The sequence below is a fragment of the Oncorhynchus clarkii genome, chromosome 27 (assembly GCF_045791955.1).
Source record: "Oncorhynchus clarkii lewisi isolate Uvic-CL-2024 chromosome 27, UVic_Ocla_1.0, whole genome shotgun sequence".
Lineage (NCBI taxonomy): Eukaryota > Metazoa > Chordata > Actinopteri > Salmoniformes > Salmonidae > Oncorhynchus > Oncorhynchus clarkii.
The window spans coordinates 18,895,924-19,017,819 of NC_092173.1; the positions used below are offsets into that span (position 1 = coordinate 18,895,924).

The following is a 121,896-nucleotide window of genomic DNA, read 5'->3' on the forward strand; positions in this document are numbered from 1 at the left end:
TTTCCCGTCAGGACGTCCAGGATGCAGTTGCAGAGGGAGGTGTTTAGTCCCAGAGTCCTAAGTTTAGTGATGAGCTTCGTGGGCACTATGGTGTTGAATGCTGTAGTCAATGAACAGCATTCTCACATAGGTTTTCCTTTTGTCCAGGTGAGAAAGGGCAGTGTGGAGTGCGATTGAGATTGTGTCATCTGCGGATCAGTTGGGGCGGTATGCAAATTGGAGTGGGTCTAGGGTGTCCGGGAGGATGCTGTTGATGTGAGCCATGACCAGCCTTTCAAAGCACTTCATGGCTACCAACGTGAGTGCCACGGGGCAGTAGTAAGTTAGGCAGGTTGCCTTTGCTTCCTTGGGCACAGGGACTATGGTGGTCTGCTTGAAACATGTAGGTATTACAGACTCGGTCAGGGAGAGGTTGAAAATGTCAGTGAAGATACTTGACAGTTGGTCCGCGCATGCTTTGAGTACATGTCCTGGTAATCTGTCTGGCCCAGTGGCTTTGTGAATGTTGACCTGTTTAAATGTTTTGTTCATGTTGGCTACCGAGAGCGTTATCACACAGTCATCCAGAACAGCTGGTGCTCTCGTGCATGCTTCAGTGCTGCTTGCCTCGAAGTGAGCATAAAAGGCATATACCTCGTCTGGTAGGCTCGCGTCACAGCTCGGGTCTGGGTCATCGATGCGTCTGATGTCATCGATGCACTTATTGATGAAGCCGATGACTGTATTCCTCAATGCCATTGGTGAATCCCGGAATATATTCCAGTCTGTGCTAGCAAAACAGTCCTGTAGTGTAGCATCCACGTCATTTGACCACTTCCGTATTGAGCGAGTCACTGGTACTTCCTGCTTTAGTTTTTGCTTGTAAGCAGGAATCATGAGGATAGAATTATGTTCATATTTGCCAAATGGAGGGCAGGGGAGAGCTTTGTATGCATCTCTGTGTGTGAAGTAAAGGTGGTCTACGATTTTTTTTCCCTGTTTGCAATTTACCACAGGTGGACCCCTTTACTTTTTTCACATTTTGTTACGTTACAGCCTTATTCTAAAATGGATGACATTTTATATATTTTTTAACAATCTACACACAATTCCCCATATTGAAAAAGTGAAAACAGGTTTTTTGAAATGTACATGTAAAAAAAAAAAGAAATACCTTATTTACATGAGTATTCAGACCCTTTGCTATAAGACTCAAAATTGTGCTCAGGTGCATCCTGTGTCCATTGATCATCATTGAGATGTTTCTACAACTTGATTGGAGTCCACCTGTGGTAAATTCAATTGATTGGACATGATTTGGAAAGGCACACACCTGTCTATATAAGGTGCCACAGCTGACAGTGCATGTCAGAGCAAAAACCAAGCCATGAGGTCAAAGGAATTGTGGGTAGAGCGCCATGACACGATTGTGTTGAGGCACAGATCTGGGGAAGGGTAGAAAAAAAATTATGCCGCATTGAAGGTCCCCAAGAACACACTGGCCTCCTTCTTAAATGGAAGAAGTTTGGAAACACCAAGACCGGCCAAACTGAGCAATCGGGGAAGAAAGAGGTGACCAAGAACCCGATTGTCACTCTGACAGGGCTCTAGAGTTCCTCTGTGGAGATGAGAGAACCTTCTAGAAGGACAACCATCTCTGCAGCAATCCACCAATCAGGCATTTTTGGTAGAGTGGCCAGACAGAAGCCACTCCTCAGTAAAAGGCAACTGACAGTTCACTTGGAGTTTGCCATAAGGCACCTAAAGACTTACACCATGAGAAACAAGATTATCTGGTCTGATGAAACCAAGATTGAACTCTTTGGCCTGAAAGCCAAGGGTCACATCTGGAGGAAAACTGGCACCATCCCTACGGTGAAGCATGGTGGTGGCAGCATCATGCTGTGGGGATGTTTTTCAGAGGCAGAGGCTGGGAGCCTAGTCAGGAATGAGGGAAAGATGAACGGAGCAAAGTACAGAGAGGTCCTTGATGAAAACCTGCTCCAGAGCGCTCAGGACCTCAGACTGGGGGCGAAGGTTCACCTTCCAACAGGACAATGACCCTAAGAACACAGCCAAGACAACGCATGAGTGGCTTCGGGACAAGTCTCTGAATGTCCTTGAGTGGCCAAGCCAGAACCCAGACTTGAACCCGATCGAACATCTCTGGAGAGATCTGAAAATACCTGTGCAGCAACTCTCCCCATCCAAGCTGACAGAGCTTGAGAGGATCTGCAGAGAAGAATGGGAGAAACTCTCCAAATACAGGTGTGCCAAACCTGTAGCGTCATACCCAAGAAGAGTCGATGCTGTAATCACTGCAAAAGGTGCTTCAACAAAGTACTGAGTAAAGGGTCTGAATACTTTTTATTTGTAATAAATTAGCAAAAAATAAATTAAACTAGTTGTTGCTTTGTCATTTGGGGTATTGTGTGAAAATTCATAAGACAAAAAAAAGCTATTTAATCCATTTTAGAATAAAGCTGTAACGTAACAATATGTCCCGGGGTCCGAAAACTTTCTAAAGAGAATGTACATTATGATAAATAAATTCAAACTTGTATCTCATTATGGTAAATTGTGAAATAAGTATAGTCAGTAATAATTGTAATGGCTTAGCAGATAATAAGATGATCAGTATTTACCTGACTAAAAGAGAAGGAATATAATATCTATTGTTTACAGGAAACTCGTTCAACAATTTTAGATAGTTGTGAGGGAAAAAGGCCAGGTGGGCAAAATATACTTCTACCATGGGTAAAGAAACCCAAATGGGGTGATGATATTAATTAACAATCATTTTGATCTGAATGTGCAAATTGTCCAAACAGATCCGCAAGGTAGAGGGATTATTTTAAATACACTACATGACCAAAAGTATGTGGACACCTGCTTGTGATTTTGGGCAATTATGCTTGGCTCGCAGTCTGTGTTCCAATTCATCCCAAAGGTGTTCGATGGAGTTGAGGTCAGAGCTCTGTGCAGACCAGTCAAGTTATTCCACACCGATCTCAACAAACCATTTCTGTATGGACCTCACTTTGTGCATGACAATTCTAATGCTGAAACAGGAAAGGGCCTTCCCCAAACTGTTGCCACAAAGCTGGAAGCACAGAATCTTCTAGAATGTCATTGTATGCTGTAGCATTAGGATTTCCCTTCACTGGAACTAAGGGCCCTAGCCATGAAAAACAGCCCCAGACCATTATTCCTCCTCCACCAAAATGTACAATTAAAACAATGTATTGGGGCAAGGGGTTCTCCTTGCATCCGCCAAAGAAACGTGATTCATCACTCCAGAGAACGCGTTTCCACTGCTCCAGAGTCCAATGGCGGCATGCTTTACCCCACTCCAGCTGACGCTAGGCATTGCGCATGGTATTTTAGGCTTGTGTGTGGCTACTTGGCCATTGAAACCCATTTCATGAAGCTTCCTGTCACGCTGTATAAAGGATTGGAGACAGGCGCAGGAATACGTAATAGGGGGTTTTAATACTCCCCCCAAAAATACAACATGCCATGAAGAGCATGGGGATGAAGCACAAAACAAACATACAAAAACACAGAGATGTAACCAAAACAAAATAGCGAGGCAAAACCTCTAATAAATACACATGACGAGACCCACAATACACTACACGGGGCGAGACCCGTAATAACAAATGCACAACAATACACGGGACGAGACCCGTAATAAGGAGTACACAATACACACAGCACGAAAGCTGAAATAACAACGCACAGGTACGAACAGACGAACAGACATGGGAGCATTAACTGAGAAGACAATGGTGAACAGAGGGAACATGGATACAATTACTAATCAGGGGAAATGGAATCAGGTGTGCGTAATTAATCTGTTCAGTGACACCTATAGGCCGGTGACGTAGACCTCCAGAACTGGTGCACGAAAGAGCAGCAGTACTGGAGGAATCTGTGACACTACTGATGAACAGTTATTGTGCTGAGGTTGCTTCCAGAGGCAGTTTGGAACTCGGTAGTGAGTGTTGCAACCAAGGACAGACAATTTTTACCCGCTACGCACTTCAGCACTCGGTGGTCCCATTCTGTGAGCTTGTGTGGCCTACCACTTCGCGGCTGAGTCATTGTTGCCCCTAGACGTTTCCACTTCACTGTAACAGCACTTACAGATGACCGTTGAAGCATTGAAGGCCATTCTACTGCCAATGTTTGTCTATGGAGATTGAATGGCTGTGTGCTCGATTTTATACACCTGTCAGCGATGGGTGTGACTGAATTAGCCGAATTTGAGGCATTTATCCATACAGTCCAAATAATGATGATCCACGCTTCTTTGAATATATCTATAATAATGTATAAAACCTACAAGCAATACAAGATTCTATTATTAGGGTGCGAGATTATAATACGGTTTTAAATACCTCAATGAACCATAAAGGAAATCACTCTACAAACTAGCACCCTCATGCACATAAGGAAATCATGAATATCATGGATATATTGGAACTCGTGGACATATTGCGGCTTCAATATCCTGACATAGAGTGAGATGTACATGGCATAGGCTCAATCAAGCCTGTTGTCTTGAATACATTCTTATGTAATTCTCGCTGGCACTAAAAGTTTAAAAAAAGTGTTGATAAGGGATAGAATGCATTCGAACGATTAAATAATTGGCATATACATTACTCAAAGAATTTCCATGTGGATATTGGATATTTTATCAAAGCCTATTGGATGATAATTTGTTTTTAACTAAGACAGAATAATTTATAATGGACTTTTTCTGACATAACATAGGTACAGCAGATCCCCTTATTCTCTGGGACACTTTTAAATGTGGCCATGCAATTCAATACTAAAACCAAAACATGCACCCAGGGAGGGCCCCTGGACAGAGTTTGGGAAACCTTGCTTTAAAGGACCTTTTCTGCTGCCTTCAAATCTCTCCCAGTGCAATGCCTGTGCTACTGAGTTGCCAACAAATCGTGTGTTACCGGCTGTCGGCATGGCAGGTGGCACAGTGAACACCATACCCAAAATGCACCCACACACCCAACCATGATTAGAGGAAGTGTTAGAATATTTCCAGGCTAGAGCCTGCTTCAGCCAAACACCTGGAGAAAGAAAAATGAGTAGACATAGAACATACCAGCGTTCATTATTTTTATAAAGGGAGGATGTCATTTAGTGCTTATTTCCAAACATATTTTATGCAAACAGTCACATTTGTAGACACTAATAACTAACCACTAGACATAATAACTAACCACTAGACAATAATAACTAACCACTAGACAGAATGACTAAGCACTACACAGAATGACTAACCACTAGACAGAATAACTAACCACTAGACAGAATGACTAAGCACTACACAGAATGACTAACCACTAGACAGAATAACTAACCACTAGACAGAATGACTAAGCACTACACAGAATGACTAACCACTAGACAGAAAAACAAACTTCTATTCAGTGATTGCATTCAGTCCTTGCCAAATGACTAAAAGTGGGGATTTCTTAAATGCACCGTTCTGTCTTGAGTTACCCAAATCAGGAAGAACAACTAGGTTGGAGGACCATGAGGACGTGTCCATTGGAGCCTGACCGGTTTCAAGGCACACATGTTTATCATAGCCGGCTTGCTAATATGTGAACCTACTCTCTACGATTTCAGGTGAAAAAATCTCTCAACATGACCGTGACGTATAGCAGATGTGGCAAGGCCAGACATCAGTGAGCAAAGCTGTCCAAAAGAACAAGTAACATTTCAAATAAATCTGATGTAGGCCTACAGTAATAAAATGGATAAGAGAGATTGCACACAGTTGCCAACAACAGCATTTTTGATAATACACTTTCTATTGACGTGTTAAGCACCCAATCTTGTCCAGTCCAATCTTAACTCCAGAGGTTAAGCATTCAGAGAGCTTTGGTTCCCCCCAAATGATCACGAGAAGGTCAAACTGGCACAAATTAAACTCTTATCCAACTTGCAACATAGTCTGATAGACATTCTGTGCTTAGCAGTCATTGCCTTTTCACTAAAATAATAATGATTCTTACTTGTTCTGGTGACCTCTGACTGTTGGTTCAGCTGAAGTATTGTAGTGAAAGACTCTTGAGGGATGTTGTGCTATGATGAATGGTGAATGTGCTGTACATTTCAATTACAGAGAACGTCAACATGTTGACCATCCATTCCACACTAGTGATGGGAATTTAGCGCTTTGATGGGTACACAGTCTCACTTTGACCTGACCTCTCTTTAGACTAACACCATTTATCACAAGAGGGAAGAATAATCAGTTAACACTTGGTTTAACATATTTGAGAAACCATTTTAGGATACAATGAAATGTTCCGTTTGGTGATAGCCTAATAATTGTGAGTTTTTGATCCCTTAACGAAGTAAGAACATGTGTCGGAATGAGTCTAGTCTATGCACTATGCCAATACAAAATATCTCCTTTCAACATGGCCTCCTCATCACTGTACTGGTCCTTAGAACCTTACACAGAGCAGTATCACCAAAGCCTTTTTATTAGTTACTGTGAAGCTATTTGTGAACTAATAATTGATTTTCAAGACGTTTACAAGCAAGGATCAACTTTTAATGTTTGTTGATTAATTGTATAATTATTATTCTTAATCTAATATGATCAAGAAACTCACTGTCAGAGTGACCACTGCCTTTCATTGTTCAAGAGTCACAACAGGTGCATTTTCACAAAATCAACATGGTAGTAACAGAGAGGTGATCAGCAAAATGCAGACATGAAGTGCTACGGGGAGAGGGACTACATGCTGAGCTAATGTAACCTGAAGGAAGTTCTTTGCACTGAACATGCAAGTCTAAGGAATGGGTATAGGCAACCTAGACCATTGCCTGGGGAACAAAGCTGTGAATGAGTAGGCCATAAATCTACAGCATACCAGGGACTGACTATACACTGACTACTACAGCTCAACCAAGAAGGGGCACTAATGTGGATTGAGTGCATGGAACACATCTAGATACAAACTAATTAGAGAGAGAGTTCTCAAAATGTTCATGCCAAATGAATGCATGAAATCCAACTTAATTGGGATAAATGAGGTCACTGAATTATAACTGTAGCTTAGACGAAAACAAATGATGATTGTGATGAAAATACTTCCTCTAATGAAACATTTTCACCAAACACCGATCATGTTTAGGCGACAAAAAAAAGACAAACATAGGAATTTCAAACAGCGATATCTGCCAAACGACTATGTCATCGTGAACATGAAAATGATTCACAGCTGGGTAGCATAATTTCATAAACCCAGAGAACGAATCAACCTCCTATAAATTCAAGGTCATGTTGGCACATAGTACACACCATGATTACATCTGTGGTTTCAATGAATACTTCACATCCCGTTGGACAGATCAAAGCTGCATTGGCAGAAACGAATGCCCCAAGCAACAGTAAGAAAGCGAGCAACATTCAGCATTAGTGTTTGTGAGAAATTAATGCTGCATGCATGTTGACAAGCTGACCTGCTCAATTGTTCTAATGCTTGTATTTGACCCGATTCACCCGATTCAGCTGCCCTGCACGCTGGGTAGGTGAACTGTTGCCATTTTAAACCATTTCATGTGTCTGCAGGTACAAACTATGCCTTCACAGCGGGCCGGAGGGCAAAACAAGTGCACTATAGGCCTACCGCTGGCCAATCGGATGGCTCAGATTACCCTGTCTGCAGTAACGTATCAGGCATAAAAGAAAGCTACAGCAAAGTTGATACTATGAGATTTCAAAACGTTTAAAACCATGATTAGAGAGAGACTGTCAATGAATACAGCAAAGCGCTGCTGTTTATATGACTGAGTTAAAGTTCTTACTCAGCACTGTCAACGGTTTTGTATTCAACACTTTTATAACACATGAAATGTGAGACTCGCATCTCGCCATCAGCTGGAAGACTGACCTTTTTTGGTCAGTGTCAGTGGAGGAAAGGGATGTTGAGAGGGGGACCCTCATTCTCCTCTCTTCCCTCCGCTGAGACTGACCATCAGATGCAGGCACCATCATCCCAGTAAAATAAAAAGCAAATTATTTAAATGTATGCTCACTCAGCTGTGCCTCACAAGTAATACAACAACAGATCTATTACCGGTGAAATCATATAGCTTACCTAAAATGTTGAAATCAAATGTAAAACAACGGCCAGAACATTAATACTTTGGCAGGGCAATTCAAGCAAAGCCAATATGCGGTGATAATGTATTGGGCCTATAGTTTACTGCACAAACCTCATTGTTACAGTACTGTTTTAAATTGGTTTATGTTGCATAGGCTTACATTTTTTAAGTAATGTTAAAACAAAACCAAGCATTAGATCTTGGCTTGCATTTTGACTCAAAAAGTGATCTTGACTCAGAAAAGGTTGGTGACCACTGTTCTAGAGATTTCCCTGATAACCCTATCAACGTTTCCCTTTACTGTGGCAATTTTGATCGAATCAACACAATATTAGTCACTTTCAATGCAACATACTGAAACAACTATGCAAACTATGCAAACGATTTTGTTGTAGTAGGTATTCTATTGCATTGACACGCACAACTCAGCCTGTACCCTACACAGACCTGTGTGGCATAAACAATCAGTGATGCAGTAGGCCTATATGCAAATAGACCATTGCCGTATATGCACCTGTGCCATTTACTTTGAACTGGACTGTGTTTACAGCATGAGCAGTCGTGAGTAGATGCACTTGTTTTGAGATCCAAGCCAGAGCTGCATGTAGCCACTTGTGCACATTTTGTTCATATCCTCTGCTAGTTATTGGCCCAGTTATAGATCATTTGTAGTCCGCAATATGGAAATGATTGCTACTTTTTCTTCACTATTATTCTACAATGTAGAAAATAGTAAAAATAAAGAAAAACCCTGGAATGAGTAGGTGTGTCCAAACGTTTGACTGGTACTGTGGGTGTCAAAATTATTGACACCCCTAAAGATTCTTATAAATAAAGTAGTCAACAGTTTAGTATTTGGTCCCATATTCCTAGCACGCAATGCCCACATCAAGCTTGTAACTCTACAAACTTGTTGAATGCATTTGCAGTTCATTTTGGTTGTGTTTTAGATTATTTTGTGCCCAATAGAAATTAATGGTAAATAATGTATTGTCACTTTGGAGTCACTTTTATTATAAATAAGAATGGTAGCATCCATATTCATTTATACGTGTTTATAAACATAGTCTATTATTTTTTACGATAAAAGTTACTCCAAAATTATACAAAACATTATTTACTATTAATTTCTATTGGGCACAAAAAAAGTATGAAACACAACCAAAACGAACTGTAAATGTATCCAACAAGTTTGTAGAGTAGAATAAGAATAAGATTAGAATAAGGTAACAAGATGTGGAAAAAGTCAAGGGGTCTGAATACTTTCCGAATGCGCTGTATGCTGACAGGATTTAAGCCTATGGGTCACCAATTAAGTGGATAAGAACGTCGTCCTGAGATTCAACCTCTGTCCTCTTCATGAGTTATGACTAACTTTACTGGCTTCATCACTTGTAAGTTATTGAACCCTTGTCTGGTATTTAAACAAGCACTTAGAGATGCACCACTGTAGAACTCAGGTTGACCTGTTTCCCTGAAGACCGTTTTATGTGATATATGGGCAGGCACTTTGTGAGATATCATGTTACCTTCACTTGAGATTTTAGGCTCCTGTTTTGAAGTGTGGAAAGAATGCATTTGGTGGAAAAACTAACAAAGTGATGTTAAAATGTATTTGTAAGCCAGTGCTCCCAAACCATTTATTGAAGGTCCTTAGAAAGCATTAGACTGTTAAAAACCTGTGCAAAAAACCTAATTGAGGAATGGGATATTGTATTTTATTGCATACTTTTATTGCATACTTATTTTATTTATCATTGTTAACTACAGACTAAACAACAAAGTGTGTACTGTCCAACAGTACATCTGATTTATAGAATTGTTTATTCCATATATAGTGTGGGAAGAAATTAGATGTGCATCAGTGAAGGCCCAAGGCCACGCTAATCATAGTGTGCAGTGAAAATACGGCCCAATTATTTTTGTTTATTTTTCAGTTCCAGTTGGTTTAAATTGGAATGCTTTTCCAACAATCTTGAATGAGTTCCCACATATGCTGAGCACTTGTTGGCTGCTTTTGCTTCACTCTGCGGTCCAACTCATCAAAAACCATCTCAATTGGGTTGAGATCGGGTGATTGTGGAGGCTAGGTCATCTGAGGCAGCAATCCACTCTCCTTCTTGGTCAAATAGCCCTGACACAGGCCTCCCGGGTGGCGCAGTGGAGCTGTGCCACGAGAGACACTGGGTTCGCGCCCAGGCTCTGTCAGAACGGGCCGCGACCGGGAGGTCCGTGGGGCGACGCACAATTGGCCTAGCGTCGTCCGGGTTAGGGAGGGCTTGGCCGGTAGGGATATCCTTGTCTCATCGCGCACCAGTGACTCCTGTGGCGGGCCGGGCGCAGTGCGCGCTAACCAAGGTTGCCAGGTGCACAGTGTTTCCTCCGACACATTGGTGCGGCTGGCTTCCGGGTTGGATGCGCGCTGTGTTAAGAAGCAGTGCGGCTTGGTTGGGTTGTGTATCGGAGGATACATGACTTTCAACCTTCGTCTCTCCCGAGCCCGTACAGAAGTTGTAGCGATGAGACAAGATAGTAGCTACTAAAACAATTGGATACCACGAAATTGGGGAGAAAAAGGGGTAAAATTCAATAAATAAATAAATAAAATAGCCCTGACACAGCCTGGAGGTGTTTTGGATCATTGTCCTGTTGAAAAACAAATAATACTCCCACTAAGAGCAAACCAGATGGGATGGCATATTGCTGCAGTATGCTGTGGTAGCCATGCTGATTACGTGTGTCTTGAACTCTAAATAAATCACAGACAGACAGTAACTTTAATGAATTTATCCTCTGCAGCAAAGGTAACGCTGGGTCTTCCTTTCCTGTGACCTTCCTTATGAGAGCCAGTTTCATCACAGCACGTTATGTTTTTTGCGACTGCACTTGAAGAAACTTTCAAAGTTCTTAAAATGTTCTGGATTGACTGACCTTCATATCTAAGTAATGATGGACTGTCATTTCTCTTTGCTCATTTGAGCTATTCTTGCCATAATATGGACTTTGTCTTTTACCAAATAGGGCTATCTTCTGTATACCACACCTACCTTGTCACAACACAACTGATTGGCTCAAACACATTAAGAAGGAAAGAAATTCCACAAATTAACTTTTAACAAGGCACACCTGTTAATTGAAATGCATTCCAGGTGACAACATCATGAATCTGGTTGAGAGAATGCCAAGAGTATGCAAAGCTGCCATCAAGGCAAAGGGTTGTTACTATGAAAAATATCAAATATATATTTGTTTCACACGTTTTTGGTTACTACATGACTCTATATGTTTTATTTGATAGTTTTGATGTCTTAACTATTATTCTACAATGTAGAAAATAGCAAAAACAAAGAAAAACCCTGGAATGAGTAGGTGTGTCCAAACCTTTGACTGGTACTGTATACATTTTTTTATCAACCTAATTCAGGGCAGATTCCTGAAAATTGTTTGTAGATAGGATATTATTAAAACATTAATGTCATCATTTTTTAAGCTTTTTTCTCTTCTTAAATAAAAGCCAGGAAGAGATCCTGGCACAAATGCTGCCTAACTTTTGTAACTGTTTAATGCCTCAATCTATGTGGTTTATTAAGTGATTAAAAGCAGAAATCTCAGAATAATGACACTGTCATACCCAGATGAATCTCTGAAGTGGAATGCTCTCATCTTTTTTTAACTCAGATACCCTTACACAAAAAGCTGAGTATGTAGTCATCTGAGCCCTCAGCTAAAATATAAATTCTTCCTATTCCCACTCACAGTTCACAGATTCAAAGGGTAAGCTTTGTCCATGTCAACTGTTATTCAGGACAAAAAGGCTATTCAAATGAAAATAATTACATTTGTGGCTCAACCCATTGGCTTGTTTGATCCAAGCTTCTTTGTTTTCCAGATCAATTGCTGGTCCAGGAAACATGCACTGATAGAAATCTTGTTATTAACAAAATGGAATAACAATGTCTCCAACCACATAAGAGATTATTCTCCGCAGACATTGAGACATTCTGCCTTCACATAAGCAAAATAACATTTTCGCAAGATTTACTTAGATGTTTCCCTCATGGCTAAGGGAACTGGGATGGCCTGATTTGGTTCATATCCTACAACAACCAGTGACATCAGTGTCTGTCGTTTTGCTTAGAGAATGTTGGAGCTAGGGACATATATACAGTCATGGCTGAAACCAGACAAGGACAAATCACAAAGGAAGACAGGCTTGAATGGGGAGGAGGACGATTCACCAAAATAGAGACATGTTAATGTACCAACACATGACCTCGTACAAACCACATTAAGTATCGGTGTGGTATACATTCATGGGACATGCTTTTCTGGTGACAACACCGGCATCATGACAGCACATCCTGGGACACCCAAGTAGATCAGTGGACCAAGGTTCGACAATCTTGTGTCCACTGGCTTGATTCAATCAAGCAGGCTATACAGTGGCTTGCGAAAGTATTCACCCCCCTTGGCATTTTTCCCATTTTGTTGCCTTACAACCTGGAATTAAAATAGATTTTTGGGGGGTTTGTATCATTTGATTTACACAACATGCCTACCACTTTGAAGATGCAAAATATATTTTATTGTGAAAAAAACAAGAAATAAGACAACAACAAAAAGACTATTCACCCCCCCAAAGTCAATATTTGTAGAGCCACCTTTTGCAGCAATTACAGCTGCAAGTCTCTTGGGGTATGTCTCTATAAGCTTGGCTCATCTAGCCACTGGTATTTCTGCCCCTTCTTCAAAGCAAAACTGCTCCAGCTCCTTCAAGTTGGATGGGTTCCGCTGGTGTACAGCCATCTTTAAGTCATATCACAGATTCTCAATTGGATTGAGGTCTGGGCTTTGACTAGGCCATTCCAAGGCATTTAAATGTTTCCCCTTAAACCACTCGAGTTGCTTTAGCAGTATGCTTAGGGTCATTGTCCTGCTGGAAGGCGAACCTCCGTCCCAGTCTCAAATCTCTGGAAGACTGAAACAGGTTTCCTTCAAGAATTTCCCTGTATTTAGTGGCATCCATCGTTCCTTCAATTCTGACCAGTTTCCCAGTCCCTGCTGATGAAAAACATCCCCACAGCATGACGCTGCCACCACCATGCTTCACTGTGGTGGTCTCGGGGTGATTAGAGGTGTTGGGTTTGCGCCAGATATAGCATTTTTCTTAATGGCCAAAAAGCTATATTTTAGTCTCATCTGACCAGAGTACCTCATTCCATATGTTTGGGGAGTCTCCCACATGCCTTTTGGCAAACGGGTTTGCTTATTTTTTTCTTTAAGCAATGGCTGTTTTTCTGGGCACTCTTCCGTAAAGCCCAGCTCTGTGGAGTGTACAGCTTAAAGTGGTCCTATGGACAGATACACCAATCTCCGTTGTGGAGCTTTGCTGCTTCTTCAGGGTTATCTGTGGTCTCTGTGTTGCCTCTCAGATTAATGCCCTCCTTGCCTGGTCCGTGAGTTTTGATGAGTGGCCCTCTCTTGGCAGATTTGTTGTGGTGCTATATTCTTTCAATTTTTTAATAATGGATTTAACGGTACTCTGTGGGATCTTCAACGTTTCTGATACTTTTTTATAACCCAACCCTGATCTGTACTTCTCCACAACTTTGTCCCTGACCAGTTTGGAGAGCTCCTTGGTCTTCATAGTGCCGCTTGCTTGTTGGTGCCCCTTGCTTAGTGGGGCCTTTCAGAACAGGTGTATATATACTGAGATCATGTGACAGATCATGTGACACTTAGAGTGCACAAAGATGGACTTTATCAAACTAATTATGTGACTTCTGAAGGTGATTCGTTGCACCAGATCTTATTTCGGGGCTTCATAGCAAATGGGGTGAATACATATACACCCACCACTTTTCAGTTTTTATTATTTTAAACAAGTTTTTTTATTTTTTTCACTTCACCAATTTGGACAATTTTGATAAAGTCCATTACATGAAATCCAAATGAAAATCTATTTAAATTACAGGTTGTAATTAAAAAAAAATGGAAAAACGCAAAGGTGGGTGAATACTTTTGCAAGGCACTATATAACCTTATGTGCCAGAACATTATACCAACCTAACCTGATTCAATTGCTCTCGTCTGCAATTGAATAACCAAGCAACCCTCATAACCCTCATATTAAAACCCAATCAGTGACACGACATGCAGATGAGACAATGAGTTTGACCAATGTGTCACAGAGAAACAGTGAAAACTTCTCTGGAGAGGAAAACAGCCTTTTACACGCATCGTTGTAGCCTTTGCCTGGCAAAAATGACTGAAACAATTCCCTAGAATTCCAGAACAGATTTACGAGACTCGAGAGGGCATGTTAAGGGATACTTTACCCCGACAGAACATAGAAAATGAGGTCAAACAAGAGTTTAATCCACCCAAACGTCCACACTAAGTCGAACCTCAGAGTTCCAGACTGACCTTCAACTGAATGAAAAGTATCAAACCAGAACTTTTATTAAATGCAAAAACAGATCTAAAAAGAATGTGTACCGTATAAGCAATGCAGACCATCTAATGCACACCATTTATTGATCAATGTCAGTCACTGTTACCCTGGGAATGCCATCTGCTGATAATCAGAGTTTGTTAAAGGTGGGAGTAAGCACTCAATACAAAGAGTCCGTATCCAATCCACTACTGAGATGTGCATCAATGGGAAAATATCTCCCTTGAAATGACAGCAAAAAAGTGAGAGTAAGAGAAACTAAAGAAATAAACTATGTACCATTCATATGTCAAACCACAGCATGTTCCCTGTCAAACCCACCCAGTGGAACGAGGAAGACAAGAGCCAGTTTGGGCTACGCAACGTGTCTGCCATTTCATTGAATCAAAACACTGTAGCCGTAGCCACATTCTCATCAGCCAGGCAGCCTGTGATGCTTGGCTCTGAGAGAAAAGCACTCCGCTGCCGATCTGTTGGAGACCTGTCAGTATGCCACGAGACATGATCTATAGGAGAGATTGCTCCCAGGCAAAACAGACCCTGAGCAGGAGCTGGGTATGAGGCCCATTTTCATTCCTCCACATAATCTTATTTTGGCCTTGGGACATTGACCAGTTAATTCTTCATTCGCACATCTGACCTGTTGTCTTGAGCGTTATGGAAAATGGTTGGAGCGTTTCAGCAACTCAGACAGAGAGGGTAGATTTGGACGCCATGAAAATTCCTCAGCAGTTACAAAGAACTTTGAAATCTTTGTATGACTTGTGTCATACTGTCATTCTGCATTCTCTCAGAGGAGCGATAGATAATGTTTGTGAAAATAAATCACCATTCTTTAAACAAGTTTTATGTAAGCTTTTCACTGAGCCTCTTGGTACAACGGCAAACTATGCTGCCTTTGTTCAACGCTAGGCCCGGATTGATTTATAACTGGCATTATGGCAAATATACTTACTTTTAGGGAGTGATGATGAAGATGTAGCCTATTCATTACATTAATACATCACTACAGAGTGTTTCTAATAACCTGATCCTCCGCGACAAAATGTAATCTATGGTAATTACCAAGTTATTTATGCTCCTATGCTTCTGGAAGGCTTGCAAAGTTGGCATGATGTCATTAGCTATAGAGCCATCAGACATTCAGGGCAGAGCCCCACCTGTTTTTGAGCCCCACATTTTTTTCAAAACAAAAACCCCAAAATGTTTTGCATGTTATTTTGGCATTAATAGTGTCACATATCAGTTTGCAAAAAATAAAAAATAAATATATATATCGTTGAGTTAATAAAGCTGCATACAAACCAGGTTTCTTTTTTGTTTTCTTGAGCTTTCAGCTCCAAAATGTAGGTGTTTCAGCCTTGCGCAGTGCTTTCTGTGGTGGTGGGGCAAGCCAGCAGAAAATATGGAGCATTGCACCATGATTGGCTCAGTGTTCTGTCACTCATGGGGACACTATGTCACCGCCAAGTCAAATCAAATAAAATTGTATTAGTCACATGCGGCGAATACAACGGGTGTAGACCTTACAGTGAAATCCTTACTTATGAACCCCTAACCAACAATGCAGTTTAAAAAAATAAGAATAAGAAATAAAAGTGACAAGTAATTAAAGAGCGGCAGTAAAATAACAATAGTGAGACTATATACAGGGGGGTACCGGTACAGAGTCAATGTGCTGGGGCACCGGTTAGTTGAGGTAATATGTACATGTAGGTAGAGTTATTAAAGTGGCTATGCATAGATGATAACAACAGAGAGTAGCAGCGGTGTAAAAGAGGTGGGGGGGGGGGCAATGCAAATAGTCTGGGTAGCTACAGTGCCTTGCGAAAGTATTCGGCCCCCTTGAACTTTGCGACCTTTTGCCACATTTCAGGCTTCAAACATAAAGATATAAAACTGTATTCTTTTGTGAAGAATCAACAACAAGTGGGACACAATCATGAAGTGGAACGACATTTATTGGATATTTCAAACTTTTTTAACAAATCAAAAACTGAAAAATTGGGCGTGCAAAATTATTCAGCCCCTTTACTTTCAGTGCAGCAAACTCTCTCCAGAAGTTCAGTGAGGATCTCTGAATGATCCAATGTTGACCTAAATGACTAATGATGATAAATACAATCCACCTGTGTGTAATCAAGTCTCCGTATAAATGCACCTGCACTGTGATAGTCTCAGAGGTCCGTCAAAAGCGCAGAGAGCATCATGAAGAACAAGGAACACACCAGGCAGGTCCGAGATACTGTTGTGAAGAAGTTTAAAGCCGGATTTGGATACAAAAAGATTTCCCAAGCTTTAAACATCCCAAGGAGCACTGTGCAAGCGATAATATTGAAATGGAAGGAGTATCAGACCACTGCAAATCTACCAAGACCTGGCCGTCCCTCTAAACTTTCAGCTCATACAAGGAGAAGACTGATCAGAGATGCAGCCAAGAGGCCCATGATCACTCTGGATGAACTGCAGAGATCTACAGCTGAGGTGGGAGACTCTGTCCATAGGACAACAATCAGTCGTACATTGCACAAATCTGGCCTTTATGGAAGAGTGGCAAGAAGAAAGCCATTTCTTAAAGATATCCATAAAAAGTGTTGTTTAAAGTTTGCCACAAGCCACCTGGGAGACACACCAAACATGTGGAAGAAGGTGCTCTGGTCAGATGAAACCAAAATTGAACTTTTTGGCAACAATGCAAAAAGTTATGTTTGGCGTAAAAGCAACACAGCTCATCATCCTGAACACACCATCCCCACTGTCAAACATGGTGGTGGCAGCATCATGGTTTGGGCCTGCTTTTCTTCAGCAGGGACAGGGAAGATGGTTAAAATTGATGGGAAGATGGATGGATCCAAATACAGGACCATTCTGGAAGAAAACCTGATGGAGTATGCAAAAGACCTGAGACTGGGACGAAGATTTGTCTTCCAACAAGACAATGATCCAAAACATAAAGCAAAATTTACAATGGAATGGTTCAAAAATAAACATATCCAGGTGTTAGAATGGCCAAGTCAAAGTCCAGACCTGAATCCAATCGAGAATCTGTGGAAAGAACTGAAAACTGCTGTTCACAAATGCTCTCCATCCAACCTCACTGAGCTCGAGCTGTTTTGCAAGGAGGAATGGGAAAAAAATTCAGTCTCTCGATGTGCAAAACTGATAGAGACATACCCCAAGCGACTTACAGCTGTAACCGCAGCAAAAGGTGGCGCTACAAAGTATTAACTTAAGGGGGCTGAATAATTTTGCACGCCCAATTTTTCAGTTTTTGATTTGTTAAAAAAGTTTGAAATATCCAATAAATGTCGTTCCACTTCATGATTGTGTCCCACTTGTTGTTGATTCTTCACAAAAAAATACAGTTTTATATCTTTATGTTTGAAGCCTGAAATGTGGCAAAAGGTCGCAAAGTTCAAGGGGGCCGAATACTTTCGCAAGGCACTGTATTTGGCTAGATGTTCAGGAGTCTTATGGCTTGGGGGTAGAAGCTGTTTAGAAGCCTCTTGGACCTAGACTTGGTGCCCCGGTACCGCTTGCCGTGTGGTAGCAGAGAGAACAGTCTATGACTAGGGTGGCTGGAGTCGTTGGCAATTTTTAGGGCCTTCCTCTGACACCGCCTGGTATAGAGGTCCTGGAAGGCAGGAAGCTTGGCCCCAGTGATGTACTGGGCTGTTCACACTACCCTCTGTAGTGCCTTGCGGTCAGAGGCCGAGCAGTTGCAATACCAGGCAGTGATGCAACCAGATGCTCTTGAGGATCTGAGGACCCATGCCAAATCTTTTCAGTCTCCTGAGGGGGAATAGGTTTTGTCGTGCCCTCTTCATGACTGTCTTGGGGTGTGCTTGGACGATGTTAGTTTGCCTAAGGGTAGAGCTAGAAAATTCTAGCTCCTTGGGTGCTGCCATAGAGTTACAATAGAAGTGCCCATCCAAGAAGGCCATTGGCCACAGATAAAATTAGGTCAAATCATGTTATATGTACAGTAGCTTTGATTGGACTGATCATGTCAACATCATACTTTCATCATGAATCAAGTCGGCAATCTACTGGTAAATCATTTTTAATCCTTGTCAAATGAAGAGAAATAATGAAGAGAAATTATAGATCAAATGTATCGGTGCTCATCGGCCATTGGACATAAACATTACACAACAAGTTGGAAATCTCAAATTCAACAATGAGTGGTTTGGTAGGAATCAGTGACCGTGGCTAACTGCAAGAATTGCAAAGCAATCAATAGCCTGCCATTCAGTGGAGTGGATGTGTGGTCCCAAATTTGGGATTAAGGTACTTTTTCCCAAGTTGACTTCAGCGGGTTCAAGACAACTGGGAAATACATTTTGAACGGACATCCAACTCGGAGCTACGACCTGAAGATCAATGACGTCATCATGATTCGACTGTCATGCCCTGACCTTAGAGCATTTTATGTCTCTATATTCTGGTTTGGTCAGGGTGTGATTTGGGTGGGCATTTGGGTGGGCATGTTCTTTTCTGTATGTGTTTGTGTTTCTTTGTTTTGGCCGGGTATGGTTCTCAATCAGGGACAGCTGTCTATCGTTGTCTCTAATTGGGAACCATACTTAGGTAGCTTTTGCCCACATGGTTTTTGTGGGTAGTTATTTTCTGTTTAGTGTTTGCACCTTACAGGACTGTTTCGGTTTAATTTATTCTCTTGTTATTTTGTATTAGTGTTCAGTTCAATAAAAAAAACATGAACACTTACCACGCTGCGCTTTCATCTGACGACGAAAACCGTTACATCGACCTTGTTTTTTTCTGAGTTCCCAGTTGTTTTGAAAGCACCATAAATCCAGAGAATGTCAGACTTTGATGATAAAATTAGCCCACAAAGGACCGCCGCGCCACCTTCCTGTTTAATTGAGTACAGCACAACAAGGTCAGTCCAAAAATGTATTGTATGCTGCTGCATAAATTATTAATGCCAGGGAGAAATGTATACTGTAGATAAGAAAGTAATATGTATGTTGTGTAGTAAGATGTTAGTAGCCAATGTGTCTCACCCTAATCATTTGGTCTATTTATCCCTCTTAATTTTGCCTACTTCTCTGACTTGGTGGTGCACATGTAGCCTACAACTTGTTTCAGAGAAATGTAATTATTGAATATTGTAAGAGCTTTCATTGACTGCTTATATGCCCCCTTCATTTATCCTATGGTTCTGATTTGGTGTACAGAGAGAGCAAAGTAAGAACGGCCATGTTTTGAATTCTGTCACTGTACGTTTCTATTTTTTTTTTTTTGAATTTTACCCCTTTTTCTCCCCAATTTCGTAGTATCCAATTGTTGTAGTAGCTACTATCTTGTCTCATCGCTACAACTCCCGTACGGGCTCGGGAGAGACGAAGGTTGAAAGTCATGCGTCCTCCGATACACAACCAACCAAGCCGCTGCTTCTTTAACACAGCGCACATCCAACCCGGAAGCCAGCCGCACCAATGCGCCGGAGGAAACATCGTGCACCTGGCTACCTTGGCTAGCGTACACTGCGCCCAGCCCGCCACAGGAGTCGCTGGTGCGCGATGAGACAAGGACACCCCTACCGACCAAGCCCTCCCTAACCCGGGCGACGCTAGGCCAATTGTGCGTCGCCCCACGGACCGGTTACGACAGAGCCTGGGCGCGAACCCAGGACTCTGATGGCACAGCTGGCGCTGCGTACAGCGCCCTTAACCACTGCGCCACCCGGGAGGCCCACTGTACATTTCAAAAGTGCTAAACAAATAGTTATATTGACTACGTCCGTCCGAGCTCGCTCATTAGTGTCTTAATCGAAATTACGGATTGCCTCTTCTCAGCATTTCGTCCCCTTACGCCATAGTTTGTACATCTCAAATGTCATTAGAAACCACATTTGTTTGAGCAAGTCAGCCATGTTTTTTTAAAGGCAGTAAATGAGGCTAAATGAACTGTTTTTCGCTGACAGACAAGGCTCCGCTGATAGCCAGGTGTAGCAGTGGTAAGCTTTTGGGACTGCTGTTGGGACAGCTTTATGTAGGCCCTAACAGTTTGTGTTTATAGTGGAATTAATGTATTGTTTAGTGTAGTGTAGTGGCTTTTTTGGCATGCATCCCAAAAACATTGTTTTTTTCCCTCCAAAATTTACATGATAAAATCGCCACTGTATAGAGCTAAAAAGATGCAGACGGCACAATGCAACACAGGGTGATATATCCCAGATATACAGTACAGTATATCACAAAGACATATTTATGGATTCTTATTACTTTTTTTGATCGTGTAATAACATTAATAGGTCACAGGGCTATGTTCTGAGATTGATATGATCAAGCACTTGAATGTCTAGGCTAGTTCTCACAAAATCTGACAGGGTTTTGTGAACTATGGGCCAGTTACGCTGACAAAGACAAAGCCTACTCTTGGACTGGTTGATCCTGGACACGTTGCTACTTTGAAGTTTCAGAAAGGGTCCTATGATGGATGTGTATTACCATATAAACACCACAGGACTGACAAGTGAAAACATTGTTTATAGTAAAAAGTTTTGTTATAACTATGCAAATAATATATTTTATAATTTATGATTATTATCAAGTAGATCTGATATGTATTGTTAAACTACAGTGAGCAGGCCAGATCAGGCCACCAGAGATACTTTTTAACTCCTGCTGCCAGTTCCACAGCTTTCAATGAGCGAATAGATTTGCCATTAGGTACAGATGTCTGCTTCCAGAGCTCTTTGTTAAAACGAGTAATTAAAGCTAAAACATGAATTTCTGAAGGTTACTTACTGCCACCAGAGGAGGGAGAGAGAGGGGGAGGGATAGAGAGAGCGCTTCCCACCTCCAATCCCAACAGCTTGAGCAAATCCCCTTTGGAAAACTTGAGGGTTTTCTAAAATATTGAGACTTACACAAACACTCACAAAAAACAAACAGGCCATAAGAGTAGACTCCAACAGACTGCATGAGGTTAGGGCATTGTTCTGAAATTGCATTCAAAGAAATGTACAGAAAAGGCAAAGCAGCCTTTTTGGAACAACACTCAAAACTTGAGCTCTGATTTTGAAAAACTTTACTCTTGGGCCTTGAAAAGGCAGAGTGAAAGTGTTTCCTGGTGAAAGATTTCTGAAGAAAGGATGATGATGATGATGAGGAACCCCTCAGTAATTCCTGTGTGTGAGAAAGGCCAAAATGGCTGACACCCTGTCCCATCTGTTCTGTCAAACACCTCCAAGACATTTCCGTTACCTTCTCACCAGGGTGTCAAAACAAGATTCACCTCAGTACTGTACCAGACAGGAGACACCCCATTGGGCTGTTTGTCTTAAAGCGTCTGGATGGCTGCGGTCCAATGTCGACGCTCCTCATATATATCTCACTTGTGGTTTATTTCATAATCTTAGTGTAAGGGGTGGTTAATCGGTGGCAGGGAAGTCAGACGCAGGAGAGCAGAACTTGGTAATAGCCGGAGTAGTTTATTATCAACACCCACGGCATAAAAATAACAAGAATAATTCGGTACAAAAACCCGTCGCGCACCAAACAACACGTGCACAAGCACTTACAATAAACAATCCCACACAAAGACATGGGGGGAACAGAGGGTTAAATATACAACAAATGATTTAGGGAATTGAAACCAGGTGTGAGAAAAAACAAGACAAAACACATGGAAAATGAAAAGTGGATCGATGATGGCTAGAAGACCGGCGATGCAGAGCGCTGCCCGTACAAGGAGAGGACCTGACTTCGGCGGAAGTCGTGACACTTAGTTGGTTTTTCTTCCGCACACTTGTGCTGTGCATTCTGGAGTTGAAGAAATCTGAATTTGACTGTGTCTGTATGAGTATCTGATCTAAAAGGGGAAGACACTAAAGCATAATGTAATTCAAAGCAAATTCTCACTATCAATATGTTACTACATAACATCAACCAAATGTTATACTTTAAAACTTGTCCCATGAGATAAAGCATAGGAATTGTCTTAGGTATCTCACATGACTGGAATCAAACAGCTCAATGGTTATTTTTCTTAACAGGTACTCCCCTTGTTAGATCATTTTCGAGGTGACATTGGACATTGGACAAACGTGAAGTCCAGTCAGTAATGAGGCGTAGAATACTTATTTTCTGCACCGCACCCCAGCTGCAAGGCATCACCAGACGACCACAGGCTATTGAGCAATTACTTCTCAATAGATGATCCTCACCTGTAATTATGCTCTTCAAACTCCACAGTAGAAATGGTAGGTGAGAGGACTTTCATAAATAATAATCACACCCGTTTAAAGCAATTAAGAACTAAAAACCAGCAGACCAGGTAGCTAACCAAGAGACAGTTTAAAGCTAGTTAGGTTATAACTAACGGAAATGTATCAATAAATATTAACACATTTTCTTAGCCTTATAATCCATGTAGGAACTGTAAAATATAACTTTTTTTTAGATCTTGATGCCGATCTCAACCGGTTTCAATCATGTAATAAAACATTCAAAAGCACTGTGTGTGGCTATGTCAGCAGTTAGTCTCCCTATCTGATGAAGACAAAAAGACAGTCCTGAAATATTTTGTCCCCAGCACTCTCGCAACTCTGACAAACATTTTTTGGGGAGGCGATAACAGTCATCATGCGATCCATGGAACAAAGAAAACAGAAAGAAAGGATAGGGAAAATATAAAGACAGTCATGAGACATTGGACTTGGAGTTGTCCAATTTGCCCAAGATCCACCCAGGGCATCAATCAATCAATCAAATGTATTTAGAAAACACTTTTTACATCAGCTAATGTCAAAGTGTTTACAGAAACTCAGCCTAAAAGCCCAAACAGCAAGCAATGCAGATGTAGAAGCACGGTGGCTAGGAAAAACTCCCTAGAAAGTCCAGAACCTATGATGAAACCTAGAGAGGAACCAGGCTCTAAGGGGTGGCCAGTCCTCTTCTGCTGTGCTGGATGGAGATTATAACAGAACATGGCCAAGATGTTGAAATGTTCATAGATGACCAGCAGGGTCAGATAATAATAATCACAGTGGTTGTAGAGGGTGCAAATGTCATGGAGTAAATGCCAGTTGGCTTTTCATAGCCGATCATTCAGAGTTAGAGACAGCAGGTAGAGAGAGAGTCCAAAACAGGACAGGGACAAGGAAGCACATCCAGTGAACAGGTCGTGGTTCCATAGCCGCAAGCAGAACAGTTGATACTAGAGCAGCAGCATGACCAGGTGGATTGGGGACATGCCAGGTATTCCTGAGGCATGGTCCTAAGGCTCAGGTCCCCTGAAAAAAAAAATGAAAAAAAAGAGAGCGAGAGAGAGGAGAAATACTCCAGATATGACAGACTGACACTAGCCCCCGACACATAAACTATTGCAGCATAAATACTGGAGGCTGAGTCAGGAGGGGTCGGGAGACACTGTGGCCCCATCCGACGATACCTCCGGAAAGGGCCAAAAACAGGCAGGATATAACCCCACCCACTTTGCCAAGGCATAGCCACCACACCACTAGAGGGATATCTTCAACCACTACTACCCTGAGACAAGGCCGAGTATATCCCACAAAGATCTTCCCCACGGCACGAACACGAGGGCGCGCTAATCCGGACAGGAAGATCACGTCAGTGACTCAACCCACTCAAGGGGCGCACCCCTCCTAGGGACAGCATGAAAGAGCACTAGTAAGCCAGTGACCCATGTGTGGGGGGAACAAGAGACATCAGCAATGACCGTTTTTTTGCACCTCTTGATAGACAGCAGTCCAGACTTTCCTGTGCTCTTTTGGAGGAGTTATTGTATCAGCTGTTTTCACAGCTGTCGCTGTTTGGAGGCAAGATCTGGAGACATCCGTTGAACTCAGAAACTTAAAGATTGAAAACGAGATTTGAATATGACAAATTATATCATTCCATGTAAATCCTGGTGCAGTAAATATTTCTGATTTGAATTAATTCACTCCATTTATACCACGTCCCCTCAATAAATTGATGCCAAATCCATGTAAATCAGTTAAGAAAATAAACCAGGAAAGGCTATTCAGAGGAATGATAACATCTCTGCAAACATCTATAAAATCCAGACAACATCCCTCAGGGAGTATTCATTAGGCTTCATTACATTTTTGTATGAATTAATACTTGCAATGACTCACCCAATGCTACACTAATATATTTTTTCAACACTGGAAAGTTTTCTCCATAGCGGCCTCGCCCATAAGGTTACCTCTACTCCTTGCCTGCTTAGTCATTTCAACTACAAAACACGATCCCCACATGAGGGAAAGAATGATGCCTCTCTTCGGCTGCTATGTAAACAACAAGAGTGATGAAGAAAAAACACGTTCAGCAAAGGACAGATCCGGCTGGCCACCTAAAGTTTGGACATATAATATCAATAGGCTACTTAGATGAAATACACTCAGTGGTTGGTTTATTAGGTACACACAATCTAGTACCCCCTTTGCTTCCAGAACAGACACAATTCTTCGGGGAAGGGATTCTATAAGGCGTCGGAAATGTTCATTGCGCAATTGGTATTAAGGGACCTAACAAGGGCCAGGAAAAAATTCCCCACACCACCACCATCAAATCAAATCAAATCAAAATCAAAATCAGTGTTGTCCAGTGTTGGTGATCGTGTGCCTGATTCTTCTTGTTTTTAGCTGATAGGAGTGGGACACGATTGTCTGTTGCAATAGCCCACTCGTAACAAGGATTGACAAGTTGTGCATTCCGAGAGGTCGTACTGCACACCACTGTTGTACTGCGCAGTTATTTGTCTGTTGTTGGCCTGCCTGCTAGCTTGCACAATTCTTGACATTCTCCTTCGATCATTCTCATCAACGAGCCATTTTCACCCACTGGACTGACGCTGACTGGATGTTTTGTTTTTTGCACCATTCTTGGTAAACGCTAGACACTGTCATGATTGAAAAGCCCAGGAGAACAGATGTTTCAGAGATACTGGATCTGGCAGGCCTGGCCTGGCACCATACCACGCTGAATGTAACATAGGTCACTAATTTTTCATGAACGGGGTGATGTACCAAATAAACCGGCCAAAGAGTGTATGTTTGTGATCATATCCATTTTGGGCGCTTTAACAGTGTGCAGGCCTTCTTGTTCTTTACTGGTATTCTTCATTAGCCTAGCACCTATGTTTTTAAGGAAGTGCTTATGACCACAAACTTTTTATCTGTTAATATCACATTGCTTAGCTTTTAATTTCTAGAACAAACCATGTCATTCATGTGTGTGTGTGGCTGCAATACAAAGTATGGTTTTGTCTCTCCAGTTATTTGAATCTGTTAAATTAAACAGCATAAATGTGTTTAATCCTATTACTGTGATAGGGTACTTCATGAGAAAGTGTTTTATTCTGTGTCTGTGTGTTTATGTATTCCACAGAGACATAATTTGATAAGTTATTTAAAACTCTGGCAGGGGTCTGGCAAAGGGCCATCCGTTATATAATTTGAATCTTTGAAACAGTCCAAATACAGATGAATTATAATGAAACTTCCTGGTTGCTAAAATTCTAATAGATTGTGTGACAAAACAAGCAAGTGTACGGTAGAGAATAGGGCTCCCGAGTGGCGCAGAGGTCAAAGGCACACGCTGAGGAGCGTCTCCAGCCTTGAGTTTGATTCCGGGCTGTGCCACAGCCGGCTGTGACCGGGAGACCCATTGGGCGGCGCACAATTGGCCCAGCGTTGTCTGGGTTAGGGGAGGGTTTGGCCGGCTGCGATTTCCTTGTTTCAATGTGCTCTAGTGAGTCCTGTGGTGGGCCGGGTGCCTGCAAACTGACTTCGTTCGTCTGTTGGACGGTGTTTCCTCCGACACATTGGTGCTTCCAGGTTAAGCAAGCAGTGCGGCTTGGCAGGGTCGGGTTTCAGAGGACGCATGGTTCTCGACCATCGCCTCCTCTGAATCCATTGGGGAGTTGCAAAGATGAGACGAGATCGTAACAACCAACTGGATACCACAAAATTGGGGAGAAAAGGGGGGTAAAAAAAAATGGTATACTGTAGAGAATTATGTACCATCTAAACCGCTGGGAAATATATTTTCCATAATCAAAAATATTGTATTTTCATCTGTTTGAAGCTGGCGTAAGAAAATGAAAGTATAAGGCGCAACAACAAAACTTAAGAATGGGACACATAGAAATAGGACACATAGAACAGATCTACCGCTTCTTTGACTTGCTTTCAAAGAGAAAGAAATGTTAGTTATAGATCTTTCAATGTGAATTTGGTCAGGTCGCCTTACATGTTGCAGCTTTAAGATAAATTACAACTTGTTTACCACATTTGGCTGGTGCCTTGTTGTCTAGGTCTCACCCATCCTCACCCCTCTCGCCCTGGGTTGTGATGGGACAGCCAGCCCAGCCCATGCCCATGCTCCTCTCTTGGATGGTCTTTTTCCTTCCCAGTGTAATTACTTTTGAGAGTGTGGTTGGATTTATGGCTTTATTTATGGATTTCTGGCTTTCTGGGACATGAAAAAAATCCTTATTTTAGAATACTCTGGAGGTTGTATTGTCGCTCTAATATGAGATAGGTGTTAGTTAGCCACAGATAAGCTGATTCTGGAGATTCTACCTCACAAAGTGATCATTTGAGGCGGATTTGTGCCATAAAATATGGCAACCTCTAGATAGGGGTGCGACGGTAATGGTGAAAGTGCATAAAATGGCTGCCCCCATGTGCTTACCACAAATGCCTCGTTTGCTCAGTTCGACGTATTGTACATTGCTCTCCATTACTCTTTTATGTATCGGCATTAGCGCAGTATTCTTGATCCCAGTTCTAGCTCCAAGATGGCAACAATTTGAAAAAACAAAAAAGTAGGCTGTGCTGATTTACAGGCACATTAAATTATGTTTTGCATAGTAGTTTATGAACTGTGGGGTAGTGCTAAAAACAATGACGTAAAATCTTAATTCCTTAGCCATTGAATAACCGTGTAACTGGTGGTTATGAATGAAGACCATCATGAAAATAAAATAACAGTCAAAGCCATTCAAATACACCTACACACATTTTTGGAAAAACATATATTTTTTAATGTAGATAAACTTTACCTAATAGCTGGACTGATTACTTACTTATGATTAGAAGTAATTGTTTGGCCAAATCTGTTTATTAAACTGTACATCTCCTCTTTCCAACTGTCGTTTGATGCTAGAGCAGCTAATCCGCTAGATGCACATGGGTGTAGAAGGCAGCATTGCATTAGTGGAAACCAAGACTGTTCTCAGGGCATGCCTGGTTGTAGCTAAATTTGTTCAAGATGTGTCAGGGACAATTCTAGCATTTTAGCTAACCCTAACCTTAAACTACTTCTCCTAACCTGCCAGTTAAATTATCCTAACCTGGTGCTTAAGTTCACCTAACATGCTATGAAAAGTAACTTCTGCTAGTCAAAACCGGCAAACCTGCCCTGAAAATAGTCTTGGTTTCCACTAATGCGATACAGCGTGTACAGTTGAAGTGGGAAGTTTACATACACCTTAGCCAACTACATTTAAACTCAGTTCTTCACAATTCCTGACATTTAATCCTTGTAAAAAATCCCTTAGGTCAGTTAGGATCACCACTTTATTTTAAGAATGTGAAATGTCAGAATACTAATAGAGAGAATTATTTATTTAGTCTTTTATTTCTTTTTCACATTCCCAGCGGGTCAGAAGTTTATATACACTCAATTAGTATTTGGTAGCATTGCCTTTTAATTGTTTAACTCGGGTCAAACGTTTCCAGTAGCCTTCCACAAGCTTCCCACAATAAGTTGGGTGAATTTTGGCCCATTCCTCCTGACAGAGCTGGTGTAACTGAGTCAGGTTTGTAGGCCTCCTTGCTCACACACTCTTTTTCTGTTCTGCCCACAAATTTTCTATAGGATTGAGGTCAGGGCTTTGTGATGGCCACTTCAATACCTTGACTTTGTTGTCTTTAAGCCATTTTGCCACAACTTTGGAAGTATGCTTGTCCATTTGGAAGACTCATTTGCGACCAAACTTCAACTGATGTCTTGAGATGTTACTTCAATATATCCACATAATTTTTCTACCTCATGATGCCATCTATTTTGTGAAGTGCACTAGTCCCTCCTGCAGCAAAGCACCCCCACAACATGATGCTGCCACCCCCGTGCTTCACGGTTGGGATGGTGTTGTCATGACGTTGGCCTGGGGGTAGGTTTATGACAGTCATAAATGCCTCTTCCCCCCTTTTTCCTCTCCTTACCCTACTGATGTTACATTTGCAAAACCCTTGGATAACATAGAGATTCTGGGAACATCAGAAGGTGGGGGGAAATAAACTATATTCTGGTAATCTGACCAATTGAACATATGCTGTGGTACTTAATGAATATGATGTCAGTTTGGTTGTCATCTGAGACATTCTCATCAATGATAAGATGACAAACTCTACAGTGGAAAGTCTACACATCAGAGTTATCGGATTCACATGGAATTATTGTTCAATTTAAATGTTTGAAAATGAAATTATTTGTGATTGGATGAAATGTGATTTTAGCTTCTAAAATGTGAGATTTGGGTTTTCATAAGGTTAGGGCTATGCTCAATCAGTGGCCCGCCCCTGTGAAGGGACATGGGCTATATGTCACACCCTGACCATAGTTTACTTTGTATATTTCTATGTTTTGGTTGGTCAGGGTGTGATCTGAGTGGGCATTCTATGTTACATGTCTAGTTTGTCTAGTTCTATGTTCGGCCTGATATGGTTCTCAATCAGAGGCAGGTGTTCGTCATTGTCTCTGATTGGGAACCATATTTAGGTAGCCTGGGTTTCACTGTGTGTTTGTGGGTGATTGTTCCTGTCTTTGTGTAGTGTTCACCAGATAGGCTGTATTAGGTTTCACGTTCCGTTTGTTGTTTTCGTATTTATTAGTTATTTCATGTATCGTCATTCATTCATTAAAGAACATGAGTAACCACCACGCTGCATTTCGGTCCTCTCTTTCAACAAACGAAGAACGCCGTTACAGAATCACCCACCTCACTCGGACCGAGCAGCGTGTTAACAGGCAGCAGCGAAAGGAGGACGTTATGGACAGCAATGGCATGGAGTATACTACTTGGGAGGAGATCGACAGGTGGGCGGTCGACCCAGGGAGAGTGCCGGAGCCCGCCTGGGATTCAATGGAGCAGTGCGCGGAAGGTTATCAGAGAATGGAGTTGGCGAAGCAGGCACGGCGGCACGGAAGGAAGCCCGAGAGGCAGCCCCAAAAATTTATTGGGGGGGGCTAACAGGGAGTATGGCTACGCCAGGTAGGAAACCTGGGCAGACTCCCTGTGCTTACCGGGGGGCTAGAGAGACCGGACAGGCACCGTGTTATGCAGTGGTGCGCACGGTGTCTCCAGTGCGGGTGCATAGCCCGGTGCGGTATATTCCAGCTCCGCGTGTCGGCCGGGCTAGATTGAGCGTCGAGCCTAATGCCATGAAGCCGGCTCTACGCAGCTGGTCCCCAGTGCGTCTCCTTGGGCCGGCTTACATGGCACCAGCCTTGCGCTCGGTGTCTCCGGTTCGCCTGCATAGTCCAGTGCGGGCTATTCCACCTCGCCGCACTGGCAGGGCGACCGTGAGCATTCAACCAGGTAAGGTTGGGCAGGCTCGGTGCTCAAGAGCTCCAGTGCGCCTGCACGGTCCGGTTTTTCCAGTACCACCTCCACACCCCAGCCCTCCGGTAGCAGCTCCCCGCACCAGGCTTCCTGTGCGTGTCCTCGGCCCAGTACCACCAGTGCCAGCACCACGCATCAGGCCTACAGTGCGCCTCGCCTGTCCAGCGCTGCCAGAGCCTTCCTCCTCTTCAGCGCTGTCGGAGTCTCCCGCCTGTTTAGCGCTGTTAGAGCCTTCCTTCTCTACAGCGCTGCCGGAGTCTCCCGCCTGTTCAGAACTGCCAGTTTGCAAGGAGCTGCCAGTTTGCAAGGAGCTGCCAGTTTGCAAGGAGCTGCCAGTTTGCAAGGAGCTGCCAGTTTGCAAGGAGCTGCCAGTCTGCATAGAGCTGCCAGTCTGCATAGAGCTGCCAGTCTGCATAGAGCTGCCAGTCTGCAGGGAGCTGCCAGTCTGCAGGGAGTTGCCAGTCTGCAAGGAGCCACCAGAGCTGCCAGTCTGCAGGATGCCGCCAAAGCTGCCAGTTTGCAAGGAGCCGCCAGAGCTGCCAGTCTGCAAGGAGCCGCCAGAGCCGCCAGTCAGCATGGAGCAGCCAGAGCCGCCAGTCAGCATGGAGCAGCCAGGGCCGCCAGTCAGCATGGAGCAGCCAGGGCCGCCAGTCAGCATGGAGCAGCCAGGGCCGCCAGTCAGCATGGAGCAACCAGGGCCGCCAGTCAGCATGGAGCAGCCAGGGCTGCCAGTCAGCATGGAGCAACCAGGGCAGCCAATCAGCATGGAGCAGCCAGAGCTGCCAGTCAACCAGACTCTTCCAGATCTGCCAGTCGACCAGACTCTTCCAGATCTGCCAGTCGACCAGACTCTTCCAGATCTGCCAGTCGACCAGACTCTTCCAGATCTGCCAGTCGACCAGACTCTTCCAGATCCGCCAGTCGACCAGACTCTTCCAGATCCGCCAGTCGACCAGACTCTTCCAGATCCGCCAGTCGACCAGACTCTTCCAGATCCGCCAGTCGACCAGACTCTTCCAGATCCGCCAGTCGACCAGACTCTTCCAGATCCGCCAGTCGACCAGACTCTTCCAGATCCGCCAGTCGACCAGACTCTTCCAGATCCGCCAGTCGACCAGACTCTTCCAGATCCGCCAGTCGACCAGACTCTTCCAGATCCGCCAGTCGACCAGACTCTTCCAGATCCGCCAGTCTACCAGACTCTTCCAGATCCGCCAGTCAGCCAGGATCTTCCGGATCCGCCAGTCAGCCAGGATCTTCCGGATCCGCCAGTCAGCCAGGATCTTCCGGATCCGCCAGTCAGCCAGGATCTGCCGGATCCGCCAGTCAGCCAGAATCTGCCAGAACCGCCAGCCAGCCAGGATCTGCCGGATCCGCCAGCCAGCCAGGATCTGCCGGATCCAACTACCTGCCTGAGCTTCCTCTCAGTGCTGAGCTTCCTCTCAGTGCTGAGCTTCCTCTCAGTGCTGAGCTACCCATCAGTTCCGAGCTACCTCTGTCCCGAGCTGTCCTTCTGTCTCGAGCTGACCCTCTGTCCCGAGCTGTCATTAAGGAGGGTCACCGATCTAGGGACGCTAAGGAGGTGGACCAAGACTATTATGGAGTGGGGTCCACGTCCAGCGCCAGAGCCGCCACCGCGGACAGATGCCCACCCAGACCATCCCCTATAGGTTCAGGTTTTGCGGCCGGAGTCCGCACCTTGGGGGGGGGGGTACTGTCACACCCTGACCATAGTTTACTTTGTATATTTCTATGTTTTGGTTGGTCAGGGTGTGATCTGAGTGGGCATTCTATGTTACATGTCTAGTTTGTCTAGCTCTATGTTCGGCCTGATATGGTTCTCAATCAGAGGCAGGTGTTCGTCATTGTCTCTGATTGGGAACCATATTTAGGTAGCCTGGGTTTCACTGTGTGTTTGTGGGTGATTGTTCCTGTCTTTGTGTAGTGTTCACCAGATAGGCTGTATTAGGTTTCACGTTCCGTTTGTTGTTTTCGTATTTATTAGTTATTTCATGTATCGTCATTCATTCATTAAAGAACATGAGTAACCACCACGCTGCATTTCGGTCCTCTCTTTCAACAAACGAAGAACGCCGTTACACTATAAAACTTTTCAAACACGCCCTCCTCTCCCTTCCTATCTAAAGCCTTGATGACAATATAACCATCTGTTCCGAGGATGTGAGGACGACGGTCCGATGTCAGAATGGTTCAGATAATAACTATAGAACGAAGCCAAAATCAGCGTGAGCTTTGGTTACAAATGGTATGAACTTTGAACTCTTATTCACTACAGAAGTGATACCTCCTAGCCGTTGAGTTAGCAACAGCAGCTGCTAACTAGGGTTAGGAAGGAACAAAGAGAGTATCCCATCTACCACACAACGACGTTACTACAACGTATTCAATTTACCAGCAGAGACATTCTTCAAAGGACAAAGGACTCGGTTGGGCAACACGGCCTTCCATCTACCACCAACCTTCCGAAGCGTAGCTCAGAGTAAATATTTATTGCTTCGCCCTTTGTTCCTCAGTCTCCCGCTCTTTCACTCAAACCCAGCCCTTTTCTTTTGTGTAACCAGCTGTCATATCTGTTCCGCCCGCTAGGGACGTTTTCCTTTATGACGTAATTTGTAGTCAAGTTATGATTTAAATATGTGTATGTGTAATTATGTGTGATTAGTTAGGAAAAAAAATAATTAAACCCAATGTTGTATTGCTGATTCAACTTGTTAGCCAGGGTTCATGCAGATAACCAAGAAATTAAGATGACGATTAATATTGACTGCTATTGATGTAAAATATTACTAGGTCTTTAAGAGTTTATTCGGAAGATAACAGCTCTATAAATATTATTTTGTGGTGCCCGACTCTCTAGTTAATTACATTTACATGATTAGCTCAATCAGGTAATATTAATGACGGAGAAATTATTTTATAGAATAGCATGTCATATCACTTAATCCGGCATAGCCAAAGACACGACAGTGTTCTTCAGCTTGCAAGCCTCCCCTTTTTTCCTCCAAACATAACAATGGTAATTTTGGCCAAACAGTTCTATTTTAGTTTCATCAGACCAGAGGATATTTATCCAGTTGCAAACCGTGGTCTGGATTTTTTATGGCGGTTTCGGAGCAGTGGTTTCTTCCTTGCTGAGCGATCTTTTAGGTTATGTCGATATAGGACTCGTTTTACTGTGGATTTAGATACTTTTGTACCTGTTTCCTCCAGCATCTTCACAAGGTCCTTTGCTGTTGTTCTGGGACTGATTTGCACTTTTCACACCAAAGTACGTTCATCTCTAGGAGACAGAACGCGTCTCCTTCCTGAGCGGTATGACGACTGTGTGTTCCCATGGTGTTTATACTTGCGTACTATTGTTTGTACAGATGGTACCTTCAGGCGTTTGGAAATTGCTCCCAAGGATGAACCAGACTTGTGAAGGTCTACATTTTTTTTCTGAGGTCTTGGCTGATTTCTTGTGATTTTCCCATGATGTCATGCAAATAGGCACTGAGTTTGAAGGTAGGCCTTGAAATACATCCACAGGTACACCTCCAGTTGACTCAAATGATGTCAATTAGCCTATCAGAAGCTTCTAATGTCATGACATCATTTTCTGGAATTTTCCAAGCTGTTTAAAGGCACAGTCAACTTTTTCTACGTAAACTTCTGACCCACTGGAATTGTGATACAGTGAATTATAAGTGAAATAATCTGTCTGTAAACAATTGTTGGAAAAATTACTTGTGTCATGTACAAAGTAGATGTCCTAACCGACTTGACAAAACTATAGTTTGTTAACAAGAAATTTGTGGAGTGGTTGAAAAACAAGTGTTAATGGCTCCAACCTAAGTGTATGTAAACTTCCGACTTCAACTGTAGATCTCAGGCAAATGTTAGCCAAGCGGCCCAATCTTCTGCTTAGTCCAGACATTTCTAGATTTTGCCTCAGCTCTGGACAAAAATGTCGGCCTTTGATGCATTCACATGATTTAAATCTCGGGATTAAAAACAAATCCCTCTTAAGAGTCATGCTGAATTCCAGGAGTGGTAAGCATTCTTTCTTTTTTCTGTGTTTCTTCACATGATGAATTAATCTGGTTCATCCGTACATCCTTTTCCACCACCCATGCCATGCCCACTCCACTCTTCCCCCCTTCACTTGTCCATATCTACAACATTTGAAACAGGGCTCTTCAACCAATAACTCCAGAAAATGATGTAATGTAGTGTACTGAAGCAGCTGATACCAAACAAACAAAAATAAGACTTCACAGCAAAAATGCAGCATGTCTGACTGAATATACCTCAGTGTTAGGTTATCTGTGCATCTCCAGACAGAGGAAAGGAAACTCCACTGGAATGTGTATCTGCTGCCGGGGCTTTTCGCTCTGTTATAATCCAGTAATGCAGTGGAATGACCAGTTTTGGATTTAGTTTTGTGTGCTGCTGAATGCTGATGCCTAACCAATATACAAGTCTATGCAATTTTTGAAAGCAATTTTGAAGAAGGGAGGAAGTGGGTTGGATTTCAGCATCACTTTTATAAAGATCATCTTCCAAACCAGTATTATTGGCTATATTGCTGTCCTGGACACCGTCAGATGAATTTTCCATAATGTTCTGTCACAGTTTTTCAAATGCAGACTCGAATTGAAGCAAATGTAGACTCGAATTGGAGCTAAGGGCTGCTTTGAGAAATTAAAGTCCTTGTTAATTCTGTTTGCATTAAGACGAAGCAGCGTTTGGATGTTCAGAGAGCATCATGGCTTCCAGCGTTTCAGTTTAAGCACATAATCTTGAGCTGCTAACATTGGGATTCTCTATAGGGATAGGCCTACTGTACATACAGTATAGCAATAGGGTCTGGGAACATTTTAATTCACCTGCCTAGTCTAAATCTACTGTGGTGATATTTGAATGCAGTATTGCTACAAGACCCCATCAACAAGAGGAGATAGATTTAGGTCAACTTATTTCGCAACACATCCAAAAAGACGATGGCAGAAGTTTACAGAAACCAGCATGTTTTTATGTACTGTACTGATTATTGTAATTCATCACAGATGTTTTTATACATCATGAGATTGATATTAAAAAAAAAAATCCTAAAACAAAACAATGGCATAATGAGAAAATTGCTGCACAAATTAATTTTTGAACTAGCATGTAACATAAAACTAAAGGAGTAAACTACTTTAACTCACACATTTTGAAAAATAACACATGCCCTATAAATGCATCATGCATCATCATCAAACCATTTTGGCCAGTGTCTCAGCACTTTCCCCTTTGGATTTGTGCAGTGTACTGTCATTAATCCATTCTATACAAATCAACATTTGAAATCAATACATGCAACAAAGAGGAAATACTGTAACCTATCCAGGAAGTGAAGGCCAAGATCCCTGATCTTACTCACAAGACACTCCAAAAACCATCAAAGATTAGAATGACAGGAATTCTAGAATCCAGATCAAATCTCTCATACAGAAATAAAACCACAAGCAGACATGCTTCCAACAACCTATAAAGCTCTATTTTATGGGGAGGTAGAATACTCAAAAATTAAAATAAAAAAAAATGTATACTGAATGTTTACATGACCTTGACACCATCTCACTTTCCATGTTATGTAAACAGCCTTAACAGACAAACCATTGCTAATTTCCTCTTGGCATTGTAAAGTTGAATCACACAGAGTTTTCCATCATTTGTGGCATTCAGCCATGAGATTTGAAAACACAACCATCAGCTAAGATCTACTGTGAGTACCAAGGCTAGAGTGAACTTGAAAGCAACCACAAGGTGGGAGAAGCCAACTTGTGATCCAGTTTCCTAAAACAATTCACAGTCAGACTACAGGGTCTGTTTTGCATTTCTCCCACTGCGCCGTGCAAAACAATAGATATTTAAAAAGGTGATAATAGATCATTGCTATCCACCATAACGTGAATGGTAGAAGAAATATAAACTGGACTCATTTTTATCCAAATTAAATATTTGTTTATTTTTGTGTTATTTTTATTGCATTGAAAAGCATGTCACTGAATACTGAAAACATATTCCACTCGGAGAAAGAGGCAGACTAGGCCTAACTGTTCCCAGGCTTGCAGAGAGGCCTCCATGTTTTGGGAGGGCTATGTGGGCCCTCATTCCCAACTGTGAGCTGCCTTTGGCCCCTGTCAGGACCATGATTGAGGCCACTGGTGCTATGTGCCAAGAATTACAACCGCGAGAACGCCTGGACTCAAACGCCTCCCATTTCTTTTGTTAATTACACACACCAAGTGACCATACAAGGTTGAGACTCGTTCGAAAGAATCACAATATAGTTTTTTTTAATGTTCAGGAGTCAAAACTGTTCACTACACAGTTGAGGTAGCATTGATAAGAAGTTAATGCATGTTTCCCAAAAACTCAACTGGGACAAACATAGTATCCCCAGGCAGACAACTTCCCTCCCACATTAACAGTGTTCCAGCATACAAGTCTGGTAAAAGCTTTGGTTGGGTTAGGCGGAAATAGACGCGCAGGAAATACATCCAGAGCCTTATTCATTTGTGCCCTGGTATAAACATCCTCACCGGACACAAAATTGGTATATAGCTAAATGGAGCTCAGAAAGGATATTTTAAATGAGTGTATTTTGCATGTACCGTGACAGCTAACTTTAGCGTAACAAGCGTTCAACTGCTGTGGCTAGCTGTGGCTATAATTATCCTAGCCAGAAATACTTTAAGAAGCTAGATCATCTTGGGCCTAGTGTCTTGGGTCTAGCTATCTGCGTCCGCATTGTGTCCTCTCTGTCATGTTGCTCTCAATTTAAGCCCCGCCTACCCAAACTTGTGATTTGCAGGGAGAGTTGTCTGTGTACTGTCAGTGTGGTTATGCAGCATATATACAGTACCAGTCAATAGTTTGGACACACCTACTCATTCAAGGGTTTTTCTTTATTTTTACAATTTTCTACATTGTGGAATAATAGTGAAGACATCAAACTATGAAATAACACATACGGAATCATGTAAATAAAAAAGTGTTAAAGAAATTAAAATATATTTGAGATTCTTCAAAGTAGCCACCCTTTGCCTTGATGACAGCTTTGCACACGCTTGGCATTCTCTCAACCAGCTTCATGAGGTAGTCACCTGGAATGCATTTCAATTAACAGGTGTGCCTTGTTAAAAGTACATTTATTTCCGTCTTAATGCGTTTGAGCCAATCAGTTGTGTTGTGAAAAGGTAGGGGTGGTATACAGAATAAGGCCCTATTTGGTAAAAGACCAAGCCCATATTATGGCAAGAACAGCTCAAATAAGCAAAGAGAAACGACAGTCCAGCATTACTTTAATGGGATCTGTGTCCCTAAACCAGGACAGTTGTTGCTCAATATGCGATAATGTGACTAGAATGATGTTGTAAACATCAGCAAATTCCGGGACATAGGCATGTCCTATATGGGCAGAAAGCTTAAATTCTTGTTAATCTAACTTCAATGTCCAATTTACAGTAGCTATTACAGCAAGAAAATACCATGCTATTGTTTGAGGATAGTGCACAACAACAAAACACTTTTAGCACAGCAACTGGTTTGATACATTCACCTCTGAAGGTTAAGTAATGTACATACATTCAGTAATCTTGCTCTGATTTGTCATCCTGAGGGTCCCAGAGATAAAATATAGTGTAGTTTTGTTTGGAAAAAATATATATATATTCAAATATAGGAACTCGGTTCTACAGTTTGACCTCATTGCTGTCTTTGGCTCCACACCCACCCTGCCCGGCCATCTAGATGTGTGAAGGTTAGTGTCTTTTCTGTATGGAAGCTAATGATCCATCATGTATGACATTCCTGGGAGTGTGTAAACATGAAAATGTAGATATGGACCAATTCAGCATATTTGGGCAAACTCCTGGCAGACTTGATACAAAATATTGTGTAGTAATGTAATTCTTCTTTAGATCAGTATGAAACTTTGCACACCATCTTGTGGACAACATATAAATTATACCTTGAGTCCTATCTCAATGCATGGCACTTTTCTTGTATTTCAAAGATTACGAGAAAAACAAATGTTCAAAGCATGTTTTTTTATTTGTATAATCTTTTACCAGATCTAATGTGTTATATTCTCTTACATTAATTTCACATTTGCACAAACTTCAAAGTGTTTCCTTTCAAATGGTATGAAGAATATGCATATCCTTGCTTCAGGTCTTGAGCTACAGGCAGTTTGATTTGGGTATGTCATTTTAGGCAGAAATTGAAAAAACGGGTTTGATCATTAATTTAGACAAGGAGGTCAGTCAATAGGAAAAATTTCAAGAACTTTGAAAGTTTATTCAAGTGCAGTCACAAAAACAATCAAGTGCTATGATGAAACTGGCTCTCTTGAGGACCGCCACAGGAAAGGAAGACCCAGAGTTACCTCTGCTGCAGAGGATTGCAGCCCAAATAAATGCTTCACAGAGTTCAAGTAACAGACACATCTCAACATCAGCTGTTCAGAGGAGACTGCGTGAATCAGGCCTTGAGGGTCGAATTGCTGCAAATAAACCATTACTAAAGGACACCAATAAGAAGAAGAGACTTTCTTGAGCCAAGAAACTTGATCAATGGACATTAGACTGGTGGAAATCTGTCCTTTGGTCTGATGAGTCCAAATTTGAGATTTTTGGTTCCAACCGCCGTGTTTTTGTGAGACGCAGAGTAGGTGAACGGATGATCTCCGCATGTGCGGTTCCCACCATAAAGCATGGAGGAGGAGGTGTGATGGTGCTTTTCTGGTGACAGGATCTGTGATTTATTTTGAATTCAAGGCACACTTAACCAGCATGACTACCACAGCATTCTGTAGCTATACGACATCCCATCTGGTTTGCGCTTAGTGGGACTATCATTTGTTTTTCAACAAGACAATGACCCAACACACCTCCAGGCTGTGTAAGGGCTATTTGACCAAGAAGGAGAGTGATGGAGTGCTGCATCAGATGACCTGGTCTTCACAACCTCAACCCAATTGAGATGGTTTGGGATGAGTTGGACCGCAGAGTGAAGGAAAAGCCGCCAACAAGTGCTCAGCATATGTGGGAACTCCTTTAAGATGGTTGGAAAAGCATTCCAGGTAAAGCTGATTGAGAGAATGCCAAGAGTGTGCAAAGCTGTCATCAGGCAAAGGGTGGTTCTCTTTGATTTAGTTCATATTGCAACTCAGACAAATGACAGAATGGATGACATACTGACTGACTGAACTGAATGAAGGATGAATTAAATGATCAAATAAGTTTGAATGATGAGTTGCACACATCATGCATAATCTGCACTTTATTTGGCTAGTAAGCAAATAAGCCTACATTAGGGTATAATGACTATGGCTGCATGCATCCAGAAGGGGATCTTCTAAGGCTGAGGGGTGCTTTTCTGAATGAAGACGAATGCTGCTGTGGTGCTGCATGGAGATCACAAGCTCTTCAACTGGGCAGCAGTGTCGTGCTGGAGGGAATAGCCCATACGGAGACGACCTAAGACCACAGCTAGCAGAGTTATTGTAAAGTGTGGCAATAAACTTATGCCAGACTTAGACTACATTTAACCTCTCCCTTGTTCATTTCAAAGTCCATATGTTCATGACCCGATTCAAATAAATCATGTCAAATTATTTTAAATTCATATTAACCCCTCCTACAGAATATGCTTTGGCAAGATTTTGAGTGATTAAATAAACGTGAAATATTCTATACAAAAACATTTTGAGTAGGAAAGACTCCAGTGGTCATACATAATTTGTAGATTTACCAAACATATATTATTCTATGTACACCTAGCAAACTGAAACGTCCCTGTTGTAGGCATAATACAACTAGTGCTGTCTAGACAACAAATACATTACATTAGCTACCTAAATGTGAAGTAAATTCAATTCAGAAGTAATAGAGAATTGAGACTTATAACTTGAAAACGTGCAAGACAACTCTTTCCGGTTTCCCTGACTTCCGTTTGTTTTATACTGTTAGGCTTGTTCGTGTAGCACTCCTCACAGGCAGTGTGGTGTACAGATTATTTTGTTGGTGAGATGAAACTGCCAAAACTCTGAAAGGTATTATTGTACATCAGAATTGCAACACAAGGTTTGTTCAAGCCTAAAATGTTAGTCTGTAATCATAACATGGTTTTTGTATGCTCACAGATTAAATTTCACATTTATGTTTCACACATGGCTTTTCTTGCGATCCGAATGATACGTACCTTCAACCTTTTGGCAGCTATCTGGCTCCATAGCTTCATCTCTGGTTTTAGCCAGAGGTTGTTCTGGATCCAGTTTGCTTGCCTTGAGTTTGACATGTAGAGAACGTCATTCCCGTCAACTGATGTGAACTGTCTTGGAGGCACGGAAATTTAGAACAGGCATGTCATCAAAGATGTTAGATTGCATGAATAAAGTATTCAATTTATCCCCAATCATAGAAAAGAAGGTAGAAATATTCAGTCAAGCAAAAAAAAGAAGTGAAGTCTACAAAGAAGAGGAACACACACATGCTCCATTTCAAAAAACTAACAAAACTAGTACCGAGGACAAGTGGTCCTCCACTGTTCACACCATTAATTTGTTGGTGTTTTACTACCGCCTGGTGGCTACATTATAGATTCACAGACTTCACTTTGTTTTTGCATGGAGGACAGGGGTGTATTCATTATGGAAACCGTTTATCGTTTAATAGCCAAACAGAAGCAAACAGAGTAAAACGAGAGTTTCTTTTGAACAAATTCGGGTACGTCCCTCCCCGTTTGCTTCCGTTTAAGAAACGTTTTGCAACCGAATCGGCGTAATGAATACGCTCCAGTGTTATCAATGGAAAATGGCGACCCGAGTCCTTCAGAGATTTGGCAATGGCCTGAATCAGGCTAAAAACACGGCCCAGTCGACAGGACAGATCTTCGTTTTAAGCAGGTGTGACTATTATTACTTTGCACGTTTAAAGCGTTGGGGTTCTGACTTTTGTTTCATTGACGATTTTTGAGAATATAGGTTCCTACTGACTCGTCTATGCTGCAAGTGTGCAGGAGTGAACCTGAAAAAGTGACTGTTAGCAAGCTAGCATAAATAGCTAGCCAGTCAACTATTGGCATGTAGTCGATTTTATAAACTACAAATTAGTGCAACTTCTAATTTGAGCTATTCTAAAATGGTTAAACTGTTGAAGTTAATACACAGCATATCCAGTTACCAGTGTACTTGTCTGTCTAATAGGGAATTATTATTACACTTGCTCAAGGTCATTATTATAAAGCTAGGGCTACTGTTGTGGATAAACACTACATGACCAAAAGTTTGTGGACACGTGCTCGAACATCTCGTTCCATTAATATGAAGTTTGTCCCCCCTTTACTGCTATAACAGCCTCTACTCTTCTGGGAAGTTTTTTCACTAGATGTTGGAAAATTGCTGTGGGGACTTCCATTCAGCCACAAGAGCATTAGTGAGGTTGAGCACTAATGTTGGGCAAATAGTCCTGGCTCACAGTCGGTGTTCCAATTCATCCCAAAAGTGTTCGATGGAGTTGAGGTCAGGGCTCTGTGCAGGCCAGTCAAGTTCTTCCACACCGATCTCGACAAACCATTTCTGTATGAACCTCGCTTTGTGCACTGGGACATTGTCATGCTGAAACAGGAAAGAGCCTTCCCCAAATTGTTGCCACAAAGTTGGAAGCATAGAATTGTCTAGAATGTTGTTGTAAGCTGTAGCGTTAAGATTTGCCTAAAGCGGAACTAAGGGGCCTAACCCGAACCATGAAAAAAAAAAAAAAGCCCTCCACCAAACCTTACAGTTGGCACTATGCATTGGGGCAGGTAGCGTTCTCCTGGCATCCGCCAAACCCAGATTAGTCCGTCGGACTGCCAGCTGGTGAAGTGTGATTCATCACTCCAGAGAACACGTTTCCACTGCTCCAGAGTCCAATGGCGGCGAGCTTTACACGCTTTGCATTGAGCATTGTGATCTTAGGCTTGTGTGTGGCAGCTCGGCCATGGAAACCCATTTCATGAAGCTCCTGACGTACAGTTCTTGTGCTGACGTTGCTTCCAGAGTCAATTTAGAACTTGGTAGTGAGTGTTGCAACGAGGACAGACGATTTATACTCGCTTCAGCACTCAACTGTCCTGTTCTGAGCTTGTGTGGCCTAACACTTTGCGTTGTTGCTCCTAGATGTTTTCACTTCACAATAACAGCACTTACAGTTGACCGGGGCGGCTCTAGCAGGGAAGAAATTTGATGAACTGACTCTGATGGTGCCACGTTGAAAGTTACTGAGCTCTTCAGTAAGGCCATTCTACTGCTAATGTTTGTCTATGGAGATTGCATGGACGTGTGCTCAATTTTATACACCTGTTAGCAACGGGTGTGGCTGAAATACCCGAATCCACTCATTTGAAAGGGTGTCCACATTCTTTTGTATATGTAGTGTAGCTTACTGTATTTTACATGACATTAGTATGTTACTACATCAACATTTATTTACCTTATAACGTCAACATTAGCCAATGATATATCATTTGTATTTTAATACTGGTGCAGCAGGGGTGTTCTGTGGCTAGCTGTAACTGTCACTGCTTATTGTTTACTTCGTGAAACAGCCAGGTACATGCAAGAACTGGTACTGCATGTAGGAGACCAGTGTGCATTTTCTCAAACATTGTGTGAGCTTAGGCAACAACATCATGTGTTGTGTAACATGTGTTACTGTCATTATTCTGCATGGGCAGATCTGACTTCAGCTCACTACTCAGCAGTGAAATCCTTTGCTGCAGGAATAGATGAGTCACTAACTTCATAAGATGTCTCCGTTCACATATGTATTAACATTACCATCTGTATTTTTTTCTCCAGGGGCTTGTCGGCATCAAACCATAGGAATCGTGAAGATAGCTGGTTCAAGTCACTGTTTGTGCGTAAAGTTGATCCCAGAAAGGATGCCCACTCCCACTTGCTTACCAAGAATGAGGAAAGCAACCTCTACAAAATCCAGTGTAAGTTGTTCTTTACTGTAACTTGTTTACTTCAATTCCAAATGACTTTTTATAGTTTAGAATTGAGTGCAGTGTAATAACTATAGTGTAAGAAGTAAGTATAATGTAGAAATGAGTAATTACAATACTTGTTTCACTGTACTTACGGACCTTGACTGTAATGTAAAGTGTGACCAATTTAACCCCTTCCAACACAGAGGCCACTATGTCTAATAGAGCTTGTTCTGTTACAGTCCATAATGTGAAGCCAGAGTGCCTGGATGCCTACAACCAGCTTTGGTAAGTAGTATGGACCCTGTTCAGTCTAGTCCTTTATACCTAAAGCCCCTCAAATGGGGCGGCAGGGTAGCCTAGTGGTTAGAGTGTTGGACTAGTTCAAACCCCCGAGCTGACAAGGTACACATCTGTCATTCTGCCCCTGAACAGGCAGTTAACCCACTAGGCCGTCATTGAAAATAAGAATTTGTTCTTAACTGACTTGCCTAGTTAAATAAAGGTTAAAAAATAATAATAATAGTAGCCGTACTGAGGGTAGTACCGTCCCAAATTATTGTTTCATTTGGTTGTTGAGTATGTGTGATATAAAGTAAAAAGTAGTAGTGGTGATATTATGGCTGGTGTCACCAGTGGGTTGTGCATGTGAAAACATGTGTTTTTGGAACATTTCACGTGATCACATTAACTTCACATAAGATCATGTGAAATTCATGTGTTTTTTGCATAAGGGCAGAGTTTAGACAAAATGTTTTATTCCTGTGATGCAATTGATATACTGGCATGACAACGCTGTGTAGAATAATTTATCTATGCTCATACTTAAGATGACTCAGTCATAATACCTTTTACTTATCATAGAATCTGCACAACTGGTTTAGACACAACACACAGCCAAAATGCCTATTTTAAACATTTGGGATGGGGATTGTTATAGAACATTTATATTTAGCTTGGAAGTATATGTTGAAATCCTAAGAGAAATCTGACAAGAAAGCTGCAGTGGTGTCAGTGCTAACGTCAAATGATTGCATCCAGGCATCAACAATAACAGTTAATCTGTTATAGTTATAATAATGGTCATATTATATATCATACAAGTATTATTATTAGGGGAAGGCGAAAGGTGGCACCTAGTCAGTTTCAGAACTGAACACATTCAACCAAAATGTGTCTTCCGCATTTAACCCAACCCCTATGAATCAGATTCAAGGGCAGAACGGCAGGTTTTTCCAGCTTGACGGCTCAGGGATTTGAACAAGCAAGCTTTCGGTTACTGGCCAAACGCTCTTAACCGCTAGGCTCCCTAGTAGAATATGTTTGTTATTGCTTTCCCTTGACAGTGAGGAGACCCTGCCATCTATCCATAATGATAAGTACTATCCCTGTGAGCTGGTGGGTACCTGGAACACCTGGTATGGAGAGCAGGACCAGGCTGGTAAGAATGCTGGCAGCAGAGCACACACTAGTTGAAATGCACATTCACTTCGAATTGACACACCTGCAGGGATAGGAAAACTTAGTTTAGGAGATATGGGCTTCATTGAACCAGTTTTGCTAATTTTCCTCATGAGATGATGATTCAATTAAGTTGGTGTTACACCTACCTGGCAATAATAACAAAAGCCTGCAAACATTAGTGCTGAGCAATTAACCTAAATGTTGGTTATTTTTTGTTTTTTAAACAACTAATTGACCGACGTTGGTTCAATTATTAGAATTCCATTTCGTTAGGTTTTTAGAGACAATCAGATCCAGCCCAAACTGTGCAATGTAGTAGGGAGTTGTAGTTTCCAACAGGCCAATATTGTACATGGTTTAGTCCTTAAAATGTGGTAGTTAACTACAATGACCATAATCCATTGTGCATATACTTGGCTGGTCTCTGATTCTTTTACGCCTGCTACAGAAGAGAGAATGTGTGATCATGAGGGGATATAGAGAGCAGCTGTTGCTTCGCGAGGTATCGCCCTAAAAATACATGAACTACGTGATTAATAGTTGATATTCAGCAGTCATAAAAGTATGCCTTGTTTACTTTGAAGAACTACAAAATAGTGATTTTGGCAGACAGCATAGGCAGCAGCGCTATAGAGATGAGATGTTTACTTGGAATGAAATAAAGTCATCATATGTTATATACACAACAACTGAAATAATTTATTCAAGTAAAGTCATGTCAATAAATGTTTATTAAGGGATAAGCATTAATGGACAGTCACTACTACCATCATAGGAATTTTATGAATTGTTTATCCTGTGTTACAGCAATTAATCGAAAGCAAAATCGAAAACCGTGATTTGTGTTGCCTAACCCTAGCCTACCCATGTCATGTTCACACATGTTGCCAATAGTTCCCTGGCTGTTAGTTTTGCATTACTGAAATAATGCCCTTACACTTCAGAAGGATTATGGATATGTCTCTGAATATGCGTATTATTGCTTTGCAAATAATGGCTGGTGTGTGTGTTTTTCCAGTCCATATGTGGCGGTATAGAGGAGGTTACCCAGCTCTGACCGAGGTCATGAGCAAACTCAGGCAGAACAAGGTAACCAAAATGTTCCATGACTGTCATTTCCTCCCCGGCAGCATCTAGAAGCCTTCACTTTGAATATAGTAGTCTTGAATATAGCTTCATATGCTAGTATTGTCTGAGGTCGCCTTTCACATTAACTCATATACCTGGTGGCTAAGCTTCCTCCCGAAGATCTACTGGGTGTGCTGGCTTTTGCTCCAGCCCTACTATAACCCCTGGCTTTAAATCTACAGCTAATGAACCCTTCCCTAGATAGACAGTGAGGGATCAGATTTGCTTATTGATGTGAGGTTGACACAGGAGTTCATGAAGTACCGGGAGGAGAGAGGAAAGATGCTGTTGTCCCGTAGGAACCAACTGCTCCTGGAGTTCAGCTTCTGGAATGAGCCCATTCCCAGGAAGGGACCCAACATCTACGAGCTCAGGTCCTACCAGCTCCGAGTGAGTACTGAGTGACTGAACCTCATTAACCATAGCACTACTAGGGGTTTAGTTTAGGATGGTGCTACATTGCTGAATAAATATGAATCACTACCAGATGATACAAAGGGTGGGCAATTGTTGACATGGACATTGGAGAGTTTGTGTAGGTTCTATGGAAACATTATGCTAAAAAATGTAGGTCTATATTGCAATCTATGTGAAAGGGCCATTATGATTCATTTTTAATCTTGGAGGAAATTGTCACACATTTATATTCCTGTGAAATACAAAAACTTTTTTTCTCATGTTTTCTTTTTTCAGCCTGGCACCATGATTGAGTGGGGTAATTACTGGTAAGGCAACCTGATTACATTTGAATTTCTCATCTTTACTTACAGCATATAGATTATTTTTAGCTTGAAACTTCCTTCCCCATTTTCTCATTAGTAAGAGCTATTCCACTGAGAGACGCTATTTTGATACTCTGTTGTTAGATCCCAGAGTGCACAGGGAGATTCTACTGCTGTCCTTGCTATTTTCAGATTAAATTTAGTTGTTTACTTTCAACAGGAGCCTATGAGCCTGGATGATTCCATTCTCTCAGGTTTATGTTGAAAACATTTTTGTTCTTTTATGACAAATATTCAATATTTCAATATTAATTCATTGTTCTGAATTCTTCAAACTTGTCTGCCAAAATAAGTTTAATTTGTGATTTGTGCATACTCTCTCTGATTATTTGGTTCAGTAATTGATCAGAATTACTCATTCTAATTGGGGGGAAAAAGTCATGCCACATTGTTAAAGCAACATGAAATGCTGACAACGGGAATTAAGTCAGTATGATTTGGCTAATCAAAATAACTGTACATGATTGTAATTTATATGATTGTATATACGATGACTAATGGGACTGGTTCAGAGCCAATAATGACATTTCTCCAACCCCACACCGTACAATTAGCAGTCTCGATGCATGAGTACATCCAATCCAACTAATCCTGGCACTGTGCAGCTACTGTCTGTATAGCCAACCAGTTCTGCCAAACTGGAATGATAGTTTTAAAGCAAGTTCAATCAAACAGTATGAATAATAACATTTGTTGGTCAAATTATCATCAGTGGTTGAGACACCACATGGACAGTAGCCCATTATAATTGTATATGGCAGCTGTGCTTGACTCTTTGACAGGACATCATGACAAATAATATGTTCTTAATTGAATAATTGTATAAATACAATTTAAATGGATATAACAAATCATCTGCATGGGGTGGCCTTCAGCCAATGTGAAGAAGATGAAGCATTGGTTGTGGGAAAGTGTTGTGACTGTTTTGATTGGCCTGTTGTTTTCCCAAGGGCCAGAGCTATTGGCTACCGCCAGCACAACAGTGAGGCTGTGGGAGGGTTCTTCTCCCAAATCGGAAACCTCTACATGGTGCACCACCTCTGGGGTGAGGCCAGGCAGATGAGCTTTATCGCTCTTCTCTCCTTTCCTCCAGTCTCGTTCATTCACACACATCTAACATTCATGTAGCGTCTCATACTAGGTTTTTAGGCTATCTTATAGACAAGGCTGTTATTCTTTTTCTAAAAGAAGACTAACATTCATTTTATAATAGTGCTTCATTGTTGATTTCAGCTTACAAAGACCTTGAGGCCAGAGAAGCCACAAGGAATGCAGCTTGGCAACATGAGGGTTGGGATGAGGTTGTGTATTATACAGGTGAGCAAAATCAGTTGTTATGAAGTGTACTTTCACATAGCGTGCACATTTTTTAAAGATGAAATACTTTGAACTCTCCTCTGATCTTGTATCTCTGTTGCAGTTCCTCTCATTCAGCACATGGACTCTAGAATCATGATCCCAATGAAGGCTTCCCCACTGCAGTAACCTATGAGAGAACACAGAAGGCCGAACGCCAAGCCTCACCGGTTTTTAAATGTAACAAAAATTCAAAAATCTCACTGCCGTGGTCTCAACCTCTTCATTATTGTTGCCAACTAACTACCCTCCGATTTGATTTGACTTTTACTTGACCCATTTCTGACTTTGTACCAGCAAGCAATATTTGGTACTTTAAAAACATCACTGAGACACAGGTGGTTAAAGTATCATCGTATCCCATATTGAGTCTGTGGGCTAAAACACTCTTTCCATAATTGGAAGATCTGTAAGGCAATGGCACAAGAGCTCACAACTGCTTTTTTGTTTTTGGGAGACAAGATGGGAAAAATCAGAATATTGAAACCTCCTGATAGTGGTTGGGTGGAGAACTGATGTCCAACATACTGGGTCATATTAACACTGGTCACATTGCCACAGCTGATCTAGTCTATTTTTACAACCAAAGTGCTGTTTTGAAAGAGAGCTAGCCTAGCAGTGTGTTCTGTTTGCAGTGAATAAGAATTGAGCTTTGGGCAACTATGGCATGACTTGACAAAAAAATCACGATAGATGCACAATGTGTGATTTTGTGGTTATTTCGTTTATTTAATGTAAATATTGAATAAATATATAAATCATATTGTTAAATTGCCAAATCAAGCTTTTGGGTGAAATCTGATTTAAAAATGTTACTGACTCAAACAGAGCGCTAGAAAAACTGGTAAAATGGTATAAGTGAATTGTTACTGTATTTTGTCAGCGGAGAGAATATCTACTAAATAGTCAAATATTGAAACTTAATTGAAGTGAAGGCATTGAGCGTGAACATTATTTATTGGAATCATTTGTGTATTAGTATTGTACTGTTAGACATTTAGTGCACTGTTGGAGCTAGAAACACAAGCATTTTGCTGCACCTGCTTTAACATCTGCTGATCTCTGTACGTGACAAACTTTGATTTATTTGAGAACTGGTATGAATACAGAGCTAAAGCCATGCCTATTTTAACCCTAAATATCCTCTCAGAATTTTTAAAGGAAATGTATTGATTGCAGTTGTGGGCATTCTCTCCCCATTTCTTTCCCGTCATCTGCATTAAGCTTGTGTTTTTGATGTACTGGTATAGTGAACATGGCTTGTATTATCTGCATGTCCAGTTTTTCCAGACATGTTTTATCAGATTTAACATGTTTCCGGTTGGGCATAATGAATAGCCTATTCCATAAACATTTGATCTAATACTGTCATGGAACATTTGTGTGCCCAGGTACAACTACCAATGTACTGAAATGAAAATCTAATTGTGGAGTCATGCTGCTACTCATTGTGAATTTAAAGAGGTTTCAGTGTTGGTAGTAGCATGCCTCATCCTAGTTTTATTCCCTGATTTACAGGGTATTTATGGCAAAGGTGGCAAGAATGTCAGCACATAAATAAAGTTATTCAAAGAGAAACTGTGGTAATGCTGCTCTTTGTTGCCAGATTATGTGCTAACCAGTACAGTGTGTGAGAGTTACAGTGAGCTCCAAAAGTATTGGGACAGTGACACAGTTTGATTGTTTTGGCTCTGTAGTCCAGTGCTTTGGATTTGAAATGATATGGATATAAGATTAAAGTGCAGACTAATTTGAGGGTATTTTCATCCATATCGAGTGAAGCATATAGAAATTACAGCACTTTTTCTACAATGTCCCTCCCCATTATAGGGGACCAAAAGTATTTGGACAAATTCACTTAAGTGTATTAAAGTAGTCAAAAGTTTAGTATTTGGTCCCATATTCCTAGCACGCAATGATTGCATAAAGCGTGTGACTACAAACTCGTTTTGTAGAGTCACACATTTGCTGTTTGTTTTGGTTGTGTTACAGATTATTTTGTGCCCAATAGAATTGAATGGTAAATACTGTATTGTGTCATTTTGGAGTCACTTTTATTGTAAATAAGAATAGAATATGTGTCTAAACACTTCTACATTAGTGTGGATGTTAACATGAATACAGATAATCCTGATTTAATCATAAACAATTACATTTAGATGAATGTGTGCTTGATGCATGTCGCGTCAGAGCTTCTCAAAGTCAGGGGGCGTGGTCGACAGTGCCATCTCATCTCTGCAACCTGGATCGTTATTTAGTTTTAATGCAGAAGAGAGCACTGAATCCAGCTTTACACAGATATGAGCTGGCAAAAGGTAGCCTACCATGCGTTTTATGGTGTTTTCAAGACAACTGGGGAAAATACGAGGTCAAAGTTCCCGAATTCAAGTTAAGTTTTAATGTCACATGCACAAGTACAGTGAAATGCCTCTCTTGCAAACTCAAAGCCCAGCAATGCAATAATCAATAACAATTTATTACTAGAAAGAAAAAAAATACACTAAGTAAACATACTATGTACAGGAAATGTTTATGCAAAACTTTTTCAACATCCTGAGAGGGAAGAGGCACTGTCGCGCCTTCTTCACGACTGTGCGTGTGTGTTTGGACCATTTTAAGTCCTTAGTTATTTGGACACAGGAACTTGAAGCTGTCTACCTGCTCCACTGCTGGGTGTACTTGCCCTCCCCGTTTCCTGTAGTCCATGATCAGCTCCTTGGTCTTGCTGACGTTGAGGGAGAGGTTGTTGCCCCGGCACCACAATGTCCGGTCACTGACCTCCTTCCTGTAGGCTGACTCATCGTCACCGATGATCAGGCCTACCACCGTTGTGTCGACAGCGAACTTGATCATGGTGTTGCAGTTGTGCATGGCCACACAGTTGTGGGTGAACAGGGAGTACAGGAGGGGACTAAGCACACACCCCTGTGTTAAGGGTCAGCGTGGTGGAGGTGATGTTGCCTATCCTCACCACCTGGGGTCTGCCCTTCAGAAAGATCAGGATCCAGTTGCAGAGGGAGGTGTTCATACCAAGAGTCCTAAGCTTGGTGAAGAGCTTGGAGGGGATAATGGTGTTGAACACTGAGCTGTAGTCAATGAAAAGCATTCTCACATAGGTATTCCTCTTATCTAGGTGGGTGAGGGCAGTGTGGAGAGCAATTGAGATCCGAGTTATTTATGGATCTGTTGGGGCGGTATACAAATTGGAGTGGGTCTAGGGTGGCAAAGTTAATGTGTGCCATAACCAGCCTCTCAAAGCACTTCATGATTACAGAAGTGAGTGCTACAGGGTGGTAGTAATTGTGGCATTAGAGTTCTTAGGAACAGGGATGCTTGTGGTCATCTCAAAATGTGGGGATTACAGCAATCGTGCTGTTTTCTGTTATTTTCTTTTCATTACACAGAAAGTCAACCGAAAGTCTTTTATTTTTTACAACCATTGTGAGTGACAACAGTTCCTCTCTCAAAAATATTTTTAACACTCCCCCTCAACCACCAAACCGTGTGAAATAAAGCATTGTCATGCTCTGATCCCATGTCTCCACAGTTTTGCAAACAGGCGTGCGCGCATTGGACATGGTTTGATGTAGTTTACAATGGAAGTTACCTGCTGCAGTAAATCTCTGAGTTGTGCTCATCTCTCTTGCCGCCAGTTGCTCTCGGTATATCATACTATACATCCATTTGGCAGAGGGAGACACACAACTAGAGTGCAGAGGCCCACCGTCCGGTGATAGACTGAGCCCCAAATAGCCATATGGAATCTGTTTTTCGTCAATATAGCCACGCAGCAAACTGAACATTCCATATGCCATTTCATGCTTTGGAAAAATGAGACAGAACAATGTCCTCATGAATAGCATCCCCCGCCATGTATAGCGAACAAAAGTCAATGAATGGGCATCTTGGCCCTCACAGCTAATGTCAATTTGGAGAGCATAAGCTAGGGAGTTGAGTCATTCAGTCGGAGTTTCCTCTTGATTGCTAGCAATAGCATAAACTATTTGTTTAACAGTGTTATCTGACAAAGGTATTGATGTGAGTTTCTGTGCCTCTGACTCCCAACACATTGTTTTCACCATATCAATTGCGTCCGGTAATAAGTCTCTGCAATAGTTTGTGGTTTCATAGCATTGAGGGCCTAGTCATTCCCCGTGGGAATTCTCATGATCTAAGGGCGCTCACTGCTTGAATTTCATCTTTTAGATTTTAATTATTTTTATTTTTAAAGTTAACCACATTACAATGATTTTGAGATACAAAGACAATATAATATACATACTGTATATATATTTTTTCTCAGGGTTTTGGAAATTATCTTGCGACCCGATTTTAATATCAGGCGACCCCTAGTTTGCGAACCGTTGGGTTAGCATGTCTTGGGGGTATGATATTTGTGCCTCTAACTTTCTCACTCATCATTATTCACAATTTATTCAGGACTATCTGTAATCATGGTAGCATTCATATTAATGTACAAGTGTTTAGAAAACACTTAATGTGCTAGGAATATGGGACCAAATATTAAATTCTTGACAACTTTAATACACAAGTGAATTTGTCCCAATACTTTTGGTCCCCTAAAAATGGGGGGGACAATGTACAAAAAATGCTTTCATTTCTAAATGGTTAACTCGATATGGATGAAAATACCTTCAATTTAAAACGATCAGTCTGTACTTTAGTCATTGTATAATTTCAAATCCAAAGTGCAACAAAAACTGTGTCCCTGTCCCAATACTTTGAGCTCACTGTGTAGTTATGCCATTGTTTAGTGGATGATACTATCAGAGGCAGTTGTGCTGTTGACACAAAGAAAACAAACAAGTAAATGACCACACATACTCAGAACTGCATTTTACACTTTTACTATTATTAGTGTCAATTGCAAAACATTTACATCTATAAAGGCATTTAATGGCATATATTGTAAAATGCAGTAGTTTTATTATCCTTCCCACAAAAGTTTGACATAAGGACAAAACCACAAAAGTGCAGTTAAAAAAAACACAAATGCAGGGTTCGGTTCAATTCCAATTCAATTAATTGAATTCAGGAATTAAACGAACATACTGAAATGAAATCGAATGGACTCCAACCCTGCTCAAAACCCTCCACAAAAAGGATAACATTTAGTTAACTTTATTTTTTTTAGTATTATCTAGTATAAAAATCAACAAGGGTCAAACCCAAGAAGACACTATTGTAGTGTAAACATTTATTTAAAAAAATCTATTGACTGGAAATAAAAAAATATTGTGCACTAGATAAAACCATAAAAGGCACACCAGTAGGGGAAAATAAAACACAGATGTTAGCATTAGTAACAATTGTTGTAAGAGGGTTCAGGTTATGGTATTTCCTTGTTGTTAAATCTTCTCCAGTTCTTTTAGCAGCTCTCTAAAACTTGTGACGTACCACAAACTTCTCTCCTTTACTTGCTGCCTAACCACGTTTCCACCAAATCCAATGAATGCATTCTGAAAAACAAATCAATGTGGTGAGGATAATTGTTTAATTAATGGATCCGACCCATTTCCCCCCAATTTTCACCTAAAATGATATAACCAAATCTAACTGGCTGTAGCTCAGGACCTGAGGCAAGGATATGCATATTATTGATACCATTTGAAAGGAAACACTTCGAAGTTTGTGGAAATTAATGTAGGAGAATATAACACATTAGATCTGGTAAAAGATAACACATAGAAATAAAACACGCATTTTTCTTTTTACCATCATCTTTGAAAGGCTATAATGTATTATTTACATTTAGATTTTGGCCACTAGATGGCAGCAGTGTATGTGCAACGTTTTAGACTGATCCAATGAATCATTGCATTTCTGTTCAAAATGTTGTGTCAAGACTGCCCAAATGTGCCTAATTGGTTTATTAATACATTTAAGTTCATAATTGTGCACTTTCCTCAAACAATAGCATGGTATTCTTTCACTGTAATAGCTACTGTAATTTGGACCGTGTAGTTAGATTAACAAAGCTTTCTGCCCATATCAGATATGTCTATGTCCTGGGATTTTATTTGGTTACTTACAACCTCATGCGAATCACATTAGCCTATGTTTGCTCAACTGCCCCGCCAGGGGGGACCGCCCCCGTAGAGGTTAAAAGATTAAAAGACATCCAGTGTCCATTATTCCAGTGTTACTTTACATTATAGCTGCCTTTAACACCTGACAATCTAGTATTGGGATGTATTCATTAGTCGCAGACCGTAGCAAAACGTTTTGCAATGGGAACAAGTTTCTATTCGACAAATTCAGGTAAATTCCTCCCCGGTTCAATCCAGTTGCTTCTGTTTGGTTCCTAGTGAATACACCCCTGCAGCTGCGTCTTTAAAAAAGGTGCTTAAACCCCCTTAACTCCTCCAGAGGCACTGCACTGCTGTTGACTCTGTGTTCCACCTAAAATGTGTTGTGTGCGTGTTTCTGTGGTGTCTAGGGGTGTTGGGAACAGAGACAAAATACAAATTTCCTCCACAAAATGGACAATAAAGTATTCCATGACAGAAAACCGGAGATGACATAAATAACAGCTATAAATACTAGCTTGCCACCTGTCTTTTAATGTATTGACAAGACAACACTTACTGCAGGGGGACAGGCCTCCAGGTCTGTGGCTCCATCACCGATCATCACCACATTCTTGAAGCCGTGCTTCTCCTTGAGCATGCTGATCACCTTCCCCTTCCCATTACTCTCAGATGTGGGCTGGGTCTCGTCAAAGCCAGCAAACTCACCTAGGGGGAAAATTGAACAACAAATTAGTAAAGAATTCCTCCCTGTAGAGGCCAATCTACCGCTTGCTTGATTGAAACCAGCCCTCTGAAGTCCAGTTCGAGTTTTATTGTCACAAGTACAGTAAAATGCTTCACTTGCAAGCTCTACCCAACAGTGCAGTAATCAATATCAAAATAGTATAACTAATACAAATAAAAAATATATATAATAAAGCAAACGAGAATTAAGAAACAAGAGAGGAAGCTATATACAGTCAGTGCCAATATCAAATGTACAGGGATACCAGAGTAACAAGATGGCCACCCGTTTTTGCTTCCAGCCATCAAACCAAAATAACCAATAATATTAAAACATGAATGATCATACTGTCATCACCCACACTTCATCCCTTCCACAGTGTGAGAGGTGATTCTGATACTGCTCTGATCTTACCATTGAAGTAGAACTTGAGGCGGTTGGCATACACGTGATGGAGGGGAATGTTGAGTTGAGTGGAGACATGCTCCACGATACAGCGGAAACCGCCAGAGACCAGGAACACCTTCACATTGCGCTGGTGCAGAGTATCAACAAGCTCCCTGGACAATGTACAGAAATGTGTACATTTATTCTACAACATGCAGAAATTAGTACAGGTTTCATAAGCGATTGTGTAACTTGAGGTTAGACGCCGAGCTTGAAGAGACTACTAGTTCAACCCTTTTATGTGAGTATTATGATCAAATTACCATAGCCTCTGCTAATAATCAAATAGTGTTGAGTGGGAAAAAAAGACTGACAAATTGAAATCAACAACCACTTACTTAATACCTGCCGTCAACTGAGGAGGGTGGTCAGTTATCAGTTTGTTCACTTGTTCCCTCGAGCATCGGATGATGGACAGGCGCTCCGTCAGAGCAGTTTTAAAAGTCACTGACCCCCCCATGGCCTTGCGAGTCCTGAAATGAGAAAAACTCAATGTACTCAACAAATATGTTGCAAATTTAACATTTAGAAAGAAACGCGTAGAAAATTATGGCACGGGGAAATGTACAGGGGAATGTAGATGGGCCTAGATAAAGAAAGGAGAGAAGAAAGAAACATGCATTTCAGCGCACTTAAAATCATTACGAATTGCTACACAACATACATTTCTGTGACAGCATCTCCAACCCCGCAGAATTTGGCTAGCTCATCAATGCCTTCTTCTCTGATAACAGTGCTGTCCACGTCGAAGCACACAGCGTCTGCTCTCCGGAAGATTTCCTTTGTCTGTGATAAAGTTGTCATTATGCTGAAGCAAAAGCACCCAGGAGAGACAAAAACATAATTGATTGTTTAACTGACAGCGGTAATTTCTATTTGGACAGGACAAGTGCATTTGAAAGTGATGAGTGCATCAGAGGACAAGTAATTACATGTGTTAATAGTAGACAGGAAAGCACAAGACTGAACTTCACTTCAGAATTTTTCCCCTTAGTTATTAACACTATCAACGTTTCACTGTACTGTGGGAATTGTGATCGAATCAACACAATATAAGCCACTTTCAATGTAACATACCGAAACAAAACGAACTATGGAAGACTTAGTATGCAAAACTAACTATACAATAGATTTTGTTGCAGGCAGACACATCGGAGTAGAAGTCTATTGCAATGACAGGCACGACTCAGGCATGTACTCTACACAGACCGGTGTGCAGTAGACATGTATGCAAATAGACCATTGCCATATATGGATCTGTGAAATTCACTTCGAACTGGACAGTTTTTACAGGGGTCGTGAGTAGATGCGCTTGTTTTGAGATCAAGGCGAAAGCTACATGTAGCTACAGTTGAAGTCGGAAGTTTAGCCAAATACATTTACAAACTCACAATTCCTGACATTTAATCCTTGTAAAAATTCCCTGTCTTAGGTCAATTAGGATAACCAGTTTATTTTAGGAATGTGAAATGTCAGAATAATATTTATTTCAGCTTTTATTTATTTCATCACATTCCCAGTGGGTCTGAAGTTTATATACACTCAATTAGTATTTGGTATAGTCTTTCAATTGTTTAACTTCGGTCAAACGTTTCAGGTAGCCTTCCACAAGCTTTCCACAAGCTTCCCACAATAAGTTGGGTGAATTTTGGCCCATTCCTCCTGACAGAGCTGGTGTAACTGAGTCAGGTTTGTAAGGCCTCCATGCTTGCACACGCTTTTTCTGTTCTGCCCACAAATGTTCTATAGGATTAAGGTCAGGGCTTTGTGATGGCCACTCCAATACCTTGACTTTGTTGTTCTTAAGCCATTTTGCCACGACTTTGGAAACATGCTTGGAGTCCTTGTCCATTTGGAAGACCCATTTGCGACCAAGCTTTAACTTCCTGACTGGTGTCTTGAGAAGTTGCTTCAATATATCCACATAATTTCCCTGCCTCATGATGCCATCTATTTTGTGAAGTGCTTCACGGTTGGGATGGTGTTCTTCGGCTTGCAAGCCTCCCCCTTTTTCCTCCAAACATAACTATGGTCATTATGGCCAAACAGTTCCATTTTTGTTTCATCAGACCAGAGGACATTTCTCCAAAAAGTACGATCTTTGTCCTCATGTTCAGTTGAAAACTGTAGTCTGGCTTTTTTTATGGCGGCTTTGGAGCAGTGGCTTCTTCCTTGCTGAGCGGCCTTTCAGATTATGTCAATAGAAGACTCGTTTTACTGTGGATATAGATACGTCTGTACCGTTTCCTCCAGAATCTTCACAAGGTCCTTTGCTGTTGTTCTGAGATTGATTTGCACTTTTTGCACCAGAGTACGTTCATCTCTAGGAGACAGAATGCGTCTCCTTCCTGAGCAGTATGACGGTTGCGTGGTCCCATGGTGTTTATACTTGCGTACTATTGTTTGTACAGATGAACATGGTACCTTCGGGCGTTTGGAAATTGCTCCCAAGGATTAACCAGACTTGTAGAGGTCTACATTTTTTTCCTGAGGTCTTTTCTGAGACTGATTTATTTAGATTTTTCCATGATGTCAAGCAAAGAGGCACTGAGTGTGAAGGTAGGCCATAAAATACATCCACATCTCCAATTGACTCAAATGATGTCAATTAGCCTATCAGAAGCTTCTAAAGCCATGACATCAATTTCTGGAATTTTCCAAGCTGTTTAAAGGCACAGTCAACTTAGTGTATGTAAACTTCTGACCCACTGGAATTGTGATACAGTGAAATATAAGTGAAATAAAAAATGACTTGTGTCATGCTCAAAGTAGATGTCCTAACCGACTTGTCAAAACTATAGTTTGTTAACAAGAAATTTGTGGAGTGGTTGACAAACGGGTTTATTGACTCTAACCTAAGTATGTAATCTTCCGACTTCAACTGTATGTGTGCACATTTGTACATATCCTTTCCTAGTTAGTGAGTTTTTTGCCCAGTTATAATTTGTAGTCAGCAATGGAGGAGTGATTGCTTCCTACAAGTGCACAAAATGTGTGCGTTTCTAGACATCTTTGAAAAGCAAGTCAGGTGAAGAGCTATTTTTGTCTTAAAGGGGAAGGGTTGTATTTTGAGACGGGCTTGAATAAACTGGGTAGCATAATTTGTCTGATTCTCTGTAATAATGGTAAGGTAATAATGATACATTTTATTTTGCCTGAAGGACAAGTGGTTAAACAGGTTAATGTCAAGCCCTGCATGTTTTTTTTCTTCTCAAAACATGAAACCACACATTGGTTGCTACTGTAGGCTGAACGATAGAACAGCTATGTCCATGTTAAAATGTTATGGGATGCATTTTCTCCATTGATGATAGGCCACTCTGGTAGGCCTGCCTTATGATCAAATAGCCACAGTAGTCTAGTTGACTCAGTGTTCACAGTAAACGCGCAGCGGATGTTGCACAGAACTTTCACAACGTTCAAGTTTTGCGCTCAGCAGACCTGAAATCTACTAAGCGATTAATTTTTTTGGAGGGAACATTGGATAGGAGAAGGGTTAACTAACATGATATGTAGCTACAAATTTGCGAAAAAGTACTAGGTAGTTGAAATGTTGGGTTGCTAGACATTTACGTTATATGCCCACCCATTCTGACCAATCACCCTCCTTTTGTTTTTTTGTCTTATGTAACCATACCAAATGTAACATTCCATACTAATTTGAGTGTCCAGGATTTTAATTTACTATGTTACGTCTAGTCTGAAACCAGGCTGAAAATTTGGTCAAATGAGTTGAAAAGTAAGATAATGTGATTGGGGTGCTATTTGCATATTGCATCCTGATTGGCCATATGCTAATGAGGACCTGGGGAATGTAGGGGTTTACGAGGAATGCATCACTCTCTCTCATGTGGCTTGTAATGTGAAGTTAGCAATAAATGTGCCTTCATAAATATACACCGTTAGTAGTTATTTTACTCACGTACAGACAAGTTTGATGACACAACATGGTGTCAGAAGTGGACTAGAACGAGTGTATTTACTAACAGAGTTTAGCTTACAGTACCTGGTTGAAAAGTTTTGGGAAGAAAATCGAGGAGGCTATTAGGCATGGAAGACGTCGCAGGAGAAGCACAGTAGCCACCGGCAGTAGTGGGAAGAGGCCAGCCACCCATGCAAAGTGCAGCGGGAGGGTCACAGATACTCGCGCATACAGGCCCAAGCCTTACATTTAGCATATAACCGCCGGAGACGTTAGATTTTTCTAAACCTCAAGAATGGAGGTTCAAGCGCTTTCGTCAGGCGAGTAATCTTCACACATCTACCGAGAAAAACCAGGTAAACACTCTACTGTATGTACTGTACAGGCGACGAAGCAGATGACGTTTTGAGGGGTCTAAACCTAAACAACCTCGAGCAAAAACAGTATGGACAAATAAGAGATGGATTTCTTGCATTCTTTATTGTGCCCAGTGGATAGAGTTATGCAGAAAGGCAGCCAGTGGAAACAGAAATTCCAGCATGAGAAAGCTAGCCATGAAATGACAAAAAGCAGTCAATGTCAAAACTGTGTCAAAATCCTTGCCCATCCAAGAGCACAGTGTGCAGCTAATGAAGTAGTGAAGTAATGAAGCGTCACTCCTGTGGGAAAAAAGGACATTACCAACGTGTCATTAAGAGCCGTAAACAAGGTTCAAAAAAAAGGATGATAGCATTTTCCGAGGAACAATATAAGAGCAGGATGATTGACATTCAAGTGATGAACAGAAATGTGAAATTTAAAATAGACACTGTTGCCTCTGCTAGGACCAGGAAGAGTGCCGCTGGACGTGATCGGCATCGCAAGTGTGGTTCTATGAAAAGGAGAAAAGGAGACACTGGAGGACGTGTATGTCATCAGAGATCTACACACAGCTTTACTAGGCAGACCAGCGATCACAAAGCATGAGCTAGTAGCTCGACTCTGACAGCATTCATTTACAAACACTGAAAGAAAGCTATCCAAAGCTGTGCAGCGGTCTTGGCACAGTACAACAACCATATACCATCAAGTTGAAACCTGGCGCAGAGCCCTATTCACTGCATGACTGATTCCTCTGACATTGCTGCCAAAAGTCAAGAAAGAGCTAGTGTGCAAGCAAGGGTTCAAGGCTGCTACCAGAGTGGAGGAGCCCACGGACTGGTGATCCGGCATGGTGGTTGTCCCAAAGAAGAACTGGGACGTGTGGGTATGTGTCGATTTTACCAGTCTCAATGAGAAAAATACATACTTCCCACTGTCGAACAGACCCTTGGCTCATTAGCCGGGGCGAAGATCTTCAGCAAGCTCAACGCGGACATGAGCTTCTGGCAGATTCCGCTAGCCAAGGAGTCAGTTAAGCGAACAACCTTCATCACACCTGCCTTTTAGCATTGCAGAAGATGGAAAAAGCCGGCTTAACTTTGAACATGGACAAATTAAATTCAATCAGTTTTACATCATTTCTATCAGCACGTTAAATGTGCAACCAGAGGGAAAAAGACCACTTTAAATCCTCACACAGAGATGCATACAAAGCTCTCCCTTGCATTCCATTTGGCAATTCTGACCATAACTCTATCCTCCTGATTCCAGCTTACAAGCTAAATTTAAAGCTGGAAGCACCAGTGACTCGGTCTATAAAAAAAGTGGTCAGATGAAGCAGATGCTAAGCTACAGGACTGTTTTGCTAGCACAGACTGGAATATGTTCCGGGATTCTTCCGATGGCATTGAGGAGTACAAAACATCAGTCACCAGCTTTATCAATAAGGGCACCGAGGACGTCGTCCCCACAGTGACTGTTTGCACATACGCCAACCAGAAGCCGTGGATTACAGGCAACATTTGCAGTGAGCTAAAGGGGAGAGCTGTCGCTTTCAAGGAGCGGGACTCAAAGCCGGAAGCGTATAACAAATCCCGCTATGCCCTCCAACGAACCATCAAACAAGCAAAGCGTTAATACAGGACTAAGATCGAATCGTACCACACCGGCTCCGATGCTCGTCGGATGTGGCAGGGCTTGCAAACTATTACAGACTACAAAAGGGAAGCACGGCCGAGAGTTGCCCGGTGACACAAGCCTACCATGCTCGCTTCAAGGCAGGTAGCTGTTCCGGATGACTGTGTGATCACGCTCTCATAAGACCTTTAAACAGGTCAACATTCACAAGGCCACAGGGCCAGACGGATTACCAGGATGTGTACTCCGAGCATGCGCTGACCAACCGGCAAGTGTCTTCACTGACATTTTTAACCTCTCCCTGTCTGAGTCTGTAATACCAACATGTTTCAAGCAGACCACCATAGTCCCTGTGCACAAGAACACGAAGGTAACCTGCCTAAATGACTACCGACCTGTAGCACTCACATCTGTAGCCATGAAATGCTTCGAAAGGCTGGTAATGGCTCACATCAACACCATTATCCCAGAAACCCTAGACCCACTCCAATTAGCATGCCGCCCCAACAGATCCACAGATGATGCAATCTCTATTGCACTCCACACTGCCCTTTCCCACCTGGACAAAAGGAACACCTATGTGAAAATGCTATTCATTGACTACAGCTCAGAATTCAACAGCATAGTGCCCACAAAACTCATCACTAAGCTAAGGACCCTGTGACTAAACACCTCCGTCTGCAACTGGATCCTGGACTTCCTGACGAGCCGCCCCCAGGTGGTAAGGGTAGGTAACAACACATCTGCCACGCTGATCCTCAACACGGAGGCCCCTCAGGAGTGCGTGCTCAGTCCCCTCCTGTACTCCCGGTTCACTCATGACTGCACGGCCAGGCACGACTCCAACACCATCAATAAGTTTACTGATGACACAATAGTGGTAGGCCTGATCACCGACGAGACTGCCTATAGGGAGGAGGTCAGAGAACAGGCTGTGTGGTGCCAGGACAACAACCTCTCCCTCAATGTAATCAAGACAAAATAGATGATTGTGGACTACAGGAGAAGGAGGACTGAGCATGCCCCCATTCTCATCGATGGGGCTGTAGTGGCACAGGTTGAGAGCTTCAAGTTCCTTGGCGTCCACATCACCAAACTAACATGGTTCAAGCACACCAAGACAGTTGTGAAGAGAGCACGACAACACCTTTTCCCCCCCTCAGGAGACTGAAGATTTGGAATGGGTCCTCAGATCCTCAAAATGATTTATACAGCTGCACCATAGAGAGCATCCTAACTAGAGGTCGGCCGATTATGATTTTTCAACGCCGATACCGATTATTGGAGGACCAAAAAATCCAATACCAATTAAATCGGCCAATTTTTTTAAATGTATTTGTAATAATGACAATTACAACAATACCGAATGAACACTTATTTTAACTTAATATAATACATCAATAAAAATCATTTTAGCCTCAAATAAATTATGAAAAATGTTCAATTTGGTTTAAATAATGCAAAAACAAAGTGTTGGAGAAGTAAAAGTGCAATATGTGCCATGTAAAAAAGCTAACGTTTGAGTTCCTTGCTCAGAACATGAGAACATGTGAAAGTTGGTGGTTCCCTTTAACATGAGACTTCAATATTCCAAGGTAAGAGGTTTTAGGTTGTAGTTAATATAGTATTTATAGGACTATTTCTCTCTATACCATTTGTATTTCATATACCTTTGTGTAACGGATGTCGTCTGGGGATAGAGAGGAGGACCAAGGTGCAGCGTGGTAAGTGTTCATGTCTTTTTTAATAAACAAACTGAACACTGGAACAAAACAATAAACGATGTGAACAAACCGAAACAGTACCGTGTGACCCAAACACTCACATGGAAACAAACACCCACCCACCAAAAGTGAAACCCAGGCTACCTAAGTATGATTCTCAATCAGAGACAACTAACGACACCTGCCTCTGATTGAGAACCATACTAGGCCGAACACAAAAACCAACATAGAAAAACAAACAGACTGCCCACCCCAACTCACGCCCTGACCATTCTAAAACAAATAATAAAATAACAGAACTGTGGTCAGAACGTGACACTTTGACTATTGGATGTTCTTATAGGCACTATAGTATTGCCAGTGTAGCTTCCGTCGCTCTCCTCACCCCTACCTGGGCTCGAACCAGGAACACATCGACAACAGCCACACTCGAAGCAGCGTTACCCATCGCTCCACAAAAGCCACGGCCCTTGCAGAGCAAGGGGAATAACTACTCCAAGTCTCAGAGTGAGTGACATTTGAAACGCTATTAGCGCACACTCAGCTAACTAGCTAGCCATTTCACATCGGTTACACCAGCCATTAGGCTGATAGGCTTGAAGTCATAAACAGCGCTGTGCTTGCGAAGAGCTGCTGGCAAAATGCACAAAAGTGTTGTTTGAATGAATGCTTACGAGCCTGCTGCTGCCTACCATTGCTCAGTCAGACTGCTCTATCAAATCATAGACTTAATTATAACATAATAACACACAGAACTAATATGGTCGAATCCGGAAACGATCAATTTGAAAACAAAATGTTTATTATTTCAGTGAAATACGAAACCGTTCGGTATTTTATCTAATATTGCTGTTACATTGCACAACCTTCAATTCTATGTCATAATTATGTCAAATTCTGGCAAATTAGTTTGCAATGAGCCAGGCTGCCCAAACTGTTGCATATACCCTGACTCTGCGTGCAATGAACGCAAGAGAAATGACACAATTTCACCTGGTTAATATTGCCTGCTAACCTGGATTTCTTTTAGCTAAATATGCAGGTTTAAAAAATATATACTTCTGTGTATTGATTTTAAGAAAGGCATTGGTGTTTATGGTTAGGTACAGTCGTCCAACGATTGTGCTTTCTTCGCAAATGCGCTTTTGTTAAATCATCCCCCAGCATTGCATCGATTATATGCAACGCAGGACACGCTCGATAAACGAGTAATATCATCAACCATGTGTAGTTATAACTACTACTAGTTATAACTAAGTGATTATGATTGATTGATTGTTTTTTATAAGATAAGTTTAATGCTAGCTTGCGAATTACCTTGGCTTCTACTGCATTCGCGTAACAGGCAGGCTCCTCGTGGAGTGCACTGAGAGGCAGGTGGTTAGAGCGTTGGACTAGTTAACTGTAAGGTTGACAAGGTGAAAATCTGTCATTCTGCCCCTGAACAAGGCAGTTAACCCACCATTCCTAGGCCGTCATTGAAAATAAGAATGTGTTCTTAACTGACTTGCCGAGTTAAATAAAAGATATATAAAAAAATATTTTAAAAACATTTTACATTTAAATCAGCGCCCAAAAATACTGATTTCCGATTGTTATGAAAACTTGAAATCGGCCCTAATTAATCGGCCATTCCGATTCACTGCCTGGTATGGCAACTGCTCAGCCTCCGACCGCAAGGCACTACAGAGGGTAGTGCGTACAGCCCAGTACATCACCGGGGCCAAGCTTCCTACCATCCAGGACCTCTATAACAGTGTCAGAGGAAGGCGCTAAAAATTGTCAGACTCCAGCCACCCTAGTCATATGCTGTTCGCTCTGCTACCGCACAGCAAGCGGTACCGGAGCGCCAAGTCTAGGCCCAAGAGGCTTCTAAACAGCTTCTACCCCCAAGTAATAAGACTCCTGAACAGCTAATCAAATGGCTACCCAGACTATTTGCATTGCTGCCCCCCCGCTACTCTCTGTTATTATCTATGCATAGCCACTTTAATAACTCTACCTACATGTACATAATTACCTCAACACTGGTGCCCCCTGCACATAGACACTGTACCGGTACCCCCCTGTACATTGCCCTTCTATTGTTACTTACTGCTGCTCTTTAATTTGATCTGTTATGCTTACTTTTTTAGGGATTTTCTTAAAACTGCATTGTTGGTTAAGGGCTTGTAAGTAAGCATTTCACTGTTGTATTCGGGACACATGTGACAAACAAAATTTGATTTGAAATGTATCCTGTCAAAAGGAGGAAGTGAAGTTCCTGGGCCACAGTATCTCAGACAAAGGAGTAGAGCCCGATCCGACAAAGACAGAGGCTGTCGAGGAGATGGCAGAGCCATCCAAAGTCAGCGAGCTACGGATTTTCTAGGAATGGTGAACCAACTGGGAAAGTTCATCCTTCAGTTAGCAGAAAAGGACAAACCTCTCAGTGACCTACTCTCAAAGAAAAGCCACTGGTACTGGGGGGCCGACCAAGTCAGAGCCTTCAAAGAGCTGAAGAAGGAGCTGAAATCAACACCCGTGCTAGCCCTGTTTGACCCAAACCCAAGGTGTCAGCTGATGAATCTTCCTATGGACTAGGAGGAGTGCTGCTGCTGAAGAAGATCAAGGAATGGAAACCCATTGCTTACGCTTCCAGGTCTCTCACACCGACCGAGCAGAGACACGCTCAAGTGGAAAAAGAAGCTCTGGGGCTGATATGTGCATGTGAAAGATTCAGAGACTTTCTCATTGGTCAACACTTTCAGCTGGAAACTGACCACAAACTGCTCCAAAGCCTTCTGGGGAACCAATATTGGGACAACCTTCCCCCACAAATGCAACGCTTCAGAATGAGACTTATGACATACTCTTATATGATTGCTCATGTCCCTGGAAATAGGCTGTGGAATGCAGACACGTTGTCACGTGCGCCAGTCAAAGCCAAAGCTACTGCTGCAAAAATGGAGCTCATGGAGAGAACAAATACATATGTAAATGCCATCATGGAACAGCTTCCAGCGAGTGTTTCCTACATAGACAATCTGAGAGAACAACTCAAAGCCAACAGTGTGTGCTCAAAAGTCATGACACTGTGTCAGAAAGGATGGTCGGAGTTCAGCGGATGCGAAGGACTGAACGAACTTGTGCTTAACTGCAGGACACAGATCAGAGGGCACAAACCACATATACCATCATAACTTCCTGAGAGACCTTGGCAAAGACTGGGAGCAGACTTGTTCACTTTGAAATGCACCACCTACCTGCTAGTGGTGGACTACTCCTCAAGGTGGAAATTGCAAACCTGTCACTAACGAAGTCTGCAGACGTCGTAGTTCATCTGAAGTCCATCTTCACCCACCATGGGGTACCTAAGATCCTAGTTACGGACAATGGGCCTCAGTTCTCTGGAAGACCCCTTTCCGACTTCGCTGCAGAGTATGAATTTTGCCATGTCACCAATAGTCCAAAGTTCCCGCAAAGCAACATAGGGTGGAACGCGTCGTTCAGACGGTGAAGAACCTCCTCAAGAAAGCAGCTGACCCTTACCTTGCTTTGCTGGCCTATAGGTCAACCCCACTCCAGAATAGCTTTAGCCTGGCGCAACTGCTGATGGGACGACAGCTTCGTACCACAGTGCCAAAACTCCCATCGCTGCTAGACCCATCAATCCCAAACACAGGTATGGTCAGCTCAAAGGAAAAGGAGAGAAGGAGTGCGGATCAGCAACGCTTCAACAAGCGTCACAGAGTCAGCAACCTCAGCAGACACCCACCTGGAAAACAGGTGTTGATGACGGACTCAAATCACAGGAACAGTGCTGAGGGAACATGCAATACCACAATCCTACATAGTGGACGTTCCCCACGGTTCTGTCCACAGGAACAGATATCACCTCATCCCTATGGATGGACCTGAGAACAACAACGCTACGCAGGAGAAGATTCAAGTGTCTTCACCACTCCGACACACCAACACCCAAGGTAATCCTGGATGTACCTGCTACATCCAGAACAAGGTCTGGGCGATCAATAGTTAAACCTCAAAGGCTGAACTTTTAAATCCGAGCAACAACAAAAGACTGAGCTCAAAGTAAATAAAAAAAAGACAAAACAACAGCTGTCAAGTTGTTACAGTTCTAACTTATCTGTGGGGTACATTTGTGTTAAAATAAATGAGAGATGCATTTTGGGTTAAAGTTTACAGAAAATATTTTACAATCATGACTATGTTGAAATGTTCCAGAAGAACTAGACAGGAAAAGACCTACCGACATAAAATACAGAATAATCCCTTAGACCTACTGACATAAAGACAGAATAATACCTTGAGGTTTTTTGAGACAAAGGCAGTGTACCATTTATCCTCTGAAAAGGGAGAGGTGGTGTTATTTGCATATTGCATCCTGATTGGTCATATGCTAATGTATCTTGGGGAACGTAGGGGTTCATGAGGAAAGCATCTCATGTGGCTTGTAATGTGAAGCTAGCAATAAATTTGCCTTCATAAAAAATATACTGTTAGTAGTTATTTTACTCGCGTACAGACACGTTTGATTACATGACAGTGATCAGCAGTACATGATTAATCGACTGATGCAGTGCAAAACAATATTTAACGAGACAAAACTTTAAAATATATATTCTATTGTTAAAAATGACACCGAATTAATTTAGTCGGTCAGTGCAACGTTTTCTTCTAGTTGCTGGCAGTAGCAACAGACCACAACAGCAGCCTTGGAGAAGACTATCGTGCAGCTGAACTGTTGCGTCACCCTCTCCTCGCGAAAGAGTGCCCGGTATGCGCGCAAAAGGTGATGAATACCATTGCCAACTTGATCTTCCACTACGATACATTTGTGCACGGTCGGCATCACAGAGCAAAACAATAGAGTTAATTTGAAATCATGCAATGCGTTACATAATGTATCAATTCAAGGACAATATATACGTCTGTATTACCTGTGCAAAGTGTCCTTGATGGTGTTAAATGTTACTCTTCATATGTATTTTTTGGCATGTGCTGGTCCTGCAAACTAAGTCTACTTTCTTCAATAAGAAAACACGTTTGTGCAAAATGTTCTTACTTACTGGTTGCCAAAGCGTTGATATGGCACTGTTCACGGTTTCAGCATTGGCCGACTTTCCTGATGCTTTCAATAGGTTCAGTGAGGAAGAGAAAGCCGAGCGAATCAAAAGAAAGCCGGCACGTGAGACCGCCCACTACAGTTTGCTTTTTTACCAGAGACACTTTCGAGGAGATGGAAAACTCAATTGGCAGCGCATTATCGGTCATTGTGTACGATGCCCATGCTACTTCAATGAGCCGCGTGGTGCACTCTGTGATTTTGGGACAAGTAGAGGAATGAAATGGAGTCAGTTGGGCGCTAGCTCAAAAACTCAAAATTAGCATGTATTTCGTCAACAAGAAGTACATTACACACATATTCCAAGATGTGGGATAATTAACTTGCTATCTGTAATATTGTATAGCTTTGGAATCGTGACATATACTTTCGAGGAAAATATGCATGTTTATCGACTCATATCCTGACTTTGAGAAGGGATTTCGTGACGATTTACTTCGACAGGGTGCTGGGTGGGCGTTACATTAACTGACCTATTTGATTCTTATCTCCTCCTTTCTCTAATATCTCTGCTTTTACGTAACCCAAGAGGTGAGATGCCCAACTCGGTAGAAAAAATGTCCAGCAGGTGGCGTTTTTTCGTTGCTTCGCCCACCAAGCAATGAGTTTTGTGTGGAGATCAGTGAGAGTGTCGAATTTGGTGGCTTATTTGCTACGTGAGGTTTATTTGATCTACTATAAATTTCGTAATGATTAAATTGTTACGAGTGTACTGAGATAAGTAGGAAACGTGACATCCCGGCAAATTTCAGAAAAAATACTATATCGGTGTTGTCTCGAGATGGCTATATTCCGCCCCCAACTGCATTGCCTTTTTGACAGTGAGACAAATGACATCTATTTTTACATATACATTAGCTATTTATGTCCATATTAATATTTCATTTCATACAAAGTAGTTTCTCATGATGGTAGATTTTTAAAAGGAGTAGGGCATTTTTTTAATATGACTTATAAATGACATCCTCTTCTAAACAGCTGAGCTTGAACAGATTTGTATTATAAAGATATGTGAATTTGCGCCGCTCATTGCCAAATTGAACCTCATGAACAAAAAGGTTGACTCCGCCTTTTCTATATTTTAGTTACCTATTGTTTCACCAATCACACAGGGTAATTTGGATTTCCGCCTAACATCTGGCCAATAAGACGACAGTAAGGAGGGATCAATGTCAATTTCCGCACGTGAAGCCCAGAGAGTTCCAGAAACCGGCCTTTCTTGATTTAGCGTTAGCCTTTACAGTAAATTCTACAGCGTGGAGAAACTGAATAGCAAATGTTTACACCATGACTGCTATAAAGGCATTAAACCCGAAAGCTGAGGTAGCACGTGCTCAAGCCGCTCTGGCAGTAAATATCAGTGCTGCTCGGGGTCTTCAGGATGTGCTCAAAAGTAATTTGGGACCAAAAGGAACAATGAAAATGTGAGTGCAACTGGCCATGCTCGCTAGCAGTTAGCATGCTACTGCTGCTAGTTTAGCTAACATCGTGGTATCCTGGCAGCCAGTAGACCATTTATGGTATTAGATATGTTTATTTTGTCAGATCCATTGTACGCAGTAGTTTCTTTAAGAAACTATGTTAGCTTGCTTGATAGTGGATTTCCTAGCCACCTCCAAAATACGTAGCTAAATTATAGCTAGCTAATTGTAGCTATCTGAATTATCATCAGGGAGTGGTTTTACAATGGGCACTGGATTATTTGACCAATCAATGGTATTAGCTATAAAGGATAATCAGCAGATACCTAGATCATTTGGAGACTACTATAACTGAAAAGCTTACTATCAGTTTATATACAACTAGTCTCATTGTTTTCTAGCTATACTCGTGATTAGAGACATTAGTGTACAATGCATCTAGTCATGTTTTAAATATCCATTTGTTGAGCCTCTAACAAATTATGTTTTGTGTGCTTGTTTGCAGGCTTGTATCAGGGGCTGGTGACATAAAGCTGACCAAAGATGGTAATGTCTTGTTGCACGAAATGGTAAGACAAATATCCCATGAGTTTGATGTACGGTTAACACCCATGTGTGCTTTTTTTTGTAGCTCCCATGGATTTTACTCTGTGATATAGTAAAGTGTTGTCTGTAACCTCTGCATTGGAGGAGTTGCATTCTCCTCCACATGTATTCAGTAGACCAGTACATCTTCATCTAACATCTGTAACCTTACTAATTGTGAGATGTGTTGCCTTATATTCTTGCTTTGACACTAAAGTCTTGTCTTCAATCAGCAAATCCAGCATCCGACAGCATCCTTGATTGCCAAAGTAGCTACAGCACAGGATGACATCACAGGGGACGGTACAACATCCAATGTGCTCATCATTGGAGAGCTCCTGAAACAAGCAGACCTCTACGTGTCAGAGGTGAGATGGGGCTTGGGGGAAGCCCCCAACATGTAATTGAAATAGTTTCCTAGATAAGGGAAGGGATTTTGATGAAATGAAATGCTTTATTTTAGTAAGGTTGTGTGATGACTTAAAATTATGTAATTGATACATGTAGAATCGGTGCCAATAAAGCAGGTTGCATAATCTGCATCCCAGTACCATTAGTTAACCCCCTATTCCTGTGTTTTGTCCCAACCTGTATTTTCTGTCTTTGCCTCCAAAAAGGGTCTCCACCCACGGATAATAGCAGAAGGTTTTGAGGCAGCCAAGGATAAGGCTCTGAAGGTGCTTGAGGAGATGAAGGTGACCAGAGAGATGGACAGAGAGACCCTCATCCACGTGGCCCGCACCTCCCTCAGGACCAAGGTCCACGCCGAGCTGGCTGATCTCCTCACAGAGGTGTGTGTTTGTGACGGGAATACAGATATGCATCTGTTCTTCAGATACAGTTAAAACAAAGTAGGGGCGTGGATCAGAAAACCAGTCATTATCTGGTGTGACCACCATTTGGCTCATGCAGGGCGACATCTCATTCACAGAGAGTTGATCAAGCTGTTGATTGTGGCCTTTGGAATGTTGTCCCACTCTTCAATGGCTGTGCGAAGTTGCTGGATGTTGGCATGAACTGGAACACGCTGTTGTACATGTAGATCCAGAGCAACCCAAACATGCTCAATGGGTGACAGGTCTGGTGAGTATGCAGGCCATGGAAGAACAGGAACATTTTTAGCTTCCAGGAATTGTGTACAGATCTCTATTTTTATTTCATCTTTATTTAACCCGGTAGGCTAGTTGAGAACAAGTTCTCATTTACAACTGCGACCTGGCCAAGATAAAGCAAAGCAGTGCGACACAAACAACAGCACAGAGTTACACATGGAATAAACAAACATACAGTCAATAAAACAATAGAAAGGTCTGTATACAGTGTGTGCAAATGAGGTAGGATAAGGGGGTGAGGCAATAAATGTGCCATAGTGGTGAAATTATTACAGTATGGCAAATTAAACACTGGGGTGATAGATGTGCAGAAGATGAGTTTGCAAGTAAATAACAATATGGTGATAAGGTAGTTGGATGGGCTATTTACAGATTGGCTATGTGCAGTGATCTGTGAGCTGTTCTGACAGCGGGTGCTTAAAGCTAGTGGGGGAGATATGGGTCTCCAGCTTCAGTGATTTTTGCAGTTTGTTCCAGTCATTGGCAGCAGAGAACTGGAAGGAAAGGCGGCCAAAGGAGGAATTGGCTTTGGGGGTGACCAGTGAAATATACCTGCTGGAGCGCGTGCTGCGGGTGGGTGCTGCTATGATGACCAGTGAGCTGAGATAAGGCGGGGCTTTACCTAGCAACGACTTATAGATGACCTGGAGCCAGTGGGTTTGGCGATGGATATGAAGCGAGGGCCAGCCAACGAGAGCATACAGGTCGCAGTGGTGGGTAGTATATGGGGCTCTGTGTCTCTGCATTCAAATTGCCGTCCATAAAATGCAATTTGGTTTGTTTTCTGTAGGTTATGCCTGTCCATACCACAACCCCACCGCCACTATGGGTCACTCGGTTCACAACGTTGACATCAGCAAACCGCTCGCCCACACAACAGCAAACATGCTGTCTGCCATCTGCCCGGTTCAGTTGAAACCAGGATTTATCCGTGAAGAGCACACTTCTCCAACGTGCCAGTCGACGTCGACGGTGAGCATTTGCCCGCTGAAGTCGATTATGACACTGAACTGCAGTCAGGTCAAGACCCTCGTGAGGAGCATGCAGACAACAAGCATGCAGATGAGCTTCTCTGAGACGGTTTCTCACAGTTTGTGCAGAAATTCTTAGGTTGTGTAAACCCACAGTTTGATCAGCTGCCCGGGTGGCTGGTCTCAAGATCCCGCAGGTCAAAGGGCTGGATGTGGAGGTCCCGGGCTGCCGTGGTTACACGTGGTCTGCTGTTGAGGCCGGTTGGATGTACTGCCAAATTCTCTAAAACATCGTTGGAAGTTGCTTATGGTAGAAAAATTAACATTTAAATTATCTGGCAACAGCTTTGGTAGACATTCCTGTAGTCTGCATGCCAATTGCATGCTCCCTCAACTTCAGACATCTGTAGCATTTTGTTGTGACAAAACTGTACATTTTTAATGGACTTATTGTCCCGAGCACAAGGTATACCTGTGTAATCCGCTTCTTGATATGCCACAACTGTCAGGTAGATGGATTCTCTTGGCAAAGGAAAAATGGTCACTAACACGGATGTGAACAAATTGAGAGAAATAAGCTTTTTGTGCGAATGGACCATTTCTGGGACGTTAGTTCAGCTCATGAAACGTGAGACCAACACTTCCATGTTGCATTTACATTTTTTTTACTTGCACTATATATATAAAAGTTTGTAATTTCTGCCCTGCTAGAGCTGCCCCGGTCAACTGTAAGTGCTGTTATAGTGAAGTGGCAACGTCTACGAGCAACAACTGCTCAGCTGCGAAGTGGATGGTCCCATTCTGTGACCTCCGAGTGCTGAAGCGCATAGCGCGTAAAATCATTCTGTCCTCGGGTTGCAACACTCTCAACCAAGTTCCAAACGGCCTCTGGAAGCAACGTCCGTACAATAACTGTTCGTCGGGAGTTTCATAAAATGGCTTTCCATGGCCAAGCGGCCGCACACAAGCTTAAGATCACAATGCCAAGCGTGTGTAATGCTCGCCGCCATTGGACTCTGGAGCAATGGAAACACGTTCTCTGGAGTGATGAATCCCGCTTCACCATCTGGCAGTCCGACAGTCAACTGGGTTTGGCGGATGCCAGGAGAACGCTACCTACCCCAATGCATAGTGCCAACTGTGAAGTTTGTAGGAGGAATAATGCTTTGGGCTTTCATGGTACAGCCTAGGACCCTTAGTTCCAGTGAAAGGAAATCATAACACTACAGCGTACAATGACATTCTAGATTCTGTCGCCACAATTTCGGAATGTCCCTTTCCCGTTTCAGCATTGCAGTGCACAAAGCGAGGTCCATACAGAAATGGTTTGTTGAGATCGGTGTGGAAGAACATAGCCCTGACCTCAACCCCATCTAACATCTTTGGGATTAATTGGAACGCTGACTGCGAGCCAGGCCTAATTGTCCAACATCAGTGCCCAACCTCACTAATGCTCTTGTGGCAGAATGGAAGCAAGTCTCTGCGCCAATGGTCCAACATCTATTGGAAAGCCTTCCTAGAAGAGTAGAGGCTGTAATGGCAAAAGGGGGACCAACTCCATATTAATGCCCAGGATTTTGGAATGAGATGATCATACTTTTGGCCGTGTAGAGCAGGGATGGGTTAATGTAGTCCTCATCTGGTCACACTTTTCCCCATCTCTAGCGCAAACAGCCTTTAAAAAAAATATAATAATAATATTTTTTTATATATCTTTTTTAAAGTCAATTGCATTTTAAACTGAATATCATGATTAGTTGGTCTATTGGAGTCTGGTGTCACACTTTTGCCCCAGCTAACATACCTATCAGGCCCTCGAGGACTGGAGTTACGCATCCCTGACTTAGAGCATTTACTTGAGCCTGGCTGGTGTGGGACTTTTTTTGGGGGGGGGGCTCTTCCATCAACCAATGCTGTACTTGTCATTTGATTGTATGATCAGCACATCTAATAACTTCACTCCCTTTACTTGGGGGATATTCTTCAGGCTGTGGTGGATGCTGTGCTGGCTATCCACAGACCCAATGAGCCTATTGACCTGTTCATGGTAGAGATCATGGAGATGAAGCATAAGACTGACAGCGACACACAGTGAGTGTACATATCACTCTCACTCATAAACAGTCACTGACAATGTGTACATTTGAATTGTGTCCAACATTGTGACCTTTTCTGTCCCCTCCCTAGGCTGATCCGAGGCCTGGTGTTGGACCACGGCGCCCGCCATCCAGACATGAAGAAGCGGGTAGAGGACGCCTTTGTGCTCACTTGCAATGCCTCTTTGGAATATGAGAAAACGTCAGTATAATGTTAGCACAGCTATCTTTGGCTTTTACTAGGTGGACTAAATGTGTAGGCATGGATGAATTCTGTGTTACAGTCCGTAGTAGATCCAGTCAGACACCATGCAAAAGCATCCTTTCACTATTTCTTTACTAAATGTGAGTGCTGACCTGTGCCTCATCTACTCTATGGAGAAGTGAATACAGTCCTGCAGTTTAGTTAATTTCAGAGATGTGGCAAAGCTCTTTTTAAGCAGGAATGATTTTTGGTCACTGGAAAGTCAATATTATAGGATGTAACTACTACAGTAAAGGGGATTGTAGTGTGACCGCCTATGTTGTATACTTTCCCAATAGTGTCCTGTGAAAAGAGCATGGATTTCTAAACTGTCAGTTCAAACCCCTGCTTTACTTTCAGTGAGGTGAACTCTGGCTTCTTCTACAAGAGTGCTGGCGAGAGGGAGAAGCTGGTGGCTGCTGAGAGGAAGTTCATCGAGGAGCGTGTGAAGAAGATCATCGAGCTCAAGAACGCAGTTTGTGCTGATAACAGCAAGGGCTTTGTGGTCCTCAACCAGAAGGTATGACTAGGAATTTAATTTATTCACTGGTGAAAGATCACATTTCCAAAATACGTTTATCATCAATCTTTCAAAGGAATTTTTTTGAAGACTCTCAGGCAATACTAACTTATTAAGCAGAAGTGTCTGACAGCACAGTGAACACCCTTGTGTGCTTTTGTAGCTCCCCTGGATTTTACTCTGTGCTACAGTAAAGTGTGGTCTGTAACCTCTGCATTGGAGGAGCTGCATTCTCCTCCACATGTATTCAGCAGACCAGTACATTCAGTATTGCAGCATATTAAAAAGTGATTTGAATTACATTTGGGTTCATTAAATATATATATATTTTTAATTACTCCTTACAGGGCATTGACCCATATTCCCTGGATGCTCTGGCCAAAGAGGGCATTGTAGCTCTGCGTAGGACCAAGAGAAGGAACATGGAAAGGTACAAAAACTATATAGCCTGCCTGTTTACAAGCTTGAACAGTGCATCTTGGAAAGGTACTCTTGTGCATGGATGAATTCTGTGTTACTCTTGTCAGTAGTAAAATCAGTCAGACACCATGCAAAAGCATATTTTCATTCCTACTTTACTAAATGTGAGTGCTGTCCTGTGCCTCACCTATTCAGTGGAGGAGTGATTACAAGTGTGTGTGTGTGTGTGAGAGAGAGACTAATTGTAATATTTGAGTGTCTTGCTGACCATTTTACCCCCCCCCCAGACTCACCCTGGCCTGTGGAGGTATTGCCATGAACTCTTTTGAAGACCTCACCCCAGAATGCCTGGGCCAGGCTGGTCTGGTCTATGAACACACCCTGGTGAGTTAACATGCTGGGTCTTTACCTCTAGACCAGGACAAACCGTCAAATGGTCTGTACCAGTTTCCAAAACATTTGGTACAGAATTCCTCCTGGTGTGGGTGGGAGGAATCACTGGCCACATTCACCCCACTGAGGATACAAAAGGGGCCTATCAGCTTGCCATGCCTCTTCTTTCCAATACTATGAAAATCTATTATTTGGTAAAAATGTGTATGATATCGTGGTTTATCATGAAGTTAAATATGTAATGTCATGGTTTCTCCCCCCATACAGGGTGAGGAGAAGTACACATTCATAGAGAAGTGTGGAAACCCCCTGTCAGTGACCCTGCTTGTGAAGGGACCCAACAAACACACCCTGACCCAGATCAAAGATGCAGTCAGGGATGGGCTCAGGGCCGTCAAGAACGCCATCGAGGATGGTACGTGCTGCTGCAATGGAAGTTCATCTGACACTAGGGAGGATTAATCAAACTCAGCAACTATTTGAATCCAGCTCTACTATCAGATGATATTGAGTGGGGGAAGAGTTTGGTTTTATCAAGATGGGACTGATTCTGTAACGATGCTGGAATAGATTTGTAGGCATGGACGAATTATGTGTTACTCTGTCAGTAGTAGATGCAATCAGACACCATGCAAAAACATCCTTTCACTACTTCTTTACTAAAGGTTAGTGCTGACCTGTGCCTCACCTACTCCTTGGAGAAGTGAATACAAGTAGCTAGTTTAAATGCATACTAAAACTCTTCAGGAACAGCCCGCTGTAAAGTCATTCCCTATGGAATGTTGAGAAGTCTGTGGTCAGATGGCATCCATTCACATTTTCAAACACCACTCTGCCTCAAATCACTTAATTTTGTGTGTATAATACCTTTTAGAAATCCTTTTGTTTTTCAATGTGTGCCTACCCATATCAATGACTGATCTCTTCAGTATTGCTTATCAGCCAGTCAGCTGTTGTTCAGAGTCTGATCCCTTCAGTATTGCTTATCAGCCAGTCAGCTGTTGTTCAGAGTCTGATCCCAGTGTTGACTTTGCAGGCTGCGTGGTGTCAGGGGCCGGGGCCTTCGAGGTGGCTGTGCATGATGCTCTGATAAAGCACAAACCCTCAGTGAAGGGCCGGGCTCAGCTGGGTGTGCAGGCTTTTGCTGATGCCCTCCTCATCATCCCTAAGGTATGTAATGAGTCTTGAAGTTATTTATTTTTGTCAATGCCTTCCGTGCTTTGGCATTCTATTGATATAACATCTATTTAACTCTGACAATGAAGGACATCAGCTTTTAGTTAAGTCTTGGCAATAGATCTAAGTACTGCTGACTGACTGTTTCTTTCTCTCCAGGTACTAGCCCAGAACTCTGGGTATGATCCCATGGAGACCCTGGTCAAACTCCAGACTGAGTATAAAGAGAGTGGTCAGCTGGTTGGAGTTGACCTGAGCTCTGGTATGGAATTTAACCTCAAACTGAGGATATGGATTTTTCACATTCCTATGTCAAAACAAAAATATTAAAATCTCTTTAAATGTACCTATTTTTCTTTAGGTGAACCAATGGTCGCTTCAGAAGCTGGGGTTTGGGATAACTACAGTGTTAAGAAACAACTCCTTCACTCATGGTAAGAACACACCCTTTTAATCTCAATTCAGTATGACCCTTCATATTTAAAATTCAATGACCCTTTGGATTCAACTGTTATTGATTTGTTTTCTGTCCACAGCACGGTAATAGCCAGCAACATCCTGTTGGTGGATGAGATCATGAGAGCAGGCATGTCATCCCTGAAGGGCTAGGTCAGAACTGATGACTGAGATGGGTTCTTGTGGATGACTACCACTTCAGATACTAGTTATGAGAGCAGCCTTGTAGAATAACTAGGGGAATAAATGGACCAGTATTAGGTTCTCATCCGAGGTGGTGATTGGAGAATTATCTTGTTCCCCTGCTTGTTGACATGTCTGTAATGTCGTATTATACATGGATGGACACTTTCATCCCACATGTGTTCCTTTTTTTGTTATGGCTCATACCAAGAATGTATAAACCTCACTCTTAGTATGTAATAAACCTGTAGCTTGGCTTTGAGTTTGCAGCTCATTATAATCAATCATAAGCTATATGTTTTGCACCAATCACATACAATCAGGTTGAGATTTAATAAATAAAATGAATCAATGTTAGCATACAATTAGTGTTCTCATGCTCCCTTAAACAGTTTACAGTACATGACCAAGTACAGTATCACCCACAAAGTATGTCAAAATAAATGTACATGCCGGACTCATTGCACATACTGAGCGAAGGGAGAATCACTAGCACTAAGAAGCTTTGCATGCAGAGCAATTGTCTTTTACATAACTCTATGCATATGGAATTTGAGGCTCATTATATGGTTGAAATGACCTTTAACACTATCAGAATATTTCAGAAGGGAGCAACATTTCAGAATACATCTATATACTAGACACCATACTCATGTTGGAAAAGAATAGAGAGCCTGGATGTGCACTATTTCCATCTCTGAATTTTCTGACACCTGCAATACTGTATAAGCCATAGAAAAGTGATGAAACATTTCACTGTGGATGTCTAGCTATTTGTTCCATTATGTACTAAACACAGACCAATATTCCTCAGTGCAGGTGTTGGAGGGTATAGTTCTAGGATATTTCCTAAGTCTTGATCAATCCACAATTTAAAACTGGTTCCTAAACCTCTGGGACCCCCAGACGTATCACAATTTTGTTGTATCGCTAAACTAGCTCACCTATTCAAAGGCCTGATTAGTGACGAGTTGAATCCGGTGTGGAATATATCAAATACATGGACCGGCTGGGGGTCCCTGAGGAGAGGTTTGAGAACCACTGGTTTAAAAGACATACCAGTCAAGCGACAAATAGCTGCAATCCATTAGCATGGATTTTCACCAACCCTCCTTTTTGATACAAAGAACAAGCTATATCTCATGCTACATCTCTAAAGTGTCCAACCCAAAGTTTTTTTTGTTATTGCGTCACACCAATGCTTTAATAAGCCCAATTTAAGACAGATGGAGTCAAATCCTGAGCTGAGCCTAATGACATACCAGCCCAATTCTGTCCTTTCTCCAGATGTGTGCAGCCGTACACATTTAACACCATTGGATTTTAAAAGGATAGAGAATTGAGACAGATGGCAAGCTAATGTAGAGTCCCACCTCCCTCTTCTTAGGACCTGGACTGAGAAACAGCATCATTACCAGGAGTGCATGGAGGAGTCCTCGGCCTCTGCAGCCATGGACAGCAAGATGGCCTTGGGAGTGTTCTCGAACAGGGCGGCTCTGTTCTGGGTCTGGCCCTTCTTGACCCAGTGGCCATAGATCTTGAAGGCACAGGCGTCGATTAGCTTGCGGATGGGCTTGATGGCGTACGGGTCACTCTTGATCACCTCCTTGGTGATAGGCTTGGCGCGGCGGTAATTACAGTAGATGCGCATCACGGCCAGCACTGTCATGCAGACGACCTGGTGACATGACGATGGGGGTGAGAATGTGTTGGTTCTATGTACAGTCGTGGCCAAAAGTTTTGAGAATGACATTAATTTTCCCAAAGTCTGCTGCCTCTGTCTTCAGATATTTTTGTCACATGTTACTATGGAATACTGAAGTATAAATACAAGCATTTCATAAGTGTCAAAGGCTTTTATTGTCGCAAAGTCAATATTTGCAGTGTTGACCCTTCTTTTTTCAAGACCTCTGCAATCTGACCTAGCATTCTGTCAATTAACTTCTGGGCCACATCCTGACTGATGGCAGCCCATTCTTGCATAATCAATGCTTTGAGTTTGTCAGAATTGGTGAGTTTTTGTTTGTCCACCCACCTCTTGAGGATTGACCACAAGTTCTCAATGGGATTAAGGTCTGGGGAGTTTCCTGGCCATGGACCCAAAATATTGATGTTTTGTTCCCCGAGCCACTTAGTTATCACTTTTGCCTTATGGCAAGGTGCTCCATCATGCTGGAAATGGCATTGTTCGTCACCAAACTGTTCCTGGATGGTTGGGAGAAGTTGCTCTCGGAGGATGTGTTGGTACCATTGTGAGTGAGCCCACTCCCTTGGCTGAGAAGCAACCCCACACATGAATGGTCTCAGGATGCTTTACTGTTGGCATGACACAGGACTAATGGTATCGCTCACCTTATCTTCTTCGGACAAGCTTTTTTACGGATGCCCCAAACAATCGGAAAGGGGATTCATCAGAGAAAATGACAACCCCAGTCCAATCCCTGTACCCTTTGCAGAATGTCAGTCTGTCCCCGATGATTTTCCTGGAGAGAAGTGGCTTCTTTGCTGCCCTTCTTGACACCAGGCCATCCTCCAAAAGTCTTCCCCTCACTGTGTGTGCAGATGCACTCACACCTGCCTGCTGCCATTCCTGAGCAAGCTCTGTACTGGTGGTTGCCAGAACTTTAGGAGACGGTCCTGGCACTTGCTGGACTTTCTAGGGTGCCCTGAAGCCTTCTTCACAACAATTGATCTGCTCTCCTTAAAGTTCTTGATCCGATAAATGGTTGATTTAGGTGCAATCTTACTGGCAGCAATATCCTTGCCTGTGAAGCCCTTTTTGTGCAAAGCAATGTGACAGCACATGTTTCCTTGCAGGTAACCATGTTTGACAGGGGAAGAACAATGATTCTAAGCACCACCCTCCTTTTGAAGCTTCCAGTCTGTTATTAGAACTCAATCAGCATGAGAGTGATCTCCAGCCTTGTCCTTGTCAACACTCACACCTGTGTTAACGAGAGAATCACTGACATGATGTCAGCTGGTCCTTTTGTGGCAGGGCTCAAATGCAGTGGAAATGTTTTTTTTGCAATTCAGTTCATTTGCATGGCAAAGAGGGACTTTGCAATTAATTGCAATTCATCTGATGACTCTTCATAACATTCTGGAGTATATGCAAATTGCCATCATACAAACTGAGGCAGTAGATTTTGAAAATTAATATGTGTAATTCTCAACTTTTGGCCACGACTGTACATCAGACTGCATGTTAGGATTTATTTGACCTATGACTGATATTACGGTGTCATATTGCCATCGATCCCAGTCAGTTCCGATATTGACATTTATTAAACTCATTTTCCATGAGGATTTCTGAACTCAAACATAAATCCCCAACCGTGGTGTTGATTCCACATCACATGGGAATCTTTGTATAGTGTTGCTGCTCTTACCTTGAACCTCCTCTTGGGGGTGAAGTGTCTTACTTCAGCCACCACATACTGCTGGAAGAAGGGGTGGTTCAGGCAGTCTTGGGCTGTATAACGCTGATCTGGGTTTACCATCAACATCCTGGAGATCTGAAAACAGAGACATGAGGCAACATTTAAGGGGCAATCAAGGATTCCCCCCTCAAAAAAAAGTGTCCATTCTGACAAACAGCTGAAGGATGCGGCTGGAGAAGTGTAGGCACTCTCAAATTAGGGGGAGGAGGTAACCTCGAGGTTATAGGGGTGGGCCGGTCACCGAAGGGTTGGAACCCCTGAGCTGCCAGCGAGGAAATCTGCAGGGAGTGAGCCTTCTTCAATATCCCGTATACATATGCCGCCGTTCTGCCATTGAGCAAGGCACTACCCCTTGTGCCCCATGGGCACTGCTCCCAGCCTGTGATGTGTGTCAGATTGGGTACTGTGACAGCAAAAAATAAACAGTATCCATGCAAATGGACCAATAAAGTGAATTCATTGACAGAGCTATGAATGCAGCTGACTATCCTTGAGATCAGAAGTATAGTTTTAACCATGTTTTGAAGCTACAGTGTTAATCCTTCCAAACCCACTAGGTCTTTGATAGTGTCAGACCGGTCGTCCCATTCAGGAGAAGATAAGTCGTAGTTCCCAGCTAGGATCATACGAAGCATCATCATCTGTTTTCTGTGCCAGAAGGGAGGGGATCCAGCCAGTAGAGTGTACAAGATCACCCCTGAACTCCATCTGGAATAACAATAAATCATCATCAGGATTATAGTGATACTTTTTCTAGGACTTTATTTCACCATATAATATAAAGGTAACTGCCAAAATAGTGGAAACATGAGTAAATGAGGAATACAAAGTATATTGACAGAAGGTGCGTCCACACAGGTGTGGTTTATGAGTTAATTAACATCACATCATGCTTAGGGTCATGTATAAAAAGCCAGGTTATTTTGTCGGCAGGTAGCCTAGTAGTTAGAGCGTTGGACTCGTAACCAAAAGGTTGCAAGATTGAATCCCCGAGCTGACGAATGTAAAAAATCTATCATTCTGCCCATGAACAAGGCAGTTAACCCAAGATCTGGTATCCAGCGGGTAGATGGAAAGGTGAATGGGTAGTTGTGTGTAATCGGAGTACTCACATGTCAACTGCAGTCCCGTATCCCCTGTGGTTGGGGTCCATGGAGCACTCAATGATCTCAGGAGCCAGATAGCCAGGGGTCCCACACACCTCTGGTGTAGAAAACAGATAGAGGGGGCATTGCTAGGTGAATATTAGTAATAATTAATATTCTCATAATTATGAGTACAATAAATGTAAATGAAAGTCTCAAGCTGATACAGGAAACACATCATAGTCTACTACAGTAATTGACTGTTCGTTGCATGTTTATCATTCAACCTGAACCTATATATAGTATTTGTTGACAAACGTATAAGTGTGGATTGTATTTTACCACAAAAAAACTGACTGCAGTTCCTAGTCTGAAGTTCTGTGCATGCTGAGAGGTCACAGCATCGCCTTTTAAAAGGTCAACACATGCTCCTAATGATTTGGGAACAGCAAATAGCTCAGCAAGTGTCCTGTTGCATCTTAACCTTTGCTTGAGCAAACGACAGGGACAGGACAGAAGGGGAGTGGGTTGTGGACGAGGATTTAGGGGCGTTGACTAGCTAGAAAGGGTTCCTCTACATAGCACTGACAGCTAGTGTTAAAACTTAGCGCCACAGCGTTCAAAACATGAGGCTTCCTTCCACTGACTGAGCAGCCAGTATGAAGCGCTCATTACCTTCCGCTATAATGCTTAATTCTATGTGGTATGCAATTATGGACATGGGGTATCCTGACAACTTTCTACAATGATTTCACTGCTAATTTAGTCAGAATGAGATTGAGTGGGACAGTAATTAACTAGATTTTCTTTGCCAGTCGTAGACCCCACATCTGTTGATAGAAACTACTAACCGTTGAGTGTCTGTCCAGGCTCAATCTGCAGGGAGAAGCCGAAGTCAGTGAGCTTGATGTCCATGTTGTCATCCAGCAGGATATTCTCAGGCTTGAGGTCTCTGTGGATGATGTTCTGGTCGTGGAGGAATTTAACCACCTCTAGCAGTGCACGCATGATCTTCCTTCAGAAAAATAGGGAAATGTTGTCCTTCTGATCTATATCTCTCACACTCCCTAAACATGCCCATTAGGGCCAAACTAACTAGTCTCAAATCACTCAAATTCTACAGCACTCACACAGCAAATCTCTCAATGTCCCTCAAATGTCTTAATGAACCCCTGAACCACAAACAGTCTTGTCCAGATATACATTTTTGAGGGGACCGAACCCAGATGTACGCAATAAGATAGTGAATGAATGTGTGTGAGGTAGAGTTTCTGACCTGGTCTCCTTCTCACTCAGAGTTACTTTTTCTGTGAGGTAGTCAAACAGCTCTCCTCTCTTCATCCTGGGAGAGAGACAGATTATATTGGTATGCATACATCCCGAGGGCCTGAAAGTATTGAGTCAAATGTACTCTGTATAATCACTGAAAAAATCACCAGTGCACTAAACATGTCACTCTTCCTTGTACCTTGATTGGATAGTGTTTTTTAAATGTTGTATAAATATTTGTAAGATTCCTTGTTAGGAAATTGACAGATTACGTGATTGTATGCTGCAGAGTCTGTCTGGATACTTACAGGTCAAACACCAGGAAGAAGAAGGCTTTTGACTCATAGCAGTCCTTCAGCTGGACTGTGGAGAGATAATAGGCCTGTTATGATGTATGTCTACAACCAGTAGAACAGATAGCCCAATTCTGATATTTGTTTCACAAATTGGTCTTTTGACCAATCAGATCAGCTCTGAAAAGATCTGCTGTGAAAAGATCTGATGTGATTGGTCAAAAGATCAATTAGTGGGGGAAAAAAATATGTGTAAACATAGCCATAGAGTTAAACAGATGTTATAATATCAATTTGACCTTTTCTAGCTAAACAAGTGATGCGCAGTCAATATGGTTATGAAGCAGTAGAGGAAAGCAAAAGCTAAAGTTGTCCAACCCCCTAGGATGCGTAGACATAACCTTTGAACAAAGTTATTGTAAAATAACTTTAGAGATCCACGTCAACGTGCTCCACACTCCATATTTGACCAGATGAGGGAATAATGTTTTTATCGGGCCCATTTTCCGAATTCAGATTAAGCCTACTCCAGGAATAGGCTAGATGGATGTGTGAGTTTCTTCCTCAAGTTTTTTCAAGTAGTTTTGTTATTATATACATTAAGTTCCATTAAAGTGTCAATAATGTACGCATTGTGGTGTTATTTTGCTTACTGATGTTGTCCATTCCATAGACTTTCTTGAGAATATCAATCTCCTTCACTGTGGCCTCTTTGATCTCCTCGATCTCGGCAGCCGAGATCTTGTCAGAAGGAGTGACGTCAATGATTTTGACCGCATAGTCCTGTTGGGTTTGTTTATGAATACAACGTCGCACCACGCTACTCACCCCCCTGAAGCACAAGGACAGAAAAACAAACAGCGTCATATCTAAAAGGTAGTAAATTACATCACACACATTTCAAGTTTTTATTTTATTTGTACAGCTGAATACTCAAGTGGAATTTATTTTGTTAGATTTGTTCCATAGCAAAAAACAACGGCAATCATCACTCTTTAGGATGTTCTCTCGGACACCCAGAACTAAAATCTTGTGGAATTGCGTCAAATATTTAAGATTAAATTCTGTGGGGAGTTTATATGTACTATAATTACAAGGGAGACGTTTTAGAAAATGTACTAACGGGACTAGCGAAATCTCAATCTCTCTAAATGGAAATTTAGCGAGTTTCGTGCAAATCTATGGGCAAAATGTCCCCTCTCCTACCCAAATTCAAAAGAAGCCAAATCGTGATTTGTTCAAACGATAAGTGACAGAAAAATCTGCGTACCAGAACAAAGTTCCTTGTTGGTCGTCGCGTTCCACAGTCTGTCGACAGATGCTACTACCATCTATGTTACGTGCATCTGTCCACGAGAGATTATATAGGATGTAATACAACTCCAAATAAACCAATAGAGGACACAATGTGTATCTAATGCAGAACATATACTAGAGCTAAAATCTCACAAGGCTGAGAATGATTGGCTATCCCTATCAGATAAAATATTTCAAATATCTGAAGCACAGCTTTATATATTAAGGCATCCTCAAAAACATGTTCATCCTTACCATTTTCTTTTTGAGAATATTCTGCACTTTGCAAGTAGGCCTATACTCCATATAATGAATGACATTAAGCTGCATTGGGCCACAAAAACAAGTACATACCCCTCAGTAAATTAAAATACAGGTGTTCTCTCTAAAAGCATGTTGTCGCTCTCTACATGTGCAGGAAAATGATCCGATAATACAGGTGATGTGTGTGTTATGCCATACTATACAGTGCACTGTTGTTTATGTGACATGTTACAGAGCCCACCAGCCCAATAAGAACAGTGGTAAAGCTTTATCAAGGTTTTATTTAAGGTAAATGGCTAACTTGTGCTGACAAGGGTAGAATGGCTCTGTTAGTTGTATGATGCTGGCAACAACAGGGTTGTGGTGGGTTTTATTCTCATGTGGCCCACATACTAAATGTGTTTTTTTATGTACAAAAAACAATGATGAATTATCTCGTCTTTGATCTGGCCTGTCTTTGTTAACGTTCTGTGATACTTGTGAGAAACAATGGCAAAAAAATAAAATAAACAGGCAAAGCGTAAATACAGGACTAAGATTGAATGCTACTACACTCAGCTCTGACGCTTGTCAGATGTGGCCGGGCTTGCAAACTATTACGGACTACAAAGGGAAACCCAGCCGCGTGCGGCCCAGTGACGCGAGCCTACCAGACAAGCTAAATGCCTTTTATGCTTGCTTCGAGGCAAGCAACACTGAAGCATGCATGAGAGCACCAGCTGTTCCAGATGACTGTGTGATCATGCTCTCCGTAGCCGATGTGAGCAAGACCTTTAAACAGGTCAACATTCACAAGGCCGCAGGGTCAGACGGATTACCAGGACGTGTACTCAGAGCATGCAAGGACCAACTGGCAAGTGTCTTCACTGACATTTTCAACCTCTCCCTGACGAGTCTGTAATACCTACATGTTTCAAGCAGACCACCATAATGCCTGTGCCCAAGAACATTAAGGTAACCTGTCTAAATGACTACCGCCCCGTAGCACTCACGTCAGTAGCCATGAAGTGCTTTAAAAGGCTGGTCATGGCTCACATCAACAACATCATCCCAGCAACACCTATGTGAGAATGTTCATTGACTACAGCTCAGTGTTCAACACCATAGTGCCCACAAAGCTCATCACTAAGCTAAGGACCCTGGGACTAAACACCTCCCTCTGCAACTGGATCCTGGACTTCCTGACGGGCCGCCCCCAGGTGGTAAGGGTAGGCAACAACACATCTGCCACGCTGATCCTCAACACGGGGGCCCCTCAGGGGTGCATGTTCAGTCCCCTCCTGTATTCCCTGTTCACCCACAACTGCGTGGCCAAGCACGACTCCAACACCATCATTAAGTTTTCTGACGACACAACAGTGGTAGGCCTGATCACCAACAACGATAAAACAGCCTATAGGTAGGAGGTCAGAGACCTGGCAGTGTGGTGCCAGGACAACAACCTCTCCCTCAACGTGAGCAAGACAAAGGAGATGATTGTGGACTACAGGAAAAGGGGGGCCGAACACGCCTCCATTCACATCGATAGACTGTAGTGGAGCAGGTCAAGAGTTTCAAGTTCCTTGGTCTCCACATCACCAACAAACTATCATGGTCAAAACACCCCAAGACAGTCGTGAAGAGGGCACAACAACACGTTTTACCCTTCAGGAGACTGATTTGGCATGGGTCCCCAGATCCTCAAAAGGTTCTACAGCTGCACCATCGAGAGCATCCTGACCAGTTGCATCACTGCCTGGTATGGCAACTGCTCTGCATCCGACCGTGAGACGCTACAGAGGGTAGTGCCTACGGCCCAGTACATCACTGGGGCCAAGCATCCTGCCATCCAGGACCTATATACTAGGCGGTGACAGAGGAAGGCCCAAAAAAATTGTCAGACTCCAGTCACCCCAGTCATAGACTGTTCTCTCTGCTACTGCACGGCAAGCGATACCAGAGCACCAAGTCTAGATCCAAAGGCTCCTTAACAGCTTCTACCCCCAAGCTATAAGGCTGTTGAACAATTAATCAAATGGCCACCTGGACTATTTACATTGTCATCCCCCTTTGATTTTACACAGCTGCAACTCGCTATTTATCATCTATGCATAGAAACTTTACCCCTACCTACATGAACAAATGACCTTGACTAACCTGTACCCCCGCACATTGACTCGGTACTGGTATCCCCTGTATATAGCCTCTCTATTGTTATTTTGTGTTACTTTTTATTTTATTTTATTTTTTACTTTTGTTTATTTAGTGAATATTTTCTTAACTATTTTTTAAAACTGTATTATTGGTTAAGGGCTTGTAAGTAAGCATTTCACCGTAAGGTCTATCTACACCTGTTGTATTCGGTGCATGTGACAAATAAAATTGGATTTGAAAATAATGCAATTTCTTTATCACACAAGTGACCCCCTGTGTGGCATGGGGGTCACTTGTGTGGGATGACACAATGACTCTACTAGCTGACCAATCACTAGTACTGTTCGGTGCCAAAACCTTTGTCCTAAAACACGCTCAAATGAATGCCGCCCGGCTCAATAATACATAGTTTAGTTACGTAATGGCATACCTCTCTTGATTAACAAACCACACACAGTGATACGACACAAAGGATGTCCCTGATGACAGGGTTTAATAGTGAGTTCCCAGAACCCTAATTCCCTTCCATAAGCAGTCTAGACTGAGGGGTGGTTGATGTGTGTTTAGAGTTTCTGTTTATTATTATTTCTGTTCTCCTCTGGTCCCAGATCGTTTTGGGCTGTATAGCCAACTCATATGGTCATTGTGATGCATTGCCAAACATTGTTGAGGTGACATTTGAGTTTGTTTCAGGTGTACAGCACAAACAGACCTGGGGCCAGGCTATTTTTATGCAGTGAATTAATAGAAAATACCTTCATGTTCTTTTTACCTCATGTACATGAAAATAATTCCATATGACATACAAATGATACCATACCTTCCCAGGATCTCCTTTGGGTCATATTTGCCATAGAACTCCTGAGCTCCCACCCAATCCGGGATCTCGTCCTCTTTGGTCATGTTGGCGTGACTGGTTATCCAATGAAACTAGACTATTGTACTGTTGCTGCTGATAACAAGCTGGGAACAAGGAAACACAGCAGGTCATATTCAGGGCAAACTCACTTTCGCATTAAACTGAGCTGTATTTGTGAAGTTGATTGACCTTTTAACAAAAAGTTTAATAGTATGAAATTTAAAGTAAAAATGTAATTCCCCCAAAATAATTCAATTCTAAACTCCTAACAGCAATATAGGCAAGCACATAGGAGACAATTGATGTAGGTTTTTGGTGACAGTAGCCCAATTGTTTGACAATGGTTGTGTATGTATGTATGTACAGTTGAAGTCGGAAGTTTACATACACTGAGGTTGGAGTCATTAAAACTCGTTTAACCACTCCACAAATTTCTTGTTAACAAACTATAGTTTTGGCAAGTCGGTTAGGACATCTACTTTGTGCATGACACAAGTCATTTTTCCAACAAATGTTTACAGACAGATTATTTCACTTATAATTCACTGTATCACAATTCCAGTGGGTCAGAAGTTTATATACACTAAGTTGACTGTGCCTTTAAACAGCTTGGAAAATTCCATAAATTGATGTCATGCTTTAGAAGCTTCTGATAGGCTAACTGACATAATTTGAGTCAATTGGAGGTGTACCTGTGGATGTATTTCAAGATCTACCTTCAAACTCAGTGCCTCGTTGCTTGACATCATGGGAAAATCAAGAGAAATCAGCCAAGACCTCAGAAAAAAATGTGTACACCTCCACAAGTCTGGTTCATCCTTGGGAGCAATTTCCAAATACCTGAAGCTATCACGTTCATCTATACAAACAATAGTACGCAAGAATAAACACCATTGGACCCCTCAGCCATTATACCACTCAGGAAGGAGATGCATTCTGTCTCCTAGAGATTAACGTACTTTGGTGCGAAAAGTGCAAATCAATCCCAGAACAACAGCAAAGGACCTTGTGAAGATGCTGGAGGAAACAGGTACATAACCTGAAAGGCCGCTCAGCAAGTAAGAAGCCACTGCTCCAAAACAGCCATAAAAAAATTCAGACTACTGTTTGCTACTGCACATGGGGACAAAGATTGCACTTTTTGGAGAAATGTCCTCTGGCCTGATGAAACAAAAATAGAACCGTTTGGCCATAATGACCATCGTTATGATTGGAGGAAAAAGGGGGAGGCTTGCAAGTCGAAGAACACCATCCCAACCGTGAAGCACGGGGTGGCAGCATCATGTTGTGGGGGTGCTTTGCTGCAGGAGGGACTGGTGCACTTCACAAAATAGATTGCGTCATGAGGTAGGACAATTTGGGGGATATATTGAAGCAATATCTCACAACATCAGTTAAAGCTTGGTCGCAAAGGGGTCTTCCAAATGGACAATGACCCCAAGCATACTTTCAAAGTTGTGGCAAAATGGCTTAAGGACAAAGTCAAGGTATTGGAGTGGCCATCACAAAGCCCTGACCTCAATCCCATAGACAGTTTGTGGGCAGACCTGAAAAAACATGTGCAAGCAAGGAGGCCTACAAACCTGACTCAGTTACACCAGCTCTGTCAGGAGGAATGGGACCAAACTCACCCAACATATTGTGGGAAGCTTGACCCAAGTTAAACAATTTAAAGGCAATGCTACAAAATGCTAATTGAGTGTATGTAAACTTCTGACCCACTGGGAATGTGATGAACGAAATAAAAGCTGAAATAAATCATTCTCTACCATTCTGACATTTCACATTCTTAAATTAAAGTGGTGATCCTAACTGACCTAAAACAGGGAAATTTTACTGTGATTAAATGTCAGGAATTGTGAGAACCTGAGTTTAAATGAATTTGGCTAAGGTGTATGTAAACTTCCGACTTCAACTGTATGTATGTGTAAACAGAACAGGTAGACCCGGTATATAGCTGCAGATGCCATGTTGAACTGGTTTAAATACGACCTATATAATGACATTTCGAAGCTCCGCCCCCGGCCCCCTCCCTAGGTGGCCATGATCAGAGGGAAAGAACAACGTGTGACAGAATATAATAGATATAGCTAGGCTATTTCTCATTACACTAGGTTATTCATAAACCCGTGAAAATATATATATTTTAAAACAGTATTGATTTAGCCTACGCATTCTGCTGCGTTCAGGTACTAATCGGAACTAGGAAATGTGCGACTTACTAACTGGTTGTAGTACACGTGCCGCTTCAACCAGTTAGCAAGTCGGGTATTTCTGAGTTTCCTAGTTCCGACTGGCACGTGAATGAACGCGACATTATATAATGATTACATTTTTGTTAAGTATTCCAGAAATATTTGATGGACTAATATGTAACCATTCCTATATATAATTAATCTACCATAATGCATGCGAGCATTGCATTTTGTGGAATACACAAGATACACTATTGTTCTGTTCTGAGTGGGTCGAGCATCATCAATCAGCCTGTTACATACACTATTACACAATTTCCAGCATTGTTACAAATTAACCGATTGAATCGCAAGCCATTTTGGAAACAAATCAGCCATCAACTGTCGTACATTTCACTCGTCACTATTTGACCTTTTAAATCGCGGTCTTGTCAAGTTGAACAAACACGAAATTCCCACGATCAACACTCACCGTATCAATCAATGCGCGTTTAGTCCTTACAATGCAGTTAAATCCATCATAATTCAAACACTTCATAAAAATAAGGAACAAACGAGCAACTGGCTCACTAACGATATCAACACAGTTGGTAAGTCTTCATGGTGGACTGTGCTAGCATATGAAAAGGGCGAATTCTAATGTCAGATGCCAAAAATAAATCCGTGCTAGTTGAAGAGCACAGGGCCTTAACGCGTGTACACATATCTTCTTCCTATTCATGAAATAACACCCCGGTTTACATTCTAATCAGTGACATCCCCGCTAATAGTTAGCATGCAACAGGTCTCAGATAAGTGAATGGGCATAACAGGTGGCACAAATGTACTGTAGTAGTAGTACTTCAATAATAAAGAAACTGCATACAAATAACTGCATGTTCTTCTTGCTCTAGTCTAGTGTCCCTCAAATGTTCCACAAGGATGATCTGATTGATGTAATACTTAATCACATGATCACTGTGTGCAAAAGAGCCATCAGGGTTGAGAGAACAAGAGACACTAAGATTATTTAATGTGATTCACATCAGCTTTATTAGATCCTATGCTTGTTACAAGCAAATTGTGATTGTACAACTCTAATCCAGATATGGTGGACCAAGGGAAAAATTTAAACTTGCAACAAACCAAAAAAATAAACATATACATAACTTATTATAAGCTTCACAGCATCAACCTGAGAAATGCTTTTATTGTCCATATGATTAAGTTATTTGATCAACTGCCAAAACAAATTACTTGTTTAGTAGTATTGTGTGTGTGTTTGTGTGTGTGTGTTGTGTGTGTGTTCAGCGTTGATGGGGTTGTTCGTCTCCCTCTCAGGACATCCCTGTGGAGGAAAAAAATAAAAAATAAAAGTTACATTAGGGAACATTTGACATTTTGTATTTTTTACTTGATCGATTTAGTGAAGTCATTGAGATGGACAGATAGAGGAGAGGAAGTCCAGGGAGCATGTGTGGTAGCAGCACTACCACTAGACCAGACCCCAGCACAACATTAGGGAAACATTTTTTAACCAGCAACGCCCTCACTGGAAATGGGAGGGGAGGGCAGTCCTTACAGTGAAATCAAGTGTGAGCACCTGGCATGAGCTCCTACACATTTCATGAATGTATTGCATACATTTGTAGTTAAATATCTTGGGGACCAACAATATTGAGTGCAACCCCGTAACTATTATGAACATATGACGAAATACATTAAAGTGGAACTGGCAGCCGTTTTAACTACTTTGCAGATATGAAACAAGCAATCATAGAAGTCAAATATAACATTTCCAGTTTAGGTTTGAAAAATAGGTTATATTTAACTCAATTCCATGACATAGAGAAAGCATTGTTGGCAGAATAGGTGGATGCAGTTCAATTCATGGTTAATATAATTCACCAATACATTTCTTGTTAGTCCAACAAATACTGCTATCAGATTGTAAATCACAGCTGGCCTGGTACATTGTTTGCTTCCTCCAGCCATTAGGGATGCACGGTTTCAGTTTTTAAACTCAATAGTTTGGACAAAAACTATCAAATGTAACTAAGGCTGGGAATGTTAGAATGAAACTAGCAAGTGCAATGTTCACAAATCAGTCATAACGTGGCTAATTGGCTAGCTTATTTATTTATGCAGCCATTTATTTACCAAGCTAAAAACACTGAGCCTAACGTTATCTGGCTAGCTGCTAGGAGGATGTTATGTCATTGGACGAGTGGACAACTTTTTACCCAACATGTCATTTTTCTGTGGCTACAGCTAGAAATACAGGTCTCATTTGGTTAGCTAGCATGACATGAATCACTTGCTAGCTAGCTATGCTAAACTTGGAACAACTGTAATCCACAGTTACCATATCTCTTAGTTGTCAATCGAATGTATTTGGCATCGATCAAATGGGCAAGTTCCCATTCAGTTGTCAAAACGTGGGTTGGGACAAGCATGCATTGGCAGGCAAGCTGCAGAAGGACGAGGAGGCTACTATTCCCCATCGTTTATCATTGGAATTTTTGACAGCCAACTACAAGCTGATAAAGTTTGAGAGGGTTTTTCTACTGTTCCCTCATCTCGCTCTGACTAACAGTTGTTGATCTTGTTGTTGTGCATAGGCAATGAAGGGAGAGCGAGCCTACCTTTTCATGGTTGTTTGATCAATAGGACTGTACATTTCCCAAATGTACCACTCCTGTGGTATTTACATATTTGCAGAAATCCATTCAGGTGTATTTAGTAGCTTTTTGCTACTGCTTGTAAACACAGTCCAGTGTGGCAAATGGCTTATTTGTATATAGGCCTATTGTAGCTCTGATTGGCTATGACACACCAGTCTGTGTAGAGTCCAGTCCTGGGCAATATATATATTTTTTAATTCGGTTTTATTTAGTGCAATGTCTATTAATTGGCCAAACGCACAGCCACTTTCACACACATGCCTTACTCTGTCATTCCCTAACATTCTATGAATGTGTGAAAATGACTCAAGTGCTCGCTTGTCAAAACAATCTAATGTATATGAACAGATTTGAATAAGATTTCAAAAAATCTTAAAACTCTGTCAGTTCCCCTTTAAAGTGGGCCTAGCTACATTTTGTGGGGCTTTCAACAAATCTGCTCAGTTGACTCAAGAGTCAGACTTAGTTGAATGAATACCAGACACCTACAGAACACCATCCAGGAACCAGACTGAAGAACACTAGCTGCCATAAAACCTCATCTTAATCCTATTCCAAAAGGTGACACCAGGGAAGGCAAGGGATAGGCAACAAGTCAACTGATAACATCTAATGTATGCATACACGTCATGATACAACTATTTAACATTTTCAGGGACACAAAGCACCCTCTTTTACACAAATATTTCCAGTAACAGGTAAGATTGTATTCACACATACACACACTTAAACTCACCATTGGACAACTTGCACTGCTTGAGCACCTCGCTGAAGCCTTCACAGAGTTTCAGGTCACTCTGGGTCTGAGCACACTCAATAAACTGCTTGAACTCGTAGGAGCAGGTTCCCTGCTGTGCAGCAGGCTCCTGCTGGTACATGGGAGGTGGCAGTTGGTACTGCTGGGGCTGCTCCTGAGAAACATCAAGTATTTGAGGTTAGTGTTGATTTTATTCTTAACTGTTTAGATGCCCATTCCTTAAGGACTGGCACAGGGTATAATCCTCCATGGTTTATCCTCTCTGTCTCACGTATACTCTCATCACTATCATTACTAACTAGGCTACATGACACAAAGCCACTTCAATATCATGGCCCAGTCACTCACTGTGATTAAGCAGTGATCACCTACCTGGTAGGTGACATCAGGCTTGGCAGCCTCCTGGCTTCCCCCGCCTCCACCAGTGTGGATGGCCGATCATGTGCCCTGCGGCTGAGCCAACGGCTGTGGTGGCCATCTGCGCAAACATGCCTGGCTGCCGGGGAGCAGCAGTGGCAGGGGCAGCCATGGCGGACGGAGGGGCACGGGCAGGCACTGGAGCGTAGGGTGGTGGGGGTGCAGCCCTGGCCATGGGAGGTGGCGGTGGGGCTACCCTGGTTTGAGAGAAAGAGAGAGATGAGCAATCAAGTGTCAATTCAATCATGCTCACTGAAGAACTTGAATTAGGTCCATTAGCAGCATCGATTTCAGTAAATTACTCTCGGCCAATTCAGTAGCATATAATTAGGGTAGTGTAAAGATTAACCCACCAGATTCAGTACATTTAGTTCCTTAATTAATTATTAGTTTCACCTTTCACTTAACATCATTAGCAGGTGTCTAGCAAACTAGCTAGCTACATAACGTTATCTAGTTAACTATCATAACTTTGAAATAGATACCGTTTATCACGTATTAAAATATAGACTGGGCAACACAGGGAAAGGATGCAAGCCTTGCGAGCAAGTAATAGCAGGCAGCTTGCTTGATGCTAAGTTAGCTAGCTGACAATGCGTTATTAATATCATTATTTTTCCTATTTGCATACCTGGCTGGAGTGGCCATTCTTGACGTCCGGCTTCTGCTTCCTCTTGGCATTTTTAATTGTTAAAGCTAGCTAGTGAAATATAACAAGAACATTCCTTCGTGTTTGAAGAAACGACTCAGTACAGTAGCTAATGTGTCTATGTCTAATCGACCTTCGTAGGAATAAAAAAGACTGGTGTTCCAGAACTAACTACAGTGTCACATATTTGCGTGTAACTTCCGGTGAGAATCGCTTTGAATATTTTGAAATATGTTGTCATATGTAACGTTTTATAATCATGACTCCATGCCAAAAAACGTTACGGTATGTAAAGCTAGTTAAGTATCCTCTGATATACACTACATGACCAAAAGTATGCTCGTTGAACATCTAATTCCAAAATCGGGGGCATTAATATGGAGTTGGTCACCCATTTACTGCTATAACAGCCTCTGCTTTTAAGTTTTCATTAGCTGTTGGAACATTGCTGCAGGGACTTGCTTCCATTCAGCCACAAGAGCATTATTGATGTCGGCACTGATCTCCACAAACCATTTCTGTATGGACCTCACTTTGTGCTGTTGCCACAAAGTTGGAAGCACAGAATTGTCTAGAATGTAAATTGTATGCTGTAGTGTTAAGATTTTCCTTCACTGGAACTAAGGAGCCCGAACCTTGAAAAACAGCCCCAGACCATTATTCCTCGTCCACCAAATGTTACAGTTGGCACTGCATTTGGGCATGTAGCGTTCTTCTGACATCTGTCAAACCCAGATTCATCCTTTGGACTGCCAGATGGTGAAGCATGATTCATCACTCCAGAGAACGTGTTTCCACTGCTCCAGAGTCCAATGGCGGCTAACTTTACACCACTCCAGTAGACATTTGCCATTGTGCATGGTGAGCTTAGGCTTGTGTGCAGCTGCTTGGTCATGGAAACCCATTTCATGAAGGTCTTGACGAACAGTTCTTGTGTTGATGTTGCTTCCAGAGGCGGTTTGGAACTTGGTAGTGAGTGTTGCAACCGAGGACAGACGATTTTTACGAGCTTCAGTACTCAACGGTCTTGTTCTGTGAGCTTGTGTGGCCTAACACTTCGCGGCTGAGCCGTTGTTGTTCCTAGACGTTTCCACTTCACAATAACAGCACTTACAGTTGACCAGGGTAGGAATTTGACAAACTGACTGGAAAGGTGGCATCCTATGACGGTGCCACGTTGAATGCCACTGAGCTCTTCAGTAAGGCCATTCTACTATCAATGTTTGTCTATGGAGGTTGCATGGCTGTGTGCTCGATTTTATACACCTGTCATCAATGGGTATGGCTGAAAAAGCCAAATCCACTAAATTGAAGGGGTGTCCACATACTTTTGTATATGTAGTGTATGCTTTGTTTGTTTTAGCATATCAAGTTTTCGAGTGCTAAAAAAATCTACACTCCAGTGCCCAGTGAAGTAATGGAAATGTTTTTATCTTTTTCCACTAGATGTTCCCCTTGGACTTATTTTTTTTTTTTGGGGGGGGGGGGGGTACAGTGCATTTGTATTTTCAATGTCATTAACTTGAAATGGAAGAAGTAGTAGTTTGCATATTAAAATATGTATACCTCTGAAGGGCTTTTGTTTAAAAGTGGAATTCATTCATTCTACCCTACATAGGACAATATTTGTTTTTAAGTCAATTAAATAAACATTGCACCCTAATGGTGGTGGAGGAGTTGGTGGTGGAGCAACCTGGACGTAACATAGTAAATTAAAATCAGATCGACTGAAATTAGTATGGTATGTTACGTTTTGTATGGTATGTACAGTGGGGCAAAAAAGTATTTAGTCAGCCACAAATTGTGCAAGTTCTCCCACTTAAAAAGATGAGAGAGGCCTGTAATTTTCATCATAGGTACACTTCAACTATGACAGACAAAATGAGAAAAAAAATCCAGAAAATCACATTGTAGGTCCGTCAGGAAGTCCAGGATCCAGTTGCAGAGGGAGGTGTTTAGTCCCAGGGTCCTTAGCTTATTGATGAGCTTTGAGGGCACTATGGTGTTGAACGCTGAGCTGTAGTCAATGAACAGCATTCTCACATAGGTGTTCCTTCTGTCCAGGTGGGAAAGGGCAGTGTGCAGTGCAATAGAGACGGCATCATCTGTGGATCTGTTGGGGCGGTATGCAAATTGGAGTGGGTCTAGGTTTTTTGGGATGATGGTGTTGATGTGAGCCATGACCAGCCTTTCAAAGCACTTCATGGCTACAGACGTGAGTGCTATGGGTCGGTAGTCATATAGGCAGGTTACCTTCGTGTTCTTGGGCACAGGGACTATGGTGGTCTGCTTGAAACATCTTGGTATTACAGACTCCGACAGGGAGAGGTTGAAAATGTCAATGAAGACACTTGCTAGTAGGTCAGCACATGCTCACAGTACATGTCCTGGTAATCCTTCTGGCCCTGCGGCCTTGTGAATGTTGACTTGTCTAAAGGTCATACTCACATCGGCTGCGGAGAGTGTGGTCACACTGTCTTCCGGTACAGCTGGTGCTCTCATGCATGTTTGTGTTATTTGCCTCGAAGCGAGCATAGAAGTAGTTTAGCTCGTCCGGTAGGCTCGTGTCACTGTGCAGCTCTAGGCTGTGTTTTCCTTTGTAGTCTGTAATGATTTGCAGGCTTTGCCACATCCGACAAGCGTCAGAGCCGTTGTAGTAAGACTCGATCTTTGTCCTGTATTTACGCTTTGCCTGTTTGATGGTTCGTTGAAGGGCATAGCAGGATTTCTTTTAAGCTTCCGGGTTAGAGTCCCGCTCCTTGAAAGCGGCAGCTCTAGCCTTTAGCTCAGTGCGGATACTGCCTCTAATCCATGGTTTCTGGTTGGCGTATGTACGTACGGTCACTGTGGGGATGACGTCATTAATGACCTTATTGATGAAGCCAATGACATATGTGGTGTACTCCTCAATGCCATTGGAGGAATCTCGGAACACATTCCAGTCTGTGCTAGCAAAACAGTCCTGTAGCTTAGCATCTGCTTCATTTGACCACTTTTGAATTGATGTAGTTACTGGTGCTTCCTGCTTTAATTTTTGCTTGTAAGCAGGAATCAGGAGGATATAATTATGGTCAGATTTGCCAAATGGAGGACGAGGGAGAGCTTTGTATGCATCTCTGTGTGTGGAGTATAGGTGGTCCAGAGTTATTTTCCCTCTGTTTGCACATTTAACATGTTGATAGAAATCAGGTAAAACAGATGTAAGTTTCCCTGCATTAAAGTTCCCAGCTGCCTCTGTGTGGTCGTTTTCTTGTTTGCTTATGGCGGAATACAGCTCATTAAATGCTACAGTGGGGTAAAAAAGTATTTGGTCAGCCACCAATTGTGCAAGTTCTCCCACTTAAAAAGATGAGAGGCCTGTAATTTTCATCATAGGTACACTTCAACTATGAGAGACAAAATGAGAAGAAAAACAATCCAGAAAATCACATTGTAGGATTTTTTATGAATTTATGGTGGAAATTAAGTATTTGGTCACCTACAAACAAGCAAGATTTCTGGCTCTCACAGACCTGTAACTTCTTCTTTAAGAGGCTCCTCTGTCCTCCACTCGTTACCTGTATTAATGGAACCTGTTTGAACTTGTTATCAGTATAAAAGACATCTGTCCACAACCTCGAACAGTCACACTCCAAACTCCACTATGGCCAAGACCAAAGAGCTGTCAAAGGACACCAGAAACAGAATTGTAGACCTGCAACAGGCTGGGAAGACTGAATCTGCAATAGGTAAGCAGCTTGGTTTGAAGAAATCAACTGTGGGAGCAATTATTAGGAAATGGAAGACATACAAGACCACTGATAATCTCCCTCGATCTGGGGCTCCACGCAAGATCTCACCCCGTGGGGTCAAAATGATCACAAGAACGGTGAGCAAAAATCCCAGAACCACACGGGGGACCTAGTGAATGACCTGCAGAGAGCTGGGACCAAAGTAACAAAGCCTACCATCAGTAACACACTACGCCGCCAGGGACTCAAATCCTGCAGTGCCAGACGTGTCCCCCTGCTTAAGCCAGTACATGTCCAGGCCTGTCTGAAGTTTGCTAGAGAGCATTTGGATAATCCAGAAGAAGATTGGGAGAATGTCATATGGTCAGATGAAACCAAAATATAACTTTTTGGTAAAAACTCAACTCGTCGTGTTTGGAGGACAAAGAATGCTGAGTTGCATCCAAAGAACACCATACCTACTGTGAAGCATGGGGGTGGAAACATCATGCTTTGGGGCTGTTTTTCTGCAAAGGGACCAGGACGACTGATCCGTGTAAAGAAAATAATGAATGGGGCCATGTATCGTGAGATTTTGAGTGAAAACCTCCTTCCATCAGCAAGGGCATTGAAGATGAAACGTGGCAGGGTCTTTCAGCATGACAATGATCCCAAACACACTGCCCGGGCAACGAAGGAGTGTTTTCGTAAGAAGCATTTCAAGGTCCTGGAGTGGCCTAGCCGTCTCCAGATCTCAAACCCATATAAAATCTTTGGAGGGAGTTGAAAGTCCATGTTGCACAGCAACAGCCCCAAAACATCACTGCTCTAGAGGAGATCTGCACGGAGGAATGGGCCAAAATACCAGCAACAGTGTGTGAAAACCTTGTGAAGACTTACAGAAAACGTTTGACCTCTGTCATTGCCAACAAAGGGTATATAACAAAGTATTGAGATAAACTTTTGCTATTGACCAAATACTTATTTTCCACCATAATTTGCAAATAAATTCATAAAAAATCCTACAATGTGATTTTCTGGATTGTTTTTCTTCTCATTTTGTCTGTCATAGTTGAAGTGTACCTATGATGAAAATTACAGGCCTCTGTCATCTTTTTAAGTGGGAGAACTTGCACAATTGGTGGCTGACTAAATACTTTTTTGCCCCACTGTATCTTGGTGCCAGCCTCTGACTGTGGTGGTATGTAAACAGCTACAACGAATATAGATGAGAACTCTCTTGGTAGGTAATGTGGTCTGCAGCTTATCATGAGAAACTCTACCTCAGGCGAGCAATGGCTTGAGACTTCTTAGATGTCGTGCACCACCGGTTGTTTACAAAAATACATAGACCGCCAGAGTGGAGGTCTATGTATTGGGAGTGGAGGTTTATTCAATCGCTGCCTACTCCTCCGGCCTCTCTTTCTCCAATCACGGCCAGCTGTGACACGGACTGGGATCGAACTTGGGTCTGCAGTGACGCCTCAAGCAATGCAGTGCCTTAGACTGATGCGCCACACGAGAGGCCCTGCAAATTGATTTTAACAAACAATTGGTCCCCCAAAAAATGCGTCCCTTTGAAAATCCTGATGTGGCCCTCAAGCCAAAAAGTTTGCCTACCTGTTATATATTAACAACTACGCTAAGAATACTTGTCCATGAAAAGCAGATTATTTTGTAGGAATCGTATCAATTTTACAGTTACAAAGTAACATCAAATTAAAGCAACCAAAACAGGATAACATATAATAAGGGATGAATTTCCAAATTGAAGTTGGAATCTTTAAGAAATGTTCAGCCCAATGTATCTTAAAAGTACTATTCAAAAACCGAGACCACCATATTCATTGTGTTCATAATGACAGATTTCCTAATATAATGTGTACGATTTTTCCAGATGAAGTTGAAAAGCATCTGGTCAACCGCTTTACCTATTTTATTGCTAAGATGTAGGGACTGGGCTCCATAAGTACGTCTGGAGACACCTTCAGCTTTACAAAGCAATACTTGACCTTTCAGAGATGAATCCCTCTGCAACCAATGGTTCAACTTCTTTTGTTTTTTTCAACAAAAGGTATGACATTTATTGAGCCTCTTTCCTGTTGATCCTTAGATATGGTAATCCCAAACTATGTTACTTATATGCAATATTTCAGTTATCACACAGTCTTTAAGAGCAAACACTTCACACTTATTAAGGTTTAGGTAAAGACCAGATGCTTTGGAAAAAATATTTATCACATGGACTGCTCTATGAATCTGGTCAGCATCTTTCAAAAAGATGTTGGCATCATCTGCAAGCTGACATGATAATATCTCTGTCAGCAATAGAGATCCCTTTTTATATACCTGGATTTAACAAAACTTGTAAGAAGTTTGGTTGGAAGCAGGAAGAAGTAAGGCGAAATTCATTCCTTCTTCCTTGCCTTGCAAGTGTATACTCGTCAGAGGTCATGAAACGTCATCAGAAGTGTCCACTTAATTTGAGGGCTGAGGGGAAAGGGTGTTTTTTAAGTGTTTAGACTGCAACCTATAGGCTACTCTTCCAGTTAGGCCAATATGAATCTGATTTAGTCAGTTATTGGACAATAATAAACCATTTTCTTATTTGGATGAAGATGTTAAGCTCGCACATTTTTATTGGAGTGGTCAGTAATTGATTTTAAATCAATTGTTGCACAGCGCTGCGTTGGACGCGCAGGTTTAAGATGCTATGGATTCCCTGGGGACCAGCCTACTTTCACTCGCATAATACTGGAGAGACCGGCTTGTCAAACTACAGGTTCATTCGCACATAGGCTGTGGTAAAGCATACACAGGGGCTTAGGCAACCGCTAAATAGTTATTGAAATGAAACGGAATGACAAATATGCCACAATAAATATCAAATAGTATTATTAGGCTATTTCCATAAAATCAGGAGCTATGGATCGACTTGGTAAATGGAGTTTCAAACCGAAGAAGATGGAAGTGGAATTGGAGGATGATTTTTATTTTGATTATGATGCGTTAGAAATATCTGATTATCAAGACCCCAATGAACTTTTAGCTGCTTTGAAACAAAAGGAGAAAGACGTAATTTTGGCGGCCCAGCTGGGAAATACATTGCTTTTGGAAAATCGTCAGTTGAAGGATCAGAGCGACAAACTTCATGAACAGTATGCAGACAAACTTGAGGTAAGAGAGAAGAGTCCAAAGAAACCTATTGTGTTGTACGATTATGATGAAGTTTGTGAATGTGTCATATGCGCGCTTGTTCCTATCTTCATATAAATTATAACATGATTCACAAGCGCATCTAATTTGGATCTTGAGAAGTAGGCCTACGCAATGAGTCAATGAGTCAAATAATGTTCAAGATTCTTTCGAAAGAGTTTATAATTGTTATTTATTTAGGGTAGGCTTTTCTAATTTTCTTTACATTTCTATGCTGACTAAGCATCAGCAAATGTGTGACAATTAACTTAATAACTGAGAGAATTCTAACATTATAGTTAAGTAGGATACTGGATTTTACTCTGGCATGCTGATAATCATTCCAGACAGAGCAAGTCACAGTATCAACCAATGTTTTGACTATGTTAACAGCCATTGATATACGGTGCATTTAGCTGCACCTGCAATTACATCTGCAAAACGTGTGCATGACCAATACTATTTTATTTTATTTGCTAGGTGTTGGCATATCAAACAAGGGAAATAACAACAAACAAGTCTTTACATCATGCAAGTCTTTATAATAGAATATACTGTATAAATAGTACATTAAAAAGCAGCACAATTTTACCCAAAATACCATACTTCAGGTTCACCTTTGATAATATTCACTAAGATATCATAGGTGGATGGATGGATCTAGTATTCTTAGTTGGCTACCACCATATGATCATGATCTAAGGAGGCTAGCTCTTCCCTCTTCAAAGGAGATGTCATAAGAATGTACTGAGTCTGAGCTTCCTCGGAAAACAAAGACCAATTTTATTACACACAATGCACTCTTTCTCTGCTCTCTGAAAAGCTCTTTTGTGTTTTTGTGATAAGCCTGAGTTCCACGAACCCGCTCCCCTCCCTTTCCCTCACAGGTTTGCCAATTAATATGGACATCTCATTAGAACAGCACAGAGATATATTCAGTAAATGGCACCCACCATGAGAGGAAAGTATATACAGTGCCTTCAGAAAATATTCACACCCTTGACTTTTTCCACATTTTGTTGCATTAGCGCCTGAATTTATAATGGGTTAAATTGATCATTTGGTCACTGGCCTATACACAATACCTCATAATACCAAAGTGGAATTATTTACACATTTAATGAAAAGCTGAAATGTAACTATAATGAGGCAATAACTATTCAATATCTTTGTTATGGCAAGCCTAAATACTTTAAGTTAAGGAGTAAAAATGTGCTTAACAAGTCACATAATGAATTGCAGGGACTCACTATGTGTGCAATAATAGTGTTTAATTAATAGTGTTTTATGATTTTTGAATGACTACCTCATCTCTGTATCCCACACATACAATTATATGTAATGTCCCTCAGTCGAGCAGTGAATTTCAAACACAAATTCTATCACAAAGGCCAGGGAGGTTTTCCAATGACTCGCAAAGAAGGGCACCTATTGGTATATGTGTAATGGGAAAAAAAGCAGACATTGAATATCCCTTTGAGCATGGTGAAGTTGTTAATTACACTTTGGATGGTGTATCAATATACCCAGTCACTACAAAGATACAGGCCTCCTTCCTAACTCAGTTGTTGGAGAGGAAGAAAACCGCTCAGGGATTTTACCATAAGGCCAATGGTGACTTTAAAACAGTTACAGAGTTTAATGGCTCTGATAGGAGAAAACTGAGGATCAACATTGTAATTACTCCACAATACCAACCTAATTGACAGAGGGAACAGAAGGAAGCCTGTACAGAATAGAAAATATGTCACGTGATCGGTTCTTTCTCACAGGCTACAAGTAAAGGTGCATGTCCTTATCCAATTCTGAGGTGCATATTGAAGATATTGGAAGAACTGTCCACATTTACTTTTCGTCAGCCAACAAGATGAGTAGGCCTAACGAACAGCAAAAGCACTAGCCTATGTCAATCTACTATCACCATAGTACAAAGGTTGACCTATTCTGTGCAAGAAATACATTTTCCAAACATAGTCTGGGACTGTTGTACAACCAGTAGCATCAAAAAAATGTTTTTTACGCAACGTGACTGACGCAACAGATCATAACGTTTAGCTTAAAATGTTGATAAACTATTAGGCTACTTCTTCACATTATAAGCACAGCAATGTGCACATGGCAAGCCTAAATACTTGTGTAGGCCCAATGTGTGAGGGTGTTTATCTTTAAGCTCTGAGGGATGGCACATGCAGCATCTGCAGTTCGTATCCCTTTCACCCTCACAAGGTCTGAATATGTAGCAAAAACATTAAGCATAATATGCCCAGTCGGGTATGTGAATCCTCTCCAGATACAGTCTATAAGTATCCCTGGCTTGCTCAGTGTCGAATATTGGCCACAAAAAGAAGAGCCATATAAGTATGTTAGACCATTACTCTCGTCTTCAGGAATATTTCCCCAGTTCAGCATTGAAATTAACTGGCCATCATTATGTAATGTAGTTGCTTGCGGTTACCACCCAGTCTCTCAGATTTACACTGTTTCTCTTACTGCTACGCTGTATGGAATTGAATAAGCTTCCCAGAGATGGCTGTAGCTCTTCTACATGTAGATCCAATAAGTGTCTGTAGCAGCCAGGGATGGATCCACAGGAGACAGATGTTTCAGAGACCATTTTACTGCTGTCTGTGTGGATGGATAGATTTAATGTAGGGCTGTCTAGGCCTCGGAGGCGCAAGAACATGGATATTGATATAAGCCAGTTGCCAAGCTGTTTTATTGGTGTACTATTATGAAATAATGATAGTTTCTATTACCTTACATGAAGTATAATACAGGCCTGTGGTTATGTCATAGTCTAATCTACCATGTCTGGACTTTGATGCTATGTGCTCTAAAGAGTTTATAGATACAATAAAAAGATAGCAGGGGTGTACTAGACTGGTGAAATACCAAGTATGCATCACCTAGCTTCAATAAGTACACAGTAACAGCTACTGCACAAATACTCTTAGATTTTCTAATTTATTCATTTCATGGATTAAAATGATCGAGCAATGGTACCAGTCTCTTAATCACAGACCAAAGAGACCCCCATTGGCACGCATTAATTGTGTCTGTTATGTTTTGCCCACAGGAGCTGGAACAGGGCAGGCACGATCTGCAGGTGAAGCTGGAGGGGTGCCAGTCTGGGTGGGTGAGCCAGGTTGTGGACCTGGAGAAAGACGTGAGGGATCTGAGTGGCCAGGTGGACAGGCTGACCCAGGCCCTGACCGACGCAGACAGGGACAAGACCAGGGCCCAGGAGGAACACGCAGAACACACCCAGTGCCTCAGAGAACAGCTCAGCACAGTGAGTACATACCACCCCTTCACACCTGGGCCATGTTCATTAAGCACCAAATGGAAGAAAACTAAACTTAATTCACTAGCAATAAGCCCGGCAAGGAAGGCTAATGTTTTGACGCTAGCCTTTTTAGGAATGACGTACATAAAACCCTTTTTTTAAATTTTGACCATATAAAGTGACACATTAAAATATTTCTCTATTAAGGCAGAAGTAAAGAAAATATAGCCATTGTAACCTAACCACTCAAGCTATGCCTGGGGTTAGAGCCAACATCAGATAAGGTGGGGTGTTACCCAATCTACCTACTGAAAATAAATGTAATGTACAAAGACCAACGCTGTATAAAGCAAGGCCACAGATATTAGGTAATACATAATAATAGTAGCTAGTAAGTAATACACAGACAGTACATATAAGCATTAATATGTAGATAAAAATCTAGATTAACCAGAGATTAAGAGAACCCACCTCAGCAGTTCAGGATCAGTTCAGGTCAGGTTGTTATTACATTAATAAGTCATTAAGGTACTTTGCCTAAAGGCAAAACATCCAGCTGGGGGGCTATAGGAATGGATGCCAACATTTTGTAAAGAAGAATATGGAGTAGGAACTGAAATAATTTGTTTTGAGACTCGATAAGTCTTCAAAGCAGGGAGACATCAGTGGAAGGTTGAAAAAGGCTCATATCTGGAATTGGTCTTTGAATTGTATCAATCATCGCTGGAATAAGTGGGTGAGTTAATTATATACTGAGCCATGTGGCTATGACATGTAGAAAACCCCTAGACCACGTGATGGGAAAACCACAGCTGTCAATGTCCTGTACTCAGTATGCAGTCATGTCCATGCTTCAATGTGCCTCATGTTTACTTTATTAGAACTATATCCACAATGATACTTAATATTAACACTATGACACCTGTTTGTACTGGTGAGGTCCTGGGTTATCCCTATAAATGCTGTACATAAGACTGGAAGCTTGCCATTGCGATTAATAAGGTATTTTACAGTCTCTTATCAGTTTTGTAGGTACAGTTGAGCTTATTGGCTAAAGTAACAGTCTCTTGTGTACTAGGCTAGCAACCTTGAGTGGGCCGCTAGACTAGTGCTCTACAAACTTACAACAAGGGTGTTGTTTTGTATTGCCAAATGTTATGATCGTGACGTAAACTTACAGTTAATGAAACACATGACTAACCACCTGGCTGTAGTAAGCATGGAAGTTGAATATCTAACTCCAGTCCAGTGCACAGACATAAGGCAATGGAAAAAAGAACAACCTCCTTTTGACTCCTCAGTAGTCTTCAGTTCAGATAGAGGAACCATAATTGTCACTCCACCCTGTGTAGAGGAAATCTCTTCTATTTATCACTCACAGTCCCCCAAAACGGGCAGGAAAAGGTCTATTTACAGGAGCTATCTCTCAATCTGAGTTCTGGAGGAGGAGGAAGTGGAGAGAAGTGGGTTCTTTCTGCTGGCTGGCTTCCACCGTGGGTGACTGAGTTCTCTGGAAATGTAAACGTAAAAGAACAGCTAGAGAGTAGTACTTCAGACGCTGTTCTTGCGGAGAGGAAAGGTTTAAAGAGTGTTTCTCGTTGACATCTTCTTACCGGACGCGGTAGTGAACGGTGGTGGTGCCCCTCTCTCCAGGTGTGCAGCACTGCCTGGCATGGTGAGTGTGTGTGTGTGAGAGAGAGAGAGAGAGAGAGAGAGTGGGGAGGGGGGGGGGGGGGGGTGTATATAACGATGCAATCAGTGAACCTAAAAAGAGATATCAATAGAGTCTGTGTACAGCAGTGTCTGGGTGGGACTGTATGTTTGGGAGAAGTGGTTCTATAGTACTAGGGTCTGATGGGCCTAACTCTAGTGTGTGAGCTTAGCCAGAGCATGACCGTATTCTGGGGGAGAGAGGTTACCAGACAGTCAGCCTAGGAGTGTGAGCACTCCAATATATCACCTTGACCTATGGTCACACAGCCAGGAAAACGGATATCCATTTCAGCTAATACATACACTATATATACAAAAGTATGTAGACACTCCTTCAAATGAGTGGTTTCGGCTATTTCATCCACACCCGTTTCTGACAGGTGTATAAAATTGAGCACACAGCCATGCAATATCCATAGACAAACATTGGAAACAGAATGTCCTTACTGAAGAGCTCAGTGACTTTCAACATGGCACCGTCATAGGGTGCCTACCTTTCCAACAAGTCAGTTCATCAAATTGAATCTGGGTTTGGCAGATGCCAGGAGAATTCTACCTGCCCCAATGCATAATGCCAACTGTAAAGTTTGGTGGAGAAGGAATAATGTTCTGGGGTTGTTTTTCATGGTTCGGGCTAGGCCCCTTAGTTCCAGCGAAGGAATATTTTAAGGCTACAGCATACAATGACATTCTAGACGATTCTGTGCTTCCAACTTTGTGGGAACAGTTCAGGGAAGGCCCTTTCCTGTTTCAGCATGACAATGCTCCATAAAGCGAGGTCCGTACAAAGCGAGGTCCGTACAGAAATGGTTTGTCGAGAACGGTGTAGAAGAACTTGACTGGCCTGCACAGAGCCCTGACCTCAACTCCATTGAACACCGTTGAGATTAATTGGAACACGACTGCGCGTCAGGCCTAATCGCCCAACATCAGTGCCCTACCTCACTAATGCTCTTGTGGCTGAATGGAAGCAAATCCCTGCAGCAATGTTCCAACATCTAGTGCAAAGCCTTCCCAGAAGAGTGGAGGGTGGACCAACTCCATATTAATGCCCAATTATGGAATGAGAAGTAAGACAAGCAGGTGTCCACATACGTTTGGACATGTAGTGTATTTCTAAAGACCACTAGAAATGCTTACTGTTGCTGTTCAACTTGATTGTGAAGGAAGTGTGAAAACTATGTTGATCTTCGCCAGTCAGTGACTGGTTCGTTATCAGGTTTTGCTGTATCTATGAATGTTATTCAAATAGTTGAGTGTGAGAGTAGTATTTTGACAATCTATGACTCTCTGGCAGTGTAATTGTTATTGTTTGATTCTCTATCCCATCAGCAGTTTTCAACTTGAACATGCAGATGATAGAAAAGTATTGATGGATCTTGGCCTCACTGTTCCATAGAATGCCTAATCATTATTCCTCTGTGAACAATGCTTCACCCAGAGTCTAGCATTCACTTCTTTTAGTTCTAGTGTAATTCATACATATTTTCTGTGAAAGCTCAAGTCAAACACTTGCATTGAAATAACATGATGTAGACATATTATTAGTGAAGGGATGTGTTACTCTAAAGGGAGAACGTTTACAGTTTCATAAGCTGGAATTGAGAACAACTCTTGGTTGATTAAATGTGTAGCCTATCTCTCTGTTTGGTAGTACCTTTTCAGAAATGACATTATTGTCCAATCTAAGTTACAGGAAAAGGCCTTCAAGGAAGTCATTCATTTTTCCAGCATAAGGAAAGAAACCAGTGCACATGTCTCAAACAAGGAAGTGAAAAATACCATTCTACAGGTGAAAAATACATTCAACCACTAAGGGTTTAGCTAAGGTTTTCAACTTTAGATTTAGACACCAACCAACATGATGATTTCCATGGTGATGACACCTGTTATATCCCTCACTCCTGATTTTATGTTTATGTAGAATTAGACACCCTTGTTTGACCTTTGACTCAGACAGCGTCACACCACTTAGAGAGGGAAGCTCTAGGAAGATCCATCATTGGAGAGGGTTCATCATATGATGTTTGTGCTACTGCTATCTATGACCCCTCCCACCCCAGGGGAATGCTATACTTTGTCCCACCACTCTGAGAAGACCCTTGGGTTCTACTACTGCGGTAGAGGTCAGCTGCTATGTGCATCATAATGTAGTCTTGGAGCTGGGGGGGTTGTTTTATTTGATTTTGTGTCCCTAACAAGTGGAGTGTCTCTCTGTGGATTCCTAATGGACCGCTCACTCCATTTTCCATAGTCGGGCCAAGATAAGCCATGGACGGGACTCTGGGGTAGATTGATGCAAACGTGCATCCTTGCCACTCCCCCTACAGTGTGTGGCTACATGCCCTCTGTTTTTGTTTCTGTCTGTCAATGGTCATTCAACTACCCCAGCCTCCATGCACCCCACCCCCAGTAACATCCCCAATGTTCTGTGCCTAACGTGGCATGGGGATGTCACTGCCAAGACCAAGATTCCCCAGTTGCTCCATCTGCTGTGGCCCTTTCATCCTGTATTGTGTGTGCGTCTGTGTGTGTGATGGGAGCTGACATGGGCCTGCCATACTGCTGAGTCAGGGGGGCCAGGGGTGTGTGTGTGTTTGGGGGTAGGGGTTAGGGGGCCAAAGAACTGGCACAGTGCCAATACATTCCTGTCTCTCTCACTTTTGTATTTGGAAATGTTTTTGTTTTGTTCCAATGAGTTCTACATTGGAACCTATGGCATATAACCTTTTTAGTAAGGGAAAAAACTTTCCTCAAAAGTTTCGGTAAACTCTTAGAAAAAAGGGATCCGAAAGGGTTCTTCGGCTGTTCCAATAGGCAAACCATTTTTTGGTTTCAGGTAGAGCTCTTTTGGATTCCTGTAGAACCCTCTGTGCAATGGGTTCTACCTGGAACCAAAAAGGTTTCTTCAAAGGGTTATCCTATGGGGACAGCAAAAGACTCTAACCGTAACCCTTTTAGGTTCTAGATAACACTTTTTCCCCCTAAGAGTTTAGGCATATGTCAATAATTGCTTACTGTGCCATCTTGTAGTTAATGGAACAACTGTCCCACGGAGAGAAGTTTTGAGTTGTTTTGTTATGACGAAAACATAAGCACATGTGCTGGAGGCAAGAACCATTCCTCTGACTGTAGTATGTGATCTTAGTTTTCCATTTACAGCATAGCTCACAGCAACCAATAATACAGATTCACTTATTTAATATCTATGATTTTATATTACACTTCCTCATATATCTATACCTATTTACCTATATACCTATTTTAGATATTTATCTCTGGATCTAATATCTAGTAACTTAGTCTCAGATATTTTCGTCTCCTGAACCTGGTGCCCTTTTCTCTTGTCTGCCCTGTTTCTCTGTATGTACATCTAATACCTCTCTCCTGTTCTTGGTGTCTGTCTGTGTTGCGGTCTAGGCAATGGAGGTGGAGAGGGCGATGACCAGTGAGCTGCAGACCCTGAAACAGGAGCTTCAACAGAAAGGCAAACACAACAGACCACAGGAGGAGGAGCTGCTTAGTGCCATGAGGGAGCAGGTAGGCTATGCACACACACACAGTTTTGTATTGCTATCCTTGTGGGGACCAAATAATCTATTCCCATCCAAAATCCTATTTTCTTTAACCCCTTAACCCTAACTTGAACTCTTAACCTAACCTTAACCCTAAGCCTAACCTTAACCACAAACCCTAAAACAATACCTAACCCTAACCTTAATTCTAATCCTATTTGTAAACCTAACCTTTAAACCTAATCCGTAAACCTAAAATAGCGTTTCTCCTCTTGGCAACTGGCAGCATGTTTTACTAACCTTGTAAGGACTGATACCCACAAGGATTGTTAAACACACACACACACACACACACACACACACACACACACACACACACACACACACACACACACACACACACACACACACACACACACACACACACACACACACACACACACACACACACACTTACTTTATCTCACCCCTTGTGTGTGTCCAGGTGGTGCGTCTGTCCCAGAAGGAGCAGGCTCTAGAGGAGCAGCTGGAGAGTGTGTGTCAGGAGAACGCAGACCTACGCGACAGACTGGCCTCCCTACACACACGCTTAGCTCTACAGGACCAACACAACCAGCAGCAGAGCCAACAGGTAAACATACACAATTTTTAGTTTTGTTATCTTTCTCCTTGTTTACTCATTAATATCACGTCAATAGCGCAAAGTTGCCTAAGTGACCCTGGGATACACTGTGGTAATTGGGGTTTAATAGCAGCGTAATTTCCACTCGCTTTTTTAGCCCATAGATATTGCTGTATTTTGTTGTCACTCAAATATCACATGAATACGCATAACAGATATAAAAATGTATAGAATTGCAAGAAAATTTGCTTTAAAACTGCAACATTTTCTTTGCACCCCATGACAAAATACATTTTAAACCTGCAAAATTCTCTCCACTGACCAGAGGGGTGTGAACAGTTTGTGTCATGAACAGTGCTTTTGCCCATAGAAAGAGATGTGGTGCATGCGTGCAGAATAAAAAGTTTGGGAACCCCTGATCTATGGAAGGTTTTGCTTTAAAATAGACTCATCCCTCCCATTGTCACATGTCATTTCAACTTGTAAGGCTGGATTCCACACGTGCCGTAGTGGAGTTTCTGCACCAGGCTGGAATCTAGCATGTTAGGATTTCACAGTGGTTGAATGGCAGTTTACATTTTTTACATAGCTTTTCCAATAGCACTGTATGTTGATATAGTGCACATATTGTGTAATATGTGATTTATGGATGACATTGGCATGTTATGTATACTTGTGTGTCTCTAGAGCTACATCTGCTTTTCAATAGTCAAACTGATGGGGTCTGAATCTCAATATGTTTGCATAATGTGGTTGATTTTAGATGACGTTGACCAGACCTTATGTATCTCTCTTTGTGTGCGTTTATCTCTATGTTTTTGTGTGTGTGTGCCCCTCTCTCTGTGTGTAGCTGGCGGAGGCATGGCAGGAGGCTGCGGCGGCGAGGGGGCGTTCCCAGCAGCTTCAGGTCCAGGTGGAGGAGCTGCAGGAGGAGGTCTACCTGCAGGACAGGAGTAACCATGGAAACACATCCCTACTGTCTGAGCTGGAGACCAGTCTAGACACCATGGGCCTGGGCCATGACAGAGAACAGGTAACACTATAGAAATTAGAAGACATGGGACATAAGAGACAGGGAACCCAGGACAAAGGCAAGGGTTAGCACACTTATCCTGGGTTAATACTGTTGGTACATACATCATGGTCAGAGTTAGTGGCCAAGATTGTTATGATCTCTATCTTTATACTCTTAGAAAAAACGGTGCTATCTAGAACCTAAAAGAGTTCTTCAGAAATAAGAGACAAAAGGTTAGCGCACATATCCTGGGTTAATACCCTTGATACATACATAGTCTTAGTACATACAGTACCAGTCAAAAGTTTGAACACACCTACTCATTCCAGTTTTTTTTTTTTGTACTATTTTTCTACATTGTAGAATAATAGTGAAGACATAAACTATTAAATAACACATATGGCATTATGAAGTAACAAAAAAAGTGTTAAACAAATCAAAATATATTTTATATTTGAGATTCTTCAAAGTAGCCACCCTTTGCCTTGGTGACAGCTTTGCACTCTCTTGGTATTCTTTCAACCAGCTTCATGAGGTAGTCATCTGAAATGCATTTCAATTAACAGGTGTGCCTTGTTAAAAGTACATTTGTGGAATTTCTTTCCTTCTTAATGCGTTTGAGCCTATCAGTTGTGTTGTGACATGGTAAAGGTGATATACAGAAGATAGCCCTATTTGATAAAAGTCCAAGTCCATATTATGGCAAAAACCATCATGCACTATGATGAAACTGGCTCTCATGAGGACTGCCACAGGAAAGGAAGACCAAAGAATTACCTCTGCTGTAGAGGATACGTTCATTAAAGTTAACTGCACCTCAGATTGCAGCCCAAATAAAGGCTTTACAGTTCAAGTAACAGACACATCTCAACATCAACTGTTCAGAGGAGACTGTGTGAATCAGGCCTTCATGGTCGAATTGCTGCAAATAAACCACTAAAGGACACCAATAAGAAGAAAAAACTCAGGTGTTTTGCTTGGGGCAAAACACCTGAGTAATGGACATTAGACCAGAGGAAATCTGTCCTTTGGTCTGATGAGTCCAAATTTGAGATGTTTGGTTCCAACCGCTGTGTCTTTGAGACGCAGAGTAGGTGAACGGATGATCTCCGTATGTGCTTCCGCATGCTTCCCACCATGACGCATGGAGGAGGTGTGGGGGTGCTTTGCTGGTAACACTGTCAGTGATTTATTTAAAATTCAAGGCACACTTAACCAGCAGGGCTACCACAGCATTCTGCAGCGATACACCATCCCATCTGGTTTGTACTTAGTGGGACTATCATTTTTTTTCCCCCAGGCTGTGTAAGGGCTATTTGACCAAGAAGAAGAGTTATTGAGAGCTGCATCCGATGACCTTGCCTCCCCAATCACCCGACCTTAACCCGATTGAGATGGTTTGGGATGAGTTGGACTGCAGAGTGAAGGAAAAGCAGCCAACAAGTGCTCAGCATATGTGGGATCTCCTTCAAGACAGTTGGAAAAGCATTCCGCATGAAGCTGGTTGAGAGAATGCCAAGAGTGTGCAAAGCTGTCATCAAGGCAAAGGGTGACTACTTTGAAGAATCTCATATAATATATATATATATATATATATATTTGATTTGTTTAACACTTTTTTTTGTTTGTTACTACGTGATTCCATATGTGTTATTTCATAGTTTTGATGTCTTCACTATTATTCTACAATGTAGAAAATAGTAAAAATAAAGAAAACCCCTTGAATAGGTGTGTCCACACTTTTGACTGGTACTGTATATCAGGTAGAACACTTTTAGGTTCCATATAGAACCCTTTTTTTCTAAGAGTATATAAAGTATGAGGTGTTAGAAAGATACAGAGAGATACACAACCATGCAATCAAAGTCCACTGCCTGTATGTAATAGACATTTCCAGGTGAACAAAAAGGAGAGCAGTCTTTTCTGGTTTATTACAAGTTGCAACAGGGAGACACCACCCAGCACAGAAGCAGAGAAAATAACTGGCCTCTTGGAGACAGGCCCTTTTATATCCTAATCACACAGCACCAAATGTTCTGTAAACATTAGCCTTGTAGGAAGTTAAAGCAAAAAGGCAGTGACTTTGTCAGCTTCTACAGAATCACATAGTGTCCATAGAATGTCATCAATACAATAAAACCGTGAATAATCAGTTTTTCCTCTGCCCTCCAGTCTGGCGTCAATCACTATCTACAGATATGAGAATAATCCATAACATTCAGCATCAAGTCTGACACTTTGAGTGTCAGAAATTGAACACTGGCAATGATGTGTATTACAGAAACTCCAAATATGTTAAACATGGAGCTCAAATATTCCCATGACACTGTAATGGAAGAATGATACATAGCAACAGAACGTTCTAGGTATGTTATTGGTGATGGTACCTCTGTAAAGGAACACTTCTTAACTTGTGTGTCCTGACTTCAAAGAGAAAGAAACAACAAGGGGAACATTATTTGCGAGAGCTTTGCCATTAGCTACTGAGGTGTGAATGCATTACAGCTCCTACAATTTGTAGAAAACATAGTGATAATGAATGCTTGAAACCAAGCATAAAAGGTGAGAAATAAAGAGACATACATTTTGACTGTCTGATTCTGTCATTATTTTGCTTTGTTTTCTTCCATACCTGGAAACTGTTATCTTTTAGTGCACCCATGAGTCATTCGCTAGCCTACATTTCCTGCTTGGTTGAATCACCTAAGCTAGATGGATCTTTCTACCTCTAAATGTCAGAGAGCACACACATTCAGTCAGGTTTTGTGTTAACGTGGTTTTACCTATGGTAGTCTCAAAGAAAAAAACAGTGATCTTTGACTCTTAAATGCTCTAGGGAAAGACTTAAGGTAGTGAGATGAGGTATAAAACTCAATCATTGAGAGCTATAAATAACGAACACAGCACTCTACAAAGTTCCTTCCTCTGATGTCATCTAGGCCTAGGAAGTGTCAAGTTCAAGAAAATGGGATCACCAACTTTTTAATAACGTTAACCCACTTTTATTGTTATTTTGCCTTTCTTCCTCAGTAATGAGTTTGACACTTTTGAAACCTGAGGAAACGAGTAGTCATAATGTAGGTTGAGCTACACATTCACACACTGTAGTGTTAAAATAATACAGAACTCATTGACCTAACACACCATAATCATAGTGTTATTAGTGTTAGTGTCTTTCCAATGAGTTTTTTTACCACAGTGCTACTGCTTGTTATATGTGGCAGGATTTAGGTTTACCTGTGTTCAAATGTTTTTGTTATAAACACTATCCAATACAATTTGATTTAATCTCATCTCTCTCTCTTTCTCTGTTCTTTCTGCTCTCTCTCTCCAATAGATGACCCAGGAGGTTCTGTCTATCCTGGAGCTGCTGCGACCCCTGATCCAGGTAGTGAAGACTCCAGAGAGATCAGAGTTTATAGGTCAGGAGGAAGGAGACCTACAGGCCATGCTGCTCCAGTTACATGGTGTGGCTCAGGCACTGGCCAACCACACCCATATCCCTCAGGTGAGGAGTCAACCCGGGAAACCAAGCCACCAACCAGGGAAAGCTAACTAACTCTAACAATAGGCCAGTGATGTGCAGACAGGGTAGGCAAGGTAGCTTTTTTTAATCAAATAAATAAATAAAGCTGTTGTCAAAAGGTTTTCATGCTTAAAATCCCAAAATGTGCTAAAACTGCGTTACAAGCGTTTGTCGATCTGTGCCTACCATCCCCATCCATTCAAATCCATTAATTTTTGCATGAGGCAGAGAGAACTTTACAATTTAAAAGCTTAAATTACAGTGCATTTATTGGGGGGGGGATCACCCTCAATGAATTGGGGGACACACGAATCGATATGCCGTTAAATGAGCAGCAAAAACAACAAGTCACCATGCACAATGCTACGGTAAAGGAAAACCGTGAGATTTTGAAGGACCTTACTAGGGGGGGGAATTTGTTAGCGTTTCAGGGAAGCCTTATGATGAGAGTACAAGCTAATGTAATTGTGGAAACTATGTATAGTTATTGTGAACCTTTGTTGAAAAAGACGAAAGGTTAGCTGCAGTAGGTATTATACGTATTCACCCCCCTTGGATTGTTTCACATTTTGCTGCATGACAAAGTGGCATTGAAATAGATTTAATTGTGATTTTTTTGTTGTCGATCTACACAAAATTATCCATATGGATGGATCAACAACATTGTAGTGACTCCACAATAATGACCTAAATGACAGCGTGAAAAGAAGAATACAAATGTACAGAATACAAATATTCAACAACAAAAAAATGCATCCTGTATGCAACAAGGCACTAAAGTAATAATGAAGAACAAAAAAACACAGCAAAGGAATAGACTTTCTGGCCTAAATCCAAAGCCTTTATTCAATTCCCCCATAGATAATATACTGTATGCTCTGTTGGGAGAAAGAAAGAAAAAACAGTCTACCTTACCTGTAAGGTGCTTTTGTGTAACGACAGATGAATTTGGAGTTATGTCAGTGCTGTGGTTTTTGGTTTGGATCTCTGTTGAGGCGTTGTTGTTAGGAGCCTGTGGCGGGGATCTGGGAGAGGACAGGTTGGTAATGTTGAATGCTTCATAGATCACAGCAGGCACAGTCTATTATTCCCACTGGGAAACCCACCTTCCCGGGAAAGTGCCTGTCAAAACAATGCAGTCTCTCCCCTAGTTTTAGTACCTACACTGGTCATAGAGAGAAAAGGGGAAACTAGACTGGTGAAATCATGATGCTATCAGACAAAACTGGAATTTAACCAAAGGATGAAACGAGAAGCACTAACAGAACATGAAAAGGAACATCGTCTACTGGAGAACCGACCTGAATATTAGATGGACAACAGGTAAAGGAGCAAGGTCAACACTGATACATAGATAATACTAAATCACCTTGCACCTTGTGTGCTGGGCTGAGCTGACTGTAAGAGACCTCATTGTTCAGTTACCTGAGTCCTCAGTACTGTGTCCGGGTTCCCACATGAATAGCCGGCCCTGACAACAAAGGCTGGATTCATCCCCTAGGAGACAGACATTAACACAGAGATCAGGTGTCAGTCAGGCCTGCGTTCCATGGAGATTTAGATTTAGACACAATAAAATGAGTTTCTGTGTTGCTGGGCTGGAGAGAGAGTGAGAGTGGTTTTTCAGTACAGTGATAGTCAGGTTACAGCTCTGAATTTCCAGTAAATACCATGAGCTACTGTTTTATAACACAACACCCACCGATCCTGTCACTCATAGAGTAGCAGGTCAATAGAACACCCCAGGCTAGAAACAATGCCCTCTAATGTAATTTTAACCTAATTTGACAGTGTACATAACTAAGCACCACAGAAACAGAATACTCAGCATCAGTCGTGGTTACGTTGGCTCATCTTAGTGTGTGGGGTTTGTGCTCTACCTTGTGGTCATGTTGGTTATGAGTTCTTGATACAGCAGAAGTTGAACCCAATACATTGGCGTTGCTAGTATTGGACTCAGACCAGGGTTTCAGTTCACTATTTCCTCTCTGACCTCTCCCCTCTTTTAGATCTCCCAGCTGCAGGAAGAGAATGCTGAGCTGAGGCTGAGGCTCGGAAACAGACAGGATGAAGAAGTGGTGGTCCAACAGGCCATCAGAGACAGAGATGAGGCCATAGCTAAGTAAGTGGTTTTGCCTTTATCATTTAGTTATTTTCTGCCTTTATCGTTTAATAATTTTCACTCTTTGTAATTTCCTTCAATGTTATTTTCAAACAGCATTTAGCATTCATAAAGTGACAGTTTTCATTTAGATATAGTTCTTGCCATTTTATGTGTACTGTAAATGTAACATATGTTCCTGTGCTGAGTTGTCGTTGGAAGATTGCCATGGGCTTTCCACATTGGTTTGCTATGAATCTATGATCATGTCACTGTGACTTAACATGTGTTTGACCCCCTGTTTCATCATGTCAGGAAGAACCTGATGGAGGCGGAGCTGGTGAGGAGTAAGAACGACATGATGTGTCTGAACAACCAGCTGCTGGAGGCTATCCAACGCAAGCTGGAGCTGTCTCAGGAACTAGAGGCTTGGCAGGTGGGTCTCCACGGTCTCTTTGTCTGTCTCTGTTTCTATCATCCCCCTTCTCTCTCTGTCTGTCTTTTGCTCTCTTTCTGTCTCTGTGTCTCACTTTATCTATCTCTATTTCTCTCCCTTCCTCTGCCCCTCTTTCACACTCCAGTAACAGATTAGAGCACTTTCATAAGCTCTGAGTAAATATTAACATTGGTTTAATTAAGCCTACTGTCTTTAGGGCACCTCCAATAGTGAAAATGTACCGTAATCCTTGGTCACAGAGTCAGAATTCTAGTATTACATAGAGACTGCTCTTTAGCTGTAGTGTCCCCACTGGGGTTAGGGACACGGTAACCTTTAAACAGCCCCCTAAGTTTGGAGTGAAGGGATCTGAACAGATTGACAGGTGGCCAAGGCTAGAAGAATCTTTCTGCTACTCTAGTCTACTGCTGAGTCATGGTGCTAGTGCGAGGCCATCTGCTGGGTGACTACCTCCCTCTATTGGTCATATGAAGACATGGCAACATTCACTGTAACTGACCAGTTCAATAGAGATGATTTGAAACGTTCCTACAATTTCAACATCATGGTATTTGAACTGTAATTAAGCTCTTGAAGTGTATTTAAGCTCTTGTTATATCCAGCTCTTGCATTTAAAATGGATGTGAAGTCTAATGAGGCTCATTATCAACAGAGGTGTAATGTTTTTATTTATTTTCTTCAGGACGACATTCAGACCATCATCAACCAGCAGCTGAGGACCCAGCAGCAGTCGGAGCAGGTCCAAAGGAAACCTGCCTCCAACCCCATGTCCTTCTGGAGGAGACCCAGCACAGCTTCCTCCACCAGGCCCCACCGGCCCTCCTCCTCCCCTGCCTCCTGGACTTCTGAAGCTGGGCAAGAGAAGCCCCAGTCCCCCTGGAGAGATTGGCTCCGACCAGGCAAGGTGGCACAGCCTGGCAAATAGTGAGCTGGTATGTCTGTTGCCTCACCGTGGAGAACTGGCACATAGCACAAAACTGTCTTGACCAGCTGTCCATTGAAGAAGTCGAGTCGTCAAGGCTGGAACAAGCTGGTGGAACACTACTGAGTGGAACTATCAGTCTTGGTAGATAGAGTACCAAGCAGAACAGGACAGGCCGAACACTCAGTTATGTAGGAGACTTCAGTAGAGTATTAGAATTCAAGACCATAGTGTTTTGGAAACAAGGACCAGATAAGAGCTCTAATGGACAAAGAGCTATCAATAAGTAGATAGTAGTTTCCCCACTGTCACTGAGAAGAACCTAAGCACATAAAACGCATGTTAGAGCGGTTAAAGACTAGCATGGTAACGACTAGCATGGCCAGGGAGTCACACACTATTATGGTGAGAGTCCCGACAAGGAAAGATGGTTATAAGTTGTGCCTTCTTCTGCCTTATAATTGTTTTTTTTATTGTGAAGTCATTGATGCCTGAGATTGTAAATGTATGTGATAATGTCAATGTTTGTAAGAATACTGACAGTATTTGCTCAGGCTATTTATTTCATCCAACCTTTATTTAGGCAATGTACAGACAGACTAGAGGAAATGAGTTGATAGATTGACTGGACTCTGATAATAAGACATAATGAAGTTAGTATTCACCTATAATCCTGTTGTAAATATTTAGCTACTTAGAAACACAGTAAGATGATATCCGATCTAAGTGGTATTTCACTCACTACAGTCTGTTCAAAAGATGTAACAATATTACATGTTGCCTGCTGTCTATGCAAAATTGTTTCCATTATGTATCCAGAGAAAACAGCCTTTAGTAGAAAATAACCAAATATACAATAGGTGCTAATAAATAAACCCATGATATACAGTATTGCATGGGTTCTCATGTGAAATGTTATGTGAACTAGATACAATATGATTTATGTCCAAAATGCATTTCATGCATTGTATTCTTACCTTATGGGTCTTTTTGCCACATAACTGAAGGGGACATTTTGGGGGAAGGGTGCAATATAGATAAACTCTAACTAGGTTGGCCATATAAGGTCATACTTATTTTGTTCACAGTGCCAGAACAATCTTTTATTTTATTTTTTTGAATCTAATGGACAGAATGCATGCAATATGTTGTCAACACATGAAGTAAGGTCTGTTCTGTTGTTTATCGACATTTGCTATTTGTTTTATTTACATTTAGGTTTTAATTGACAAAATCAGTATGTCCTCAGACTATTTGATTTAGTGAAAAACAGAACAATGCTGATTGAATGACTGAAAACATCTAGTTTATTGCAGAAGATATAATGCAAACATTTAGATTCATATTACTAATTGTTGTAATATATGAATGTTATCAAAGTGCATGCATGATGTTGTGTATCATGATGTATGTAGTTTGTATTCTATATGTAGATGGCATTTATGTATTAGTGAACACAATGTCCTTTACACTGAAAATAAAGTCATGTTTCATACTTGATATCCTATGGCCTTTGATTGATAGTTCGCTTGGACTGCATAAAATACTGTGTTGCCTGCAGCACTAGTTCTCAATCCTGGTCCTGGGGACCCGAAGGGCTGCACATTTTTGTTTTTGCCCTTGCACTACACAGCTGATTCAAATTATCAACTCATCATGAGGCTTTGATGATTTGAATCAGGTTGGTAGTGCTAGAGCAAAAATAAAAATGTGCAGCCCTTTGGGTCCCCAGGACCAGGAAAGAGAACCACTGGCCTACAGGATACAGCTGGTTATCCACATTTACTCCATATAGAAGCAGGAATGCTGCGCAGAAGAAATATCAGCCCACGGAGAGAAGCACAAGAATGAACTTCACTCAACTTTCTAGAGCAGTGGTCACCAACCGGTCGATCGCGATCAACTGGTTCGATCTCCAAGGCATTCCTAGTTGATCGCCAAGCATTTCTGTAAAAAACCCAACTAAACTCATCAATAAAAGAAACGTCCCTTTTTCAGGACCCTGACTTTCAAAGATCATTTGTAAAAATCCAAATAACTTCACAGATCTTCATTGTGAAGGGTTTAAACACTGTTTCCCATGCTTGTTCAATGAACCATAAACAATTAATGAACATGCACCTGTGGAATGGTCGTTAAGGCAATTAAGGTCACAGTTATGAAAACTTAGGACACAAAAGAGGCCTTTCTACTGACTCTGATAAACACCAAAAGAAAGATGCCCAGGGTCCCTGCTCATCTGCATGATAGTGCTTTAGGCATGCTGCAAGGAGGCATGAGGACTGCAGATGTGGCCAGGGCAATAAATTGCAATGTCCGTACTGTGAGACGCCTAAGACAGCGCTACAGAGAGACAGGGCGGACAATAACACCTTCCACACTCTTGCCTGCATCTAGCAAACAAGAGTTTCTATTGGATAAATTCAGGAATGTTTATTCTTGTTCTGTTTGCTTCCATTTAAGAAATGTTTTTTAACAGAATCAGCAGAATGAATACACTCCTGATCACGTGTAAACAGAGTTCACTCTCATAACAGCCACAATGTATTACTTCTATTGCCTTCACTTGTGGACTTCAATCCACAGCAAATCAGCTGTACCTTAACAGGTGAAAAAAACATTCCAAGCCAAACCTCTACAAACAGCCTACATCGTTGTCACCATATTAGCTAAAGTACACGTTAGTAAACCCGCGAAAATCTGGCAGTAACTTTAGTGTACAGTCAGTAAGCAGCTACACCGGTGGCAATAAATTAGTAATAGCAAAAGCTTACCTTGACTTGGAAGAGTTACAGTGTTGTGTTGGAAAGTCATAGTACTACCTCTGTTTGAGCAGGATGTTTCAGTAGGCTAAACTAGCTAGCTGCATTTGCTAGCTAAGTAAGTGAAACTGGAAGTGAAAACATTTACAAAATCTCTCTATTTCTCTTGCTTCTCCTTCATTTTGGAATAAATACAT

At 41.9% G+C, this 121,896-nt stretch overlaps 5 protein-coding genes, 5 non-coding genes and 1 pseudogene across 12 annotated transcripts; 8 read left to right on the top strand and 3 right to left on the bottom strand.

The window, feature by feature from the left end:
* The first annotated feature begins 40,855 nt into the window (after positions 1 to 40,855).
* Positions 40,856 to 49,557, top strand: LOC139385616 (protein NipSnap homolog 2-like). Its single transcript, XM_071130829.1, has 10 exons — positions 40,856 to 41,183; positions 43,119 to 43,258; positions 43,492 to 43,537; positions 44,596 to 44,690; positions 45,732 to 45,802; positions 46,091 to 46,231; positions 46,535 to 46,566; positions 47,574 to 47,668; positions 47,857 to 47,940; positions 48,044 to 49,557. The coding sequence occupies exons 1-10, from the start codon at positions 41,062 to 41,064 to the stop codon at positions 48,106 to 48,108; spliced, it is 891 nt and encodes a 296-aa protein (XP_070986930.1). The 5' UTR covers positions 40,856 to 41,061; the 3' UTR covers positions 48,109 to 49,557.
* Positions 49,558 to 52,831: 3,274 nt separating this feature from the next.
* Positions 52,832 to 68,040, bottom strand: LOC139386008 (phosphoserine phosphatase-like). Of its 3 annotated transcripts, none has more exons than XM_071131336.1 (6): positions 67,920 to 68,040; positions 55,868 to 56,011; positions 55,542 to 55,676; positions 55,171 to 55,316; positions 54,589 to 54,737; positions 52,832 to 53,459 (listed from the first exon to the last, which is right to left on the bottom strand). In XM_071131336.1, exons 2-6 carry the CDS (start codon positions 56,005 to 56,007, stop codon positions 53,349 to 53,351), a joined length of 681 nt encoding a protein of 226 aa, XP_070987437.1. In that variant the 5' UTR covers positions 56,008 to 56,011; positions 67,920 to 68,040; the 3' UTR covers positions 52,832 to 53,348. The 3 variants fall into 3 exon arrangements, with proteins under 3 accessions (XP_070987437.1, XP_070987436.1, XP_070987435.1); XM_071131335.1 differs by having other exon boundaries at positions 67,791 to 67,949; XM_071131334.1 differs by lacking the exon at positions 67,920 to 68,040 and adding an exon at positions 67,156 to 67,558.
* A 1,109-nt stretch (positions 68,041 to 69,149) lies between these two features.
* On the top strand, positions 69,150 to 77,809 carry LOC139386009 (T-complex protein 1 subunit zeta). Its single transcript, XM_071131337.1, has 14 exons — positions 69,150 to 69,399; positions 69,902 to 69,965; positions 70,215 to 70,349; positions 70,599 to 70,772; positions 74,052 to 74,155; positions 74,252 to 74,362; positions 74,765 to 74,924; positions 75,272 to 75,354; positions 75,632 to 75,728; positions 76,005 to 76,152; positions 76,774 to 76,907; positions 77,073 to 77,175; positions 77,275 to 77,347; positions 77,450 to 77,809. The coding sequence occupies exons 1-14, from the start codon at positions 69,263 to 69,265 to the stop codon at positions 77,520 to 77,522; spliced, it is 1,596 nt and encodes a 531-aa protein (XP_070987438.1). The 5' UTR covers positions 69,150 to 69,262; the 3' UTR covers positions 77,523 to 77,809.
* LOC139386453 (small nucleolar RNA SNORA22) lies at positions 69,991 to 70,130 on the top strand. Its single transcript, XR_011629052.1, has one exon. It is a non-coding gene; the product is annotated as a small nucleolar RNA SNORA22 (small nucleolar RNA).
* On the top strand, positions 74,421 to 74,555 carry LOC139386451 (small nucleolar RNA SNORA15). The gene has a single exon (XR_011629050.1). It is a non-coding gene; the product is annotated as a small nucleolar RNA SNORA15 (small nucleolar RNA).
* Positions 75,055 to 75,190, top strand: LOC139386452 (small nucleolar RNA SNORA22). Its single transcript, XR_011629051.1, has one exon. It is a non-coding gene; the product is annotated as a small nucleolar RNA SNORA22 (small nucleolar RNA).
* LOC139386448 (small nucleolar RNA SNORA15) lies at positions 75,421 to 75,558 on the top strand. Its single transcript, XR_011629048.1, has one exon. It is a non-coding gene; the product is annotated as a small nucleolar RNA SNORA15 (small nucleolar RNA).
* Positions 76,316 to 76,452, top strand: LOC139386449 (small nucleolar RNA SNORA15). The gene has a single exon (XR_011629049.1). It is a non-coding gene; the product is annotated as a small nucleolar RNA SNORA15 (small nucleolar RNA).
* Positions 77,810 to 77,871: 62 nt separating the features above from the next.
* Positions 77,872 to 91,315, bottom strand: LOC139386010 (phosphorylase kinase, gamma 1a (muscle)). The gene is made up of 10 exons (XM_071131338.1): positions 90,862 to 91,315; positions 88,156 to 88,298; positions 84,296 to 84,474; positions 83,658 to 83,712; positions 83,357 to 83,422; positions 82,932 to 83,095; positions 82,108 to 82,198; positions 81,550 to 81,703; positions 80,945 to 81,070; positions 77,872 to 79,230 (listed from the first exon to the last, which is right to left on the bottom strand). The coding sequence occupies exons 2-10, from the start codon at positions 88,236 to 88,238 to the stop codon at positions 78,964 to 78,966; spliced, it is 1,185 nt and encodes a 394-aa protein (XP_070987439.1). The 5' UTR covers positions 88,239 to 88,298; positions 90,862 to 91,315; the 3' UTR covers positions 77,872 to 78,963.
* Positions 91,316 to 91,484: 169 nt separating this feature from the next.
* LOC139386182 (coiled-coil-helix-coiled-coil-helix domain-containing protein 2-like) lies at positions 91,485 to 94,924 on the bottom strand (annotated as a pseudogene).
* A 6,483-nt stretch (positions 94,925 to 101,407) lies between these two features.
* On the top strand, positions 101,408 to 120,435 carry LOC139385967 (BICD family-like cargo adapter 1). Its single transcript, XM_071131285.1, has 9 exons — positions 101,408 to 101,762; positions 104,857 to 105,072; positions 110,200 to 110,319; positions 110,779 to 110,925; positions 111,767 to 111,949; positions 115,269 to 115,439; positions 117,467 to 117,579; positions 117,874 to 117,994; positions 118,698 to 120,435. The coding sequence occupies exons 1-9, from the start codon at positions 101,511 to 101,513 to the stop codon at positions 118,938 to 118,940; spliced, it is 1,566 nt and encodes a 521-aa protein (XP_070987386.1). The 5' UTR covers positions 101,408 to 101,510; the 3' UTR covers positions 118,941 to 120,435.
* Positions 120,436 to 121,896: the final 1,461 nt, after the last annotated feature.

Excerpts from the sequence above, each read along its gene's own strand:
- LOC139386010 (XM_071131338.1), bottom strand. The coding sequence starts at position 88,238 with ATGACCAAAGAGGACGAGATCCCGGATTGGGTGGGAGCTCAGGAGTTC. Across the intron at positions 82,199-82,931 it reads GCCTGGACAGACACTCAACG|AGGTGTGTGGGACCCCTGGC; the intron begins GTTAGTAGTTTC and ends TTTCTACACCAG. Across the intron at positions 81,071-81,549 it reads CTGACACTATCAAAGACCTA|ATCTCCAGGATGTTGATGGT; the intron begins GTGGGTTTGGAA and ends CTCTGTTTTCAG.
- LOC139385616 (XM_071130829.1), top strand. The coding sequence starts at position 41,062 with ATGAATACGCTCCAGTGTTATCAATGGAAAATGGCGACCCGAGTCCTT. Across the intron at positions 46,567-47,573 it reads ATTGAGTGGGGTAATTACTG|GGCCAGAGCTATTGGCTACC; the intron begins GTAAGGCAACCT and ends TGTTTTCCCAAG. Across the intron at positions 47,941-48,043 it reads TGAGGTTGTGTATTATACAG|TTCCTCTCATTCAGCACATG; the intron begins GTGAGCAAAATC and ends TCTCTGTTGCAG.
- LOC139386009 (XM_071131337.1), top strand. The coding sequence starts at position 69,263 with ATGACTGCTATAAAGGCATTAAACCCGAAAGCTGAGGTAGCACGTGCT. Across the intron at positions 74,156-74,251 it reads AAGACTGACAGCGACACACA|GCTGATCCGAGGCCTGGTGT; the intron begins GTGAGTGTACAT and ends TCCCCTCCCTAG. Across the intron at positions 75,355-75,631 it reads AAGAGAAGGAACATGGAAAG|ACTCACCCTGGCCTGTGGAG; the intron begins GTACAAAAACTA and ends CCCCCCCCCCAG.
- LOC139385967 (XM_071131285.1), top strand. The coding sequence starts at position 101,511 with ATGGATCGACTTGGTAAATGGAGTTTCAAACCGAAGAAGATGGAAGTG. Across the intron at positions 110,926-111,766 it reads ACCAGCAGCAGAGCCAACAG|CTGGCGGAGGCATGGCAGGA; the intron begins GTAAACATACAC and ends CTCTGTGTGTAG. Across the intron at positions 111,950-115,268 it reads TGGGCCATGACAGAGAACAG|ATGACCCAGGAGGTTCTGTC; the intron begins GTAACACTATAG and ends TCTCTCCAATAG.
- LOC139386008 (XM_071131334.1), bottom strand. The coding sequence starts at position 67,280 with ATGAACCCCTACGTTCCCCAAGATACATTAGCATATGACCAATCAGGA. Across the intron at positions 56,012-67,155 it reads TTGTCTCAAAAAACCTCAAG|CATAATGACAACTTTATCAC; the intron begins GTATTATTCTGT and ends CTTTTGCTTCAG. Across the intron at positions 54,738-55,170 it reads CCTCAAGTTCTACTTCAATG|GTGAGTTTGCTGGCTTTGAC; the intron begins GTAAGATCAGAG and ends TTTTCCCCCTAG.